At 38.5% G+C, this 144,179-nt stretch overlaps 1 protein-coding gene across 1 annotated transcript; it reads left to right on the top strand.

The window, feature by feature from the left end:
- Positions 1-55,709: 55,709 nt before the first annotated feature.
- Positions 55,710-103,686, top strand: LOC149228159 (uncharacterized). The gene is made up of 8 exons (XM_089378063.1): positions 55,710-56,004; positions 100,356-100,421; positions 100,637-100,960; positions 101,094-101,200; positions 101,496-101,772; positions 101,974-102,035; positions 102,166-102,247; positions 103,264-103,686. Exons 1-8 carry the CDS (start codon positions 55,920-55,922, stop codon positions 103,395-103,397), a joined length of 1,137 nt encoding a protein of 378 aa, XP_089234189.1. The 5' UTR covers positions 55,710-55,919; the 3' UTR covers positions 103,398-103,686.
- Positions 103,687-144,179: the final 40,493 nt, after the last annotated feature.

Raw genomic sequence — 144,179 nt, 5'->3', positions numbered from 1 at the left:
CATTGATTTTGTGATTGGTTTCCATGCTGCCATGGCATAGGTATATTCCATGAGTTTTGTGCATACATCTGATCATTCATAGGAAATTGCATATTTTGATTAGGAAACATACCTTGGGGTGCTTGCCTTGGTTGCCATGGTCGCTTTGCACCCATGTAGTACACGTTCTCCATCTCTGTGCTGGCTGCCATGTTACAGTTCTGCACAATTTTAACTTTAGGACAGTCAAATATATCATGATGCTTAGTACAGAAAGCACATACTTGTATATTGTCTAAAGGACAGTCTTTTAATGCATGCTTCTTGCGACACTTGGGGCAGAAAATGGCCATGATATTGTCTTCTTCCTCTTGTTTCTTTTTGGCTTTTAAGGTATCAATTTGATTTCCTAGAGTACTCAACAAATCTGTTTTGAACTCTTCTAAAAGATTACCAATTTCAGCCCGGGTGACACTAGCAGAGGCAGTTTTTATGACCCTAGATGACAAGGTCCTCTTTCCCATTTTGGCTTTACTTCTTGAATATTTTTCACACAGTTCAGCTATTTCTTCAAAGGGTAGGGCAGAGATATCACCTTTGCCCATTAAGTTGAGATCATCCATGTAGTCTTCCCTGATACCTTTCAAAAAGATTGTGCGAACTAGATCAGGAGGCATGGTTCGGTGTTTAGATTTTTGCAAGTTATAGACAAACCGTTCTAGATATTCTTCTAAGGTTTCATCCTCCTGCTGACTCATTCTAAAGATGTCATCTTTAGAGTCTTTGGATCTGCAATAAGGCTGATATTTCCTCAGAAATATCCTCCTCATGCCATCCCAATCTACTATGGCATGTTCCCCTAGCCCCATAAACCATTTCAAGGCTGCTGCCTTTAATGTGGCTGGAAACAATCTTAGTCTGTGAGCATCATCTGTATAACCATAAGTGCGACACACAATGTCGAACTCAAATAAGAATGAGTCCGGATCCTCTGATGCCATACCATAGAAATTGGGTAACACGGATGGGGGTATATTTTTCATTTTAATCTCCTCATCCTCCTGTGGTTCTTGTATAGGGAATTTAAAAGTGGATTCCTCTTCCTCTTGATGGGGAACTGATCCAGATCCCTCCTCAGCCATTTTGCTTGGTCTCTTAGTGTCTCTTGGTGGAAAAGAGAGAAAGGAATATTGTTTGGTAATGGTGCTACTTTTCCCTTGGGTAGAAGATTTAGGAAAAGGTTGCTGCTGTGATTTATGTGCAAACAGAATTTCTCTCTCAGCAAGAGTAATGTGCTGTCTTGAATAAAATTTCTCAGCTAATGTTTGAATATCCTCCTCAGTTGGTGTTGAGTCTGCTCCTGATGATGATGGATTAGTGTTAAGATGGTGGGGGGGTTTCACAAATCTCCCTTGATTGTCCCTAAGTCTAGGCATATATGAACATGATTCTAGCTGTGTTTTTGGTTGTTTTTGTGTATTGAAATTTTTTCCTTTTTGTTTGAATTCTTCACGTACGCCTCCCCGGCAACGGCGCCAAAATGTAGTGGTTCCAGCTAGGGTGCTAGACTGGACTCTATATTTAATATCGACCGAGGTGCGTAAGCTTAGAGGCGTGGTCTAAAATATATAGACATAAAGAATTACCGCCCAGGTGATTATGAGGTAAATTGCAAGGCTTCTTTACGGAAGACCGTGATATGCAGCCTATCCTTCACACACCTAGATTACCCTACTGATGTACCTGACTACAATGCTGGTTATGACATGCATCTATCAAAGCAAACTGTGAATCTAAAGACTGTGTATGATTGTGGCAATGATTCTAACCCCCTTACAGAGGTATCACTCAGAAAACCTTTGCTTAAAACACACACAGCATGCAAGATATTGACACTATGAAACTATATAAAAAGAACATGAATAGACAGTGAAATAAGGCAGAGTTTATGAGCATGCATCTGTAAATCACACAAGGACCAAATCCCTTACAAGATTCTCGTTCCAGATCCTAGTACTGACCATTCAACATAACAATAAACCCTTCGGATGCGCACACCATATACATGTAATGAAACTCAAAACATAAAGGAATCGAAAGCTCAGATGACTGCAGCGTATATACTATGTGAATCAACAGTTATGTAAATCGAACTATGATGCAACCTGTGTGATACATAAATCGAAACCAATACAACGCTGTGTAAGCATATAGATTGAAACTAATACAACGCTGTGCAAACATATATATATATATATATATATAAACTGAATGAAATGTAACAAAACGAAGAGCAGTATACCAAACAAAGGACGCAGGGCCTGTCCACGCCTAAGGGTATACTGACTACCACCGTTCAGCAATCAACCAATGCAAAAGAGTGAACACACGTTGGGACTGTAACCGGTTCTGTGTATTAACTAAACTCTGTTCTGAGCAAATGCTTTCAACAACTGATTAATTAACCTTCAAAACATTTAACTAACTGTATTTACACATGCGTACATACAGCCATGTCATCGATGCAGTGAATGTACATAGTGTTGTTGCCGCGTTTTTACATAGTCTTTTTGCAAAATGTTTCCATACCATAAGTTTCAAAAAGAACAAAAATCAAAATGAAAATAGAACAATGCTGTTGCTGCTTTTATGCGCCAGAGTACCCTGCTTTGACTGAAGTTGACCGCATGCATAGGAGGCTCGATTTGGATGGAAGATAGGTGTTTGTCCATCCTTGGACATTCCACTTCTCGCCCATGCTTTTCGTTCTCGCTCATCCGCTGCGCCACATGTCAAACGGTAAACTCATTACAGGTTGTGGGTACTTCCTGTAGTCAAGTCATCAAAAACCTCTAATTCTGGAACATAAAACTCCTAAATTAATTCTTATGCAATTTAATAACTATAGAACAATTAATAATCAATATTCAAGGATTTTGAGGGGTAAATGATGAAAATGTATGGATAAATGATGTGAAACTGGGAAGGAAAAAGGGGCTTAGGATGATACCAACAGCTCTTAAGACGCCAATATTTTTCTCAGTCGAGGAGGATCTCCCTTCTGGTTTTCTAAAAGGCATAAATTTTTCATGAAGGTCATCAAGGATAACGACATAGGATTGTTGATTCCGTAGAATTTGAAGTTGGGCTTTAGTTTTTAGCGAGACTTTTGAATATTCCTCTTTCTTATTTTAAACCCATTCACAGATAACCTCCTTGGTTTTTTATAGGTTTTTTTTTAAATTGAAGGGAAGGGGATTCCAAAGGGTCAGGGGAGAATATGGAGTAGTTTGCTTTAAGGAGAAAAATCGGGGAAGGATCATCTACCCAAGAAGAGTTTAATTTGAAGGGACTGGGAGATTTTGTAGGGAAGGGTTTGAAAATGATAAAAATAGGGATGCGATCCAAGTTTCATCCAATAGTTGACCACTACTTAATTTTGAGGTTGGTGCCAATAATAATATCTTAGATAAAGAATTGATCCAATCATTTAGCTATTCTTATGGAGCCTAGTTTATTGTTTGACTAGGTATGTAGGATTTTTTACATAAGGATATCGCAGAGATTCAGATCATTTAGAAGAGAAACCAAGAAATACAACAAGGGGTCACATCTAGATAAGGGCCCCCAAAATTCTGAATTCCCCGTGATGAAATTGAGATCACCACCTAGAGAAACTATGTCTGAACTAAAGACATGTAGTCGAGAAATGGAGGACCATGATTCTTGCCTTTCCACCTATGGACCATATAGATTGACGAAATAAAAGGACATGTTAAGTTCAACGAATGTGATATCCAAGGCTAATAATGACCTCGAAGACCAAGTTGTGTTGAGATGCATGTATCTTGGTTTCTAGCCTATAACAAGCCCTCCTGATATGCCCATAGCGTTGATAGCTAGAAATTCCCAATCAAGGAGGATAGAATTGAGAACATGGATTTGTCATCTTCCAACGTAGTCTCCTAAAGGTAAATGTCTTGGGGGGGGGGGGGGGGAGATTGTTCATAGATACTTTTTAGATCCATTTTTTTGAAGGGACTAGATAAAGCCCTACAATTTAGAGAGAGAAACTTAGTTTAGAACTTTGAGAGGGGCCTATAGCTATAAGTTCCCTCTCGATAGAAGATTCTTTCCCAGTTTGTATCTCATAACTAGCTTATTATTGGGCTTTATAGAGGCATGAATTGTGATCTGTGGATAAGGAGAAGCAAGGAGGATCCTCAAAAATCCCTAGAGCACCACCAAGATTCGAGGGGGGAGGGAGAGAGGCTACAGGGAGAGGGGGAGGGTAGCATCTAGAAGAATGAAGGTTATAATGAAATAGGGACAGGAGGAGGGATAGGGGGAGAAAATCAAGGGGGGAAGAAGAGGGAAATATCATTAATGAGAGAAGGGGGGGACTAGAAGTGGTATTAGAGGAGAGGGAGAAGACAAGACTATGGGGAATAGAAGAAGTGAGCCCCGAGAGGGGTTTGAGAGAATTTAAAGGAGAAATAGATGGAAATGTAGCAAAAGTAACATATTGGGACTACAATCGATATTCATTAGAGAGAGAAAAATTAGGGAGAGTAGAATGGACCATACTTGAGGAAGGATGTGTTGTAGAGGGAGGAGGAGATCTTGCAGTGACCAAAACATTTGCAACCTCCTTAAAGAGCTAGGTCTGGACCTGTGGAGTACCAAGAGTAGGAGATGCATGTGTGACAACCAAGCTTGGAGGGATTACCTCGCACCCAGGTGGCAAACATTGTTGCTTTTTCTCCCTTTTGTGACTCCTGAGTATCTAGAGGGGTTTTTTGGGGATGTTAGAGGAGTCATATAATAAAACTAACTGTTTTGAACCTATTTCTTCATGTTTCATTCCCTATTTCATAATCCCTACTTAAGTGACCATAAGCATGGCATCATGCCCATTTAAAGGGAATGCCTTCATAATCGATGTTTTGGTGGTGTATAATGAATCCTACGTTGATATAAATCGACTCAGGTGTCCTCAAAGATAGATTAAGGCCTACCAATATGTGAGTTATTTCCATGACTCTTGTTTGCTAAAAAGATATTTTTGCATTGTAATAAAACCCCAGAGAGTTTCCAACCTCGCGAAAGACACCTTCTGACCAGAAAATAAGAGGGAGAACTGGAAGTTGAACACATATTGGAATCAAATCCAACTTTTTTGCTCTAGCGTCGAAGCTGATGGACAATTTTTTCAAAAAGAGGGCCTATGATCCCTAATTCAATTTTTTAGCCATAATTTTGGCTTATCATTTGCACTCGAAAACTGTTGATCCATCCAACCTTTTGCAAAGAGCATTCAGCATGGAGCATATCCAAGAAGCGGCTTGAGGTTTAGTTTTGTCCACCTACACAAGACCACAATGGACCTTTTATTACTTGCAAAGTGAACAACCACCACCATATATTCCATTTTGTGAATTTAATTTAATTGAGCATCCTTCCCCAGTATTCAGGATGGTGCCTCAAGATGAAGATTGATACACTTTCGAGAAGGTTTTTTGGGAAATCTAGCTAGTGAAACCGGAATATCAACCTTCCCCTAAAAATTAGTACCTCCACTATGCATTTCTTATGTATGTAATCCGTTAAGGAAATCAGGAGAGGGGAAAGGTTTGTAGTAAACTAGTAAGTAAGGAGAATGAAACTAGTTCAAGATAGTTTGTGAGCTTGAAGGGGGGAAATCCAGCGGGGAACGCAGTAAAGCAGCATTGCTTGTAGGAGGGGGTCGATGGATGGAATATGACATATGACCACTACAAGAAGTAGGTTGGGAAATGGGTGGCACATCATTTAATAAAAATTGCCTATATTAGACAACATTGGGGCCTTCGAGAGGGACTATGCAAAGGGATGAGCTAGTGCATTAGACTGTACCATCGTCTCATGAGGGAGGGATCAACAATTCCAAGAAGAGTGGGAGAAACTGACATGTGAGCTAAGTCCACCCAAATACTAATCCATTCCCATGGGACTAGTGAATAGTCCACTAGATCTTCATATTAGTCAAGTGACATTTTGTGTAACCAGACCTTGACATTACGTAAAGATATATATTTATATATATATAAAGGATTACAAAATTAAATGTAATTTTTAATTTAATGAAGGTTAGATAAACCATAAAGGACAATGCATGCATTTTAGTGATAAAATGAAGAAAAAACAAAGAATTAAATAAAACCAAAAAAATGAAAATAGGAGAGAAAAAGAGAGCGAGGAACAAAAATTGAAAGGTTAGTCTCTTGGCCTTCCCATTACCGCCTAGTTCTCCTATATCTCCTTATAATTTGACTCTCAAAAGGTCTTTTGGCCAAAGAGGGTAGTATGCACAGAGAGTCGTGAGTTGAATTATAACTAAAGATTGTTGAAATTAGTGTAGAAGGCAACCATTGAATGTCAATTTTCCCATTTGGGTTCCCAAGGTAAGAATTGTGTCTATGCCTGATGAAAATTTTTCAATGGTTGTGTTAATTGACATACTTGAGATATTGGTGACTTCTTTGTGTTTTATTATGCTTTCAGTAATTGGATTGATGGTTCTGGTGAAGAAATTACATTGTAATACATTATATGCACTCAAAAAATTATTTTGCATGAAATTTCTAAAGGTAACAACTTTGAAATCACCTTCACCTATTCTTCTTGCACTTAGGGATCAATGGCCATTAGAAACTAGCTAATGATATTATTTATATTATTTTCAAATTATGCAGATGGATCTCAAGGGAATTCAACCATGCTGAAGCATTAGAAACCAAACAGCCTGTAATCTATTTAACATTGAAGTTATATGCCCTCTAGAAAGTGACTATCATAAATAGGGAAATGTTGAAGGATATGATGGGAACATACATAGGTTGTATAAGTGAAACACTACTTGTGGGTGATTGTTCCTTATGTCTCAAAGTTGTATGTTGGTCATACAAGTCATACACATCATGGGTTTACTGCTTTCTATCCCCTGGTGCTGCATGAGTTGAAGATTGAGCATGTGAGTGTGGTTAGACACTCACGTATTTGTTGGAAAGAGAACTAGGTAGTGGGTTATGTCTTATGGGAAATGGCCAATGGAATTATAACCTTATTTTAACTCTTTTAATTCCCATGTTTTCACATTTTGTGAATCTCCTTTTGGACATATCAAGGTTAAGCCATTTCATCTACCCACACACACACACACATCTGGTTTAATTCATTGTTTTCTTATTAATGGTTTAGTTAATTACCATCTCATTTGTGTTAAACTCACTGTTATCCCAAGTATGTGATACTTAAGTACCATCTCGTTTATGTTCAATTAGTGGAGTATAAGGTGGATTGGAGTTCAATTAATAGCGCACGGAACTTGTGAAGGCATTGTGAATTATATTCAAATTGTTGGTGAAAGCTTATTTGAAGCCTATGTACATGTGAATAATAAGAATGAGTATTGGTTCATTGAGATAAGTTCTTTGTTTCCAAGCACTACAAAGAAATGTGGCTATGATAAAGTTTTTTGGCATGAATTGGGATGGAGCCATATGTGTTTTAATGTTGGGTGCATAGAAATTGAGTAGATCCTAAGCGTTTTGGTCTATATAGATATCTTTATCTATTAAAGTGACATAATGTGTTTGTTATTAGACTAGCATTTCTTGTGCTAAAGCACTTCAATAATTCTTGATACTAGAGCCTCGTATCTTTTGCTGTTTGAGTGATAATGACAAGTGCATTGTTTGGATTCATTATGTTTTTAAATAAAAATAACACATACCTAGACAATTGGATGAGTGTAGTGTTGTTGATCTACAACCATTTTTCACAATAAGAGCCTAGCATTTTGTCACTCTATTTAGCATTTTACTTCATGTTTTTATATAGCTAAATGTACCTTCTTTTAAAAGAGAAAGTTGAACGAATAAATTGGTAATCGTATTAAATTTGTGAGGGAGATTTAATCAAATAAAGTAGGGGCGTGTGTGTGTGACATTTAATTAGATATCAAGAATGTAGTACAACAAACATGAAAAATCACAATCCTTGGAGCAAGAAGCGTAGATAATCCTTGTGTGCTTACCTAGTGACAACAATAGAGACACCAATTAAATTATAATTATTATTGAACTTGTTAGCTAGTTTGTTCTGTGTAGGCTACATAAAGAGTACAGGCTTTGTATCCATTCTAAATACTAAGATCTCTATATATGTTTGAGAATATAGAAAATAAATTTAATTCGACAAAATATCCATGTCAATGAAGCTAATGGGTTGTAAGTCCCACATTTACGGATCATTTATTTGGTTTCATCCTAAGCCATTTAGTTTGAAGAGGTTATAGAAGCATTGAAATGGAGGAAGAGGATGTTATTTCCCATGGTTTGAGAAGATTCCATCATTATGTTTCTAGAGGAAATATGGTTATTCTAGGAATGAACTCCTCCTTGACTATTCGCATGCATACTCTTAGGGACCTTAGTAGACCTGGTGATTAAAGGGTGCAAACAAGAGAGGCTCCACTAACGAAAATCAACAGTGAACAACTATGAAAGTCTCAGGGTTACAAACAAGTGAAGACCCCAACACTTATGTGCACCTACATACAACTCAAAAATAATATGTATTTTGTAGAGGGATTTGAGTCTAGCCATAAACCAACAATTATGCAATAATTAAAATAGATAGAATACATAGTTCACTAACAATGGCACATTACTAGAAGCCATATGATGGATAAATAGTTAAAGAACATCATCCTAGACATAAGAAACTCTCACATTTGAATTACCCAATACATCAAAACTATTAACTAGTAATGATATGCCATAAAAATCATTGCATTTAGTACCAATGATACAAATGAGGAATCTATCCGTCTCTTAAAGCACATTTTAAATATCCCCTAAATATTTCGCAGTAAGTTTGAAGCTCTCCAAGAGGTATATGTGGCCTACACGCATATCCTGCATGCTCAAACTATAAACAAACCTGTAAAAACACATCAATAGAGGAGAAACCATTTTTTCTAATTGGAGGCACCCCATAACATCTCACCTCCTTCAATAATAAAGAATATTGGCTAATTTTTTCTATTATTTTTTGTTACGGCGTTAACATGATAGGTTTAAATCTAGGTTTGATTTTTGGAATCCATTCTTTTTATTTAGGAAGTCATCAACTTGCCCATGAAACCTTCTCATGGAAGGCGACATCTTCCCATATAAGTGTTGAGAATAGCAAATTGATAGCCCTAAAAATTACTACATATACTTCGTTGTTCAATGTATGTTAGCTTTATGCTAGTGTGTTTGTACACTAAATTTTAAAACTTATTTTAGAAATAATTGAAATATCTCCCAATTCTCTCAAAACAAATTAATTAAATAAATAAATAAAACATTAAATTTTCGTAGCATTTCTTAGTATAAATTGATAAAAACTTAATCACTAATAAATGATGTAATTAACACCTCTATATTTCAAACACAATTAAAAGTCATGAAATTATAAAAGTTATAATTTTTTTAGCCCCAAAGGATAGCTCAATTGGTCGAGCCCTCGTTACTAAGTACCTTGCCTATTGGGAGGTCACAAGGTCAAATATCCTCGATGCCCTTCGAGTTAGGGCCGATATATTAGGCCACCTTTGGTGGATCTCTATGGATTATTGCCTATGGACATAGCGGCCACTCAGTGACCACGAACCTTGGTTGCCTTGACAAAAAGAAGTTACAGTTTTTTGAAATTAAATATAAACATATATAAAATGATGTGTAATCATCTTTGTTTATTTATTGGGTAGTTTTTTTTTTTGGACAAAGTTGAGACCTAATAAAGGACCTATTAAACAAGCTTAATTGTTGGTCACAATCGAGACCAGTGAAATGATAAAAAACGTTATAAATTATATCTTAACATGATCATAATAATGGCCATTAAGTTATAAGTGCATGTATTTTTTGTTTGATTTTGAAACGTCTCTTGATATATCTAGGAGACAGTGGTTTTGGTGGCAATTTTGCTCTTACAGTGTGCTCTAAGCACATGCAAATGTAGTTTTATTTTCACTAATAAAATTACAGCTTTTTCTTCGGGAAAAAAACCAATGGTCATTAAGGAAAACACATATTGGAAATAATAGTGGTTATTTATACAAATGCAATCGTGATCATATTTAATTGTCCATTATTTAGGATATAAGAAAGGATATCAATAATAACATAATTTTTCTCACAACAATAACCAACTTATTGGATGTTAATTTGGTTGTAAAAGAGGACAATTTTTCAATCTTAAAATTATAGATCAACTTGAACACAAATCAATTTTATGAGGGTCATAGTGGTGAATGTTGGGCTAGGTTTGTAACATACACCATGTGGATGCTAAGGTGATCAAAATGTTGGTCACTACTTTGGGGACAACTCTAGTAGAAAATAAAATATAGCATTTAGAACATCATTTAATATTCAAATTGTGATCATTCAATGGTTCAATGCCAAAAACTTAGAAACTCAAAAATGAATTGTTTGGGTAGCATAATATTATAGTATCTATATATATGTTTTAATACATTAGGATCTCTAATCTGTATTGTCCAAGGCTGCAGTTGGATTATTCACCATACACCTACTATTCAGGGATGGACGACATATTTGAACCGACAAGGCACTAAAAGGAAGGAACAACCATAATCCTTCGTTCCTTGGAAGTTGGTACAAAGACGTTGGCATCTGAATTACAAGTTGGTATGAAGACGTTGGCATCTTTCCTCAAACTATTAATCATGAGCCAATCAGTCATATCGAATGGTTTCCATAAATCTTTCCAATCTGAAAGGAGTGTTTGTGTCCTAAAGGAGTAAATGATTTAATAGTCAAGATACCTCGGTGTGCAACAATTGGTGAGTCGTCGAGGCTCTAATTCGTATTTCATATGTAACTGTGTCAATATGTCTGGTCCCATTTTGGTAAGTCAAGGTGAATTATTTGGATAGCATAGCCTCTGAGTTTAATTAGTTTTCGAGGTAGAGATTCCTCTGATCCCTATAAATATGTATGTCTAAACTTATGATGGACAAGTAGTTTTCGAGACACTGTTATAATTTTGATTGAAAATATATTTTCCCGGGGATGCATGCTTTCTTCTATTGAGTTTGTCATTGTAAATTTAGAATTGGGAGTAGGACGAACCCTAGGTTGGGACCACTCGAGGTAAATCCCTGCACACATTTCCTTCTAGTTGTTTATTTATATGTGTATATGTTCTTTCTTGTAGTGTCTGGTTAATTATTGTTCAGTAGATTAAGATCAGTCGAAGTATGGTTTGTTTTAGTACAAGTGATATTGAATCCATTTCTTTATCTTTCAGGGCCAAGTTCTTTACATTAGTGTGATTATAAAGGTGGTCACACCATTTCTACAAAACTAATAGTCACTATTGTGAAATCAACAGGTTTTTGTAGAATTACAGATAGTGCTGCAAAATTAAACCTTTGATAGGAAATCTTGTTTGTAATTGGGTAATGCTTTTAAGATTTGAACTCCAGTGTTTGGGTGAACTTATGGCTATACCAATTAAGTAATTTAACCTGTATATATCTTAATTTTTGCCACCTGTAGGATTCATGAATGAGCATAACACTTGGAAGGAAATTTAGAACTTGTGCATATAGCACAGAGTCCTTGCAAGTTAAAAAACCCTAGCTAATAATTAAATGAACATGTGAATCACCTTTAAATAAAAATACATATATTCACACCATAATTTCTGGCATCATTGTCAAGGAGGCACTCAAAAGTATTAGAAGTTCATGTCAAATAGGAAATGACATTGGGAGTAGAAGCGACCAAAGGAAGATAGATAGTTGACCCTTTTAGTAACCTATGTCTTTAATATTATGCATTTAAAAGTGTGTTAGTATATGTAGAACAACATAGGTAGAAGAAAGAGAAAGTTTGTAAAAACCCCAATACGTGGTACAATAGGAACCATGCCTACTAACATTCTAGCATACAGAGAAGGAAAACCTGAGAGGGGACCCTTTGTGAAAAATAATGTGGTAAGGAAACCATCGAAAGGTGGGGGACCTACAGGGGGAGGAACTTTATTTCATAAGGAGATAGAAATATGTTCAACATCTAACCAAGTTCAAACCCCCAAAACTACAGGAGAGGATAAGATGGTAGACGAAGAAGTAAATGGACGAAAAGGTCCTGTTACTTTTGAATTTCCCATCCAAGATTCTAATGTGAGGTACAAATGAAGAACTATCCTCTATCTACCCTACCCAATTTTCATGTCCTTTCTAAGGAGGACCCTAACACATTTCTTTTTGAGTTTGATGTTCTTTGTCATAGTTATGACTACTCCACAAATGCACAAAAGTTGAAGTTGTTTCCTACAACTTTAAAATATACAGTACTCTATTGGTTCATGGGACTTGGAGGAAACTCCATTCGGACATGGGATCAAATGAAGAGGATCTTCTTAAAGAAGTATCAGGACTATTGTAAAGTTCGAGACATTAAGGAATAAATCTTCAGGACGTCCCAAGTCAACAATGAATGTTTGGAATATTATGTGGAATGATTCCAATATACCATATAGAGGAAAACACAAAACTCCCTAGATACCGACACCTTGTGTATCCTTTTTCTTAATGGAATACGAAAAGGCTACCTTGAAACCTTAAATCTCATGGGTGTAGTTGATGTCTCTCAGTTGTCTTATGAAAATATATGTGAATTGTGTACAAGATATTCCAGAGGATGTTTAAAGTATAATCGAAATTCTCGGGATGTGACCTCTAGAATTACAAATCTGGTGGAGCAGGGGTAACAAAAGCCGAGTTAGGGAATTTATTAGAGAATTTCAAAATTGATATCCTTAGCACCTTAAGCTCCCAATTGGATACCTTTCAAGCAAAGAAAAAGAAGGAGGAGGTTGACTTGTCCCTTTCTATATTTTTCTCTAAATGTCGCAAAAATCACCTCTACGAGAGTGTCCATTAAACAATGTTGAAATAAGAAACATTTGTGAGCAGAAACATTGAACCCAATAATGTCCTTCTCTTCCAGAGCTTAAGGTTATGTTTCAAGATGCCAGTGAAGCTACGAAACAAATCTGTTATGTGGCCCAAAAGAAACCCTACCCCCCCCCCTCGATGGTCTAGAAACACACCAGAGGAACCATCCTTATATCCTTCTCCAACCTTTGGTTGGTACCCTCCTATTCCTTGGTCACAATGATCACCACAAAATCAAATTCAAGGGTGGGTCTCAGCATAGAGAGGACCTTCTTCCTACAGGAATGTGACACCACAAACATCACCTCAAAATTATCCACAACATCTTCAACTACCCTCAAATCAACCCACTCAAGCTCAAACTCAACAGAGACTTCAACTTCCAGCTAAACCAATGCTTAAACCAAATAATAAAGTAGCTCAACATGCCTACAATGTCGAGCTACCCTTTCTTACCACTTATAATTTGTCATCAATTCACTATGAAAATATTCATTTACGTTCTGGAAAGGTGTTCCAAAATCATATTTCTCCTATCATTCAAGAACAAGATGATGAGGACACCTCTCCAAAACCATGACTTCCTTCTTCTACAATTCAGGATACAACAATTAATCAACCTCTTGAAAAGGAACATGTTCCTTATCCCAAGAGATTGAGCTTGGAAAAACATCTTTTAACACCTTACTTTAATTTCTTAGGAGAGTTGAGGAATTTATGTGTGAAAATTCCACTACTCCAAGTCATTAGGGGTGTTATTATATATGTGAAAGTAATATGAGAATTGTGTTTGAAGAAAACATGAAGGAAAATGAAGGAACCTAAGATTGTTCAAGTCATAGAGAAATTACCCGACTTGATGTCTAGAAAGGTGGTTACAGTGAAATACAGGGACACAGGGAGCCCTATCATGACAGTTAATATTAGAAAACTCCCTATAGCAAATAATTTGGTTGACCTAGGGTCAACTATTAATGCAATGACCAAAGACACTATGGAAAATCTTGTCTTATCAAGCCTAATATCAACTCCCACTGTTCTGTAGTTGGCTAATCATTCTATTATCAAACCAAAAGGAGTGGTGGAATATATAATTGTTTCCATAGATTTGTTGGAATATACGACTAATTTTATAATTATCCAACCAAAAACTAACATTGGAGGTAATCCATTAATCCTATGGAGACCTTGGTTGGCTACCGTTGATTCCTATATTAGTTGTAGGTCATGGAATATGACTATTTCACATGGGAACTCCACTAAGAAACTTACATTGTACCCACCTGCTAAAACCTCATTAGAATTTAAAAATCCTTTATGGTTTGAAAATAGTGACGAGGAACTTACCCGACCTCTCATAACTCTTGAACATGTTTCTACCTTTAAGGAAGATATTGAGGATGACTTGATTTGCACTACCGTAACCAACCCTCATGATGAACACCTTTTGCCATATGATCAAATCTTGGGAAAGCATTTTCAGGGAATCTGCTCACCTACTAAGTTAGTGCAGCAACTCAATTCATTGGCCTCACAAAATAATGATAATCAAACTCGGGTTGTCAAAATATATCCTAGAAAGAATCTTAATATCAATGGCCACTTAGAACATTCCCAGCAAAAGCAATTGATAGAATTACTTTGGAAAAATAGCAATGCTTTTGCTTAGGACTACACTGATATGAAGGGTATTTCTCCTAACCTCTGCACTCATCGTATTTATTAAAAGGAGGATTCCAGACCAATTAGGCAACCTCAAATAAGGATGAACCCCGCCATGAAAGACATTATGAAAGAAGAATTTCAAAAGCTATCGAATGTTAACTTTATCTATCCTCTCTAATAGTAAGTGGGTTTCCCCTTTGGTTATTGTCCCCAAGAATAGCGAGAAATGGCGAATATGTGTTGATTATCATGAGTTAAATAAGGATACTTTGAAAGATTACTTTCCATTACCTTTTATCAAATAAGTCTTGGATACCCTAGTTGGGAAGAAATTATTCTCTTTTCTAGATGGATTCAATGGCTATAACCAAATTCAAGTGGCCCTTGAAGACCAAGAAAATACTATCTTTACTTACGCATGGGGTACATATGCATACCGAGTACTCCCATTCGGTTCGTGTAATGCTCTAGCTACTTTCCAATGGGATGTTATTGGTAGATTTTTAGATCTAGCCCATGATTGCATCAAAATTTATATGGATGAATTTACTGTCTATGGAGACACATTTGAAGAAGCCTTAAATAATCTAGAAAAAGTTTTGATTCGTTGTCAAGAAACTAATATCGCTCTCAGTAATGCAAAGTGTTAGGTGCTTCTTAATCAAGATATTATTTTAGGACACCATCTTTCATGTGAGGGGATTATAGTGGACCCTGCCAAGATAGAAGTAATTCTAAAGCTTACTACCCCTACCACAGAAAAGGGTGTCCACAATTTTTTGGGCTATGTAAGATACTATCATAGATTCATAGAAAAATTTACCAAGATAGCATCTCCCCTTTTCCATCTTCTAACAACGGCTATAGAATTCTCCTGGAATGAACAATGTGAACAAGCTTTTGATACACTTAAACATAAATTGTCCATCGATACCATCCTTCGAGGTCCTAAATTGTCTTTGCCTTTCCACATTCACACCGATGCTTCTAACACGACCATCAGGGTTGTATTTGGACAGAAAGAAGATTAAAAAGCAGATGCCATTTAATATCGGTAAGAAACTAACCCCAGCCAAGTTAAACAATATAGTTACCAAAAAAGAATTCCTCATTATAATCCATACCATAGAAAAAAATTGGCATTACATCACTATGTTGTCACTGCTACAACACCCTCCAAAATTTCACTATATTCGCATTTTGGAGCCTAGCTTATTATCGTATCAATGTTGCATTGGTTGTCAAGTGTCATTTTGTATTGTTTGATATGTCTCAAGTGTTTTTTAATGTTCTAAAGTGCCATCACATTTATTAGAATATCCTTATATTCATTTCATGGTCATAACACCTTTTCATCGTTTGTACTTGGGGAATGTGCATAAAGTGGTGTTTTGATGTATACTCATTATTGATCAAGCTTGTTTAAGTGTTTTCAATGAGTTAGTATGTGTCACATGTGGTTTTGTGTCTATAAATAATCTTTCTCACCCCTCGACCAATCATCCAGAATTAGACAAAATTTGGTTGCAAAGCGAGCCCATTAAGGCGAAGAGTGCATGAGCACACTCTAAAGCCTTGATGGGAGATCCTTCATTATTCATAAGTGTGCCCTCCAGGAGAGATGGGCGCACTCCAAAAGCACGAATCCCCTTCCTTTTTCTGAACTGCGCCCTCCAAAATGACTAAGCCTTCCTTGAGTGCACTAGCACACCCCAAAGACTTGTATCTCAATCCTTCAGCCTTCCTCTATGCACCATTCACCCTCCTGAACTGCTTGAGCACACTGGCACACCCTGAAGGTACAAAGCTCCGACCTTCAACCTTCAAGAGTATGCCCAGCGTCGTTCCTGAGGCCTATTGAGTACATGAGCACACCTCGAAGGCACAAAGCCTCAACCTTTAGCCTTTGAGAGTGCGTTATGCGACCTCCCTCTCTCCTTTAAGTGCATAGTGCACTTGGGAAGCCCAAAGCCTTCCCATTTTTCCTTTGGACTTGCGACATGCGCGTTGCCTTAATTGATTTCTTCCTTTGAGTGCATGAGTGCATACCAAAGCCTCAAAGCTCCTCCTCCCTAGTCCTTCAGCTTTTTAGAGTGTGCCCTTGCACCCTAAAGCTTCTTTAATTGTTTTAAGCGCACCGAGAAGGAATAAATAGGAAAATATACATAAAACATGGTAGAGTAGGAGATTTTCAAATTAATACTTTCTCTGCAAGAGTGATTGCAAAAATAGGTATTCCAGGGACCTCATGACAAGAACACACAAGGAAGATTGGGCAAAGAGGATAAACAAAGGAAGAATGAAAAGAACCAAGAACACACCTGAAACTGGATGGTCGAAGCACCCTAAAGACTCCAATATTGAAGACTCTTTGGAGGGTGGAAGCGTTATGATCAAAACATGAAAACATAATAGATACAGTGGCATCTATGTCACCACTGAAGCAAATCCATGTCATCAGTCACTGTCAGTCCCAGTCATCCAAGATAGTGATGTGTCTAGTTTCATCATGTGATGATGTGGAAGTCAATATGTAATATTGTAATCATTGTAAAGGAAAAACAAGTAGAAGTCCAAGAGTCATGTGTAAATTCAAGAGTCATCGAAGTCAAAAGGACATGTAATACCAAAAGTCATATATAATTCCAAAATTCGTATGCAATTCCAAATGTCATTTGGAACTTCAAAGGTTGTATAAGTCCAAAGGTCACTACAAATTAGAAATTCAAGAGTCGTGAGGATATGAAAGGTCACTCCTCAAGTTATAAATATATCCTCATTTCTCATGTAAAGGACTTTTAACCTTGGCTTCTCCCGTAAGGCATAAGAGATATATGTTAGTACGGAGCAAGTAGTGGCTCCAACGCTCCACTATTGAGCAAGTGATGTTTGTTGTATTCATGCATCTTGGGACTTTTACTCAATATTTTGAAGTCTGATGGCCAGCACGATTTCATACATGGATTATGAATGTTTGTAATACTATTTTGTGAATGTTTATGATTCATGTTTGCTTTCACCAGTACTAAGGTAGTTGAACTATTTCGGTTATTTTAGTTCTTATTTTATTGAGAACATGTTGTAATGGTTGTAATGACCGTCGTGTCTTTGTGGAATATTCCACTAGATGTTAGATGAAACATTATTGTTTATGTGTGTCTTTATAAGGGTGTTACTATTACCTCTCTCTTAAAGGCTCACTTTCTACCCCCTCTACAGTAGAAGAATCTTGATGCACCTGCAACTGAACATTCACCAAGCACACCTGCTTTCTTTTCGAAGGCACATATGTGATTCTCTCTCTTAGTGACAGCCAAATCCAAGGAAGATCTTTAAGTAGATGGTAGTCGGTTCATATTCCATATGGGGCTCGTATCCCAAAAGGTGTGAGGTTTAATTGAGACCGCATATTGGGGAGACCTACTTGAATGTTAGCAAGTCTAGCCCTATCAACATTTATGGCGTTATAAGGATGGCAGGTAGATTTTTATGGCTGATAACTCCACCCGCCCACTTCATACTTCCTCTAGACAAGGAAGCAACATTCCCAACAACTCTCCAACTCATATTCTTGAAGTGGGTGGATCTTCTCAGCCTGGACCTTAACAAAGTTGTAAAGTTTCTTACGAGAACATCTGGGAAATTCATCTTATAACCCGTCACTTTGTGAAGGCTATTGGATTAATTCCTGGAGCACATAATATTCCTTATTTTTCGAAGAAGAAAGAAACAACTCCTACAGAGATAGTGGTTTCTACAGTAGAAGATTTGGTTTTTTCTACTCTCGAAGAGTTAGTAGAATTTGTAAATAACACAGAAAAACCAAAGCAACCTCCATCTTATAATAGGGGGGATGGGGACAACGTTGTGCTTTCAGACGACACTTTCCATAGGTTAGGAGGTCACAAAGAATATTCCTCAGATTTCGAAGAAGAGGAGTATAAAGATGAGAACATGGAAGACCAAGGTCTGGATTGGATGACTCGGGGCTCACTTGCCCTTCTGGATATTTTACATAAGATACCAAGACACCTAGAAAATTTGTTAACGAAATATGACCTTGACAAGGCGATCAAAGCAGAAGACCATTTGGAAAGCTTCTACCTACACTTGTAGACGCTCGAGGTACGTTATGACGATGTTGCATGTAGAATTTTTCCTTATACCTTAGATGATAGAGCGATTTCTTGGTATCATAGTCTTCCCATGAATTCAATTCAGAATTGGAGGGATTTTAAAAATTTGTTCCTTGAAAAGTTTGTTGATGACAAAACCCCAGCCATGTTATTAAAGGAGTTAGGGAATCTGAAGATGGGGGCAAAAGAAAAGGTCAAGGATTTTAATAAGAGGTTCAATCGGGTATTGAACCAATTTCCTCTAAATACGACACCTCATGCCTCTATCATTATCGATTACTACACTTTTGCCTTATCGACAAGCATTTCGCAGTTTGTAAAGAGAGTTGCGAAAGAAACTTTTGCGCAAAATTTCGAAGAAGCCATTGTAGTCGAAGAGGACTTGCGTACAATTGGAGTCGTTGTGAATGATGAGTCATCTAAAGATGCCAAGGAGACTGGCAAAATGTCTTAGGCCTCTTCAAACAAGGCCAAGGATAAAAAAGTTATTGATCTGGAAAGATTGACTAGTACCATCAAGTCTTTGTCCAATGAGTTGGCAGAGTTAAAACAAAGGATAAGTGAGACCATTGTCAGCAGTAAGCCCTCAAAGTTCAACTTCCCGAGAAGGACTAACAACAACAACAAAAACAATAGCTAGTCGGCTAAGTCTTCACAAAGCTCGAATGTTGAAAGTATGGGCATGGACTAATATTGTTCTTTTAATCAAGAATATCATTTAGAAAATGCATGCCCGCAATCGAATCATAGCTTGAACGCTCAGGTTCCACACATCATTAACACTGTATTTTCAAATGAGCAGACTGAGAATATGGAAGAAAAGGAAGAATCCATTGTGGCTAAAGGGACTACGGGTATCAGAAACATAGTGAATACTTTCAGTTGTGTGTTCATTGTTGAGAAGAAGAATGTTGAACAAACACCATTGAGTGAGGCCCCAAATAAAATAAAAAAATAGTCAATACAAGTTGAGGAGCCAAGGGTCTATTACTGAATAAGAGCTAACAAGGTAAAAATTGAAGGAACACATGTTAAGGAAAAACACATTGCCTGTCAACCAAGCTCAAAACAAGTCTGGAGATGCTAGAACAACAAAGAACACTTTCGCCAACAATAAAAGAAAGTCTACCACTCTAGAAGTATCAAACAAAGGCATTCCTCTAGACACTTCAGCGATGGCTATTGTGCTAGATTATAATATAGTGGAATACATGAAGAAATCTCACGTGAATATTTCAATCTTCGAGCTTACAAGTATAGCAAGCTAGCATGAACTGCTTGTACGAGCACTTGTCCAATCCTCATCAAGTGATAATCCTTCTTCTTCCCACAAGGTCTCTAGTGAGTCTTCTAGTCCCTGGAATCAATTGTTAATGCTTTAACATTAGAAGTTAATACTTTTTTCCCTCCATTTCTATTGACTTTTGAAATTTTCAATTATAATGTTCACAATTGTTTGGTCAATTCTGGTGCATCCGTAAAAGTAATGTCATTATTAGTTGCCAAGAAAATCAATGCCAAATGGGATAAGATCGATGCACAAATTATTCAATTAGACAAGTCTCTTGTCCAAGCTATTGGTGAACTTAGAAATGTCCTTATTCATTTATCATTTGATCATCGATTTCACTAATGTATAAACATAGTGATTGTGGACATCTCGGAAACCTACGACATATGGCTAAGTCGAGACTGGTCTAGTAAACTACAGGGGTATTTTTCTACCGACTGGTTGCATTTATGGCTTCCATACAGGGGCAAGAATAATCAAATCCAAGTAGAATCAGAACCTTACATGAAACACATTGTTACACCTTTCGAAGGGAAAAATGAGCATGTTGCTTTCGCAGACTTAATTTTTGAAAACTGGCCTTGGGAGCTACCTTGCACATCCATCACCCATCCCACCAGACACATAACTAGAACTCCCTCCTTCTCTAGCCGGTGCAAATGAACTATGTAATAAAGATGTACATAATAGTAGTAATACTAGTATTAGTATGAATAATAATGTAGGAAACTACTTAGTAGCTAGTAATTTTTGGACTCTTTATTTTTATGGTTCTAAGATCCAAGACGGTTGTGAAGACGGTTCTGTCCTCACATACATGCATAACAAGAAACATATACTTTCATGCCATCTAGAGTACGAGTGCACTAATAATACAATATAATATGAAGCACTAGTACTTGGATTGAAGAAAGTTATAGACCTAAAGGTAGAGCTTCTGGAGGTAATTGGTGACTCAGAGGTAGTCGTCAAGTACGAGATACTATACGTTATGTTTCCCCTCATCTTAAAAGCTACCAACAGGAGGTATGGCATTTCATAAATCATTTTAAAGCTTTCAATATCATTTTTGTTCATAGAGTTAGAAATGCAACAATAGATACACTAGCAAATGTTGTTGCTAGGATGTCGTCATTGAAAAATGGTTTTTCCATTAAAAGTTTATATAAACCATTTGTACCTGACAATGTCACTAATTTACGTGTTTTCAATGACGACCAATAGATACTACACTTTACGGCAAATGTTGACATATTCAAAGAGGGCACCATAAAGGAGGATGAGCATGAGCAGGCTCTGTAGGAAGCATCCCAAGCAACGAAAGGAAACACTATGCCAAAAGGTGTGGTGTCCCTAGAGAAATTATATGACTTGCAGAACCGATTCAGAGGACCTACTAACACACTTTTACTTTAATCATGAATCACACATCCATTATGAATTTTTTACTGTATTGGCCAAGGGTTCGACCATAGGGTGCCAATAAAAGGTCTGCAATAATCTAGCATGACACCGGCTTTATTAATCCTCTTTAAGGGAAGAAGGTCTCACCTCAGGAGTGTTGAGACTATAATTGATGTGTTAGGGTTTTAGAAAGAAACAATATTCACACCTTTAATGAAAATACACATGATTCACATAAATACCTACAAATCTTCAAAATAACCTCTTACGCAAGAGCAGATAGATACATAACAGAAAATTTAACAGACTTTAAAATTTTTAAAAGGGACTATACATTACAGTCACATTCATTTATAAGCATGGATATATAGAGCCCCGTGACATTATCCTTTTATATTACATCCGAAAAGAGACAATGTTACATCATAGATCTGTGAAACTCTACAAGATCTTTGATAGCTCCATCAAAACTCTCATTACAATTCAGAATTACAATAAAATTAGAGAAGAATCATTTGCAGAAGATAGGGTCTCATTTCAAAAACATAATGGCCCTTCTCATCCTCTCTCTCCCTTGCAACTTGATTTGTGCAGCTATATATAGATTTTCCTCTTGGATCTTGTCCACGCTCGCTTGATATGGTCCAACTTAGCTAGCTTGATCAAATCTATCTACTTTGTCCACTTCTACTTGATTTCTTCAAACCCAGCATCTTGATCATTCTTTCGTAGCTTTGATGAGTTCCAATGTAACTACTCTCTTTGCTTGCTTGCAACTTTCTTCTTTGTGTTCTCGCTTTCCTACCTATTTGACCATTTTCTTTTCCACTTGCACTCCATATTCCCACGACTCTTTTCTATCAAAATTTCTCACAAAAATGAAGGACCCAACACTCTTTGGAGAGTTTTTTTTTTCCAATAACACATAAGCAAGCCTTTCATTTCTAAGTTGACTAATTCTCATCTTCTTACGTAATGATCATAATCATTTGTGATTCTATGAATGGACTTCCATCTCTTACTTGGTCTTTCTTTTTTTGGGCCATATCTTTTTGCAAACCCTTGGTCAATTGTCGCTTGAATTCCTAGATATTTACTTTTCGTGTATTCTTCTTCTTTAATTATCTTGGTTTTTCCCTTCCAACTTCTTAAGATCTTCCTTAGTAGTAAAATTGGCCATTTCGTTAGAGAATGGTTATGTAGTTGATTCTTGGTTTGAGAGGTTTTCTCTTTATCAAAATCCTAGTACTTTCCAGAGTTCCCTATGAAAAATTTCCCTTCAAGGGGTAGGATATTTAATTTTTAATCCTAATCTCCCCTTCTTTTGTTTCCACATATACATGAATGACCTTTCCAATTCTCCCTCAAATCATATGTTATGGTATTTTTTCCTCACTCTTATCAATGAGGTGCCTTTTGGGATAGTCTTTAAGAAAAGTTCATATGCTTGTGACATAAGTTGCACTTGAATGGGATTCTTTCAAATTCTGAGTTTTTGACATATGTCAATTATCTAGTTCCAACTCTATGTCTTAAGTCATTACTTTTACCATGTTTACTTCTATGTGATTACACATACATACATAGATGTCATTATTTTTTTTAGAATTTTCCAAAAAAAAAATTGTGTTCACAATTTGTGATAAGCTTTATATCCCAAAACATCATTGGGAGGAAAGGAATTCTAACCCTAATAAGCACCAAAATTAGGATTTCCTCTTATGGGTTTACATTTAGGGACCAACAATTTAGGTTAGGACCATTACATCTCATAAACTATCTCACAACAAACTCTTGTCTTTATCATCCTTTGACTCAAATATCAAGGGATAAAATCCTTTTCCATAATAATAACACTAAAGAGGTGAGCCCATGGAGCTATCTCAACTAGTTTTTGCCACTATTATTGGGCATTTAGAAAATTCTATGCTAGTAGGTTCCTAGTTTGAATTGCCCTATGTGAAGTGCATCAATTTATGCTAATGAGTTTACCGAGGATGCCATCTGTAAATTTGGGGAAGCATCCCTTGGGTTTCCCTGAGAGGTTTTCCTGGGGGGGAATAATGCTATAGAGGCCCTTTTATTTTGGAAGACCATTTTTTTCTTTACCAAGCCTTTAAATAATTTAGGCCTTGAACAAATTCCATTTAGCATGCAATGAATTTTTAATAATGAGGGAAGCCTTACTATGCATATTTTTATATTTTATTTGGAAGTGAGATGCAAGTTGCCGCATCATTTTTTCCTTCCCATCTAGTCCATGGCTCCTTCGAAGGTGATTACCAATTATTGTTTAAGTTGGTTAGCTTTTAAAACTTAGTTAGATTGTTTGGATTGTTTTCTTGCATTCTTTGCTTCCTTGATTTTCCATATTTTCATTGGTCAAATATATATATATATATATATATATATATACTTTTGATCCTCTAGAGATAGTTAAGATCTCATCTAATGTCCATGTTGATGGCATGTATTGCATTTGAGTCTAGGGTATGTCCATAATTAATCACCTATTTCCAAGGGTATCATTATTCTAGATGCATGGAAATGAACAATTCACCTTCATGAAAATGAGATGGGGCATGGAGGATGTGAATTTTATTTCCTAAAACACTTACATGACTCCTAACATATTCAACAAAGTATTTTATGTTTACTCACCTATCATTAAAGCTCTCAAAGAAAGAGTTTTGAGTGCTAGACATACTACTTGAAACTAGAATCATAAATGTAATCTTGTAATTATTGTCCATAATGAGTTCTTTGTGGGAAATTAGTGATGAGATCAAAGCAAAGTTCTCATATTACATATGTTCTCTAATAATAATTATTGCTTCAATTGTATCCCTATAGTTATGTAATGAGGACAATCATAGATTGACATACAACAAAAATCTTAGAGTTTGTGAATTCTTTATTAATAGTAGCTCTTACCCCTTGATAAACAATAACATGATACAACACCATGAAAAAATTTCATGCCATCATGTAGTAGACATAGGTAACTTCAATGCTAGCAATGTAGTCGACAACCTAAATCCTCTTTGTCTCAACCTTTGGTATCTACTAAATACATTACTTCCAACTACTAAAGTTAATTTTTTTCCCGTAAAAAAAATAAATATAAAAAATTTGGTAGTATATTCCAGGGGGAATTAATTAGGCACTTCCCTACATTATAAGGATGTACACAAGGTAAACCTTATATTCCTCAAGGCATAATGGCAAGTCAAAAATTCATGAATCTATAATGTATAGCTCATTGACAATTAGTTTTTCTAAGAGCAAACATGTCACATATTAGGATCAAATTTAGGTGGGGAGGGTAACAAATGTTCCTCATAGCCACTCAAGCTACACCTGATTGACAATTACTATAAGTGGTTATGGTAATGATGATGATGTTTTTCATGTCTATTAGATATGTGTTATATTATTTGCACAATTATCACCATGCATTGTACATCGTACCAAGCACAACTTGTGGGGGGGGGGGGGGGGGGTGGGGTGTTGTAAGAGGGCATAAGCCCCTCCTACACGAAGGTTTGGGGTAAATTCCCCTAAAAAAATAGGGTGGGTTTTTGCGTCTATTTTTTGCAGTTTTACCTTTAGCATTTATGTGGCACATGGTGGTTTTTCCCGTCCATTGTAAATTATTTAGTTGTTTATGGATGATGCAAGATGTATATTGAATTGCAATACTACACAAAACTATGTATTGTAAAATTCTTATTGGTTTTCCTAGTTTGGGTTTCTAAAATAAAATATCTATGTTACTATATGTGTTTATCATTACATAACTTTTTAAGCATTTGTTTGTAGTAATCGATTGTACATTATTAAAACCTACATTTGCTGTGAATGCAATTTTGGCTTCGAGGTGATAATTTCGTGGCTAATGAGTTTGGCTAAAGCATGTGGTAGACCTTATTATAGTGGGCGATCTGTAAAAGCGTTCTTGTGGTGAAAGGAAACGATGAGCAGTTCAAAGGTAGAGATCAATAAATTTAATTGGAAAAGTTTTGAGCAATGGAAGCTCAAAATGGAAGATTTGTTCATGGACAGAGATCAATAGATCGTTGTGGATTCAGGTTCTACACCAACAGGGATTTCAACAAAAGACTGAGCCAAGTTGGTTCACAAGGCAAGGAGTATAATATAATTATGTCTCTTAGATTCAATGTTACTAAATGGTGCAAGGGGAACTACAACAAAGGTTTTGTGGAACAAGTTAGGGGCATTGTATCAGTCTAATTCCTTGTGAACAAATTGTTCCTACGGAGAAATATGTGTAATATAAGGATTGAGGATAGAGACTCACTGATAGAGCATCTAAACGCCTTCAATACTATGGTAAGACAATTATTATTTGTTGATATTGAGATTTTAGATGAAGATCAGTGTATCAGTTGGTTGTGTTCTTTACCAAACTCATGGGATAGTTTGGTTGTTTCCATAGGTAGTAATGCAACTACCTTAAGTTTTGATGACATAGTCTCATCCTTGTTATCAAAGGAAATTAGATGGAAAAACATGGAAATCCAAGACACATATGCCATGTCTGTAAGAGGAAGATCCCAAAATAAAAATGTGTCCTCCAATGAGAGACTTAACTAGATGAAGATATAGATCTCTAAGAAAATCCATTCAGGTATGTTGGAGATGTGGAAAAGAAGGGCATTACAAGAAAGATTGTAGATATAAAATTCCTGAGAAAGGGAAGGGATCTGAAGATGCTCCGTATATAGAATCAAAAGCCTCCTTGGACAAAGGAGGGGATGTGTACTTGGCTTCTTCAAGTACACATGTTGATCATGAGGCATGGTTGTTTGACTCAGGTGCGTCCTTTCATATGAATCCTCATAGGGAGTGGGTTTGCAAGTATGAAAAATATGATAGTGGTGATGTTTTCTTAGGAGATGAATTGATAGCCAAAATAATAGGACGATAAAATTTCAAGTTGAAGCTCATGTGTGGAAGGATTACAGCACTCCTTGGTGTTTTGAACATCCTAATATTGGCCAGAAATTTTATTTTTGTAAGCAAGATGAGTGATGCAGGGGTAAAACCAGTGTTTCAAAAGGATACCTACAAGATGGTTCGAGGAGCAATGGTATTGTTGAGGGAAGTTTTAATTTGAACTTTGTATAAGCTGCTAACAACCACTATTAATGACAGGTGCAACAGTTCCATTATTCGTGAGAGTGGAGTTCAAGAAGGAAAAACCCCTACGGTATTGATGAGTCACTATTTTGGCACTTTTTTTGCTCACTAAAATACCCTTTTGCCCAAATTATCCCTCAATTTTAAATCATTAACTTGGTGCTTAAAATAACAACAAAGATCCACTTGGAAAACCAAACATAGATAGAAATAACTCTGTGCTAAGAGACAACAATAGATTCTAGTAACATGACTAGCATGAGATATTCTATGGCTTCCAACACCTGCACACCGAGCCATTGTAAACATTCTAATTCGTGTTGATGCAACTGCAAGCACAACTACTCCCAAGATGTCAGTGCTTGGCCAAAGATGAATAAATACAACATGCACAAAGGAGCAACTCCTATGGCTCAATGCTTCTACACAATCAAAATAGGCTTAGAATTAAACTCCCAAATTCAACCACGACAGTGTATTGAAATGTAATCACAAAACTTACACAAACAACTTTATATTGTCGAATATATATCAAACATAGCACAAAGTTGTTTGTGTAAGTTTTGTGATTACATTTCAATACATTGTCGTGGATGAATTTGGGAGTTTAATTCGAAGCCTATGTTGATTGTGTGGAAGCATTGAGGCATAGATCGATCTTAAGGAGGGTCCCACTCAAGGTGTGGTCTTGTGTCAATTTCTTTTCTTTCCTGTTTTAATTTGTAAGTAGATTTAGATTGTCGTCTTTTCTTTCAAATATTTTATGCTCAGTTGATTTCTTTTCAGTTGTATATTAAAGTGATTATATAGCTTTATGATTTCTTTAAGCTCCTAGATTAGCGGTTTTGGGAATTTGTCAACTTGCCTTATGAGCAGATGTCATAGAATTGGATGTCATAGAATTATGTTCAAAGTCCACCTGGTGACACTAAGCTAGTCACCCATAGAAGACAACTAGGTGCTTGAGGTACCATGTAGCTAAGTAGTGAACTATCCATAAGCAGATACTTCCATCCAAGTGTGAATCCCCGTGAATTTCTTTGCCTAGGTTACCCAAATAATGTGAGGGACTTGTCTCTTGTGTATACTGCATGGGACGCATCATAAGTTTTCCAACCTTGGTATGACAATTAAAATTCATTGTGTAGTCTAAACCCTCAACAAATAATAATTAGCATATAAATACACCATAGTTTTTGGCATTGTATCCAGAGAGGCATTCAAAAGATTTAAAATCCCTTGTGTAATTAGGATAAAAGATATCAGGGCTAGAAGTGATGAAAGGGGTCGTCAATTACCCCTTTCATTAATGTACGTCCTTATTATTTTTTTGGTTTAGGACATGGTATATGCATTAAAATGGTATAGTTAATAAAACAAAAACAAAAAACAAAAAAACAAACCTCATGTGGTGTGGTAGGAGCCACCCAAAGCAACATTTTGGCAAGTGAAAGAGGAAATAAAAATCCTTTTAAGGTCATAAAAGTCCAAAATAGTGCAGTAGGGTGGCCACGTAAAGGAGAACCACCATCAAGAAAAGAAGAATTATATTGGACGAAGAACTGGAAATTTTTAAAGATTCTAATATGATTTAGAACCCTGAACATTCATGTGAAGAAAAGATGGGGGATGAAGAAGTAAACGAACCTAAGAAAAAGGAACATATTACTTTTGAATTCCCTACTCAAGATCATAATGGACAAGTTCAAATGAAGAATATTCTCCCCTCTGCCCTTCCAAATTTTCATGGCCTTGTAAAGGAGGATTTAGATACTTTTTTGTTCGATTTTGATGTCCTTTTCCATAGTTATGAATATTTCATGGATGCACAAAAATTGAAATTATTTCCTCCTACCTTAAAAGATCATGATCTCCGATGGTTCATGGGACTTGGGGGAAACTCCATCCAAACTTGAGACGAAATGAAGAAGACATTTTTGAAGAAATATCAGGACTATTGTAAAGTGTGGAATATCAAAGAAAAAATCTTCAAAATGTCCCAAGCAGACAATGCAAGTCTAGAGGATTACATAGAATGGTTTCAATATAATTTACAAAGGATAAAAAAAACACTTTGGATCTCGAAACCCTATGTATCCTCTTCTTTAAAGGAATACGAGAGGATTGTATAGATACATTAAACTCATGGGAGCAACAAATATTTCACTATTAACATATGAGGAGATTTGTAATTTGTGTAAATGATATTATGGAGGAAGCTCTAAATATGGGAAGAATTCTTGGGATGTAATCTCTAAAATTAGTAGGCCAAGGGGGACATGGGTGACTAAAGCTAACTTATTATATAACTTTGAAACGAATATCCACGGTACACTTAGCTCCCAATTAGATATCTTATAAGCAAAAAAGGAGGATGAAGATGAGTTGGCCTTAACTATATTCTACTCCAAATGTCAAAAGAAGCATCCTATTCAAGAATGTCCTTTAAATAGTGTTGATATTGTTGGCATTATGAATAATGTGTTGTCCTTGATGGAAACCTACTTAATGAGTTGTCTTTTGATGGAAACCTATTTTATGAAATTGTCAACATGATGGTAGCAGGATGTGTCTACATATGTGAAAGAAAGATTTGAGAAAGGAATATTAGTTCAGAGACAAAGGAATGATAAAGATGAAGTTTGAAGAAGCACACTCAGGTTTGGTGAAGCAAGTATAGTATACACGGGTTCTGTAAATAAAAGTCTCATACACATGCAAGTATGAAGAAGAAAAGGCACGTACATATTCCGCACCATGGTATCCCAAATACCAAGGGACTTTACCATGGTATTGAGTCGAGAAATGAATATTTGATCCCATCCAAGAATACCATTGGCACTAGTATGGTTTTAACCTATGGTATTGTCTAAGGGCTAAGTTATATAAGAAGATGAAGATCAAAGTGTTTGTAGTGTGCAAGTGATGAATATTTAATGAATAGTTGGATTTGAAGCAAGTGTGCATGTAATGGTCTATTATTGATTTGTTTGATCTAAAACTGAGTATGCACCCGAGAATTTGATGATGGATCAGATTCAATAGATCTGAGATGACAATTTTGATTATGGGTTGATTTGATTAGTGATGATAGTGTCTTGATGTGTGATTTTTCTGTGTATGTCGAGATCTAGGTATGTCTGAAGTTTTGTGATGCAGCGAAGGTTTGTGCCAATAATTGCAGATTTGTATGTGGGTTTGATAACCTGAAAGTCGCATGCACATGCGGGTTTAATATTGGTAAGTTGCATATATATTCAGATTTGTACGCGAGTTTGATTATGGAAAAAGCATGTATACATGCATAAATGTTTTGAGGAAAGCACGTATATAAGCTAGATTTTTGCTGAAAAAGATGTTTGATCAGTCTAACCAATCTTGTTGTGTTTCTGTTGTTTGCCAATGAAGTCTTACTTGATGATATGGGCTTAACAATGATGTTTTGATTAAGGATTGATTGATTGAAGAATGATGAAGCTACTAGATGTTTGTGATTAAAGATCAGTGATGGTTTTGTGATTATTTCATAATGATGCAGTGGATCTATGTATGATTCAATGTTTATTTCAGAGTGACAGTGGTTCAGTTTTAGGGTTCAATTTTTGATATCTATATGTGAGTATTCTTCAAGGAAGTCGAATATACATGTGGGTTTTCTATAGTAAAGTAGTTTATATATTCTGATAGTTTATCGATTAGGAATTTTAGTTGATTCAGTAAGTTGATGCAGCACTTGGGTTCAGTATTAGTCTTCTGGTTACAGTGATCTAATTGTTCTGGTTGTTTGAAAATAAGTTGATTGATTTGGGTTTCAGTTGATTGAGTTGGGTCAGAGATTGATTGTTTCAGTTGATGATTGAGTGATTTGTTGCAATGACCAGATTCAATTTTGATATTTGGTATTGGGCTTAAATGATGGTAGTGGGTCCAATCTGAAAATTTGATGAAACATGGCCTACAGTTGTGATGTGTTATATTAGTTGGATCCAGTATGAAAATTTATGAAACGTGGTCCACAAAGGTGTTGAGGGTTGGAGCCTTCAGTGAGTGAGTTAAATCTTCCTACCAATGGTAGCTAGTAAATTTCAATATGGGGTTGGAGCTCCCTTCTGGTGGGTGTCGGTAAACGAGATCATGGGGTTGGAGCTCCCTTCCAATGGGTGCTAGAGAACAAGAGAAGGTTGTAGCCTTTTGCAGGTGGGTGCTTGCATGCTAGTATGAGTCTGCGCTAGTACAAGATTGTAAGAATTTTTTCCTTATAATAAAAGGAAGACAAAGATAACAACAGCGGTGGTTTTTTCCCACATTGGGTTTCCACCTAAAAAAGTCCTGGTGTTCATGTGTGTTGATGTGTTTCTTATGTGTGATGGTTTATTTTGTTCTTACTACACATGGTTATTGTTTAATTAATGTTTAATGAGGTACTGATACACTGGCTCAAGTTTAAAAAATGATGAATTAACTAAAAAAGTAAGTTTACTGGATATACGCTAGTTGTCTGCATAACAATCGTTTACATATGCGAGATCCTTTCAGTAAAGTCGCATACGGAAATATGGATATGAAATTGAAAAGTTTAATTATTTTTAAAATACTGATTCACCATCCCCCCCCCACCCCTCTCAATATTTTTCCCAACATATACATGTAGCATTTGTGAACCAAAACACGCTACTCAGGATTGTCCCTCCTTACTTGGGCTTAAGGAAAATTTTCAGGAAGCTAATGAGGAGACTAAGCAAATTTGTTTTGTGCCTCAAAAGAAACCATGCCCCCCTTGATCATTTATATCAACACCCAATTCTTCCTAATATTTTTCTCTGACTCTTAGATGGTACCCTCTGATTCCATGGACACAATGGCCCAATCAAAGTTGGGTCCAATGTTAGAGAGAAACTTCCCCCTTGGGAATATGCCAACACAAGTTCCATAATACTCTCCTCCTCAAGATCATCCACAACAACTTATTCTACGATCCATGCAACATACTTAAATTCCTCAGATACCTCAATTACCTACCCAAGACACACCTAACCCGAATAATAAAGTAGTAGAACCCACCTATAATGTTGAACTACCTCATTTTCCTACATATACAATTACTTTTGTTTATTGTCAAGGCATCCATTTATGATCAAGGAAAGTGATGAATGACTTGGTGTGGTGCAAGTAAATTCTCAGTGCGGACACAAACAATTCCTCTAGCTCGAGAGAGCGGGTCTAGCCACAAACAAACAATCTACGAAAAATCTCCTTAAACTATAATCAATTAAGAGGGCGTACCTATTAGAATGCTATTCTGCTTGGTGATGATCCTGCTTCCTCACTCCAGCTATCTTCCGTTTCCTTCCTTCAAATACCTGAAACAAGCAAACAACAACAACAACGGACATGACATCATGCAATATTGTATTCAACCTACTTAATAGGTCAAGAAACATTAAGCCATAAAGATGTAAAATGACACTTCATGTAGGAAATCAATCGATAGTTGCATTAATATAAATTAGAAAGAGATTACAACCGGTGCGTTGACATCGCTGGTCTCCTCCGACGTATCCGGGTTCCCACACTTCTGCTAGCACTTCATGGATAGCCCCAACAAATGGAAGTTTAAGGTCTCTTTCCCTCTAGTCTCAAACTAAACCAAAATCATAGTATTCTCCCTCAAACACATACTAGAAAGCTATAAGTTATAAATGACTTGCTGGTTATTCACACTTGCTCCAAAACTCCAACTAAACAACTAGCTTGTGCTTGGGAAAAAGAGAGGTTTATATAGCTTGGATGGATGGGAGATGGTTCCTCTCATAATGAGAGAAGGTCTTATCTCTTGAGGTTGTCCATCCTCATAGGGGAAAGGATCCAAAACTGATTTCCTCGACTCTATCTGGCCCAACCATTTACCAGACTTCCGTTACAAAGCTTCTAGACATGGAAGCTTCGACTCCTTATTTAAAAAACCTTCCAAAAGAGAATCAGCGCGACTAGAAAAGGGCTCAGTCTATCCGATCGGCGTGAGAGTTATTTTTAACCTCTGTAAATCGGCGTGAGGAGAAAACTGGTCAGTAGCGTCGGTCTTGTAAACTGGGATAGAAGGAAGATTCTTGGGAAATGATGCAAATAGGAATTATTCTTCTCATGAAGAGGGACATATTGGGAGTTTCTTCTTGATGGAAAAGCATGTCGAGTACACTGTAGAGGTCCTCCAGGATCATAGACGGGGAGTACAAGGATAGTGACAAAATGCTGTGTAACAGATGCCCCCTAAAGCGTGAAGGCCAAACTAGAGTGCGGGTTGAAATGCTTTATAAGTGGAAGAAGGGAACCAGAGTCCATCATTGGAAAACCTGCAAGCAAGCATATATACATATACATCACTGAAAACTCTGAATAATGGTACATGAATCGTGGTATGGACGCAGCCATCCAGAGAATAATCATGTAAATGGATCCAAGGCATGGGTGCAACCAACCAATAGAAAGTATCATAACGAAACCAAGGTATGGTCGTAGCCATCCAATAATGAGAAGGATCACATATAACAACTCATGGTATGGCCGCGACCATTCATCTGAAAGAGACATGTATATCAACATGACCATGTCACATCACCTCACCACCTAGACTTGTGTAATCTCAATCCAGTGTCTTGCGCCCCAAACAACCCGATCAAAGTACAAATCCTAACATGTGAATGAATGTATTGAAGTTGAACATGCTAGGAAGTCACTTGATTATCGGTCAATGATGTGAATCATTAACAAGCGCGAGAGAAACCACCAATAATGATAATGGATCTCAAGGTACTGACAGCACAGTTCACAGAATGTGAATAAAGGAACTGATGTCGAACACCTATGAAATCACCTGATCAAAAGCCAATGATGTGAACTTGTCGTCAAGTGCGAAGAACTTGTCATTAGGGCATGCAAGATCTAAGGTACTGGAAGGGAGTCCCTCGGCCAGCTTCCTAGATAATGAGCTGAAGTCGACAGGAAGCGACCATGTCGAAGGAGGGCCATAATGTATCCCACATCATCAACACAAGATAGAGGGATGTAAATGATTTTAGATGATACAGAGAATTAGGAGTAAGTGTAACTGCAGAAGGACTAACTCTTGTACATATCGGTGACACAATTCTAGAGTTTGGCAGTTGTTGGATCCATAGGATCGATGGTCATGATGAAGTGGCAGAGATCAAATGGAAGGCAAAAATGAGCGGCCCAACCCGGGAAGGTCAAATGAAAAGGAGGATATCCCAACCCAACACGAAGTAGAAAGTGTCATATTCAAGAGTGAGTTTCCGACACTACTGACCGAATTTCTAAATTTCCCCTCACCATATCTGGTAGGTACCCCAATTATTTTTTACCGTAAGCTTGAAGGGAATAGCATATGCTTGCATTGTAAGTTCATCCTTCAGACGAATCTGACTAGTAAGTTTAATGAGCCCTAGGAAGGATAAGCTCATGTTCGTCATGGCGAAGAATCCAATGTCGTTTAATGTTTTAATGAGCCCGACAAAGGTGCAACTCGGTATCTTTTTCATGTTTACAGAGTTTGAAAAATACACGGAAAAGAAAACTCCACATGGTCCCTCTTCATACATTTGTGTCTTTTGAGCCCAAAAAGGTATAAAACGATGCTCGAAAGAACCGCTTAACCATTTCAGTCAAGGAGTACCTTTTTCGTAAATAGTGCATCCCAACCCGAAAAAGGGGTAAATGTATACTAAGTGCACGGCATTTTACAGCCTTTAACGAGTTCAAAACGACAAGAGATCGACAATATTTTCGTGTTTAAAGAGTCGGAAAAGAGCTTGAAAGTAGACCCCCCATTTTATTCTCTTTTACGATTCAAAAAGGGAAAAATACTCGGCGATATTTTCATTTGAGATTTACGAGTGGAGAAAAAAGCTGAAACATGACTCCATTACCATCATCGACAATCCATCATCTATCACTGCACAAGAAAGGTAAAGGCATTATCTAGTTTTGAGCTAAATAGGTCAAAAATACAGGCATTATCTAGTTTTGAGCTAAATAGGTCAAAAAAAAAAAAAAAAAACCTAACCTTTCATGAAAAAAATGAACAAAATGGGGCAAAAGTAATTATTTTTTACCATTTACCATTTTACCTTTGTGTGAAGAGATTTTTACCCACTTGTGCCCTAATTTTTCTGGAGCAGATTGCAGGAGATCCGGGAGGTCATTCGTTGAGCCATTAGTTGCAGGTAAGAGCCGAGACCTTAAGCTCCATTTTCATACTGATTTTTCCTGTTTTTATCCATTTTTTGGGTTTCATGGGGAGATTTTGGCAAAAAAAATCACCCTCGGTCGGCGCGATTTCCGGGCACGGAATCGCATCGATCGGGGATGGCTAAAACTGCCAACCGTGCCATCCGTGCCACTGTTTTTAAAACAATCGTGCCAACACCGTGAGAAAAAAATTTGCATGTTCCTTGCTCAATTCAGTCGTTTGAACCCAAATTTTTCTGGCCAAGGATGATCATTGACTTGATTACATGGTTTTTGCAGGAAGAAATCATGAAAAATGGTAGATTGGAAAGAACGTGAGCATGAGGATATTGATACTCAAGCAATAGCTTATCCAAATTGCTTGGAGGCTTTGAGGAACTGTGGGCTCCTCAAATTCTTTCTTACACCAGGTATACGGGCCCAACCTGAGTTTCTACGGTACCTGATTAGTCTCTGGGACATAAATTGGGAAATTTTCATCATTGGTGACCAAGAGCTGGAGTTGGAGACTTCAGACATTTATTTCATCACAGGACTATCCCAGAGAGGGGAACCAGTCAACCTATATGGGTCGAGGCCGATTGGGGCAAGCGTGACTATGCTACTTTCCGAACATTGCCCAGAATCTCTCAAATCCAAAAGTGGCAAGATCGAGATTATGACCATTCAGGATCTTGTGTTGAGAGTGCTATTGTTGACCATCAATAGAGCAGCTAGGTCCCAAGTGCCGCATGAGACTAATAAGTCGAAGTTTCAGTATTCTATCGACTGCACGACACCCACCATCTTTAGCTGGGTGGAAGCAATGAAAATCAACATGAAGCGCCAACTATCAAAAGCTAAGGCGGGACATCTAAAGCAATTTTGATTTGGATTTGTGTTGGTGACCTTCTTCTTGGAACAGGTGCCATTGTTCCAATACCAGCTGACTGAGGTAGATCCACTGATGCCATGAGACCCACAAATGGTCCGCTAGAGCAAGTTGATGCCCAGGGTTGTGAGGGCCAACGGATGTCCTATAATCCCACCTTTTTCTCGTGGCTATGATAACAGCTGATCGTAATGGGGGATTGACCTTACAGTGGTACCGACTTCCGCGAAGACCCAGATATGCCACTCCCAGAAGAGGAGGATTTTAATGATGGAGGTAAAAACAAACAATTTTTAGTTTTTTGATGTTTTTTTTACTGTTTTTGAAGTATATGTGTTCATGACACTTCGATTTTATGAATGCAGATGTTGGACCAAAATGCCCTGCCGAAATGTCCCCGATCGCCAGGCACATCACTCGGCAGTTTGATGTCGCTCCTTATCAAGAGGGAAGTGACAATGAGGAGGAGATTGCACGAAATCTCGTGGGTTTGTCCCATGGGATCCTAGAGTATGCTTGGATGGGTGATGTCCCACGCCAGTACCAGAGGAATACAGTGGGGGTGTTAGATTGAATTCGTTGACTGCTGACTTGCGTAGTCCGAGCAGTTACATGCTATCATGAGCATCATGTTGTTTAGTGCGTAGGTCTAGCATTCCATATTTTTGAGGCCTGCGAGCCGCCAATGTATTTCGAACACGCATATTATTTTTTGAGGCTTTGATGTATGACAAACATTACCGACACACACACACATATATATATGTTGTACTTCCTTGCTTACTATGGTACAAATGTTTTTGTTTTTGAGTTGTTACATGTTTCACAAATGTCTATCCAACACATAATTAGCTAATGCATCTGTTAATGTATTCATGTGTTGAGGAATATGATGATATGTAACATAATCAAAATTTCTCTCTAACAGACAAATACGTAGATACATTCTCAATATTTGAGGGTTTTTGACGGAATATTGCCCGTTAAGTTGAAGAACAACAAGTTGTGAATCAAGGTTGACAACTAATTCTCGGATGCCAAGAGCAATAGCTTATGACAATAATTCGATAACTACGCTATACTCAGCGATGTTATTAGTTGTTCGACCTAGACATATACCTTGAAGATCAATCAACTCACCATGGGGGTCATAAATGTCCCATGTCACGGATGATAGATTCCAGGTACTATGACAAGCACCATTAGCGAAACCGACATGAGGGGACACCGAAAGATGCAAAGCAAGAAAAAACATAATAAGCAGAGAAGCTGCTTGCAAAATAACACACCAAACCACACTATACAAAAATGAATGACACACTATTGTACAAAAGTAACCATGCAAGATGGCCTAAGCATAGTACTTTTTGAGATAAAGCCCGTTGCGGGGCTTGTCTAAGGGATTTCCCTCATAGTCAATGAGCTCATAGGCCCCTTTCTATAATACACGTTTAACAATGTAGGGCCCATGCCACATGGGTTCGAACTTGCCTGCCCCTAGCTTATCATTAGCTTGATCATATAGAAGAACCAAATCGCCCTCAGAAAAGGCTCGAGGAGAGACAGACTGATCAAAGTGGGATTTGACCGCTTTTTTTGTGCTTCGATAACCAGAGCAGCAAGACGATGAGTCTCATCAAGTCATTCTAGGTACAAGAGACACTCTTCCTAGGGTGAGGTCTCGGGGAGAAGTTCGACAGCCAGCTTGAGGGATGGAATTTCGCACTCAATCGGTAAAGTTGCTTCGAGACAGTAGACTAGTTGGAATGGTGTGAATTAGTTGCATCCTTGGTCAAGGTTCGGTAAGCCCACAGAGCTTAAAAGGGCATCAAATGCCAATTTGACTTGTGCATCCCAATGGTGCGCTAAAGCATCGTGACCAGGACTTTATTCACAACTTCAACTTAGCCATTAGCCTGAGGGTAGTACGGGGTTGAGCCATCGTGGCGCAATCCCAATGTAGAGGTCAACTCAGCCATCATGTAATCTCAAAAATGGGAGCCATGGTTGGTGACAATGTCCTGAGACACTCCAAACCTAGAAATAATGTGATTTAATAGAAATTGAGTCGTTGTTTTATCATCCGCAGAGTATGTAGGCATTTCTTCGGTCCATTTGGTGAAATAGTCCACAGCAACAATAATATACCCATGCCCCCCGACCAAACGAGGGTTACAAGTCATATAGTCGATGCCCCATTTGGAAAAAGGACCGATGATAAATCGAGGTGTAGGTGAGCAGGTGGGGCACGCATCTTACGCTGATAAATTTGGCACTCATGGCACTTGCGAACGGCGAGGATGCAATCCTTGAAGATAGAGGGCCGAAAATAACTAGCGCGAAGGATTTTTTTAGCAATAGTATATCCAAACAGGTGATTGCCACATACACCAGAATGGCATTCATTCAAGACTCTCTTAGCCTCCTCGAGAGTGAGACAACGACGAAGAATTGAATCAACACTGATGTGGTATAAGGTATCTCCAATGATATGGTAAGGTTGAGACTGATGTTGAATGCGTCGGTGATCATCCTTGGTCAATGCAAACCAGAAGGTGGATGTCTAAAGATATACGATGATATCACCGTACCAGGGGTCGAGAGTGCTAATCAAGAAAAGAGTCTCGTCTGGGAGCTTCTCATCGACACCAGCAGGGAGAGAAGCGGAGGGAAGGGAGCAAATCAACTTAGCAAAGACTAGTGATTTCTTAGATTTGGCAGTAGTAAACACCAAATCAAATTCTTGGAGGATAAAAATCCACTTCAAATATTTCCCCCCCAGCAACTGACGAGTCAGGATGTAGGTCATGGGGTTGCATTCCGAAATCATAGTGGTAGTGCAGAGGAGAATGTAATGCCGAAAGCGCTGAACAACCTGTACGGCAGCCAAAGCCAACTTCTCGACATGAGCATAACGCGTCTCGATGTCAAGGAGATTGCAACTGAGGTAGTAAATAACATGTTCATTGCCTTCGTCATCGTCATGTACTAGCACCATGGAAATGGTACTAGAGGCTGCAGCTAGATAAAGGAAGTAATTGCGATGATAGTTCGAGGGATCCAACAAAGGAGCATTGACGAGGACAGTATTTAGGTCATCGAAAGACTTTTGAGCAACCTCATCCCAGAAAAATAGGGTTCCTTGCTTGAGCAACTAGGTGAGCCCCGAAGCTAGCTCAACATACTTTGGTACGAAACAACAGAGGAAATTTGCTTTTCCGTGCAAACTTTGCAGTTGATGTAATGAAGATGGAGGGGGTAAATTAACTATGGCCTCAACTTTAAGAGGATCAAGTCAAATGCCTTCCTTCGAAACGATAGAGCCAAGGAGTCATCCAGATTTGACACAGAAGACAAATTTATGCGGATTCTACTGGATGTTGTAGTGTATACAGTGAAGAAAAATTTGTCGAAGATGATTAGGGTGATCATGGCAGTTACGAGAATGAGCAGGGAGATCATCCAAGTAAGGTTGAACGATTTTTCGAATGTCATGGAATGCATAAGACATTGCTCTTTGGAATGTGGCCCCAACATTCTTAAGGCCAAAAGGGATCTTTTTGTACGCAAAATTCCCCCACAGATAGATGAAGGTTATCTTATCCTGATCAGCGAGCGTAATGTTTATCTGGTTGTAGCCAGAAAAACCGTCCACAAAAGAAAAGAATTCACTCCCAGCACATTTGTCAATGATCTGGTCAATAAAGGGAGAGGGGTAGTTATCTTTAGGACAGGCACGATTAAGATCTCGGTAATCGACGCAAACGCGAATAGTGCCTTGCTTCTTTTTCACCGGTACAATATTCGACACCTAATCTGTAAGAGGGATCGAATAAATAAATCCAACTTTTAGAAGTTTTTCTATGGTGCAGTGGACGAAGTCGTTGGAAAATGGGCTTTGCATGAGGATAAGTTGGAATCTCGTGCATGACTATACTTGGGTCAATGCCGGGCATTTCTTCATATGACCACACAAAAACATCCCGAAATTCTTGGATCAGACAAGTATAGATCTTGATCTCTTCTGGAGAACAAGTTACCCTAATATGGACATTTTCAACAACACCAGGTTTGACAGAAATATTAATTGGCATCATTTGGGTAATGTTACCCATGTTCCCTTCTGACAAAACTTTGTGAGTCAGGATCGATGTCTGAAGCGGCAGTCACGAGAACTGAGAAGAGAACTCCTCAAGACAAATAGACATGACCGTCGGGCTAGGCAAGAACAAGGAATGATGATGAGTGTCGTTCCAAGGTACTTCCTTTAGAGACATTACTTCCATGATACTTTCGTCAGAAAGAAAAGTCTCAGTTAAGGGATTGGGGGATTCTAAAGAACTAAGCCACGGGGATTGAGAATATGCACTGAGAGGTGTTCTTGAAATAGGATGATCAAAGGATATCGAAGGTGAGGCCGAAACAATTTCCACGTAATCAATTTCTGTGGGACTTAACGGCATAACCTTGCCCCATGTATCAACTAGATTCAGCGAAGGAATGACCCAAGGATCATACTTGATCAAAATCATGTTGACAAAGGCAACATGAGGAGGTGGGAATGGAAAAATACCCATCAAGGCAGGATCTTTAAAAAGTCCTACACCCACACTCTCATAAGGAGCACCAGTGTGCTTGACATACAGAACATTGCCATCCGAGGAGGAAGAGGCAAACAAGGACAGTTGGTCGACTGTGACTATCTTCCCTTGATGGGGAAAACGAATCACGCGGAAGAGGGAGGAGGCTACAACATGCATGGCATGGGTCCAGCTTTGTCCGAGTAGAAGATTGTAGTTAAGATTAGCGTCAACGATCTCTACCTCGACATGTACCATCTTGCCCTCCAATGTAATGGCAAGGTTGGGAAGGACACTGAATGGTCGCAAATCATGCCCGTCAAAAGCTTCCAGAGTGTTAGGGGATTGGTTTAGAGTAGGAGAACCAATTGCCTTCCAATAAGCGACAAACATGATGCAGGTAGAAGCACCTTCATCGATGACAGTCCTATGAATGATTTTCTCATTTATGATTACCTAAATGAGAAAGGCAATTTGATGAGGTAAACGTAGAACGTGGTTTTCCCAGTCAAATTAGACGAGATTAGAGTCAGTTGGATCAATACCCCCAATAGCTGACAGTAACGATTTCCACTGAGAAGGACAACTTTAAAGGACCTCGAGAGTAGACATAGCTGATGGCACTTGAGCCAAATCCTTAACAATGTTATAATGTTGAGTGGCTAGAGCGTTGGGATTGTACGAGGAATTTCGAAGGAAACCTTGAGAAAATGGTCGAATGGCGGAATCAGGATTAGGTCGCTCTATATGAAGAGGACCAGAATCGGATGGGCTGGAAGAAGAAGGGGTACCTTCTTTCTCTTTCCCTGTTGACGGGGTAGGAGTTTGATAATCTTTTGACCTGGTAGCCACGTTGAATGGGGTACTCATCATGAACACTTGTGAACCTGAGGAAGCAAATGAATGAGTTCAGTCTACCATTTGAGTCTGCTCGGACAAAAAGGGCTCTTTCAGGACAACTGGGGTCCCTTTGAGCAAATGACTAACGTCAAACCGTCTAGGACAATCCTTAGTATAGTGATCCTCCTCACAAATGAGGCATGGATACTTAGGTTTCCGTTGGGAAGCATCACCAGCAGATGGTTTAGGAGGACCCTGTTTTGGGGCATCAGCTTTACCCTTGCCTTTGCCTTTCTTCTTACCTTTAGAGGATTTATCTGCTACAGTAAACTGGACATGTGAGCCTCTAAGGTTTTACCAAGGCCGGACGCATTGCGAGAGGAGTCATTGGGAGCAGTGTTGGAGACCGACTTCTGTTTGGAAGAAGATTTTGCAGGGGTCTGAGTCACTGAACCAATTACTCCATCAACAAGAGGGGTAGCAAGGGATTTAGATGTTGTCATATCAGATGATGGTCTGGGCGCATCAGGTAAAAGATCATATAATGTGCCAGACTATGAATAGACAAGATCTGGATACTGGGAACATGTGATGTCTTGTTCCTCAATGACACATCCACCCATAGCAATGTCCTCAACAATTAACTTGAAAAATGATTTGGAGAACCACTCGATCAACAACCAATTAGCAATTTCAAACTTAATCAGACGACGCCTACGTCTCCATTCATGGATGTGATTGGAGATGTGAGTCGTTGTCTCTTGCTTAAGTGACGTTAACAAATGGGTGCCAATTTCATAGCGAACCGACAACTAGAAATACGTGAGAAAGGCCATGGCGAGAGTGTTAAAGTCATGATAGGTATTCCAGGGGAGCTCGATATACCACTTGGCCGCAACTCCTATAAGAGTTCATTGGAAAAGATGAAGACGAATGGAATCATCAACATAGGAATTCGAGGAGCACCAGAGGTGATATGTCATCACGTGGGCTTGAGGGTCCTATTTCACTTTTCCTTCGAACTTTGGACAATCACTCGGAATCTTGGATGGAACCGGAGGCCAGTATGGCGAATGAAGAATTGGATCATTTGTGAGTCTAGACACATTTGGCAATTCCAGCGAAGCCAAAAATGGAAATTGGGTATTAAAAGGCATTTGAGGTCGACAAGGGGGTCCAACTAGCGGGACCCATCCCTGTTGGTAAGGGTTTTGTCCCCAAAGTGGAGGGTTTTATCCATAAGGCATTTGATATTTCCCCCATTGTAGGTTACCTTGCCCGTAGGGAGGATTCTAACCTAGAAAGCCTTGAAATTGTCCTTCCAAAGGTTGCTGATAAGCAACATACTAGTTAAAAGGATGTTGAGCCTACTGGCCTTAGACATATGGATTTTGCACTTGATGTCCCTGAGCATAGGGATTTTGGACCTACTACCCCTAGATAAACAGGTATTGGACCTGTTGCCCTTGGACGTAAGGATTCTGCGCTTGCTGTCCTTGAACATAAGGATTTTGGGCTTGTTGTCCTTGGACAAAAGGAGGCTGAACCTGTTTCCCTTGGACATAAGGATTCTATGCATGCTGTTGCAGGACTTGTCCCTGGCCCTACCCTTGCAAGGGTTGACCCTGTTGATATGAGTATAAGGGTTGATGATGCCCGGGTTGACCTTGTGGCTACAAGGGTTGACCTTATGGTTGCAGAGGTTTACCTTGCGAAGGCATAGGCTGGGAGGATTGTGGTGCATACTGCATCTGCAGCTGCATGGTTTGCTACAATTATTGCGAAGGTTTCCCCTCCGGTTGTTGCAATTGTCCTTGTTGTGGCATGATCTGGCCTTGCTACTACATGGATGGGCCCTGCTACAATGAAGGTTGCCCTTGCTGCTGCAGGAGCTGTCCTTGCTGCTGCAAAGGTGCTTGAACAGTTCGCATAATGAAAGCTTGAAAGTTCTCGAACTGTATCTGGCCATACCCACTAGGCGCGACAAATGGACCAGGCTGGACATAGGGTCCAGGCTGAGGTATGTATGATGGATTAGCCATTGCTTGTGAACCATATTGAACATAAGGAGGTTGGTATTGGCCTTGAACCAATTAGGCTGCTGGTACTGGACAAGACTCGACCTAGACGGACCAACATTGGGTTGTTGGTATTGGACATGACTTGACCAGACGGACCAACATTACTTGATCCAGCAGGACCAACAGGATTTGAAATGGCACTCGAAGCGGGTTGGTTCATCCCAACCATGTGAGGTTGTGATCCATTCAAATTGGTTGTGCCAGACATCATAGAAACATTCAGACTTTGCCCCCCAGGCGGTGGAACAACCTGTCCACTTACTGGAGGGATCGAAGAACTGATAACGGTTGAACCAGACGGGTCATCTGGACCAACGAAACAAGATGATTGGGAATGGTGGGTTGCACAGAGATTGAAGTGACTGCAGACATCACCATTTTTTGGGTGGTCGGGTTCTGAATGAACAGACTTGTGGTAAGCATAGCACCAGACGCCCAAATAGGGTTGTGATACAATGATGAGGCAGTAGGCGTGCCTGAAACCAACTAAGCTAAAGTCATGTAATTACGTGGTAACTCAAGATGCACACTAGTCAGAATGCTTCCTGTGTAAGGGAAACTTCTAGGAGGGAAAGGATATTCCTGCTCCTCAACTGTGCGCGAAGTGGAAACCTCCGAGTGACCCGGAGAGGAGACTGGGATTTCACTTTTTGATTCCATGGGTGAAAACAGACGACGACGGACTACCGAAGATGTTTGAGGGGATAATTCCAAATGAATACCCGATTGATCGTACAGACTGTATGAACGCTGTGGTGGTATCACAATAGGATTGAACAAAGGATTCAAAGGATAAACGACCAATCAAAGTTGACCTTCAAAATTCGGCGGACTCTCGGGAGTTTGGATAGGGTTATTCGGAGATTCCGGGCCAACGTTAGAAAGTGACCCAGTATCTGAAGGGGGAGGACGAGATGACAAAGGTTGAATACTCAGAACAATTCCATGCTCAACACCTTGGTCCCCGAGTGACTGTGGCAATTCAGGAAACGACTCCTCAGATAAACTTTCAGAGAGAGGAGAGGAAGAGGAACTAGGCAAACCAATTGGTTCAGCCACGATGATCTTGTCTCAAATAACCAAAAGAGAGATTGATTTCAAAGGCTTTAAAATGTATTTAAAGGTATACTCACGACGTGGTCTAAAAAATACTAACAGGGATGTTATAAGATCGTGAGCAACAATTTTTTAAGATGCAAAACAAACTGGTGCTCATTCATGTTTTAAGAGTTGAGAAAGAAGCAAAGGTGACTTTATCACTTTCGGTTTGAAATGAGCAAAGGACAAGCACTCAGGTTATCTTTTATATTTAGGGAGTCAAAAAGATCAAAATGACTACTTAGGATGATCTAGGTAAAGAGGATTACCAGGTAACTGTGAACTACATAATACCTCTCAACAAACCGAGAAGTACAGGCAGGTAATCTCCCCGAATGCTGTGTTCGGTATATCACATTTACAAGGCAGCAAAGTTAGCTTCCTATGGATAAAGGATTGCAGCCTAGTGGGGTCTCCCTTTATATACTCGACGGTACGGGCAGCACAAGTCCATACTAGCGCTGTCTAGTGCCGAATCGAACGACAGCGGCTAGGTTTTAAGACGTCGGAAAGCCTAGACCTTCTAAGATGTGATCGTTAGATTTCAAATGCACCTTAGGTTAATTGAGTACATTTTAGAGTTTATCTTGAAATTATGTCTCGGTTTTCAAGCCTTATTGATGCGACTCAAAAACACCTATATGTAGCTAAATGAGACAGGACCCTTTTAATTCAACGAATTGTCTACACTAATGAGAGTAGAAATCATACTCAAATGCAACAAAATAAGCAATTGAAAGCAAAATGATTTTTCACTATTTTGTCTTTTGAAAACAAAAATGATGAAAAACTCTTTCCAATTCCTAACTTTCCTATCAAATGCACTTCAAGTAGCCCTTTCACTAATAAAGAGAATTCATTTCTTTTGCAATGCTAGCCTTCAATGATGCTAACTAACGTAACATATTGATGCAACAAACTAGAGTTATGTATTTTTCAATGAAATGACGGAATGAATCTTTTGCAAACACTTCACACTTCAATGAAACATTTGCAATACAATCAATCACAAGCGAGCATAAAAGAGAATTCTTTTCAAAAGTAATGAAGCAAAGATTGAACCAAAAACAAGATGGGCAATGTGATCTGTGCCCGAAAAGAGACGCTCAAACACTAAACGAAACTTTCCAAACTTGTCAAATGGAAATCAAAGCAATGAAAGGACTAATCAAATGAAATGCAAGGAGCAAATTTGACTATGGACTTGACTTTCTGAGCAGGCAAACAAGTGAATGGGTGATGACCTAGATGCCCTAGGGTTATACACCATCCAAGAACTCAAGAAACCAAGTGAAGGAAATGAAAATTAACCAATCATACAAACCAAGCTAAAAGAGCTTTCCAGCTAGGGAGAACACAGTCAAAACGAGCTGAGAGACAGAAATCAGAAGGGCAAGACACACTGGCTATGATCTAGGGTAAACCCTGATCTTCACCTACAGGAATCGACGCGACTGCCTAACTAACAACACACGCCAAAAGGGGGTCGGCACGACTATTTTTGATAAACTCGCGCTGATCCGCACGATTGTCAAAAAAATAAACGCATTGACCAAGGATTCGAGGATAAAAATAAAAAAATTCAAAGGCTAAGACCAGACTTGCCACTGTAAATTTCATGCTCAGAGCAGTAAACCAGACAAAGCAGAGAAAACTAAAGGGAAATGGTGACACTATAAAAGTTCACACAAAACCACAAAATGACAATAAATCAAATAGAAGGATTGGGTCCCCAGTATGGTCGCCAATTTGTGGTGCAGGTAAATTCTCAGTGTGGACACAAACAATTCCTCTAGCCCGAGAGAGCGGGTCTAGCCATAAACAAACAATCTACGAAAAATCTCCTTAAGCTAGAATCAATTAAGAGGACCTACCTCTTAGAACGTTATTCCACTTGGTGATGATGCTGTGTCCTCACTCCAACTATCTTTCGTTTCCTTCCTTTGAATACTTGAAACAAGCAAACAACAACAACAACAACAGACGTGACAAGATGCAATATTGTATCTAGCCTACTTAATAGGTCAAAGAACATTAAGCCATAAAGATGTAAAATGACACTTCATGTAGGAAATCAATCGATAGTTGCATTAATATAAATCAGAAAGAGATTACAACCAGTGCGTTGACATTGTTGGTCTCCTCCAACATATCTAGGTTCCCGCACTTTTGCTAGCACTTCATGGATAGCCCCAACAAATGGAGGTTTAAGGCCTCTTTCCCTCTAGTCTCAAACCAAACCAAAATCACACTATTCTCCCTCAAACACACACAAGAAAGTTATAAACTATAAATGACTTGCTGGTTATTCACACTTGCTCCAAAACTCCAACTAAAAAACTAGCTTTTGCTTGGGAAAAAGAGAGGTTTATATAGCTTGGATGGATGGGAGATGGTTCCTCTCATCATGAGAGAAGGTCTTATCTCTTGAGGTTGTTCCATCCTAATAGGGGAAAGGATCCCAAACTGATTTCCTCAGCTCTATTCGACCCAACCATCTACCAGGCTTCCATTACGAAGCTTCTAAACATGGAAGCTTCAACTCCTTATTTAAAAAACCTTCCAAAAGAGGATCGACACGACTGGAAAAGGGATTAGTCGATCCAATCGGTGCGAGGGTTAGTTTTAACCTCTGTAAATTGGCGCGAGGAGAAAACTGGTCAGTAGTGCCGGTCTTGTAAACTGGGATAGAAGGAAGATTCTTGGGAAATGATGCAAAGGGGAATTATTCTGCTCATGAAGAGGGACATACTGGGAGTTTCTTCATGATGGGAAATCATGTCGGGTACACTTTAGAGGTCCTCCAGGATCGTAGATGGGGGTACAGGGATAGTGACAAAATGATGTGTAACACTTCGCTACTCTTGTAGTTCAAAAATAAGAGGATGCAAAAGATCTCGAAAGATCAAACAATTCTAGTGATAAGTCCTCACTTCTTGAACTTGCATCAGGGAAAGAGGTATTTCCCCCATACCCAGAGAGGTTGTGTCTAGAAAATACTTCTCTATAATTAGAGTTTGACTTTATAGGGGAACTTAAAAATGTTTATGTCAAAATCCCATTATTCCAAGCTATAAAAGATGTTCTAATTTATGCAAAGGCCATTAGGGAAATTTGTCTCAAGAAGCCAAGGAGGAAAAAGAAGGATCCCAAAACTATTAAGGTCATTGGAAAGTCAAGTGACCTAATGTTATAAAATTTTGTAGCTAAATATATGGACCCTAGGAGTCTATTTGTGAGCTCCAACATTAATAACACCCCCATATTTAATACTTTGATTGATTTGGGTCAGACTTTTAATGTTATGATCAATGAAACCATGGAAACACTCCAACTATCAACACCTAAACTAACCCCAACAATAATTCAATTGGTTGATCGACCCACTGTAAAGCTAGAAGGTATCCTAGAAGATATATTCCTTCCAATTGTTTCCTAGGATTACCCTGCTAACTTTATGATTTTGAAGCCTAAAATCAATCTTATGGGATATCCTTTGATTCTTCGAAGGCCATGGTTGGCTACAACTAATGCATATATCAGTTGTAGATATGTGGATATGACTATCTCTCATGGTAATTCCACTAAGAGATTGACTCTTTAACCCCTTGCCAAGACTATTCTTGATTACGAAACCCCCCTCTGGCCTGAAGAAAATGATGAAGGGGAACTTCAACCCCTCCTTACCCAGGATTTCATCCGAACTTATGTACCCATCATATATACATTAAGGAATATGCCCATCCTATCTTACAACCCTAAAGGAGGAGGAACCCTGCCTTTAAAGATGTGGTTAAAGAAGAACTTCAAAGTTACTCAATGTGGGCTTCATCTATCCTATTTCTGATATTCAGTGGGTCTCACCTTCAATTATCGTGCCTAAAAAGAATGGTAAGTGGCGAGTGTCCTCAATACCCTAACTAGGGACAATTTTTTCTCTTTTCTTAATGTATTAAGTGGCTATAACCAGATTCAAGTTGCCCCTAAAGATCAAGAAAAGACAACATTCACATGTACTTGGGGGACATACACTTATCGGTTTCTCCCATTTGGCTTATGTAATGCTCTTGCTACATTTCAAAGAGATGTTCTCAGTATATTTTTTATACCTTAACGATGGATGCGTTGAAATCTACATGGATGATTTCACTGTATACGAAAATACATTCGAGGAGGCTCTAAGTAATCTTGAAAAGAATTTAGTTCAGTGCAAGGAAACTAACCTTTCCCTTAACAATGAGAAGTGTTAGATGCTTCTTACAGGGGGCATATGTTAGGACATCATGTGTCTTGTGAAGGAATAAAAGTAGACCCTACTAAAATAGATGTTATTTGCAATATTCTAGCTTTGACTTGTCAAAACGAGGTCCACAATTTCTTGGAATGTGTGGGGTACAACCATCACTTTCTAGAAAATTATATGAAGGTAGAAGCACCTGTGTTTTGTTTATTAACTAAAGATGCATATTTATGTTGGACTACTAAATTTCAATCAACTTTTGAAGCTTTAAAGGAAAAATTGTCCACAACCCTTGTCTTCTAGGGACCTAATAGGTCCCTTCTTTTTATATCTCTATCGATGCTTCTGATACAACTATTGGAGCTGTGTTGGGACAGAAGGAGGAACAACAACCGTATTCCATTTACTATAGCAGTAAAAATCTCACCCCAATTGAACAGAATCATACCATGAATGAAAAAGTTTTTTTCATTATTGTGCATGCCATTAATAAATCATGTCATTATATCACCAGATACCCAATATTTGTACACATTGATCACTCTACTATACATTATCTCCCTCTCTCTTTGACAATATTGAAAAGGAAGATTGAGATTTACCATTGTCAATTTGAGTTCTCAAGGCTAAGAGAAATATATCAAGAGATATTTAATGGGATTTACCATGGTTGACATGAGTCCTCAACGCTAAGAGAAACAGACCAAGAGTTCTTTTAATGGCTTGGCTTGAGCCCCTTAAACTATGGGAACAACCATCAACATTGTGTCATTAATGAATTGGAGGTGTGAAAGAAAATAGGAATTTTTTAATGTCTTAATTCCATGGATACAACCTTCTTGAATCACTTTCATTACACTTCTAACAAGACTTTATGCCATTATTATAAACATAAAGGGAGATAAAGGATCCCCTTGCCATATATATCTAGAGGGATTAAATAGCTAGGATGGTGTACCATTAATCTACGTATAGAAGAAGGATGAAGCAACCAATTTAAGCACCCAATTTGACCATTCTCTACAAAATCCAAAATATCTCAACATTTTTCCTATAAATTACCAATTTAGGTGATCAAAGGGTTTGAAAATGTCAAGCTTTATCATCATACCCACTTTTTTTAATACTTAAGAGTGTGGATAGCTTCAAGAGTGATAATAATCCCATCCAAGGTTTGTTTGTATTCTATGTAGTCCCCTTATTCTTCAGAGGTAATTATTGACATCATGTTTTGAGGTGGTTTGTAATTATTGTGGACATGACTTACAAATGACATTGTAAATTGATATTGGCTAAAATCTATGCATTGTGTTAGCTTCTTCTACCTTAGGTATTGATGTCATGAATGTTGTATTTATGATTCAAAGAATTCCTCTTCATCTCTTGGAGTCTTCCACTACTACCTATACATCTTGAGTCACCATTTTCCAACAAGCTTTAAAAAGTTCATCGATTGAACCACTTGCAACTAGAGACTTACCAACTACCATTTCATTGATCATTTGTTCCACCTCTTGCGTGATGATCTTTCTCATAATAATTGCATTTTAAATTTCTATTATTGGGGAAGGAATGCTTCCTAAAATCATTTGAATCACCCATATTCCATTCTCTTGCAATTTAATTAGAATATTAAGGCAGTGACTCTTGAATCTTGCTCTATATCTGTGTGATATTCCAACTTCTGTCCCTATGCTTTTCTCAAAGAGCCAATTCTATTGTGACATTGTCTATAAATCATTGAATTGTAGAAAAATAATGCTTTTCTTACCTTATTTTAACCATTAAATTCAATATTTTTTCTTCCAAGACATCTCTTCTTGCAACACTCTGATATCTAATTAATCTTGGACTTGTTCCTTATGTAGTTTTAACTCTCATGTTCTACCTCTTGTGGTGATTTTCTACTGGATGTTTTTTGTTTGTTTTTCAAACTCCTTTTGAGTTGCAAAGATGTTCTTAACAACATATTTGCTCCATCTTTTATGTCTTTGCTCGATGGTTTGTAGTCTTTATTGGATTGCATACATTTTCATCCCTAGAACCTCGTAGATTAATTCCACCATTCTTTGGCTTTGTCTTGAAACTTTGGGTGTGACAGCCAAAATTTCTCAAATTGATTTTTTTTTAACCTTGGTTTTCCCTCGATATACCATTTTATGCTTATTGGCCAATAATGTGATCTAATGCCTAACTAGATTTTTCCTTCCACTAATTGAATCTAGTAAAGAAGAGTTTTTAAGATTAAAAAGTGATATAGTTGAACAACTGTTTCTGGAGATCCACCTCTCTGACCATCAAACTATGGCAACCATTTTGAGTTTTTAAGTCTATTAATCATAGTTCTTCAATGAGATCTTTGCATTACTTGCTTTCTTCCTCTAGGTGATGGGTTCCTCATTTTTTTCGTAGAGATTGATTATTATGTTAAGGTCTTCTCCTACAATCCACTCTCGGTTTTTGTGTCGGTCTCCAATTATTTTTAGGAATTAATAAAGTCTACCTTATGAACTGAATTATTTAGTCCATAGACATTGGTGATCTCTCCATTTTGTTTGGAGCATATTCCTCTAGAGTTTGTTTTGAGCATTTTGTTTGTATCTATTTTTTTCCATAGAACAACTTGGGTTGGATGCAATATTATTTCTAATCCCATTAACAATCCCTCTACATATATTGTTGTTTATGGACATCCTTTCCAAATTCATAATTGTTTGGTCTATTTAACTTTGTCATATTTTGTTTCTCGATAAGCATAATGCTAGGTAACTCTTTTATGATCATGTTTTTCTGTAATTGTTGCTTCCCATTGGCATTCTAAATTCTAATATTCCACGAGAGTACTTTCATTTTTAAACTTTGGAGAGGGTCATTAAGAACTACTCTAGCAGTACTATCACATTCTTGGAGTCAACCAACATAGTCCTCATTTCTTGTATCTTTTGTTGGGTGGATTTCCTCCCCTTCTTTTCTTCCCCGCTTTGTTTATTTTGAGTGTTTAGGGTTGTAGTTCTTACACCTAGATTCACTTGGTGTCCTTATCTTTGACTTGTAGCTCTATTTTTCATATTGGTTACAGATTATTTCTAAAGTTTAAATAATTGTTCATTAGAGAAGTTGCTCAAGTGTTCCTTGCCATATTTTTCTACTAGAGCAAGTATATATGCATCTTCCACGTCCATGCCTAGATATTTTCCTTTGCCTTCCTCTTTTGATTATGATAGGTCTTCCTCTTATATTATCAAGGTACGCTCACTTGATTCTCCTATGTTGTTTGTTTGTATTTTTTGTTTTTTGTTTTATCTTTCTTCCGTCCTTCTTTTTGTCTTAGTTGGTGGGATGATTAAGCAAAAAAGTCCCTTTTTTTTACCTATATTATTTTGGTGTCCTTGATCAAAGCTCCTAGTAGAGGATCTTCATTTTCCTTGGATTCCAAGGCTTTGGAGATATTTCCTCCTTTTAACTTGGTTTAATTTGGACCCTTATGTGTTTTTTCTTGATTTCCTTTTTCCCAAGACTTTTGTGAACCCATATTAGCCTTGTCCATCTTCTACCTTGCTAGTTGGATTGGTTTTGTTAAGTGAGTAGTTCTTGAATAAGTGGCCACGATCAGGACATTTATGGCATTTGAAGGGTGCATGTCCATAATTTAGTGTTTGAGCCCTTTCATTATCTTGAAAAGTTGATGCTTATAAAGTCCATGAAGGCTCCTAAGACATCCACATAGATAAAAATATGGGCATAAGAGGTGTATTTACCTGCCTTGGTGACTTCCAAGGTCTCTATGAAGGTGCATAGTGTGTTGGCAATACCTGTTAGGATCTCCTCTTCTCAACATTTATGAGGGAGGGAATAAATTTTGATCCATACTAGCACTTATCTAAAGTCCTCTATCTAAGGGATACATTTTTTTGTACAATATCTTAGGTGCAACCTTGTTGAGTTGAAGAAGTAGGGACCTTCTTCAAATACCGGTTTTTAGTGTTTTATGTTAGCGAAATTGTAGGGAAGAAACTATTCAATTCGAGCTTCACACCTACTTGATCTTTTGGTTTCCAGTGCATGTTCACACACCAAATTAGTGCCTTCTCTATTTCCAAATGCATATGAACTTGCTAATGAAAACAAGGTATTTCATGAACTAGATATTTGCCTCATATTATGGTTTACTCTATATTTTGGTGAGGCACTCGCACTTCATCTTATGCCCATATGACATTGACGCTATATTTACTTGAATGGACACTTTTCCTACTTTGTCCATCTTAAGGCTTATATTGTCTCTCCATTGATTGCATGTTTGAAAGAGGGGATAATCAATTCACTTACCCCTTCTGACATACCTATTGTGACTTGCATCCTCTCTAACACAACTATACCAATTTACTATAGGTCATGTGGGCATGAGCTCTCCATAATTCCACCATGTTGTTTTTGGATTGACATTTCAACATTTGTTTCCATGGCTGCAATAAGATTTCCAACTATCGTTAATTCTCCTCTTAACACCATGCTTTTAGTTTAGATGGAAATCAAAATGGATATATGTGCTTGTAAGATTTCACCTCTTTAAGGGTGTTATCACCATACAAAATTAGAGGAAAACTGTTTTTCATTGGCTTAATAATAATAATCTTGGTTTTATGGACATTAATGGTAAGCTCAGAATTTTTGCCAAATTGTTGGGGAACTTTGAGTTACTTATGGATATCTTCAATAGTTTTTGAACAATATCATCAACAAATCAGAGGGGATTGATAATATTGCCAACCATTTTAATACCATTACATCCCTTCTCCTCTAAATGTTATTTATTCTTATTGATATAGATGCCAAAAAGGGTGGGAGAAAGAGGACACTCTTGCTCAATACCCACACTACTCATAGACCACTAATTATTGCATACATTTAAGCAATAACCTATTCATATATCATAATCACAACATCATGGAGCTCACATGGGATATTTTTCTAGTGTTTTTCAAGGCTTGGGGCTAGGCATAAATATATAAGAATATGAACATATATCATGATATAATGTTTTCGAATCATTAGCTTGTACGATGATGCACATGTTATTATTTCTCTATATTTCAAATTCATTATATGTAGGAGAGGATTAATAACATCCATGGAGGTTGAAGAGATGCTTATCCATAAATGAGGTAATATCCATCAAGCTAGTGTTATTATCCTTGCACATGTACCATTATTATTTGTGGCTTTGTATCTTGGCTTCATGTATGGGGTTAAGGCAAGTTTCTTTAGGAAAAGCGCATAACCACTTTGTTAGAGCCTTAATGTTGACTAGCACGTGCTGCTTGCATTCTTGTAGACAGATCAAGGTCGAGAATACCACTTTGGTCCTAGAGTATGACCTAAAGCTACTTCTAATTAGCTACGAGCTTATCTTCCTGAGATGTAAGGAAATATATTAATGGTTTAAGACCCAAAGTCACATGTTATCAGTGGAAATATACTCCCTCCTGGACCACCAATATGTTATTTAAAGTGGCTAGGCTTATCTACACTAGATGGTGTTGTTGCATATAAAAGTCTTGAGATCATGTCAATAACGACCATGTTGATAGCCCTAGCTATTGTAGGTTTTTTCTTGCTATGGAAAAAATGACACAAACACGCTGTGACACACACCAAATTCTTTAAACACTAACTCATTTTCAATGATACAGTCAATGATATATATATATATATATATATATATATATATATATATATATCATTAATCATTATTTGTTATAGTAATAATTTTATCATGGTGATAAGTAGAAAACTCATAAGTTTCATTGACCCAAAACAATTTTATTTAGTTTTTAATAAGGTATCTTCACGTAGTTTCTTATCTTGGGGGCTTAATTGTCAAGGATATTCCTTTGCTTCAATGTCCTTTGTGTGATATAATTGAGTGTCTTCCCACCTATGTTATAAGAAAGTCAGAAAGCAACCCTTTTTCATTATAGATTCCTTTAGGCTAAGGAATTTTGAGCAACATAAAAATTAATTTGAGTGAAACTGCAATCTCTCACATCGACGGAAAAAATGGTGTATTTAATCATATCCAACCAACTAAGACCTTCTCATGGCACAACAACTAATTAATTCACATTGATTTATAAATGTATATTATTGTCTGAGTTCAAAAGATTGAGATAGATATGGCCCATTCAAGAAAACCACTTGATTTATGACCATGAAGGTTTCCATAGTCCATAATCATACTAGCAAATGTTTTTTGGAGATCTTTATTGTGTATATAGTGGGAGGAATTGTCCAACATTTCAGGTGGACACTCAACCCATCCTTAGGGACTAAACGAAGCATGATTTGTTAGGGGGTGCCACAACATGCATCACGAGGAGCCATAGAGTGCTTCTCTTGCACATTTGGTTTGATTCAAACAATCCTAATGCCATGAGGGAAGGCCTTGCTATTATGTCAAACATGTTGTTAGGGATCAAATAGAATAATGTCATAGTTAGTCTCATACACTTGCACAAACAATGACAAGTCCTTGAAGCCTATTTTTCGTTTTATATAAGTTGATAAAATTTGAACCTAGAAATGATGGACGTAAGCATAGTTTTTTATCATAAATCTATTGCTAAACATTAGAGATTAACCCCAAAATCAATATAATCCCTGCCTTGTGTCAAATACATACTTGGAAATCTTTACATAATTAATTTATGGATTTCTACTTCAACATAATGGGCTATGAAAACTTCTACATGCAAATACATATTTATTTTGAATTGTGTTATAAAGTTTGACTTATGTGTTGAAATTAAGAAAATCAATAACAAAATAGAGATATAAGGATAAATATTGGAAAATAACACTTCAAAAAGTTTCAAATAATGTCATAGAGGATGGTGGGAAAATAAGTTTAAATATTTCAAAGCATGTCATGTAGGATGGTCCCAAAAATATCAATGTTAACCCTAAAAATTTAGGTCATTAAAACCATTTCAAAATGTTGAGTGTTAACATATCCATGCTTTTTAAGGTGAAGTGTGAGGATTTGAAACGAGCAATGCATAGGAAAACCACATAAGGGATGTCACTGAATTTGGTTCCCCTTCCGGACCGGTGGGAAGATATATATACAAAGACGAGGAAGAATATTCTTCGTATTGGGTGTTGTTGGGAGCCCTTCTCTATATAAACCCTAAATGCGATATCTTGTTTCTCATTTTCACTTGAGGGAGACGAAGAAAACTGTCATTCTGCTGTGACGTTGTGAGAGTAGAAGCGAAAAGCAATGGACCGCTATGAGCGGCCTGGCTATGGTAGAGACGCTCCCCCTCCTAGTAGAAGGTCTCCGCCCGGTTACCAATACTATCAAGGTACGCTACTCTTTTTTTCCTCTCTTATTTTGTTTGCTTAGGGGTTTCAGACCCTGGTGGTGGTGAATGAATTTAAATAAGTAAGCTAACTCTTTTCGATTGACGCTGCAACATGGTAATCAAGGCCATGGATCGGTGATTGATTCATTAGCTTCTGCCAATGAGACCCTTTTATACCAGGCCAATGCTGGAAGTTTGTTTACTTTGAAAAGTGAAGAGAGTCCTAACTACTTGCGGACTTCGATAGATTATAGTCTGACCTCCATGCGGGCACACTGCATGGACAATTTTACGCTATTCCCCTCACATCGGATGGTTTGAAGCCATCTATTCTGACTTCTTGTTCGGTCTCCATCTTCGTTTCCTCCCAACAGACGTGATCTCATTGAATGAGAAAGAGAAAGTGGTATAAGGGGATGGTGTTCCAGTATTATTCTCCTTCAAGAAGGGCATTAGGATTCTATAGAATCCATCAATGCATAAACCCTCTATTTTGACCTACTTCTAACTCTGTCTCGGAGCTTCCCTCATTTAGAGGCGTCCTACTGAGAATGTGGGGCTTATTCCGAGAAATCCACCAGTGCAGAAGATGATTCGACGACAATTGCATCATGGTTGCGAAGCTTGATTTGTTAGAATAATTGGCATTGATGAAATAAGCTTTCTAGGAGTCTTGTATTCCCCGAAGGGAACATGACTTTATGGATTTTTTTTATTAAGCCATTGGATCTTGGAGGCTTCATTCTAACAAAATATGCGTATGCAAATTATTGTGGTCTTGACCAACTAACTAGTGAATGGCTATTCATCACACCTTTGATGATGCTTATTCTCTCAAGTCCATGGTATTCGACTAGAAACAACAAATACAAAAGGAGATTATCTTAAAGGGCAAGTATGTATGATAAATTAGGAGACAATAAATAGTTTGGATTTGAATTAATGGTGCCATGGCTTGATATATCAACAAATATGGTGTCAAACATATTTTAGAGCCGACATCCCTACATAATATATTTTTGACATATTTTGATTGATATCCCAACATAATATATTTTTGACATATTTAGATTGAATTCCCATTCGAGTTTTGAAATATATTTTCAATTAATTATTGCCTATAGCCCAAGATATCTTTCCTTAAAAGCCAACAAAGTTGTTTAGAACATGCCTACCTTGTATCTATTTTAATTTAACTTTTAAGTATTTCTAAGAGCACTTTCTTGATTCCTTGGCCATAACTTTTGTTAGTGTTCAATTAGAAGAATTGGTTAGATGTAAATGGGTTAGCAATGACTTTGAGTGTTATCATCTTTCTATATGAGCTTGAGCTTTATCTTTAATAGAATATATCACATGGAGAATTTTCATAAGTGCTCTTGTGTAAGTCATAGTTGAGTCTAATAAGTTGGAAAGGGATTGGAATTCACTAGCAACCACTGAACACCCTCCCAAGTTGAAGTAAATGAAAACTTAATTTTGACTTGTCAAATGAGTTTATGAACATGGTTGATTTAAGTCAAATCATTGTTTTACAAACCGGCCGTTTCGAAACCGAAACGGCCGAGTCGATCGATTGCTGGAGGAGTGATCCGGCCAAGTAACCGGTCCGGTTGACCGAGTCAGTCAACTCGGCCGGATCCAATTTGACTCGGTCATCAATCATTACTTCAGCAGTGCCTCCAATAGTAGCAGTTAGAAATTAATGGTAGGCACCTTTTGACAGTGTAAGGTTCAGTGGCTTATATTGCAGCAGTGAGAGGTTCATGTTTCATTGGTTTGCAGTAAGGGTATTCACAGTTGTGAGTCTTGACTGTTGATGATTCTAAGTGAAAAGACAGAGGCACTGTATGTAGTAGCATTCCTCTTATTGACTGAAGTTGAAGATTTGTAGAAGAATATGTCTTTGTCTATAGTAAGGTTATCATCATCGGAATTGGTCTCATGATCAGGAGTTCATTTACATATTCTGGGCCAAACTTTCAGTGACATGACAAACAATTAATCAATAAAAAATACACTTCAAACATAATGGGGTATAACTTAGAACCTTTCAATCCCTTTCCACGATCCATTTCCATTCAGCATAATTCACAGGCCAGCACAAGTGTTTTCATGGAATTGCCATTCTTCTTTCAAACAAAGGGAAAGAGATTTCTTATTTATCAAAGACCTACACTTCTGTAAGGAAGAAATAAATCACTGAGTTGTAAGTAACAAGTGCAATTGTATTAAGCATGAAATTTTACTTTAGATATGTCTTGGACTGACATGAAGAAAACCTCAGACTTTACAAACAGAAGCATTTTTCCCACCTTGCCTCCTGTTTTATAAACTGCTCTGTCATACCCATACTTGTGACTGCAAGTACAGTGTCATTTGATAATTTATCTTCCAAAATTTGGTGTGTTTTGGAAAGGCACTGTATTATGAGGATTCGAATTTGATGTGAACCATTGTCCTACATTGATCATCATCTTTTGCTCTTTCAGACAGATATTCCGAGGTCATTTTAAGGTTATGAGTCCTGGCTTACTTCATCAACAGTCCTTCATTCTAAGATAGGGGGCAGTAAAGGTTTATGTTTCATCATTGTTGTAGCACTCTGGAAGGTGCTTCATTGCTATATCTGAGCAGCTATAAGACGCATGCCAGTAAGCCTCCTTGGGCAGAGGTTGAGATATTTTCAAGGTCATAGAGTTGACCTAAGACATCTAGCTCTGAGCCTCACTGCTCGCAGCATATTTGTTGATACATCCTTTCGGCACTAGTGCAACAGTGTAAGATTGAAAGCAGCTTGGCATAGTTGATTTAGCAACTGCGCCATGAGCTCCCTATTGCATATTCATTCGTGAGCATTGCAGTGTTTGTGTCGAGGGCAACAATGGTTGTTGTATAGTTTAGTGACAATGTCAAGATTGACAGTCAAGGTTTAATGTACAAATTGAACAGAAGCAAAGAGCCTACTTTGATCATATGTTGTCTTCCATCTATATTATAATGCTGTGTGTTTGGAAACATGAATGAAAATCTTTAAAATTATGTTTAAAATATTTAAAATTATGTTTTTTAATAAAATAAATAAATATTTAATGTATTTTTTACAACGACCGAGTCATTGAAATCGAGCCGGCCGAGTCATTACCGTTTCGGAGTCGGAGTCGGAGTCGATCCTCGGCCGAGTCGGAGTCTTAAAACATTGAGTCAAATTCACTTTTTGTTTGTTAAAGCAGGCTAGGCTTTTACATAGGTCGAGTAAACTAAAATAGAGTTCAACACCAAACTTCATAAAGAATTTTCAACTCATTTACTTATCCTCAAATCAAAGTGCCTCAATGCATCTTAGTTTTTAGATAGTTGTTGGATTTGTTGACTTAAATCAATAGTGAGCCACATTGTTTTCTCCCCTTTTGTCAGCCAACTAGCCAGCAACTCTATGATGATCCATAGATAGCTTTACTTTAGAGCTCTCCACCTATGCTTTAGTTAGTGGTGTCTCCCATCTAACATATTTCTTGAAGGAAGGTGGGTCATTTATCAAAAGGTACACTAAACATTTCTGTAATCATGTGATTTCATTTAATGAGTGGGCATACTAATATGGATCACGGGCCAAGTTGGATGATTGATTGCTTTTGATCGTACCCTTATTCCTATACTTCACTTGGGAGATTAGCCTTTGCCCCTAGTCCAGTGAGCTGCCCTGAGGCCCTTTTCTTCCATTGTTAGGAGGGGCATTAATAGGAGACATTGATTGAGATAGCATGTTCAAAGGCAATCCATACTTTCCACCCTCCATGTTTCCCATTGTCCACTTTCATTCATTGGGTTGATTGTCATTGGTCATTAGGATTAGCACCTCATATCCTCATTTTTGGGTTAGGGCCCGAAAATTTGCCCTAAGAGGTTGATTCCATTGAAAGAAAGATAAAAGCATATGAAGCCACAAATGAAAGAAAACAAAAAATGCAAAAGATGGTTGGGACATTGAATGTGCACATGGGTAGAAGCCTAGCATGAGCTCTACCTCCCTCATCACCCAGTTCATAAGCATTCCATACTCTATCTAAGTAAATGAACTTATGAATGTCCCAACCTCGATGAGTGATAAACTGCTACATCCGTAACGGGTATTGGAAAAGCATAAAGCAAGTTGGGTCACCTAAGCTATGCAAGAAAGAAAGACGAATCATCAAATTAAAAGGTGCACCAGAGGGTGGAAAACATAGGATGAGGAAAGGGGTAACTCATGCCTCCACGATTGCACCCTCTTATCATCATTATACTGAAGATGTTGGATCTCTCCTTTAGTTGGTACCAATGCTGTGGCCATCTAGTCTTTCCCATTCATTGACCACAATTATCACATGCATATATGGATTGATGAGCCTACCTGTGAAGTGTGTTCTCCTTAGGGGTTTGAAGCACCTAATACGGTTGATTGCATAATCATCCCTAACATAAAGGGCTAGAATGACATTTGAAGGCAAGGTTTGTGAAAATATTCTTGTACCCTTAACATTGAATAGGTTCCACTATGATAGTTTAATGGTTTTTGTAGATAATGATGTTGATCTCACTTGATCTTAAGGGCATGTTTCAGGTGGTTCATCGCTTGTGCAGCGGAGATCCCTTGAGGGATGGCTTGACACCTCTTCAACAAAATAAAGAGTACGTCTAGTCGAACTTTGAGAGCATATATGTCATTGTAGCCCCAACATTGCCCCTCTTGAGATGACATTGGGCTTTGATGAACCTCCAAATGGTTTTATACCCCTTGCTACACGTCTAGATGTTGAAACGTTGAGCCAAAAAGACAAAGCGTTGGCTTGATTGATGATGTGCCTAGGTGGACCCTAGGATGCCCCTAGGCTAGCCCTAAACTTGTTTGATGGACATTTCCTTGTTCTAGAGCCTAGATGATGATGGAGATCACTTGTGATGGCCTGGGAGGGCTAGAACATTATGTTTTGATGCTAATGCTTGATCTTAGGGTTGTCATGTCACCCATCCATGACTTAGGAAGGTGACATGAGCCTTTTTGATGATGATGTCTTGGTGTAGGAGATGTTACTTGGAGATGTACCCATGCACTTTGAGTGACTAGCACTCTTGGATACACTTTGTCACTTACTTGATGGAGATGCCCATTTTTGGAGGAAGTCATGTCAGAGAATCATTTCTCCCACATATGTGGAGGATTTATGTCATTTTTTTATTGCTATTTATCATTTGTAAAGCTATCTTTAGGTTGGCTTGTGACCAATTAGCCTAGTTGAATGCTTCAAGCAAATTTGTAGAGCTTTTTCATTGTAAATTAATAAAAAATGACTTGGTTGTCCTCACATAAATAGAGGTAAGTCATTTTAATTGGATCATCATCACACACACTCTCTTCTCTTCTCTTAAGTGAGTGTGCACTAGTTTTCTTCACTATTATTTTGGGTGTAATGATAATTGATGGACTAAATTGTCTCGGGAGGGATACTTTTGCATGGAGAGACTACATCTGGATTGATGAAGTGATTCTTGATTGACTGTGTAAGTTTATCGCCGTTTTCTTCCATTTTGCATGCTATTTTCTGAAATCATGGTTTCTATTGTGCCACATTAAAAAGTGCAAAATCTTCATGAAATATTGTTTTTACGTGTTATATAACAATTGTCGTTCAAGAATCTATCAAAGGAACTTGTTGCATGTATCCTTTGATCTTAAATCTCGCACTAAAATAAGTCGCTAGAGTTTCTAAGAGAAGTTGTTTTGTCTTCTACCCTCTTCATCCCAGTCCTATGATTAACCTTGCCCTCTTTGACTCCATTTCCCAATTGAATAGAGGTATTAGTCTAGTAGTGGGATCACCTTCTAAATTTTTGTTCTTTCCTTTATGTCTTGGTAACTAGGGTTAGGGTTTGGTCTAAATATACATTTTATAATAATTTTACATCTATATGTTATTGTTTAATTGGTAGGAATTGCATTAAATAAATTTAAAAGGGCAAAATCTAGCATTATATTCATGTATTCACTCCACACTTAGGGCTGATGTCTAGATATTTATTGTTTTTCTATGCAATTTTTAACCATTGAAAACCTAAAGTTGACTTATCCCTTGCCTGCCTCTTTAATAACCTTCACTCCTCCGTTGATTTCATCATGTACAAGCTATTTCTTTGTCATTATATGCTTTTGCATGCTAAAAATCTGCATACCATAAACCCCCCAACTTATAACAACTTCCCTTTAGTGTATTGAGGTTTGTGGAAATTGTACTTGGACATTTGTAACTCTTACCTTGGTCTCCAAGACTCTGCCGGTATGTTCTCCCATAATCATTAGACTGTTATCACCCTTGAACCCTCCTTTATTGAAAATGTTTCTAGGTGATTTATTTGCAAGCTCCATAGAGAGCCATTTGGCTTGATACTTGGCCATCTAACCTCTAAATCTTGTCAAGGAAGCCACCCTTGTGGTTATAACAGCCACCCACAAAACAAAAAGAGAAAGGTTGTTGAGGTGACGGTGGTGGTTGATCTCTTTGTTGCCATAAGACCTAGATTGGCTAGAGAGACTTTGCACTAGGCCTACTAGATTTTGCTATAATAGGGCCTTGTAGGCAAATGGGAAGGCTCTATCCTTTGGTCTTCCATTGTTTGCTCTACATTATTAATCGATCGCTAAAGAAAAAACATGATGGGATATTGTGGCCTCAAATCAATGTCATAGAGGCAATTGTTTCTACTTAGGAACTTTACCTAATTAGAACCTATGTGGCGATAAGTTTGATCCATGGACAATGAATTGAGTTGGTGATGTTATTATTACCGCAAATAGCTTTGTTGGTGCTTTGTTTATGTTTCTTTCCTTCACAGGTATAATGTTTATGATGCTTTAGGTGCATTGTCAGTGACCTGAGTTGTGATTAGCTTCCTGTTGATAATGCTTATCAACGATCTTTTTGGCAATTTTATTGTATCATTTCATGGTGTTACTTTCAATATTATACTATCAACTTTCAATTGTTGCCAACTACTTAGGTGAAATGTGCCTTTTGTAAACAAATCCCTCTGATGTGTTAGGGTTATCCCTCACTAAGGTTTTGATATTCCTCCATGATTTCACTTCTTAGGAACCTTATGCCAAGGTTTTGATATTCCTTCATGATTCACCTCTTAGGAAGCTTACTTCTCAAGTAATGGTCATGAATGGGGTTTTATTTAAGATTAACATTCAAGCTATTTTATTTGCAAAACTACAAACTTTGTGAATGGCCATAACATTACTTAAAGCATTCCACGAAGCTTATATTATGTTTAAAAATCTCTCCAATCCTTGGTGAAAACTTCCATATTATCTCAAGCACAATAACTTGTTGAGTTTTCATTTAAAACAAAAAAATTTAGATCATAGAATTTATCACACAGAGCCTTGAAAATAAATTAGTAGAAGCAAAATAAATTTCCAAGTACATAAACAAATCTTTGCTGCCCTTCAAGTAAGCTTTTTATTAATGTTCTCAAAACTTACAAGGGCGTCTCAACTAAGGAAATTTTACCCACTGGAAAAGAAAATATACAACAAATTCTTGGCAGTTGTACAAGGTTGAGATAATTTCGACTTGCACTCTTGAAAATCATGTTGAAGTATGTAACTAGGTTCGGTCTTCATAATTATGAAATGTACTCTTGATTCTTGTATATTGTAAAAAGAAAGAAAAATTATTATTATTATTTTTGCAGCATGGGTTTCATGCTCAAGGTCAGTTTTATTTATAGGTTAAGCACCCATTGAGTGCTTCTAGGTTTTCTCAAGGATAAAAAAAAAAGTCGTTGTCATATGTAAAGACCCCATTGGGCACTTTGTATCATGTAAAGAAAATTTATGTAAGTCATTTTGAGTCGTAAAAGATCCTCGAAGATCAAGTCAGCCTAGCTGCAACAAGTCAGCCTTCTAGGGATGACAAGTCGGCCTCATGAGGGCTATTCGACCTCCATAGAAGCCTATAAATAAGGAGAACTCAACCTCATGGATCATCCAAGCAATTAGTTGAAGCACAAGAACGACAAGGAATAGCCAGCAAAAAAGAGGAGTACCAAAGGAAGGAGAAGCAAATGATCAAAAGGATTGTTTTAGCGCTGAATCTTCCACCTGTGCGAAATTAGGGCATCAATCTTGTTGCAACAAGGACTTAAATTGCGGTCACGTTATGAAGCCGAAGTTTGGGGTTCAATAGATCATGTTTGCAGGTCGAGTTGTCAAGGAAGAGAAGGCTAACCAAGCAAAGGAGAAAGGAGGTAAAATTCCATTATTCTCTCATACGTGCCAGCTGGGGTTTTTACTGTAGAGACTGAAAAGTGCAGTTCTGAAGCAGTGACCAAAATCTGAAGTAGGGGTCGTAAATATGAAGTAATTTGACTAGCATCGACTTGGTGGAAGATAAGCTAATCAAAGGAGAGGTTTGACTTGGTCTTGGAGGGGTCTTGGTCTTGGAATTCGTCATTTGAAGATTTTATAAGAAGAGAAGAATTCTTGTGGTTTTCCTCTCAGGAGGAGAGGTTTTGACCCTGGCTAGCCTCCTACATTTTGTGTCTTCTTGTTGTTGAAGAAAGTGTAACTAGGTTCGGTCTTCATAAATGTACTTTTGATATTTGTATTTATTCAAGAAAAGAAATATTATTTTTGTTATATTTATCAATCAGCTTCTTGCTCATTGAAATAGGTCTAGCACATGTTAAAGTGCTATAGGTGAGTCAAATAGTCAAAAGAAAATGTTGAAGACCTTAATGGAATGTCACACCATGTATATATTTGTATAAGAGTCAAAGAATATCTCTCCAAGGTAGGATAAAGTCCTCTCCATGCAACAACATCATCAAAGAAGCAATTCCAATGCAAAAGAAGTGAAGTCGGCCTACTGTCCTCAAGTCGGCCTAAAGGAGGGACAATCCTCTATATATAGAGGTTGTCCACTCCTCCAATGACAAGCCTATTAGCGAGAAGAAAGACGAGTTAAGGGTGAAGGGAAAGCGAGTTTAAGGAGCCTCTAGTGCAGCGAAGAAGGAGAAGTCTAACTGAAGTTGAAGGGATTGTTTTTAGGGTGAAAAATAGTCACACGTGCGAGAAAAGAAGGGCAGTCTGCGGTCATAACAGTAGCAAGATCACAATCATACATATCTTATCATTTGGGCTAGTAAATTAGGCCTATAAGGCCTCCTACTCAAGCGAAGAAGAGGGTCTCTCAAGCGAAGGAGAAAGGAGCCAAAAGTATAAGCGAAACCTCCCACTGTAAGCCATTGGTCTCGCCAACATTGTGCTTTGATCTTATGAGAGATAACACTGTTAGTCAAGGCCTTGCTATGAACAATGTTGGTTACTATGATGCTATAATAGATCGATTGCCAATCCGGTTTCTCTTATGTGAATTCTTCAAGATTGAAAAATAGCCATACACCTTGTAGTGATTTTTGAATACCTCCCTAGTTAAGAGGGAGCGTTGAAGAAAGTGTAACTAAGTTCAGTCTTCATAAATGTACTTTTGATATTTGTATTTATTCAAGAAAAGAAAAATGATTTTTGTTATATTTATTAATGATTTTCTTGCTCATTGAAATAGGTCTAGCACATGTTAAAGTGCTATAGGTGAGTCAAAGAGTCAAAAGAAAATGTTGAAGACCTTAAGGGAATGTCACACCATGTATATATTTGTATAAGAGTCGAAGAATATCTCTCCAAGCAAAGTCAAAGTCCTCTCCATGCAACATCATCATCAAAGAAGCAATTCCAATGCAAAAGAAGTGAAGTCGGCCTACTGTCCTCAAGTTGGCCTAAAGGAGGGACAGTCCTCTATATATAGAGGCTATCCACTCCTCCAACGACAAGCCTATAATACCTCTGAAATCAGTGAGAAGAAAGACGACTTAAGGGTGAAGGGAAAGCGAGTTTAAGGAGCCTCTAGTGCAACGAAGAAGGAGAAGTCTAACCGAAGTTGAAGGAACTGTGTTTAGGGTAAAAAACAGACATGTGCGAGAAAAGAAGGGCAATATGCGATCATAACAACAAGAAGATCACAATCATACATATCTTATCGTTTGGACTAGTAAATTAGGCTTATAAGGCCTCCTACTCAAGCGCAGAAGTGGGTCCTCATAGAAAATGAAGTGAGTGAATATATCACAGGATCAATCATCAAACCTTCTTAAGAGAAATCTCAAGCACTGTCAAAGTACATGAAAGGAGAAATAAGGGCTCAAAGAATTCTCATATAGTCAATAAAGGATTCTCTCATCCCTTATGTAGCAAAGTTAAAGACAACGAAAGAGATCTATGAAAAATTGGTAGAATTGTTCCTTGTAAGGACTGCAGGAGAAATCATATCATTGAGAACCAAATTATACAAGATGAAGGTATCAAAGGAAGAAGGGGTAGCCTCATACCTTATGAGGGTATCTCAAATAAGAGACCAACTACAAGAGCTAGGAGAAATAATTTATGATCGAGAGATGACCACCATTGTGCTCAATGCACTACTTGATGAATGGGGCAATTTTGTATCAAGCATCTATGGGAAGAAGGAAACCACTCCATTCAGTGATCTATGCTCATTATGCAAGGTTGAAGAAACTAGATTAAAAGCAAAGAACAATGTTGGATCAATTGAACAAACTCAAACATTTGCAGCTATGGCAAAGAAGAAAGGGAAGACTTGAAAGGGATTTTAAAAGAAGATCGACCAATCAAAGATTCAATGCTATGGATGTAATGATTATGGGCACTTCAAGAGAAATTGTCCTAAACTCAAGAAGGACAACAAGAAGAGAAAGGAAAGGAATGAAGCCCATGTCACTGAAGAAGTAGAAGAGCTTGAAAAGAAGAAGTCAAAGGAGGAAGTAAAAGACCTCTACTATGATTGAGATGACATTATATACTTGGTTCTTTTCAGTTTGTAGAAGATAGAAAGTCATGATAGAAAGATAGTTTTAAAACCAGGCCGGTCTAAATCGGATTCGGCTTGGTAGACCAAGCCGGACCCTTGCCCAGAACGACTCGGTAGAAAAACCAGTCCGATGGTTGGTTCGTTACTGAACCGGCCAAGTTGGACACCGACTCCATTGGTTCGGTAATGGATCGGCTGGCTCGACCGAGCCTGTATTAAATCGACTGAGCTAGTCTGTGGGGAAAAATGGCGGCAACTCGAACTTGAAACTTATTTTTTTTTTGGTTTTTTTTCTTCTTAATGCCTCTACCCATTGGGCACTTTGTATCTTGTAAAGAAAATTTATGTAAGTCATTTTGAGTCATAAAAGACCCTCCAAGATCAAGTTGGCCTAGCTGCAACAAGTTGGCCTTCTAGGGATGAAAAGTTGGCCTTATGAGGGCTATTCGAACGCCATAAGAAGCTTAAATAAGGAGAAGTGAAGGATCAAAAAGATTGTTTTAGGGCTGAATTTTCCACACGTGCGAAATTAGGGCATTGATCTTGTTGCAACAAGGACAAAAATCGCAGTCACCTGATGAAGCTGAAGTTTGGGGTTTAATAGATCAAGTTTGTAGGTCAAGTTGTCAAGGAAGAGAAGGCTAACCAAGTGAAGGAGAAAGGAGGTAAAATTTACCATTATTCTCTCACACATGCCAGCTAGGGTTTTTGCTGTAGAGGCCGAAAAGTGCAGTTCTGAAGCAGTGACCGAAATCTGAAGTAAGGGCCCAAAATCTTAAGTAATTTGACTAGCAGACTTTGTGGAAGATAAGCTAATCAAAGTAGAGGTTTGACTTGGTCTTGAGGGCTCTTGGTCAAAGTTCTTAGGTCTTGGAATTTGTCATTTGAAGATTCTATAAGAAGAGAAAAATTCTTGTGGGTTTTCCTCTCGAGAGGAGAGGTTTTGGCCCTAGTTATCAACTTACATTTTGTGTCCTCTTGTCTCATTGATCTTCATTGTTAGGTAGCCGTTTGATGATAAAAGAGCACTATAATAATCAAGATAAGAAGAAGTTAATTACAAGCATATCAAGTTAAGTAAAAACACATCACAAGCGGTTATCAAAGTGAGAGAAATCATCTAATTTAGCTACCCTTGATTTATCAACAAATTAGTTGAGACTGTACGACTTTCCTGGGTTGAACTTCTGCTTCTACACTTGATTGTATGACCTCCTTAGTTGAAATCGTATGGCCTCCACAAATTTGGTTGAAGTCGATTTCCCTTTGTTACTTTGTTTCCCTCTTCTTCTTAGCCTGCACATTGAGTGAACTCCTTTGTCAATTTGTGCAATTGAGTTATCGTGTCACTTTTCCTTCTATCGTGCCCCACTTTTATAATTTTCAGTTTATGACTAAGTCCCCACAACCCCAATCTTTTATAGAGATTGATGGTTGAGTTTAAATCCCAATCTTACTAGAGATCAATGGTGGAGATTTATCTAAATCACTAGTGTAATTAAATGCACTTTATTAGATTTTTCATAACTTAAAATCAAGAGGCTCTTTACTTTTAATAAAATGAATTACAAAAGAGAAAGGACTCAAATGACTTCTTGCATGTTTGACAAAAAACCTATGTGGAAGTTCTTGCCTGAGTTACTATTGGGTTGTGTTATATTCTTTCCACGACTAGCCCACGTAGTTAACCGGGGGGTTAGAGGGGGGGGGCAGAGCCCCCCCTTCATTGCGCTGATTGCATAGCGGGGGGGTCACAGGGGGTTTGAGGGGTGCAGGTAACCCCCCTCTATGGGGTCCGGGGCAACGCCCCAGAAAATTTTGTTTTTTGGACCCTATATTAGGTTGGGCGGACCTACCTATGGTTTTGTGCATGATTTTCGCACATGGTTTTGGACGCGATGGTTTTCGGTCCATGGTTTTGGATGCGATGGTTTTCGGTCCATGGTATTGGATGCTACGGCATATATAAATATGTATTGTAACATTGAAAGGAACATAATGAAAAATCAAGCTGGTAGTCCCGATTTTGGAATCTAGGGGAAAATCTCTGTGTATATGTGTTTTATGTGTTATGCTCTCGCATTGTTTATCTTTTGTGTTTTAGAATTCGTATGCAGGTAATTTCTGTACAGGGTTAAAACCTACAGTTAGAAACATCAACACTCCCTCTTAGTGAGGAAGGAATTTTGCACTAATCCAAGTTTGTCTCTAAAGGCCTCAAACTTCCCTTTTGTTAAGGGCTTGATTGGAATATCAATGACTTGTTGCTTCATGGGAATATGCTGGAGCTTCACAACTCCCTTTTGAATCTTGTCTCAAAAGAAGTGGTACTTGATCTCTATGTGCTTGGAGTTGTCATGGAACATTGTTTTCTTAGAGAGTTTGACACAACTGGGATTATCACAATAGATTACTGTAGGATCCAACTCTTGATGAAACAACCCTTCAAGTATCTTGTGAAGGCAAATGGGCTCACAACTCATTGTACTTGTTTCCATATACTCTATCTCTATTGCACTGAGTGGTAAAAAAGTTTGCTTCTTGCCAAACTTGGATATCATCACTGATCCCAAACTAAAGCAACACCTTGAGGTGCTCTTCTTGTCTGCTGCACTGCCTGCCTAATTTAAGTTTGTATACCCCTACAACCTCACTTCAACATCTCAAATATACCTCAGACTATATTTCACTATATCTCACATATATTTGAGCATATGTTTTGTTGCTACCCAATGCTCCTGCCTTGGCTCCACCATGAACTGATTTAACATTTTCACTGCAAAACATATATTTGGCTTGATGGTGATCAAATATATCAAATAACCAATCACTTTTGGCGGAGCCCATGCTCAACAAATATCCCTCAATCCTAGAATACCATGCTTTCAGTGCTTGCTCGAGTCCGTGCAAGTCTTTCTTAAGCCTACACATCATCTACATATAATACTCAAAATGAGTAGATTAGTCCCAACAAATATGTAGTATAAGTTAGGATCTACTTCACTTTGGTAGAGCCCATGCTCAACAAATATTTGTCAATCCTAGAATACCATGCTTTCGATGCTTGTTGTTGAAAATGTAACTAGTTTCATTCTTCATAATTGTTGTACTCATTTCAATGTGTATCTTATGAAACAAACAAGAGAAGAAAAGAAAAAGTTATTATTATTAAAAGCATGGGTTTCATGCTCTTTATTGATAGGCAAATGGGCTCACAACTCATTGTACTTGTTTCCATATACTCCTCTATTGCACTTAGTGGTAAAAAACTCTGCATCTTGCCAAACTAGAATATCATCACTGATCCCAAACTAAAGCAACACCTTGAGGTGCTCTTCTTGTCTGCTGCACTGCGTGCCTAATTCGAGTCTGTATACCCCTATAACCTCACTTCAACATCTCAAATATACCTCAGACCATATTTCACTATATCTCGCATATATCTGAGCATATGTTTCGCTGCTACCCAATGCTCCTACCTTGACTCCACCATGAACTGATTTAATATGTTCACTGCAAAACATATATTTGGCTTGATGTTGACCAAATATATTAAATAATCAATCACTTTTGGCGGAGCCCATGCTCAACAAATATTCGTCAATCTTGGAATACCGTGCTTTCGGTGCTTGCTTGACTCTGTGCAAGTCTTTCTTAAGCCTACACATCATCCTACATATAATACCAAAATGAGTAGATTAGCCCCAACAAATATGTAGCATAAATTAGGATCTGCTTCACTTTTGGCAGAGCCATGCCCAACAAATATTCGTCAATCCTAGAATACCATGCTTCCAATGCTTGCTGTTGAAAATGTAACTAGTTTCAGTCTTCATAATTGTTATACTCATTTCAATATGTATCTTATGAAATAAACAAGTGAAGAAAAGCAAAAGTTATTATTATTAAAAGCATGGGTTTCATGCTCTTTATTGATGGTATTCTAGGTAAAAGCATGTTCTTTGTGCTTCTAGGGTTTGTTAGGTCTTAGGATTTATTGTCACGAGTCAAAGGAGTCAACATCATGTTTATAAGACCCTTTCGAGCAAAATGTAATTGTAAAAAGAATTATTTTTGAGTCTAGAAAGTCTTGGAAACTCCAAAAGTACAAGTCGACCTAAAGGAGGGAATTTGACCCCTTGAGAAGGCTATATAAAGAAGCAATTCGACCTCATTTAGCACTCACTCACTTCACAAGTTCGATCTATCAAGAAAGAGTTCAATCTGTAGCTGGGAAGCAGGAAGAAGAAGAGCGAAGGTGTGGAAGAAGAAAGAAGGACAAAATATATTGTTTTTGGGCTCTATCTCTCTCTCACGTGCGAAGTTCTAGGGTTTCTGGCGCTGTAGAAGGAGGCCAAAATTGCAGGTCCAAGTTGTAGGCAGACGAAGTGCAGAACCTTGTAACTGGAGAGAAGAATATCCTACTTTGACCTCATTGACCTTAGGAGGAGCTGTCTTGCAAAATTAGGAGGCAAAATTCGGGCTTTTGTGGAAGCTGCAATGTTGAAATTGCAGGACAAGTTTTATTATTGAAGTTGGCAGGTCAAAGTTGCATTTTGAAGCAGGTTGGTGCAGAATCATGGAAGGACTTGTTGGAGGGATGATTTGGTACTTAGAGGAGGACTTGGTCTAGGGTTTGGGTTTTTGTGCCTCAATTGAAGTAGATTTGATAAGAAGAGAAGAGTTTTTTGGGTTTTCCCCTTGGAGGGGTTTTGCCCTAGTTGAGAGCATAATTTTTGTGTCCTCTATTGTTGTTGTTTCATTCTTGATATTTGTTTGATGAAAAGATCTAACTAAAGAACACAAGAAGAATAACTAAGTTCATAAGCAAGTATTAAAGGAAAAGGAAATTAATATTTAATAAGCTGCCACTTTGTGTTTTCTAACATGGTATCAAAGCTAAGGTGAACAAGGAAGGCATCTGGAAGGACACTAGAAGGAATTACTTGTCAAAGTGAAGCAAAAAGGAAACTCTGGAGGAAAACTTGAAGAAGAAGACTTCAAGAAGGATTATCTCTTGAAGGAATCTAGTTGAAGACTCGTTGGTAGAAGACCTATTGACCTAGAAGGAGGGTTTTTACACTGAAGAAGATCAAGACTACATCAAAAGAAAACTACAAGAAGATTGTTGATCATTCTTGAAAGAGGATCTATTCGGAAAAAGCATCAAAGGATCTTGTTATCACTCTTCCCTCTTGGAAGTTGTTCCAAGGACATTATTGAAGTCTCTTCAAAGATATTGAAGGCATCAAGAAGGTTGAAGACATCATCAAGGAGAATCTTGGATATCAAGTAAGTATTATATTATTACATCATGTCTGAATCTACAAGTCATATGGGTTCTTTCTGCAAGGAGAGCAATAAGCTCGTTGGAGCATCAAATTATCTAGCATGGAAGAAAAGGTTTGACCTAATTCTCACAAAACACGAAGTAATGGAGTATGTTATTGGGGAAATTACTGAACTGAGCAAAGGCAAGACACCATAACTAACAAAGTATAAGAAAGGGGAAGTAAGGGCTCAAAGGAGTTAAATCCATTAACCTTGTTCCATTTGTTGCAAATTTGAAAACTTCCAAGGCTATGTATGACAAGCTAGTGAACTTGTACTTTGTAAGTACATCAGAACAAAAGATGTCTTTGCGGAATAAGCTATATAGAATGAAGAAATCAAAGGATGAGGATGTGGCATCCTTTCTCATGAAAGTCTCTCAACTAAGAGACCATCTGCAAGGACTTGGGGAAACAATTTTTATTCAAAAGTAACAATATGTGTACTAAATGCATTACCATTGGAATGGATCAACTTTGCAACAAGCATCTACTCCAAGAAAGATTCAACTCATTTTGATGAGTTGTGGGCTCAATGCATATTGGAAGAATCAATGATCAAGGTGAAAGATGACATTGGATCCTATGAGCAGTCTCAACCCTCTCTAGCTTGAGTTAAGAAGTTGAAGAAGGGAAAGTTGGGAAAGTCCAAGAAGAAAGACATGTCCAAGGTTCAATGCTTTAAGTGCAATGAGTTTGGACACTTTAAAAGGCACTGTCCAACCCAACAAAACAATAATAGAAAGGAAAGAAGTGAAGCTCATGTAGTTGAGGCTATGGGAGAACATGAGAAGAAGCCGAAAAAGGAAAAAGTGAAGGATCTTTACTACTAAAAAAGACTCATTGACTGTTAGGTTTTTTATAAGGATTAATATTTCCTTTAGAATAATATGTCTTGCATAACATTATATAGAGAAGCATATGATAAATAACATGTCTAGAATTTGCATGATTAAGTTGCTTTGTAGAGATCATCTAGATAGATGGATAGATAGACATAATGTTCATCCAGGTATTATTTAACATTATGTTAGAAGTTGTCATCCTGCTTAGTTGAATCATCATGATTTAGTAAGGATCATCATTTTGGAAGATCCTTGGGAAAAGCATGATGACTAGGTTAGTAGACATTCCATGTAATGTGGAATCAATACTGTTAAAGGGATGAAAGAATGCAATGGGTTAAGTTGCAGGCTCACTTTAGGGTAGATAGCTAGATGATTGGGTGAAAGCATAGGAATGCATGCTGGATATAAAATTTTGATAAGATTCATGTGTATAGAATCTTGTGAAAAGAAAGTTGGTCATAAAATATGCTTAAGTATATGGATATATGATGCTTGAAAAGAATATAATTTGACTTACTTTACGATGAATAAAAAATTAAGACTTTCTCTAGAATTCATTGATTAAAATCCCAATATAATCTTCGAAAGAAAAGTTTTAACTTGGTAATCAAGTTCGATCCTTGGGCACTCTGATGCATGAAGGAAGATTCGTGTGGAGATGGACCATGAGGATGTTGGTGGAACGAGAAGGTCATCATAATGAGGTAAGTCTGATTTTAATTATTGTTGGTTATTTGGTTAACATATTATTTTGCTACCTGGGAGGTTGTTGTAGGAATTCATGATAATAATTGAGGCAAAGTTCAATTGTATGAATGTAGAGTATTGAGGGAAGCTCAATATCTAGTACTTGGCAACTGTAAAGTCAAGATGTGACCATCTCGAGATCGAAAGGTAGCAGTGCGAGAAGATAACCTGAAGGTTAAAGTAGGTCACTTTCATGGGGAAGCTATGGTTGGTTTGAAGTTTGCAAAGACTCGATGCAATGCCTTCATGTCAAAGACAAAAGTGATGAGCAAGAGAGATGACCTGGATCTTGTCACAAGAATGAAGAGTGGAGATGGCTCCATGTTACATCTAAAAGAAAGCAATTAATGTCGAAGAAAGAGGGAGCCATGTAGCCTATGAAGATCAAATAGTTGGTACTCATATGAAGACAAGCTATAAGGCTAGTGATGCTGTCTTCCCAAATAGAAAGGAAGTTTGAAATCTCCTCTAGATTTGAGAGGGAGCAAAGGAGTCTCCTTGAATAGGAGCGAGGATCTATTCTTTGATTACAAAGAGAATGGGGATGTCCTCTTTGGTTGAGAGGGAGTGATGTGGGACATCACATGTGCATTCTCTTCTTCAGATGAGAAGATAATGAAGGACTGGATAAGCATCTGTGGTTTCCTTGAGGATAAAGTATCAAAGAAAGGAAAGGTACTGACACCCTTTGAGGATGGGACAAGAATCTAAGAGAAGAGTGGTCGAAGAGGACTGATATTCTTTGAGGACTCATGTATGGAGATGGAAGATAAGAATAGTCCTAAAAGGACATACCTTGTGGACATCTGGATGGGGTATGTGCCTTGTAGTGGTAGTGCGGTATCACACGTAAAGCCTCCCAACATAATGCTCTTAAATAAAGTAGAGCTTGTCAAGTTAGGCCTCAGTGACAGTGCTAGTTATAATGGTGATGCTTACAGTATGGCTTATCAACCTGACTCTTCTTCAATTTGAGAATGATGTTGTACTAGTTGTAGAATTATGAATACATCCCTAGTTAAGAGGGAGTGTTGAATATGTAACTAGTTTAGGTCTTCATAATTGTTGTATTCATTTCAATATGTATCCTATGCAACAAACAAGAGAAGAAAAAAATAAGTTATTATTATTGAAAGCATGGGTTTCATGCTCTTTATTGATGGCATTTTAGGTAAAAGCATGTTCATTGTGCTTCTAGGGTTTGTTAGGTCTTAGGATTTATTGTCACGAGTCAAAGGAGTCAACATCATGTTTATAAGCCCCTCCAGGGAAAATTGTAATTTTAAAAAGAATTATTTTTGAGTTGAGAAAGTCCTGGAAACTCCAAAAATACAAGTTGGTCCTAATAGTTACAAGTTGGCCTAAAGGAGGGAATTCAACCCCTTGAGAAGGCTATCTAAATAAGCAATTCGACCTCATTTATCACTCACTCACTTCACAAGTTCGATCTATCAAGAAAGAGTTCGATCTGTAGCTCAAAAGTAGGAAGAAGAAGAGCGGAGGTCTAGAAGAAGAAAGTAGGACACAATATATTGTTTTTGGGCTCTATCTCTCTCTCACGTGCGGAGTTCTAGGGTTTTTGGTGCTACAGGAGGAGACCGAAATTGCAGGAGGACAAAGTGAAAAACCTTTTAGCTGGAAAGAAGAATATCCTACTTTGATCTTGTTGACCTTAGGAGGAGCTGTCTTGCTCTAGGAAGGTCTCAGGAGGAGGTAGAATTAGGGTTTTTGTGGAAGCTGCAAGGCCGAAATTGCATGGTCGAAGTTGTAGGACGAGTTGCAGTATTGAAGCTGGCAGGTCGAAGTTGCAGTTTGAAGCTCGTTGGTGTAGAATTAGGGAAGGACTTGTTGGAGGTCTGATTTGGTACGTGGAGAAGGACTTGGTTTAGGGTTTGGGTCTTTGTGTCTCAATTGAAGCAGATTCTATAAGAAGAGAAGAGTTTTATTGGTTTTCCCCTTGGAGGGTGTTATCACTCTAAAATTTCCCTAGAGTTGTTATGAAAGAAATGATAGAGGTAACCACAAACCTACTTTTGAGATCAGGCTCTATCCTTCCAAATGCTTAGAGGGGGTTCTCTCTTTATGATTTAACTTTGTTTAGTTAATTGATTTTAGGCTAGTTATTTAAGCTTTGATTGGTTTTTGATTTCGATTTGGTGGTGGAATCACTGACTTAGATGGATAGAGGGATGTCTTTTACCATTGGGCTATGGGGTCAAGTGTCAAGAAAACAGGTCTGAATCAAGTTCTAAAGATACTGTTTACAAGGCAAGGTAGCTGAGAGATTTCAGATCTTTTAGGCTGGATGGTGAAGTGGTTTTCAATCGGGGTCAAGGAGCAATTAAGGGTTCCTGAAACCGGATAATGAGGGAAATGGTAGGGGTCAATCGAAACTAGGGAGCAATGAAGGATTCCCTACTTTGGATATTAGAAGAAAACATTAAAATGATTAACTGTTCAAGACAGAGTGTACTTAAACAAATTCTGTAATAAATTTCCAGTTATTTCATTCAATTTATATAACATGCAAGTTTGTGAAACACTTAAGAAAATAACATTTTGACAACAGAAAATACTTCACTGAAGTGGACCAACACATGTAATGTCTTTATTACTCAGTCCAGTCTACTGACTTGAAAAATGGTACAATGAACCCTTAGGTTTCAGATCAATACAACTATAGAAATGTCTAGCAATCCACACTCTATACTTCGAATTATGAAGTATTTATACAAAAATAGTTACAAAATATCCCAAACTATCTTGGGAATTATTCTAGGAAAAAGAAATATCTTCATGCAAGAAGATAGAGACAGATATTCAACTGCTGTAAGTTTCCCTGTTTGTTTGGCTGTGCTGTCTTTATGCTTTGACCTTTTGCTGTTTTTTCTCCTTTGCTGTTGGTCTTCCATGCTGACTGTTCTTTTTACTTTGCCTTTTAATTGATACTCTTTGACTAGGCTGACCTGTTGCTTTTCTTTCACTGCTCTGTATTCACTTTTACCTTGCAATTTCACAGTAGATCATTTAGTTTTTCCCAAGTCTCTGTATCTGGTAATTTGATATTTACCTTCTGTAGCCTTCATCTGCTTCTATGTATTTTGCAAATGTGGGCTTGTTCACAAAAAGGTGTTTTACCTCGTGCTGGAGGTAAAATAGGTTCTCAAATGTCTGGTACAGAACCTTTCCTGTAGGGCTGGAACCTGCAGAAAGGAACTAGTATCAATCTGCTTTTCCACATCAATTAAGGTATTCTCCACATCTATTAAAGTATTTTCCAACCATTCTGACTAGTTGGCATATCTTTCAATGTCTGGCCTGGGCTCATGTATGAAAGGACTTAACTTGAATTTGAGCCTTAGTTTGTTTATGACTCCATTAGGGTCATACTGCCACATGAAACTGCTTTTGAAGTTCATTTGCTGTAAGATTTTCTCTACCTCTTGTCCAGCTTCCCTATTATTACAAATAAAAGGGCCCAATTGGTTTTTCATCTTACACTGAGTTTTCTTCCTAGCTGACAGGAAATGAACTTCATCAGAGTTTATGATCTGCTTGAAATATTCTAATGCAAATATCCTCATGGGGAGGTATTTGGGCAGCTTGTAGGGGGTGAGCTGGCATCCATATATCTTGATTTCTGTGTGGTCCTGGTATAGATACCAATCTCCCACTCTATTGTTCTTAGCCAACTATAAAACTCTCTTGATATCATCATTGATCCTAGGTTGATAACTACTGGTTAGCATGTTTACAAACTGGATGAACAAATGAATCAATGAAATCTTTATAAGAAAAAACAGTGGAATATCTTTGGATCAATGGTGTCCAAAAGATGACAAATCTTGGATTGCCCTTGGTGTCTAACTTTTGGATGCTGACTGGAAACTTGTCTGACTGAAAGTATAAGAACATATGAAATAATACTGATGAATATTTGAAGACTCTCTCATTTGGCAATCTAATAAATTGTTCATGGATTTTGTCTGCCAAGAACTGAGCAAAGTTGTAAATTGTAGCTGGAGGTTTGCCTGGGCAAAAGATAGAAAGGAAAGCAAGAACAACCTCATCCACATGTTGATCAGTGGTGTACCCTAAGATGCAAGAGAGCATGGTTATAATTTGTCTGCCTCTCAGAGAAAATGGTGGCAACATATGGAGGACTATCTTTTGGAGTATGAGACTCTTCAATGATGAAAGTCTGAAAGATCTGAGCTTTCTTGGGAAGGTCTAGCTTCGTGTAGAGGTCAATTAAGCCTTCAAAGGAAAGTGGGGTCTCATTTGGGCCTGGTTGGATCTGCAGCATTTGATTTATTGACTTTGCAGTAATAGTGAATAAGACATGTTGGTCAGGAGAGACTATGGCTCTTTGACCGGGGACATAACAAGCTTGGCAGAAGTGGATGATTTCTGGGAATTGGTGCACCCGTGGGAACAAGTATTTGGGCAAATTTGATTCCCATAGGTAAATGTCATCATTTTGGTTCATGAACTTATCTTTACTCCAGCAGTGGAGTTTCAGTAGGTAGCTAGGGGAAGCAGTATCTTTAATTTGAAATTCTCTGTCGGCTAATGGGAGGTGGTCAATATCCAGGTGAGGGGTTTGCAGGGGTCTTACATCCAAAGAGCTTTGGGAAGCCATAATTTGGTTTATTCAACTAAATTACCTTTTCTTTGGCTTTAGGAGTAAGGTTAGAACGTCTGGAACAGTGGGGAGGGTAATTATAATTTGTAGAAAAAGGGGTTTGGATGCACAATAAGTTTTTCTTCAGTCTAGCAAGGTTTCTTAATTAATTAACCCTTTAATAATCACTGTGCACAGATTAAATTATAGGGCCGTTCTGGTTCTTTCAAGAATACCTGGAAATTGACGATTTGGTGCGCAGTCAGGGTTCTATGGTAGCAGCAGAGGTTTTAGAGGCTTCAATTATGTATTCGCTGCTTCAATTTGGTGTCTGCAGTGCCTTCTAGTTGCAAAAGGTGGCTAAAAAGGTTGCACAGAGGTTCAAAATTTCGGAATTGGTTAACAGAGGTTTGCAGCGAAAATGAGTGAAAAGAGCAAAATGGGGCTTTTTCGGCCTTTTAACCAACAACGGTTAGATTTTCGCGCGAGGTTTAGTAAATGAACAGTGGGTAGTTTTGCTTTTACGTGGGGAGGCGGTTTTGTGCCATATCGCACCGCTTTTGGGTGGAGGGCGGTATTTTTCGTGAGCACGCGATATAACTTGGTGCCGCCACGTAGGAAAACAGTGTCGGGCCAAAGCCGCAAATATCCCGTGCTCTTGGGACCTTTAACTGTCAGATTGAGAACTGCATGATATGGATGTGCGCCGCTGAATCTGGAGGTGGGAGATCGGAGGGATATCACCCAGTGAGGTTGCACGGACGAAGTTAGGATATGGTTGGCGGGGCCCGGGGTTTAATTACAATGAATTGTAATTAATTAAAAGGTAATCATGAGATTTAAATATAAGCAATGGGTTAATAAAGGTGGGGACCATGAGTTTATATGGTGGAGTTTTTAACTATATACAAAGGTTTGGTGAGTTAAAAGGGTGTTAGGGAATTATAACATGGGGGGGTTTAATTACATGAAACGAGACTTTAGGAAATAACTTAGGATAAAGGGGTTTAGTGGGTTTTTAAGGGGAAAAGGGAAATTAATAAGGGGGGAACGTATTATTTGTGATGGGAATGGGTTTTACACTAGGGAAAAGGGGTTTTGGGAAGGGGGGATGATTGTTAAAGGGTAATGTGTAGGGAAATGTGTGAAACAAAGGGATAAACGGTCAAAATGAGGGGAAAGGGTTTTTACAAGTAATGAAGGGATAATGGGGGGAAATTAGTAAATAAGCTTTAGTGAATGTCCTTTCTCCTTGACAATTCCTCTTGCGCATGAAACATAGGAAGTATGATGGAGGTGCATTTGAGCTAGCAACCCTATGCACTTTGCGAAACTTCTTCTACCTACCCTTTATTTACCCTAGCATTTTCTCTTCATTAATTGGGTGCATTTGAGCTTGCTGACCCTTCATTTTTTTTTTCTTTGATAAGCAAACTATCTAATTCTAACCTTATAACTTCCAATGGCTCAGATTAAACTGATGAGCTCATTATTATTCTTTACTTAACTACTGATCTGCGAAGATTAAATAGTGTGGCTAGATCTTTATTCTCTATCTATTAACATGAAATTTAAAGCATGAATGAATCAAGATTAAACTATTTGACCATCATGGATTGTGGCATTTTTGACAAGCTGCACACAATCTTATTTTGCAAAGTAAAGTAAAAGGTAGTGGCATTTGAATTTGCACACTTTCATGATCTATTTTTATCTCTTTTTTGGGGTTCAAAATTTTTCCTTTTTTTTTTTCACTTTTTCTTTCTTTTTGTCCTTTGATTATTCTTTTAGGACATACCCTCTTTACATTTTTTAATTTTAATATGGGAAAACATTTTGCAGAAAGCAAAAGTATGTACAATATTACAAGACTAACCATAGCCAATTCAAAATTATGAATCCTATTATTATAGGACCCTAACAAAGGGTTTTGTGCTGGCTGAGAGCCTAATTTCTGTGTCTTCTATTTTTGTTGTTTCATTCTTGATATTTGTTTGATGAAAATATCTAATTAAAGAACACAAGAAGAATAACTAAGTTCATAAGCAAGTATTAAGGAAAAGGAAACTAAGATTCAATAAGTTGCCACTTTGTGTTTTCTAGCACTTGCTCGAGTCCATGCAGGTCTTTCTTAAGCCTACACAAATGAGACTCCTTCCCATGTACCTCAGAGCCCCAAGGTTACTCAATGTACACCTCTTCTTCAATGGCCCCATTGTGGAATGTTGTCTTCACATCCATTTGATGTATCCTCCATCCCATGATTGAGACAATACATCACATCTCTAATAGAAGTGTACCTAACAACTGAAGTAAAAGTCTCCTCATAGTTTTCTCCCTCTTTATGGGAGAACCCCCTTGCCACAAACCTTGCGTTGAATTTCTCAATGTTGCAATTTGTAGCATGCTTAATCTTGAAGAGCCCCTTGGAGCTTACAATTGATTTCCCCTCTGGTCTTGGCACTATGTCCCACACATCATTTTTCGTGATGTAGTTGTATTCCTCCACCATCACATCTTGCCATGCCTATTGGTTTTCTACCTCCTAGAAATTGGGGGGATTAGAATCAATAATGATGCTGCTATTCAGTGCCATGTAAGTTAGAAACTTCTCTAGAGGCCTTCTCTCCCTGAATGTGATTGTAGGAGACTCAACATACTCCTGAGCATCCCTAAATATATGTGTAAATCATTGAGGCTAATGTCTCCTCCTCCTCACTTTAAGGCTAACTTCCTAAATTGGAAGTTGTTGGTGTCATGTATGATCTTGGATCAACCTTCAAAGCTTCTTGCTCCTTGTCCTCTATCATTGGAATGGGCTCATGCAACTTCTTGGATGCAAATTCCTCCTCAAACATCACATCCTTCCTTCCCACGATTTTCCTTTGTGCTAGAATATAATCTTGTAAGCCTTCGCGAGTTCACTGTATCGCCTCAAACAAACACCGCATACTCGAGGGCTCCAACTTGGTCCTATTCTCTATAGGTACATGTATATATACTTGACAACCAAAGATGCAAAAGTGACTCACCTTCGGCTTCACACTGGTGAATGCCTCCTGGTGTCTTGTCCCCCAAGATTCCATGAAGACTCTTGTTCTGGATGTAGATTGTTGTGTTACATGGCTCTACCCAAAGAAACATGGGAAAACCCTGATCATGAATGATGGCCTTAACAATCCCTACGATAGACCTATTCTTCCTCTTTGCAACACCAATCTACCATGGGTTTTATGATACTGTTAGCTCCATCTTAATTCGTGCCTTCATGCAAAAATCGTTGAAGTTGTTAGAGGTATACTCACCCCCATTGTTTGACCTCAGCACCTTGATCTTCTTCCTTGTCTAGTTCTCCACAAGAGTCATAAACTCTTGAAACATGCTAAAGACTTAATCCTTTAGCTTTAGTAAATAGAACCATGTCATACGAGAATAATCGTCATCAATAAACGGAACTTAAAGCATGCCTCTTTGCATTTGTGCTATCGACATTGGTCTACACACCACTGAATAAATCAATTTCAAAATCTCCTTGGACTTATGCTTGTTGCTTGGGAAAGTAGCCTTGATGTCCTTGTCAAATGCGTGCCCTCTACATATGCCTTGTTGCTCAATGCTAAAAGTTAGAAAACCTGTGACCATCTCCCTAAGAATGGGTAATGCTCTATAATATAGGTACCCCATCCTCTTGTGCCACAACTCATGCAAGATGTCACTCCTATTAATCAAAGCTCGAATATGCTCACCCTATAACCTATAAAAATTACCTTCTCTAACTCCAATCACTTAAGCTGTGTTTGGGCTAAATCCTTTTGACTCGACAGATACTTGCGCTTTTTTGAACTCCACTGCAAGAGCCTTATCCTTCATGAAAGAAACTGGAAGCAAATTCTTCTTGAGCCCTGGAACAAGCAACATGTTCTTCAAGTCCAAAGAGCTCCCTGAGTTGGAATGAAATTGAACCAATTCTAGCTACTGAATATTTGGCATCATGACCAAGCCCCACCTGCACTGTTGACTCATGTTCTATTAGACTCATAAACAATTGTCGAGTTGATGTCATATGCCGAGATGTTCCATTGTTCACATACGAAGTGTTCCTTGGAATTCTACTTGTAGAAAGGTAAGAAACCGATGAGAAATCCTTCTCAAACTTTGTAGCAAACTCACTCATTTGAGTTTTTGCTGGGGTTGCCACTTGCTTCTGCTGCAACTTCCCTTTGCCTTTCTTCTTCTCTAGATACTGTGATGCCTAATGTTTGAACTTATGACAAGCGAAGCACTTGATTTTACTCAAATCCTTCTTTGCTCTTGTTTGTGTGACCAATTAGGGCCAAGTTGTTGTCATCTCCCTTCTTCCTGGCTTTTGACTCCATTAGAACTCCTTGACACAATCATCCCACAATCTCTCGAAGTTTGGAAGCTTCTCGCAAGCACAAATTCCTTGGATGAATGGTTCCCAGGAATTTGTCAAAACCGTTCAATGTCGTGTTCATTAGCTCAACGCCCTCCATCTTTTCTCCAATTGTTGTAAGCTGATCACAAATCTAAGTGATCTTCATGAGGTAACTGGTAGTTGTGTTAGATCTGAACATCTCAACGAATCTGAGCTTGTTTCTTAGGTTCGTCTTTTTGTTAATGTCCTTGATTTGGTAGAGGCTTACTAGGGCATCGAACATCTCCTTGGCCATACTCTTCATAAAAATGTGAGGAATCAAGTGATCCTTCATTGCACCCAAGATCACCCACTTGGCTTTAATCTCCTTCTTTTTGGTTGTCAATTGTTGGAGATTTATCGACAATGGAACTGCTTGCTCAATAATATCCCAAAGATCGTTTTCCTCCAAAAAAGATGTAACCCTAGCTTACTGTGGTAAGAATTTTGAGGCTCTATTCAAGCTGTCTCTGAATCTAAAACGTTTCGCTGCCATGTTCCCAGATCCAAGCAAACTAACTTGCAAATGTGCTTAGTCCTTCAAGCACCTAGCCAAAATAACTGTTGGTCCCTATATCTAGTAGATCTACTTTTGTAAATCAGATATGGTGTTGTAACTTAGTTATGTTATTATAAATACTATAGAGAGCCAACTCTGATACCAGGTTGAAAAATCTATCCAAACCCCAAGTGAAAAACTTCCGTATGATCTCAAGCACAATAACTTGCTGAATTTTAATTTTGAACAATCTGATCTATTAATGTTCTCGATTTGGTAGAGGCTTGCTAGGGCATCGAACATCTCCTTGGCCATACTCTTCATAAAAATGCGAGGAATCAAGTGATCCTTCATTGCACCCAAGATCACCCACTTGGCTTTAATTTCCTTATTTTTGGTTGTCAATTGTTGGATATTTATCGACAATGGAACTTCTTTCTCAATAATATCCCAAAGATCGTTTTCCTCCAACAAAGATGTAACCCTAGCTTACCGTGGTAAGAATTTTGAGGCTCTATCCAATCTGTCCTCGAATCTAAAACTTTTTGCTGCCATGTTCTTAGATCTAAGCAAACTAACTTGCAAATGTGCTTAGTCCTTCAAGCACCTAGCAAAATTAACTGTTGGTCCCCAGATCTAGTAGATCTTCTTTTGTAAATTAGATATGGTGTTGTAACTTAGTTATGTTATTATAAATACTCTAGAGACCCAACTCTGATACCATGTTGAAAAATCTATCTCAAGCACAATAACTTGTTGAATTTTAATTTTGAACAATCTGATCCGTTGATGTTCTCGATTTGGTAGAGGCTTACTAGGGCATCGAACATCTCCTTGGCCATACTCTTCATAAAAATGTGAGGAATCAAGTGATCCTTCATTGCACCCAAGATCACCCACTTGGCTTTAATCTCCTTCTTTTTGGTTGTCAATTGTTGGAGATTTATTGACAATGGAATTGCTTGCTCAATAATATCCCAAAGATCGTTTTCCTCCAACAAAGATGTAACCCTAGCTTACCGTGGTAAGAATTTTGAGGTTCTATCCATTCTCTCCTCGAATCTAAAACTTTTTGCTGCCATGTTCCCAGATCTAAGCAAAATAACTTGCAAATGTGCCTAGTCCTTCAAGCACCTAGCAAAAATAATTGTTGGTCCCCAGATCTAGTAGATCTGCTTTTGTAAATCAGATATGGTGTTGTAACTTAGTTATGTTATTATAAATACTATAGAGACCCAACTCTGATACCATGTTGAAAAATCTATCCAAACCCTAAGTGAAAAACTTACGTATGATCTCAAGCACAATAAGTTGCTGAATTTTAATTTTGAACGATCTGATCTGTTAATGTTTTGATTTGGTAGAGGCTTACTAGGGCATCGAACATCTCCTTGGCCATACTCTTCATAAAAATGTGAGGAATCAAGTGATCCTTCATTGCACCCAAGAACACCCACTTGGCTTTAATCTCCTTATTTTTGGTTGTCAATTGCTGGAGATTTATCGACAATGGAATTGCTTGCTCAATAGTATCCCAAAGATCGTTTTCCTCCAACAAAGATGTAACCCTAGGTTACCGCGGTAATAATTTTGAGGCTCTATCCAATTTGTCCTCGAATCTAAAACTTTCTGCAAACTAACTTGCAAATGTGCTTAGTCCTTCAAGCACATAGCAAAAATAACTGTTGGTCCCTAGATCTAGTAGATCGGCTTTTGTAAATCAGATATGGTGTTGTAACTTAGTTATGTTATTATAAATGCTTGGAAATTTCAATTAGAGACCCAACTCTAATACCATGTTGAAAAATCTATCCAAACCCTAAGTGAAAAACTTCCGTATTGTTATTTTTAGGTATGTTCTATGCTTAGAGCAATTTATTTCAATTTTTACAGTTAGCTCAATATCTTTTCTAGATTAGCAATCACATCAGCATTAAAGTAAACTGTAGATAGAACATAAACATAAATCGCAGAAGACAAGAGGACACAAGATGTGGCGTTAGCCAGGGACAAACCCCAATGTGGGGAAACCCTTGGTCAATTCTTCTTATATGTTCTTCAATAGTTCAGCAGAGAGAGAGAGAGAGAGAGAGAGAGAGAGAGAGAGAGATAATACATTTACCACAGAAGTCAATGTCTTAAGAAGATGATACATGAGATCAGTTGAAGACATGCTGCTTCAACTGATTCTCCAAGGTGACTCCTTCACCTATCATTGTGTTGCATCTCGTCATCATGCTGCACCTCACTGTGCTGCACCATACTGCACCCATCATCGCAATGTTAGACCTCATGACCATGCTGTACACTTGATACTGTTGCACCTGATGCTGCACTACTGTCCTATGAGGCATACAACTGTCCCACTGTTCATTCCAAGTTTGCTTGTTGTCCCATGCATTTTTGCAGCGCTATGTAGCTTGCTGTCCCATGCATCTTTGTTGCACTAGTCACCTTGCTATTTTACTTTGCTGCACTAGTTACCTTGCTGTCCCATTTACTTTGCTGCACTAGTTAGCAGCACCATGTAGCCAACTGTCCTATTTAGCATAATGCTGTACCACTGTTAGTGACATGGCCATTCCATGTTTGCTTGCTTGCCATGCTGTCCATGCTCTTTGCCTTAGCATACCTTTGCTGCTGTCAAATAGCCTTGCCATACTGCTGTCCATGACACTGCACTACTGCACTGCATCACTGGTTAGGGCATCACAATACAACCCTTTATCTAGTTGTTGGCTACGACCTCACACAACAGTCGCTGTAGCTTTCAGCCTTCCTCTAAACCTTCACCACACTGCCCTAAAACAACGTCAATCTGTCCTTAAGCTTTGTGGCCTTATAGCCCTTCTATCCAGCCCTTAAACAATACTTGTGAATCCCTAAAACAGATTTGTTGCACCTACAACAACTCGACTTCTCTTCCAGAACTACCACGCTGCTCCTTGGCCTCCACACTTGCTATTTCTCGGCCTAGTCTGCCCTGTTATTCCTCGGCCTAATCTGCCCAGCAATACGCACTAGGAACAACCCTTAACTTACCCTCAAAACTGCTCTTTCTCACCACGCTGTCACCACAACCCTTCACGCTGTCTAGGGCAGCCTCCATGCTGTCCCTTTGACCCTTCATACTGCAGCTAAGGCTCTGCTGTCCACACAACTCTTCACACTGTCTAGGGCAGCCTCTTTCTTGGTTGCGTAGAGGCTAGTGTATAGGCTAGGGCTTCTTCTTGATAGCGTTAGTGCTTAGGCATCGCATTTCTTCTTCTAGACTGTGTAGATACTAGGGCTGTCCTCCTTGTAGCGTTAGGGCTTCTCACTTGACTGTGTCCTCTAGATTAGGGCAGCGTTCTTCTTCTTGACTGCGGCTAGGGCAACCTCAATCCTCCAACGTCTAGGGCTTCCACTCCTAGATTTCTCTTCCACTAAAAACCCAAGACAAGTGGAGAGAAATCAAGATAGAAGTGTGTGTGAGAAATGACTCTCAAGTCATCTCCTTTTATACTAAAATGTTGAGCACATGTGGGGTTTATTTGGTTGCTGGCTGACCTTGTCGAATTGTCTTATAACACAAATAAATTCATAACTCCATGAATACTTATCGGAATCAGATGATCTTTAGATCAATCCTACACCTCTCGATGAGAGGGATCCAAGAAAAATATCAGCTGCCATAAATGAGATGGCGCACATGGAGTTTGGCCCTAGTTGCCAATTTTAATACTCCCTCTCAACTAGGGAGAACTCCATCCGCTGATCCATCTGTCCGACTGTACTATCTCTGCCATCAGTGCCCTACACTGCTCAGCTCTGCTCTACTCGGCTGAACCATGAAGAAGAAGAATTGATCGAGAATGTCTCATACGATTCTCTACTGACCCAAAGTCAGTTTTATTGATCCTAGATCAATATCACAAGAGAGTGTCTCAAACCACTCATATTGATGCCCAGATTAGTTACATTGATCCCAGATCAATGGAGGTCATCCTAGGATAGGGAGTACGGTAGATAGAGCAATGCGTCCATCAATAGTACTACTATGGTCCCTAACCCCATTTCCCTGCTGATTGACCAGATGAGAGGTACTTCCCATGAGTCTCAGATTGCGTGGGTAGGATGCCTTGACAGGAGAACCATTCATCATGTCCCTAAGTCGCCTCGGGGTATCACAGGGGAAGGCTGAGCCATTCACCTTGTACACAATGCACCATTAGGGGAGGGTGAGTTGCCCTATGGTCGTTGGTTGGTCCAATAAGTACCCCAAGCCCCCCGGAGCTCCCAGAGCTTAATGCATGCCACATGGAGGGCCCTCATACGAGGGAATCTCAACGACTCCAAGTCGTTTGGGAAAGTCACAAGTTTGACCTTTCCTTGGGGCTTTGACAAAATGCCTGCGACCTGTACATCAGTCTCAATGCGATGGAGCCTCCTCTCTCATCGACGTACCATATCCCAGATAAGGTAGTATCTGATCATTGATGTCTATCTGTTGGAGCAATCATAGAATACAAGACCTCAACAATCGAATGCCCCCCTGGTTGACACAAAGGATCACAGTGGTATCCGTCATGTGTACAAACAGCGTGTTGAAGAGCTTCCACAACCAAGCAACTTCACACGAGATCATACTCGTAGCTATGTATTTAGTTTCAGCGGTGCTTATAGCAACCGACTTCTGCTCCCTGCTCATCCATGAAGTAGAATCCAAAGAGCACCAACACTCAGAAGTGCTCTTGCGATCGTCCACACCGCTTGCCTAGTCAGCATTCGAATAATCATGCAGCGTCACATTTCCGACAGTGTATCTCAATCCATGAGAGATTGTGCCCCGAAGATATCTCAGAAGATTCTTGGCACCAATCTAGTGAGGCTCAATCATATATGAGCTCATCATGCTAACTGCAAAACATATGTCTGGACGGAAGTTCACCAAGAACATCAACGTGAAGGAGTTTATGAAACTCAAAGGCATTTCCCAAATCAAGTCCGGCATCACTACCATATAACTTCTGAAAGTTAAGATCCTTGAGGTAGTGACGGGCTTGCAATTTATCATTCCACATTCGGAATCCAACTCCCTCTTACTTCTATACATGAGAGGGTCTGCACCTATCAGAAATAGGTCGTCCTTAGGTGTTGGTATGAGAGGTCTATCATCCACAACCTTCGAGCAATGGTTTGGATCGGCTTCACTCCTATTGAATCTCAACTTCATCAAACAACTATCAATCCTCTTATACTAAGCCCGGGGTGTTTATCTTCAAGCCATAGAGGGATTTCTTCCACCTGCACACATGAGATTCCCAATCATAAATCTCAAACCCCTTGGGTTGTTCCAAACCTGTGGACCTTTTACATGAGGGGAATGGTCCCCTTGTAAGATTTTTCTTCGGTACATCTCGAACTTGTACCTCCATGCTCTTCTTGAATTCAGGCATCCTTGTCACCATCTGACTCACATCGGGTAGGGCTCCATAACAAGTAGACCTCCAGTGCTATAGATGAGATGTGACAACTGACATGGTCCCCAATGGACCATCTTGCAACTTGATACAAATTTCCAACCCTGAACCCATCAGTAAAAGCATCTTCGAAAATTCTATTTTCAAACACGTACCTTTCCATCGATGAATGCCATCTTGAAACCTTTGACTTCCATTGTCGAAATGGAAACCATGTTCTTCTTTCGATCAAATACATAAAAGAGATTCTGTAAATGAATCGAGTTACCCTCATTCAATTGAGGGGTAATGTTCCCTACACCCTTTCCGGGATAGGTGGCATCGACTCCAAGTATAATCCCACGATTGTTTCCATCTCTATTAAATTAGAGAGATCACCCTTCTATCCGATGAAGTTCCTTGAAGCACTATAATCAATAAGCTAGATTCCCACAGAATCTGAAGGAGAGGGCCAATACAAGATAACGCTTCTTTATATTATCAGAAACAATATTTGATTCTTCATACTTGGGGTTCCTTTCTTTCTCTGAAGAGTCGGCCATTTCCTTGATGACTTGCATTACTTGTCATTCCTCTGATCATTGAAGATGTCCCTGGAATGATTGTTATCATCATCAAGTGATGTGTCCCTACTATTCAGACACTCCTTTGCATAATGGCCGAACTTATTGCAACCAAGGCATCTGCCTTTCCTTCCACCCTTAGATCCGGGCTTCCCATTGAAGTGATCTTTAGGTAGGCCATCAAAAACTTCCGCTGCGCCATTCTGATAATATTCTTTGCTTCGACTTCACCCTCGGTGAATTTGAAGAGGGATGAGGAATCCATTGATCCTTTTGTTCTTTCCCAACTGTCTTTGGTGATTGCTCTTTCACTCTTGCTTGGGCTTTGTCTTCACCTCAGCTCTGATACCATGTTATTTTTAGGTATGTTCTATGCTTAGAGCAATTTATTTCAATTTTCACAGTTAGCTTAATATCTTTTCCAGATTAGCAATCACATCAGCATTAAAGTAAACTGCAAATAGAACATAAACATAAATCGCAGAAGATAAGCCAAGACAAGAGCACACAAGATGTGGCGCTAGCCAGGGACAAACCCCAATGTGGGGAAACCCTTGATCAATTCTTCTTATATGCTCTTCAATAGTTTAGCAGAGAGAGAGAGAGAGAGAGAGAGAGATAATACATTTACAACATAAGTCAACACTTTGACTTATCTAGATAAGAGCATAGATCATCTCTTAAGAAGATGGTACATGAGATCAATTGAAGACATGCTACTTCAACTGATTCCCCAAGGTGACTCCTTCACCTATCATTGTGCTGCATCTCGTCATCACGCTGCACATCACTGTGCTGCACCATGTTGCACCCATCATCACAATGCTGGACCTCATGACCATGTTGTACACTTCATACTGCGGCACCTGATGCTGCACTGCTGTGCTATGAGGCATACAACTGTCCCACTGTTCATTCCAAGTTTGCTTGCTGTCCCATGCATTTTTGCAGCACTATGTAGCCTGCTGTCCCTTGCATCTTTGCTGCACTAGTCACCTTGCTGTTTTACTTTGCTGCATTAGTTACCTTGCTATCCCATTTACTTTGCTACACTAGTTAGCAGCACCATGTAGCCAACTGTTCTATTTAGCATAATGTTGTCCCACTGTTAGTGACATGGCCAGTCCATGTTTGCTTGCTTGCCATGCTGTCCATGCTCTTTGCCTTAGCATACCTTTGCTGTTGTCTAATAGCCTTGCCATACTATTGTCCATGACGCTGCACTACTGCATTGCATCACTGGTTAGGGCATCACCCTACAACCCTTTATCTAGTTGTTGGCTATGGCCTCACACAACAGTTGCTGTAGCTTTCAGCCTCCCTCCAAACCTTCACCACACTGCCCTAAAACAACGTCAATCTGTCCTTAAGCTTTGCGGCCTTACAACCCTTCAATCCAACCCTTAAACAATACTTGTGAAGCCCTAAAATAGATCCGTTGCACCTACAACAACTCGACTTCTCTTCCAGAACTGCCACGCTGCTCCTCGGCCTCCACACTTGCTATTCCTCGGCCTAGTCTGCCCTGTTGTTCCTCGGCCTAATCTGCCCAACAATACACACTAGGAACAACCCTTAACTTACCCTCAAAACTGCTCTTTCTCACCACGCTGTCACCACAACCCTTCATGCTGTCTAGGGCAGCCTCCACGCTGTCCCTTTGACCCTTCATACTGCGGCTAAGGCTCCGCTGTCCACACAACTCTTCACGCTGTCTAGGGCAGCCTCTTTCTTGGCTGCGTAGAGGCCAACGTATAGGCTAGGGCTTCTTCTTGATAGTGTTAGTGCTTAGGCAGCGTATTTCTTCTTCTAGACTGCGTAGATACTAGGGCTGTCCTCCTTGTAGCGTTAGGGCTTCTCACTTGACTGCGTCCTCTGCGTAGAGGACAACATATAGGCTAGGGCTTCTTCTTGATAGCGTTAGTGCTTAGGCAGCATATTTCTTCTTCTAGACTGCGTAGATACTAGGGCTGTCCTCCTTGTAGCATTAGGGCTTCTCACTTGACTGCGTCCTCTAGATTAGGGCAACGTTCTTCTTCTTGATTGCGGCTAGGGCAGCCTCAATCCTCCAATGTCTAGGGCTTCCACTCCTAGATTTCTCTTCCACTAAAAGCCTAAGACAAGTGGAGAGAAATCAAGATAGAAGTGTGTGTGAGAAATGACTCTCAAGTTATCTCCTTTTATGCTAAAATGTTGAGCACATGTGGGGTTTATTTGGTTGCTGGCCGACCTTGTTGAATTGTCTTATAACACAAATAAATTCATAACTCCATGAATACTTATCGGAATCAGATGATCTTTAGATCAATCCTACACCTCTTGATGAGGGGGATCCAAGAAAAATATCAGCTACCATAAATAAGATGACCCACATGGAGTTTGGCCCTAGTTGCCAATTTTAACACGTATGATCTCAAGCACAATAACTTGTTGAATTTTAATTTTGAACTTGATTATAAAATTTACCACACAATGGTTGGAAATTAAATCAACAAAAGCAAACTAAATTTCCAAATACATAAACAAATTTTTATTGCCCTTCAAATCAAATTTTCATTAACACTCTCAAAATTTACAAGGGCTTCTCAACTAAGGAAACTCTATCCACTAGAAAAGAAAATCTACAATAATTTTTTAGTAGATACCTTGTATGATGTTGATATAAATTCAACTTGCACTCTGAAAATCATTTGGGATCGTATGGCCCTCTATTGGGTTAAACTTCTCCTTCTACGCCTAATCTTATGGCCTACCGCTTCCTTGAAATTGTACGACCTCCACAAATTTGGCTGAAGTCGATTTCCCTTTGTTGCTTTGTTTCCCTCTTATTTTTGGCTTGCACACTGAGTGAACTCCTGAGGCCCTCTGTGCAATTGAGCTACTATGCCACTTTTCCATTTATCTTGCCCCGCCTTTATAATTTGAGTTGATGACTAAGTCTTCACAACCTAACCTCTCATTGAGATAAATGATTGAGATTAAATCCCAATCTCACTAGAGATCAACAATGGAGATTTATCTAAATCACTGGTGTAATTAAATTACACTTTATTAGACATTTCATAAGTTAAAATTAAAAGGCTCTTCACTTTAATAAAGTGAATTACAAAATAGAAGGGACTCAAATGACTTCCCGCACATTTGACGCAAATCCTGTGTCGAAGTTCCTGTCCCAGTTACAAACATCAACATATTAGACAAAGGAAAGATACACAATATCCAATTAATACTCTTGTTTTGACATGAAGTCATTAAAATAATTTATTGTAGGTATTAACTCATAAATATAGTCCTTGAGTTGGGATCTTGATATGACAAGTGAACTTAGGTTCTATAATTCATTTATAGGGTGCTTTGTTTCCACGGGGCATGCTTAGTGGCTTTATACTTGTGAATCCTTTCTAGCCCCTCTTAGTAGGATCAATGACAATTCAATATCGTACGATATTCATTAGGTTATACTCTATTACTAAAAGAAACTTTTCCAACCTTTGATAATTAGTTTGTGGCCAAACAAGGTGGAACACTTCCATTGGGGAGTGCTTTCTTTGCGGGACATGCTTTTGGGAGATGGGGTGGATGGTTAAATGCTGCTTGTCGAAGAGTTGTTTACATGCATTATTCAAGTCTCTAACCTCGTCAAATTAATAACCCCTTTTTATATTTTTGTGTTTGAAAGTAATTGAATTCGCTTAAGCTTTATTCACATAAAATGCTTGGTTTTGTTTGAGGTGGATAACATGTTCAAACAATATTTTATATGTCACACATCCTTATAATGGAGCCATTTATCTCAAAATCCCATCTGCAAACTTAAGATGCCACTTTATTGCAACAAAATGTTAAAATTAGGGTATTATAGGAGAAGTGCCCAATCTTCTTTAGTTTTTAACTTGTAAACCAATTTTCAAAGCATTTGATTTGTAACAACTCAACCTACCAAAGGGTGCACACATTGATGGCTGGAATTTGGAAATCATTAGAAAGCCTCTTGAATTCACCTAAAGGCTAAAAGTGAAGAATTTGATGTTAAAATCTCTATTCCAACAACCTCCCTAAATTTGTTTCTTATGATTTCCTTACTGAAAAATTAATTTATATTGAATTCTTCAACTCATAGAATAAAATACACTTGCTGGAAATTTAACTGGAAATAAAAAAATCAGTGGAAGCTATAGGAACCAATCTCCAAACATAGGAATTTTTATTTCCTTCAAATATCAACTTTTCATTAAAATTACTCTTTACAAGGGCTTCCAAATTGGGGAAATAGCCCAGGCCCCACTGTGAAAACAAGAAAAAGGTTACAACAAAACTTGGCTGTTTTAGTGCACCATACAACCTATAGCCAATGTTAACCAATGTTTAAAAACATCAACTTGGGTTCGGAACCGACCGAAGGTTGACTGCAACTCGGTATTGGCTCAACCAGTTTGATTTCAATGACTTGGTCGTTGTAAAAAATACATTAAATATTTTTTTTTTTATGAAAAACATAATTTTAAACATTTTCATTCATGTTTCCAAACACAAAGCATTAGAATATAGAGAGAAGACAACATATGATCAAAGTAGGCTCATGAATATATAAATTATATCAAAATGGCACCTAGTGCACTGTCCAATACATACATGATATAGAGATCAAAACAACAACACATAACCAAGGAGGCTCTAAATGGCCTCTACAACAAAAGTAAACTGTAAAACATCACTAGGCACCAGTACTAGCCACTCTATCCTTGTATGCTGCCTTTATTTGTTCCCTTGCTTGACCCATAGCCTCATAAATGAAGCCCATAGCCAATATTTCCCCATCCACCAACCACAACACCTTAACAAACATGCCAAGTGTCCGACTTGGTCGACTTGGCCGGTTCGGTAACAAACTGGCCACCAGACCAGTTTTTCGACCGAGTTGGCCCGGCTTTCGACCGAGTTGACCCGGCTAGGGATTTGGCTCGGCCAAATCCGATTCTGTTAATTTTAGATAACAATGGTATGTTCTACGCTTAAGACAATTTACTTCAATGTTCCTTTAACAGCCCAATGACAAATTCCAATTATATCTAGTAGCAATCACATTAACTTATAAACATTGACAGTAAATGCAGATAGAACATAAAATCATATGCATAAGACAAGCCAAGACAAGAGGACACAAGATGTGGCGCATGCCAGGGACAAACCCCAATGTGGGGAAACCCTTTGATCAAATCTTCTTATTATTCTTCAATAGTTCAACAGAGAGAGAGAGAGTACAAATATAAGCCCAAAACAGATCTGCTAAAACAGCAGTCAAATCAGCCCTAACCAGAAAGTCAACGGTGGTCAAAGCTGCCCCAAAACATCCTCCAAACAGCAGTCCAAATCAGCCTTCCAAGAGAGTCAAAGTCAGCTCAAAATCTTCGGTCAAACCCAGTCAAAGGAGAGAGAAAGTCTGCTGTAATTTTCTGCAGTCAAACCTGAAGTCAACATTGGTTAACCACCTCCAAATGCCTCGATTTCTATGCCAAAGAATGTGGCCTAGAGAAATCAGAAATCTGGCCCAAAAATTGAAGTCAATTCAAGTCAAACACTCCTCAGTCAACGCTAGTCAACAGTCTGTTCTGCCCAGAAATTCAGCCGCTTGCCACATGTGCGAAGAAGAAAAGGAGCTGCCCAGCCACATGTGCAAAAATGAGAGAGAGAAGCCTCCAATGATGTTTGACCCAAACGAGAGAGAAGAAGATGTGATGAGATGATGATGTCCAAATGAGGAAAAGGTCTCTCCTATTTATACACAACATTGAGGGTGAAGAGACACATCTGTTGGACTTCAAGAGCTTACAGTTGATTGGAGCCGACCTTGACAATTTGTCCATAGGAGAAATAAATTCATAATTCCATTTTTGCTTGTCAGAATGAGATGATCTTTAGATCAAAATTATACCTCTCCGAAAGAGGAATCCAATGCAATAATCATCTCCATCATATGAGCTGTCCTAAGGTGGAATTTGGCCCTAGTTGTCAATTTTAACGCTCCCTCTCAGCTAGGGAGAATTCCACCTGCCAATCCATCATCGTGCCAACCTGACATCCTGAACCATCATGCCATCACTGCTCTGCTCTGCTAAACCTTGAAGTAATAATGAAGAAGAAGTGTTCGAGAGTGTATCATACAACTCTCCATTGACTAAAGTCAGTCCTTGATCCTAGATCAAGTTGTTGAACACCCATGCATCCTAGTCATATGGAGTATGACAATACACGATTCAACCATCGGTAGTGCTATGGTCCCTACTAACTTTTCCCAAATCTTGGCCAGATGAGTGGTACTTCCCATGAGTCCTAGACTCTATGGGTATGATGTGTGTCGGGGCATCAACAGGAGAATGTGAACCATTCATCTTGCTCATATGCCATAGGAGAAGGTGAACCACTCATCCTATGCATATGTCAACTGTAGGGGAAGGACTCAACCTACATGCATGTGTCTGGGTAGGGGAAGGTGAACCACTCGCCCTACACACATGTCAACCATAATGGGGTATCACAGGGGAAGGTGAACCACTCACCCTGCACATAAGGAGGGTCATTCTATGAATCGAAGTCTCTCTCGGAAGAATAAGAATTTGACCTTCTCGAGAGGCTTCGTGAGAATGTCAGCAACTTACTCATCTGTCTTGATGTGTTGGAGCCTACCTGCTCCCCGTTGTACCATATCTCGGATAAAGTGGTACCTGATATCAATGTGCTTGGAGCGGTCGTGGAACACGGGATTCTTTGATAAACGAATCCCACTCTAGTTGTCACAGAAGATCACGGTCGTATCTAGCACGTGCTCAAATAGCTCACTGAAGAGCTTCCTCAACCAGATTGCTTCACAATAGGCCATACTCGCAACAATGTATTTGGCCTCGACGGTGCTTAGTGCAACCGATTTCTGCTTCCTGCTCATCCAAGATATAGAAGCAGACCCCAAAGAGAAGCAACACCTAGATGTGCTCTTACGATCCACCACACTGCCAACCTAGTCAACATCTGAATATCCATGTAGCCTCAAATTCTCGGCAGTGTATCTCAGACCATAATGGATAGTGCCCCAGAGATATCTCAAGAGATTCTTGGCAGCAATCCAATGAATGTGATTAGGCTCGACCATATATTGACTCAACGTGTTCACAACGAAGCATATGTCAGGACGAGAGTTGACCTAGAACATTAGTGCCCCCACGAGTTGACGAAACTCAGTAGGGTTCGCTAATTCGGGCCTAGTAGCACTTCCACATTAGAGTAGTCACAGATTTGCAGTCCACCATCCCACATCTCTCAAGTAGCTTCACAGTATATTTTCCTTGAGAAAGGAGAATCTCACCTAGCTTTTGCCAGACCTCCAACCCTAGGAAATAATGCATTAGTCTTAGGTCCTTCATCTCGAACTTAGAAGCCAACTCCCTCTTGCATTTGATGAATGAGAGGGTCATCCACATAAAGGACCAAAATGAGGCGTCTGTCCTTTTCAACCTTGAAGCATAGGTTCAGGTTAACATCGCTTCTTGTAAACCCCAACTTCATAAGATAACTATCGATCCTCTCATACCAAGCCCTAGGGGCTTGCTTCAACCCGTAGAGGGCTTTTTTCAACTTGCATACATGTGTCCCACGATCTTGAACTTCGAACCCCTCAGGTTGTTCCACATATACTTCCTCCTTATGCGAACCATGCAAGAAGGTAGTTTTGACATCCATCTGATGAAGGTTCCATCCTGGCGAGGCAGCAAGGGCTATGATCAAACGAATGGTGGTATATCGAGCAACTGGCGCAAATATCTCATCATAGTCTACTCCTTCCTTTTGAGAGAAGCCTTGAGCTACAAATCTGGCCTTGAATTTCTTAGCACTCCCATCAGCTCCGTGTTTGATCTTGTAGAGCCATTTCAAAGTGACCATAGACTTATCCTTGGGTCTAGGAACTACATCCCAGACATCATTCTTCATGATTGATTCATATTCTTCGTTCATCACATCCTTCCAATCTTGTTGCTTCACAACTTCTGCGAATGTTCGAGGCTTAGATTGTACAATAGTACTCATGACAGCTAAGTACCCTTGGTACCTATTCGACGACTTGCTTTCACGGAATGTCCCTCTTGGTGCAATGCGTTTCTCAGCATCTTCATTAGTATTTTTAAGCCACAAAAGCCTCTTCTCTTGTAGTAGAGGGCTCACAAGGAGGTGGATCAATGGGATCCATCGGTCCTTCAACATCGGGCATAGGTACATCGGACAAAGATTCATCCTGCTTTTCTGCTTCAACATCATCATTGGCCTTCCTAGGAATAGGAAGATCTCGAATCTTTCTAAGTGCAGAATCTTCATCGAAAGTGACATCATGACTTAACTCCACTTCCACTTAACTCCACTTCCCTTTGACCACACACATAGATTCTATATGCCTTTGAAGTTTCACTGTAGCCCACGAATGTTCCTTTTTTCCTAGATGCATCTAGTTTGTTTCTTTTCTCTTTCGGCACATGAAAGTATATGGAACATCCAAAAATTCTAAAATGAGAAACATCAGGTTTCTTACTGGTGAATACTTCTTCGGGTGTCTTGAAATCCAAAGCTTGATGTGGGCATCGATTTTGGATATACACAACGGTGTTGGCAACTTCTCCCCATAAGAACTTCGGAAGACCTTGATCATGAATCATAGCCCGAGTAGCTTCGATGATAGTATGATTCTTCCTTTCAGCAACACCATTTTGTTCAGGAGTATAAGTGGTTGTAGTCTCCCTCTTAATGCTGGCTTCTCTATAATAGTCTTTGAATTCATTAGACTCGTATTCGGTCCCATTATCGGTCCTTGGAACTTTGATCATCTTCCCTGTTGGATTTTCGACCAAGGCTTTGAAGGAGAGGAACCATTTGAATGCTTTGTTCTTCTCCTTTAAGAAATAAATCCATGTTTTGCAAGAGAAGTCATCCATAAAAATAACATAATACAAATATCCACCCAAAGATGTAGCGAGCATCATACTTGATAGATCAGAATGGACCAATTGAAGAATATCAGTGGTTTGAGTCTCACTTGAGGGGAATGGTCCCCTGGTGTGTTTTCCAGCTTCACATCCTTGACAGACACCTTCATGATTCAAGTTGAATTCGGCATCCCTGTGACCATCTTCCTTACATCGGGTAAGGTTTTAAATTGAAGGTGAGCAAATCTTCAGTGCCATAATTCGGATTGAAGAGAGGTGTCACAAATCATAGCTTCTAACGGACTTCCTCCAACTTGATAGAGACCTTCAATCCTGAATCCTAGAGTGAATGCATCTCTTGGATTCCTTTGTCAAAGACGAACCTTCCTATCAACGAATGACACCTTAAAACCTTTATCTTCCATCGCAAAAATATAAACCAAGTTCTTTTTCAAGTCTAGTACATATAGCACTTCTTGTAGGTGAAGGGTTTGACCTTGATTTAAGTGAAGAGTCACGGTCCCAATTCCTTTCACGGGATAGGTGGTATTGTCCCCAAGTATGATCTCCATATTTGTCTTCTTCTCAACCAAGTTTGAGAGAGCTTCTTTATACCCAGTGAAGTGCCTTGAGGCACCACTATCAATCAACCAATGGTCCAATGTATCCAGAGGAGAGGCGGTGGAAAGGGCAGAAATAAGATAAAATTCATTTTTCTTTGCAACATTAACTTCATCATACCTAGAGTTTCTTGACTTCTTGGGAGGACGACCACCTCCATTTTGAGCAGCAGGAGCATTCCTCTTTCCTTTGTTGTTGAACCTGTTGTTCCTTCGATTGCCATTGCCCTTGAAGTTGTTGTTGTTATTGTTGTCATCATCTCGTGGAGTATCCTTCTTGTGAGGACACTCTCTAGCAAAGTGGCCAAACTTGTTACAATTGAAGCATCTTCCTTTTCTTCCTTCTTTGAATCCCTGCTTGAACCCTTGTCCTTGATTCCTTGGACCAACATTGTTTCTTCTTCTAGAATGAGCGGAGAAGGCAGTAGGATTGTTTCCATTTGAGGGCTTGTCTCGTTCCATCATCCTTATTTCTTCTTGAGTGCATCTGGCCAATAGTTCCTCATATCTCGGAATCCTGTCATTGTTAAGAATGGTAGTGTTGAACACATCCCAATCTCTTGTAAGGCCCCCAAGTGCAATAAGAGAGAGTTCCCTGTCACCAATGACTTCTCCAATAGATAAGAGATCATTCTTGATCTCGGTGATCCTCATGAAGTAGGATTGGATGGATTCTCCTCTATCCATCTTGATGTCTTTCAACTTGTTCTTGAGAAAGAGAATTTGATTTGCATTGTTCACTTTGAACATCCCAACCAGTGTTTCATACATCTCCTTAGATGTTTCCAAATCAGAAATATATGCAACCAAAGGCTTATGAATAGAATCAACAATAATCTTTTTAGGTTTTGTCTCACCTTTCTTGTACTTAGTTTGAATAGCAGCGGATGCATTTGAAGGAGGCTCGGTTATTCTATGGACTCCTAAAGGCCCCAGGAGCCAGTCATTATATTGGATGTACGATTATGTGATTTTGATTGTATTTTAGATAGTTGATTTTTGATGATATGTTGTGTTTTGCATTCTATTTTATAATGTCTTATAGTGTCTTGTATTTTCCTGTTCTACTTACCAGGTAAGATTATTTTGCATGTAGTTTCTTTTTGATGCGTCTCTTATGTTATCTTGTTATAATTTTCTGTTAGTATTATTTGCATTCTTGTTTCTTCAGTTTTACCACAAAAGCTTCAACCATGTTTAACTGCTGTATATCCCTTAATTCAGCCTTTGTCCTGTTCTTGACGGATGCCCCAAAGCATGCATAACCATTATTTATACTCTTTTTGTGATATCAATAACAAGCCAATCCTGTTCGTTTTTGTTATTCAGGAAGAGAACGCGAACTTGATTCCTATGGACCTCCTCACATGGAAGGACGTGATTTGCTGTCTGCAGGTAGAGACCATCAACTTGATCCTTATGGACCTGCTCAAATGTACAGACGAGATCTGTTATCCTTGGGCAGAGAACATGATCTTGACTTTTACCACTCAAGCTTCAATTGTGTTTAACTACTTTCTTTGCCTTCACAGTTGCTCTAAACTTACTCATCTTGTATTTGTGCTTTGGTTTGTAATAACAAGGGAATCCTGTTGTTTTTACATCTTCAGGAAGAGAACGTGAACTTGACCCCTATGGACCTCCTCGTATGGAAGGACGTGATTTACTATCTGCAGGTAGAGACCATCAACTTGATCCTTATGGACATGCTCAAACAGACAGACGTGATTTACTATCCTCAGGCAGAGAACATGATCTTGACTCCTATAGAACTCGAATGGAGGGACGGGATTTATTATCGTCAGGCAGAGAACATGATATTCACTCCTATAGGCCTCGAATAGACGGTCGAGATTTAATATCCTCAGTCAGAGATCATGAACTTGACTCCTATAGGTCTCTTCGCACAGAGGGACGGGCTTTATTGCCTTCAGGTAGAGAATGCTAACTTGACTCCAATAGTAGGGTGAAGTGGTATTATTTGTTAAATTTAGACTAAAGTACAAGAACTTGATTCATATTGAACTTGACAAGCTGATGAACATTTCTATGAACCCTTTTTCCTAGAACGACACTATGATGATCGTGATCGTGATCGTGACATTCCTGCTCTTTCTGCTGGTTGGAGAGAGCGGGATCCTCTTGCAGGTGGCAGAGATTTATTCAGGGACAAGGTATATTCTTTGATGCTTGTTTTTTGCTGTTCCTTTTTATTGTTTATATGCTCAAATATGATCATATTAGAGTTGATATCTCATGCAAGTTCGATAATGTAGTGTCAGTTTAGTAGTATTGGTTTAGTTTGATCTCTGAGCACCTCTTTTGTTTGATAGTCATGAATAAGTCTGTAATATATCCTCAGCTGTTTGCTAGATGAAAAACCTACATGGCTACATAGTAACTTTACTATAATCCTATGCTTACATGGTATATTTAACGATCTGTCACTTTTTGCCTTTGTAAACCCAGACTATCAATGGAACAGGTGGGATGCATCCAAATGATTTTGGAGGAACCATCCCTGGTGCTGGATTCAAGAGGGTTGCCAGTGATAGCTTTGATGATACATCTCTGATCGGTTCAGGCTCACGATTTGATAGAGGAATGGGTAGCCTGCAGGAGCCTCTTGGTCGTGATGAACATGGTCGGGATGTTGCACCGACAGGTGGAGGTGCAGATTCTGCTCGAGAACCAGTACTGTTTATTGATGGACTTCCTTTAGATTGCACCAGTAGAGAAGCAGCTCGTATCCTTACAACTTTAGCTTCAATTTAAATGATTCTTGTTAGAGACACATTACCTGATACTAGTTAATATAATTACAAGTTCATGCTGGATTTAGGGCATAGTATTATAATCGGTTTGGTCTTTTCTTGCTTGGCTGTTTTTTTTGTTTACTTTGTTGGAATTATTAACAAAAGAAGTTGGTTTCTTAATAGTTTTAAAGATATCTTTCGTCCATTTATTGGATACAAAGAGGTGCGAATTGTCCATAAGGAGCCTAAAAAGGTAGGTGCTTGTTAGATGCATTTTCCATGATTTTTTTTGTATGGTGTATTTTGCGCTCTATACTCTTTCATGGGGCACATTTCATACTTAAATTTCTGCGGTCACTGAGCTACCAATTTGAAATTGACAGCCTGGAGGAGAAAAGACTCTCCTATGCTTTGTTGAATTTAATGACTTAAGGCATGCTGCTATTGCTCGAGAGGCTTTACAGGGTAAGTCATTGACAGCTTATTTCTTTGGTACAACTATCTTCATGAAAATCTTGGTATTCTCCAGGATTTTCAGTTTAAATCACAATGCAGTTTTCCTTCTGTTGGCCAAAGGATAGCTCTATTTTGTAACCAGTTCATTGGGTGTGTTTTTATTGGGTAATTATGTTTTGTTAATGGGCATTTTTCTTTGGCTACACATCATGAGTGCATAGAGGAAACTAGTAAACAAATATCTGCTAGATTCATTGGAATTTCATTATTTTCTTTCGAATTCATTTTACTATCCTGCTTAGTATTTCAAAGAAAACATGTTTAAAATAGGAAACCATGCGGTCTCATTGTTTTTATAGAGATATAATTATTAATTATGTATCTGAGAGGAAAGGCTATAATCTGAAGAGGCAGAGTTAGTCATGCTTCACTTAATTGTACTTTGGAGCATTAATTTTGCATACAGATATATTGCAGCCATGGTTTCCATGAGTTGAGTTTTTAATATTTTTTCTTCTAATTTATGGATTACAGTGTAACATATGGGTTAGTAGGACAGGGGAAAGTATGTTTACAAGAAAATGCTGATTACTCACCAATAGAAAACTTAGATTATAGCATATATCAAACTCTGGTAGTGTATTATCCAACTCTAAGGAAATTGTCAATTACCACCTGATCTAGTTGCAATGTCCTGTGCCTATAGCCATAGCAAACACCGTATTTGATATCTTTGGTTATACTGTCATTCTTTTGCAGAGGGGTTTTAGACATAATAATGTCCTCCCTTTATAATGACTCTTTGGTATTATTTAAAATAAAAAAATTAATGTAATATATTTGACAGTTTGTGAAAAAGGGTTGAAGAATATTTTTGTTTATCACAAGTTTTTCAAATCTTTATTGAACACTATTTACTGTATTTTGTGAATTTGAAGATCAATTATGTATGAGCTTCTATATTTTCCCTTGTTATGCTATTCATTTAAATATGGCATCACATCTGATTATGTTTAGTTTTCCAGGGTATAAATTTGATGAACAGGACCCCAATTCCGGGACTTTACGGATATCATTTTCACTATATTCTAGTCGCAAAGGTTCTCATCATGAGGAGCCACGAGGTGGACGCTATCCCAATCGTGGTTACAGGGCTTGATTTGTCCCACTTTAAATATCTCTTTAATGGTTGAACTTCTGAAAGATGCAGCGCACAAACAATACTTGCAAAACATATAGATTTATGACATGAATAACATATATTGCCATTTAGCACATTGGAGGTGACTGCCCTAGCTGCTGGTTACTTCAGGTATCTGTTGGATATTCCCTCTACCTTCCGTTTATCTCTTTAAAAACTAAGAGTGTGATGACCTTTCTGTCGGGCCTTATTTTGGTACACGGGGATGTTTAATTTTATTTAATTGTGAGTTTAGACATTAGTAGAAGCCTTTTTGTTTGCGAGCTTTTGTTGAAACTTGGGTGGTTATACATCTTTATTACTGACGACTGAATGGATTTATATTAAATCCTTGTAATTTCAACTTTTAAGTGAAAAGAAAATTAATTCAACAAACCCTATTTAGTGAAAAACCTAGGAAGAAAACTTGTTGATTTCCTCCAATCTATTGTTAGATTGAATTTATTTCTAGAAAAGTCTTCATAATGCATGGAAGTTTCTCTCGTTGTGGTTTTCGTTTTTTGCTATTTGGTCTGGCGTAGTCCTTCAACTTAGGATCATGTAGTGCAGCATTGGCAGATTTGTTTTCTCCAGAGTAGGGTAATTTAATGAACTCGCTCTTTCAAGTTGTATTCCTCGTCTGGATTTGGTTCTATTTTGTCATGTAATCTTGCCAACGAGGATATATGATTGTTAGTGTGCATTAATTATTCATGCAATTGTTAATGTGTCATAGTATATGTGAGCATGCCTTGAAGGTTTCAACAATATTTACTTTTTATGTTTCACCAGTAGAGTGAGCATGCCTTGAATATTTCAACAATATTTACTATTTTATGTTTGAAAAGTAGAGTGTTTATTTCCCAAGGATGAAGTATTGATCTTAGTACTGACATTTGTATAGATCTAGGGCTGAAAACATCTATATATATATATATATAATTTAAGTTTTATATATATATATATATATATATATATATAATATAAGTTCTCTCTGTATATATATATATATATATATTGTTTACTTTATTAAGAATTATGCTTTTATGAGGCATCTTGTGGCACCATGGTATGCAGGGATGCCATCAATGCTTGGGGATGTCACCCAAGTATTTTCTGCCTTGTTTTAGCACAAGACCATATTATTGACATGTTATCTCTCACATATCAAAGATGTGAAACATTGCAGTTAAGTGCGAGAGCCCCATTTTAAATATAGGGTAGGTTATTAAGTACTTGCAAGCAAACGCTAATATATTTGTAGACATACATGCTACACATCAAAATAGGCTTTTGGACTAGAACAATTTCTTCAAGCTAGAACTAACGAGAATGTAACGTTGGTTTTTTCCCCACAGTTTATTTTCAAAATAGTTGTAGTGATCTTGACACACAGCTATGCCATTGAGTTTGATTGATGGTGATGTGTATCTAGTTCTGAATTTTTGTTTGTGAAAATTGATTTTTTCCACTAGTTTATTTTTAGAATGGTTGTAGTGATCTTGACCCAACTATGCCACTGTGAGTTTGTTTGATGGTGATGCGTACCTAGTTATGGATTTCTGTTTGTGAAAATTGAATTATATTATTGTTGTTTGTAAATATATTAGTGTTTGCTTGCAAGTACTTAATAAACTACCGTGGACTGCAAAAATTTCTTCAACCTAGGACTATTAAGAATGTAACATTGATTTTTTCTGCTAGTTTATTTTTAGAATGGTTGTAGTGATATTGACAGAACTATACTACAGTGAGTTTGGTTGAAGGTGATGTGTACCTAGATGTGAATTTCGGTTGGTGAAAATTGGATTATATTATTTTTGTTTGTCGATAGTTAAACTAATCAAGTAAATAATTGTTGGATGTCATTTTAGGCTTTATTTTGGACACAAATTGTTGTTAGAGAATGAATGTTCTGGTTTAGTATATCTTTTATATGTTAGTGGACATAAACACCGTGATATGTTACCAATGTAGCATTTAGATGTTAGGTGGTTAATGAACCATATATCCAATTCAAGGTCTGTTACCAACTTAACATTTAGATGTTAGGTGGTTAATGAACCATATATCCAATTCAAGGTCTGTTACCAACTTAACATTTAGATGTTAAGTTAGGTGGTTAGTGCACCATATATCCAAGGTTTTGAGAAAGACATATTTTTGGAGGATGAAAGCTCTAGCTTGGTACCATGCATCCAAGGTGTTGAGAGAGGGACACATTTTGGAGGATCAAAGCTTTAGCTTGGTATTAAATCATGCCAAGGTTAGTCGTTAGGTGATTATCCCATTATATATACAACTGAAGGTGTCGTGAGAGTGTGGTACGTGTGTATTGGGTAGTGTCACGACCCCATGGTAGTCGCACAAGTCTAAGCTTGTTGACTCAACATGGCGTGCGATATCGACACGTTTTCTCCTTAAGGGATAGACCAACTTAAGATTATTTACCTGGACTACGCCTTTAGCCTATGAGATTTTTTCGTGAAGTCATTATCTTGACTTGGAAGAAATCGTCTCAAGTAACCCCAGTATGATAGCCCTTCAGTCAACTTTCCAATACAACCAATTTTACAATCTTTACTTCATTTACTTACTTGATTAATAATCTATCACATTCAATAGTCTATTGTAGCTCGACTTTAACAAACTTCAACAATATAATAGCATGAACATCATTAATGTACACTGCAACAACAATATAACATGGAAGGGCGAATTGCCAAACAATTCCCATTACTTCAATTACTTCAACAATTCAAGTTTACAACAATTTACAAAATTGGCTTGATCTGTGCAACCCTAGTAGCTCACACAACCTACCCATGTCAACTACAGTTTGCCTTGGCTCGTGCAACCCAGCTCGCACAACCTACCCATGTCAACTACAGTTTGCCTTGGCTCGTGCAACCCAGCTCGCACGACCTTGCCCAAACAACCTACAATTGTAACCTGTTTGGTTCGTGTACCTTGTTTGCCTCGCACGACCAATAATCCAATAGTCAAGTCCAACTTCGTTCTATGCAGCGCAATGCCCCTTTGAGCGCCCTGCAGCTCGCACGACCATTCAAACAACCAACTTGTATGATAATCCTTGGTTTGGTTCGTGCAACCCTCCCTGTTTCGCACGACCAACCAATGGTTGCAACCAAACAAGATCACGTGCAATGTTTCAACTCTCACTTTAATTGAAAATAGAAACCCACCCAAGACTTCAGCCATTCGACCTTCACAAAAAAACCCATAGAAGTCACGAACCAAAACCCAACAGAATCTTGCATGCCTTCTCTCATGCTCACTCATTCCTTCAATTTGTGCGTCTTGAGACCTTACTTAGCCTTCGTTTTGTTTTTCCTTTCTCGAATACTTCTTGGCTCACGTTGTGTGAGCTCCTTTGTACTTGTGATTTTGTCTTTTCTTGCTTGTTTCACTAGATGGAGTTGATGCCTTCCTCATTTGTGTTGAGAAGTGTAGCGAGAAAGGCTCAATTTGACTTAGCCTTGGTCAAATTGAGAAAATTTGAAAATTTCACATCAGCAGACAACTTAGATGCAGTTAATTCAGGTGACATGGCTCTTGTCACTCAGTTAGCTTAGTAAATTTGAGTTAGTGGGCTTGGAGTTCAGTTTGCATGTGTTGATTGCTAATTTGTAGCAATTTAGTTCAGTTATTTCTAGTTGTACTAAGTTAAACTAGTTTTAACAATTAATAGAAATAGTTGGAGGTCAGTTGTGCAGTAGGATAATACTCTAACTCAGAGCATTTAGTTAACCGATCAATCAACCAAAAATAGCTCATGCATGTAAGGAATTCGAATTGCTCAACTGTGGTGGAGATTCCAAGGCAGTGTAACATTATTTGTAAACTAGTCTTGAGTGTACACGTGTTGCATACAATCATTGATCAATCTTTGGGAACTGTGCAATCAATTTGGAGGAAATTCCTTAAAGAATAGGGGCCAATTTTCTCAGGATTTGCGCAAGGAAATAGGAGCTCAAGTGGAGGCAGAAATTGACTAAGTTTGGGTCAAAGCTTTTCATTGAGCACATAGAACATTTATTCACTTGCAGGTTGAGCTCAGAGCGAGCAAGCAATTGTAATGCATTCTCTATTCATCTGACTATTGTAAACAATCTTAAGGGGTTTTTACCAGTTGGTTTCCCCAAGATAAATCTGTGTACTTGTGTATGTGATTGATGCATATTTGCGAATGTTGTTCTAAGTTGTGAATTAATTTCCGCAAAGCAGGAGAGTAGAATTGTGTCTCTTGATTTAGATTAAATTTCTTGAGCAGTCGCAATTCTATCACCATATTTCTACAATTTGCACAGTTTGCCAACTTATATGCATTCTTGCTCGTGGTTGGGGTGGTCGTGCCAACTCAAGTTGACCCCCACATCTTCGTTGTGTCGACTTGTGTCTTTGCCCAAACACGTCCAACGCCTTCACGGCCCACACTTGTGTTGCATAATACCTTCCACCGCACGACCTTTGTTCCAACTTGTTTGCTTCATGCCTGCGCATGGGTGTCTTTCCCATCATACATGGTCCATCGCCCCATCGTGCGACCTCATCGCAAACTTTGTCCAACTCTTCCATCGCAAGTCTCATCGCACAAGTGCCCTTGTTTAATATAAGGCACCCATCGTAGGTCTCAGTGGTCCTGTCGCACAACTTTCCAAGTTGGCTTAAGCCAACTTAAGCCAACTTGGGCATGCTCAGGCCAAGGGCTTGGCATCCTCCCTCACTCTAAAGTGGTTGTCGTCCTCGACAACATACCACTCGACAACCTTCTTTGCCAAGTCTCAACTATCACAAAGTGGCAATCACCTCACCAACATCATCATGGAATAAATATCCCCTAATCATTTAGGCAATTGCTTTCGCCTCATCTCTCAAGTGAACTTCATCAATTGAACCTCTGTCAAGGCCCATCAACCTGCACGACTCCTCCTCGCTCTCTTGGAAAGCAATGCTCTATGGTAGAAGACCTCTCAAACTCACAATCATCATCCACACTGCTTCAACTCAACTTCTCCAACTTGACTGCAATGCATCAATCACAACTCACATCATACCAACCACATCTCTGTGAACTATGTTGCCATACTCCAACTCAAATTCGATATATCTCAACGCATTGTTGGCCCTCATGACTCAAATTGATTGGATGATTTGTCCAACCGTCGTATCCAACTCATGAAGATGCACCTCTTCACATCGTCATTGGTTGTTTTTCCAACACTCTCGTCACATCCATAATCATCATCAAGACATCCTCCACGCTCATCCAAATGCTGCTCATCTGCATACACAACTCAAACATATGCTCATTGTCATGCATAGTCCAACTAAAAAACTCATCATCCCACATACAAGTCCATGAAGAAAACTCCACCTCTCGGATATGATGCTCTCATCTCTATGGAGGCAAGTCTCCACTCGCCTCATGATCTCCTCTATGTGCTGCCCTTCGTCCTTAGACCAACAACCTCCATAGATGCTCAAGTTTGCCTTCTCCAAGAGGGTCCTTCATGGAACAATCACCCATACCAAATCGACTTGCAATGGCTAAGTCTCATCATACTCAACCCACGCCACAAGTGTCTCCACTTACACGATGCCTTTGCATGACACCTCTGCTCGATGTCCCTACATGACATCCTCGCACAATGTCTATCTTCGCTTGGGTGGACACCCTCAACTTCTGCAAAGTGTGCATGACTTTGGTTATTTATTTCAGCTTGCCAACTTTGGTTGCGCATGCATGACTTCGATGATTGTATCCTCAACTCTTCATCTCAAATAAATCATATTCTCATCGAAACCTTCATGTCATCAAAAGTCTATCAATAACTCTTCTTAACTTCAACAAAGTCTCGATGAAGAACAACTAACTTCATCATATTTGTTTCTCTGTTGGTCCCTTCCTTCATCGAAGTCTCCTCCCAACTAAAGGTCCACTGAGAACTCCAGCTTTCACGACTTTGTTGTATCTTAACTCTCCAAGAATCAATCTCCTGATAACCTGACATCTTGTTGTCCAACATCCAACCAAGTCCCTTCTACAAGAACTTCGATTGCTCAACACAACCTCTATTGCAACTCTCATGTTAGTGGTTGTCGTGCCACTTTCTACACTTCAACCAAACGGCTCCCCAAGCTTAGACTTGGTGCTATGATACCAACTCTCATGCCCCCATAGTAGTCGCACAAGTCTAAGCCCATTGACTCATCATGGTGTGCAACACTGGGACATTTTCTTCTTAAGGGATAGACCAACCTATGGTTACTTGCCCAGTCTATGCCTTTATGCTACGTACTTTTTTTGTGAAGTTACTATCTTGACTTAGCAGAAACCGTCTCAAGCAATCTCGGTACGATAACCCTTCAATCAACTTTCCAATGCTTAGCCAATTTTACAATCTTTACTTCATTGACTTTATTAATAATCTTTGACATCAACAGTCTATCATAATAGTAAACACTTCAACAATATAACATCATCAATATACAATGCAACAACAATATAACATGGGAGGGGGAACTCTTGAACAATTCCCCTTAATTACTTCAACAATTCAAGTTTACAACAATTTACAAAACTAGCCTGATCCTTGCAGCCCAAGTCAACTTCAATTTGGCTTGGTTCGTGTAGCCTAGCTCGCACGACCTCGCCAAAATAGCCAACAGTCGAAACTTGTTTGGTTCGTGCAGCCTTGTTGGCTTGCACAACCAACAATTCAACAACTAAGTCTAACTTTGTTTCGTGTAGCCCAATGACCCTTTGTGCGTTCTCATGCAACCTCCCCACTTCGTGCTCCTTTGTGCACCCTCTGTGAAGTTTTGCCCCTTCATATGCCCTTGTGCACCTTAATGCACCCTTTATTTAGTTCTACTCCTTCATAAGCCCTCGTGCGCCTTGCGGCTCACACGACCATTCCAACAACCAATTTGTACAACAATCCTTGGTTCAGTTTGTGTAACCCTTCCTAGTTCGCACGACCAACCAACGGTTGCAGCCAAACAAGCTCGTGTGCAACCTTTCAACTCACACCTTAGCCAAAAACATAATCCACCCAAGACTTCGGTCGTTTGACCTTCACAAAAAACCCCATGGAAGTTGCAGACTAAAACCCAACAGAAACTTGCATGCCTTCTCTCACACTGTGATTCATTCCTTCTCTTCGCATGTCTTGCGACCTTACTTAGCCTTCATTTTGTTTTGCCTTTGCCCAAATACTTCTTGGCTCACGCGGTGCAAGCTCCTTTGCACGTGTGATTCTGATTCTGTCTTTTCTTACTTCACTAGATTGAGTTGATGCCTTCCTCTCTTGCATGATTTGCCAACTTATTTGCATTCTTGTTCCTGGTTGGGGAGGTTGTGCCAACTCGGTCGATCCCCACATCTCCATCAAACCGACTTGTGTCTATGTTCAAATGCTCGTCTAATGCTCTCACGGTCCACACTTGTGTCGCACGATACCTTCCATCACATGACCTTCGTTCCGACTTTTTTGCCTCGCACCCACGCATGGGCATCTCACCCGTCACACATGGTCTGTTGCCCCATTATGAGACCCCATCGAAAACTAATCTAACTTGTCCACCACATGTCTCGTCGCATGAGCGCCCTTGTCCAATGCAAGGTGCCCATTGCACGTCTCGATGATCTCGTCGCACAACTTGCTAAGTCGACTTATGCCAACTTGGGCGCGCTCAGGGCAACGACCTAACAAGTAGCCAACCTCCAGCGTTTGTGAATGTCTTTGCTATAATATAAAAAATGACATTTATAATTCTCTCCATATATTTTTACCTTTAGTATTTGCTATGTATAGTATCAAAGCATGCCTTTGTGATTGTCTTTGCTATAACATAATAATATGACATTTATAACTCTACATATATATTTTCCTTTATTGTTGTGTTATGGATAGTTTCAAAACATGATATTGATCTTGAACTAAAATGTGGAGTCAAAGTTGAACAGAAAGGGTTGTGTCGTTTTCAATGATGAAAAATGTGTGTTGGGTATGTGTTATATTTTTTGGATTATTGGCTGTGTTTGGACCCTAATACCTAATTAGGGGCTTCCCCCCCAATATAACTATGAATGTGGGGGTATGATGACACTTTTATAGACCTCCCCCCTGGTGGAGGCTTTTGGAGGCAGTGCCCTCAAAGTGAAATTTTTGGAAAAATTTCCTTGTAAAATGTTGTAATTTCATAGTCATTTTGGATCGTTCATCATTAGGTTGTAAATCTGACGGTAGAAGTTATGTTAGGGTGTTTTTCTCGAGAAGGCAATCCTCTTTTAAGATAATTGTATAACGGCTATGTAATCATTAAGAGATATGGAAAAATCTTGCTAGTGTTTTTGGTTTTTGGTTTTTGGTTTCCAGGATAAACTCTGTGTTAATGTGTGTCTGTTCCATTGTATTGTTTTTATTTTATATTGAGAATATGTTTGTAGGAATTTTTAATGCTGGGTTAAAACCTACATTTGGTATTAGAGCAATTTTTCTTTCAAGGGGATGCCTTTGTGGCTAAGGGGTTTGGCTCGCGCTTGTGCCTGTTATAGTGGGAGATTTGCGATCGTGGTTCTTGTGGTGAGAAGGAAATGACGAGCAATTCGAAGATAGAAATTGATAAATTCAATGGGTGGAGTCTTAAGTTGTGGAAGTTCAAAATGGAAGATTGGTTAGTGGATAGAGATTAGTGGATTGTTGTGGATCTCGATACTATACCAATACGGATGTGAAGATTTGACGAAGTTGGATTGAAAGGTAAAGAGCACAATACGATCGTGTCTCTTAGATTTAGTATCACTGAATGTTTCAAGGGAAGGTACAATGAAGGCTTTGTGGGACAATTTAGGTGTTTGTATCAATCTAAGTCTCTGGTGAACAAATAATTCATGTGGAAGAAGTTGTATAACAAAAGGATGAAGAATGGAGACTTAGTGATAGAGCATCTGAATGCTTTCAATACTATGGAAAGTCAACTATTATATGTTGATATTGAGATTTCAGATGAAGATAAGTGCATCAATGGGTTATGTTCTCTATCGGACTCATGGGATAGTTTGGTTGTTGCCATAAGTAGTAATGAAACTATTTTAAAGTTCGATGAAATAATATCACCCTTATAAGAGGAGATGTGACAGAAAAATATGGAAAGCAAGAATGAAGATGCTTTGTCTGTAAGATGATGTTCTCAGAATAGAAATTAAAAAATAAAATCAAGTCTTCAAGTGAGAGATCTAAATCTAAAGGAAGATCCAAGTCTCCAAGAAATTTCGTAAAGTTATGTTGGATATGTGGAAAAGGACATTACAAGCGAGATTATAGATAAAAAATTTTTGAGAAAGGGAAGGGATTTGAAATGCTTTTTCTGTAGAAGCAAAAAATTTCTTAGATGGCGAGGATGTGTAGTTGGTTTTTTCACGTACGCATGTAGATCATGAGGCATGGTTGGTCGACTCAAGCACTTGTTGATTTTCTAGTGCTAATTAAACAAACACAATTTTCTGCATTTGGTAATCACTTCCAATGATTTATGATATTACTCTAATGCACCCAAGAAATCATTAAGAAATTACATAGAAAATTCAACTAGTCAAACAATCAAACAATGTGACCCACATGTGCAAGGTCAAAGTTGGTCAACCACATTTCAAATAGATCACAAAGTAACATGGTCAACACAAGTCAAACAAACCTCATAAACTCGGTCAAAGTTAGTCAAAATTTAACTATTTCAGGAATTTGACTCGGAAATTTTGGCCTCTTCCTCAGACAACTTCTCAGGTGAGAGAGAGAAATGTGAGTGATGAGTGAGTGTGAAAATGAAATGTTTAAATGCTTTTTTATAGTGATTTTAGGGTGCCCAAGATGCATGTTTCTTTGCAAAATAAATTTAAAATTAAATTAAATTTTCTTTATTTTAATTTAAAATTTATTTTTTCTTTCTTTTAACTCGTGTAGCTGGGGAATACCTCCCGCAGCTCCCCAAAAATCAACACTCTTTCTTGTTTAAAATTGTAACTAGGTTCAATCTTCATAATGACCTAATTGTAAACATGGCATTATATATTCTTTATAAAGAATAAAAAAGAAAGATATATATATATATATATATATATATATATATATATATATATATTGGAGTATGGGTTTCATCCTCAAGTTCGAGTCAAAAGCATGTTCTTTGTGCTTTTAGGTTTTCTATGCCCTTTTAGTTATTTCTAGGATAGATAATATTATGGGTCATGTGTCATAGTCCCATTTGGACTCTTTGTAATAAATAAAAATATTATTTTGTCAAGGAAAAGCCACTTTAAGCCCAAGACCAAGTTGGCCCAAGGAGCATATCAAGTCAGCTTTAAGGGAGGGAGTTTGACCCTCAAGAAAAACTATATAAAGGAGAGGAGCTTCACTGTTTTGGACACACATCAAGCACATGTTCGATTTGCAACAACGAAGAAGAAAGAGAGTAGCTGGATGGACGAAGAACAAAAACAAAAGTTGAAAATTTGTCTAAGGTCATCTTCTCTTGTTTCGTTGTAAGGTTTGTGAAGCTGCCTATTGTAGGAGGACCAAAGGTTTGTTGCAAGGGGTCGAAATTCTATGAAGCAGTTGCAGGGGGCCAAAGTTACAGCATCATAGTAGCAATATCGAAGTTCTGGACGTTGCCTTGAAGAAGATCTCATTGGGGGCTGACTTGGTGCTTGGTAGGGTTGTTGGCTTTGGTCTTTGGGTCTTGGAAGTCTCTTTGTAAGTAGATTCTAAAGAAGAAGAGAAGCATTTTCCGGGTTTTCCCCTTGGAGGGGTTTTGCCCTGGCTTGGAGCCTATATCTTGTGTACTTTGTCTTGTTGTGATCTTCATTGTTTTGGTAATTGATTGATGAACAAAGATCTAATAAAGTAGTAAAAGGACAACATAAATCACAAGTAATTATCAAGTTACGGAAAATCATCTAAATAGATAGGTCTCTTGATTTTCCAACACAGTATCAGAGCTAAGGTGCAAGAAGGAGATTGAAGATCACATCTTTGTTGGCACTATGGAAATGGTTATAAGGAAGGGTTTGAAGGTTCTTGGCAATCTTGCTACATTTACCAAGAATTGTCTATTGAAGATCATATCCAAGCTCACAAAGGAATTAGTAGCTGAAAGTTTGTTCTCCGCTTTATCCGATATTTTCAAGGATGATAATGTATGGGTTATTGACAGTGATGCCTCCAGACATATGACGAGAGAATACAATCAACTTCAAACCCTATCTAAAGGAAATTCCTCTCATTCAATCAAACTTGGAGACAAGAAGAGGTATCAAGTGAAAGGGATTGGATCTACTTTGTTGGAGCTAGGTCTGGTGGAAACACTTACTTTCTATTTCTTGTCTAGAGGATAAGGGTGACAAAGTTGCTTTTGTTGATGGCAAGGTTTTGGTTTGGGGTAAAGGCTCTAATATTGATGATGCTAGGGTGATTGGGATTTATGAAGGAACATTATATAGAATAGATACACCTCTATCTCATGCCCTAGTGCACTTAGATGTAAGTCCTGCCAAACTATGGCATAGAAGGTATGGACACCACCATTATAATATTTTTCCATCTCTAAGTCAAATGGCCAATGCCATCCCCTAATTAAAGGAAGAACATGAAGGAACATGTAAGGGATGTGCTCTAGGCAAGAACGTAAAAAAACGATTTGCAATAAGTGATACTAGATCTAAAGAAGTTTGAGATCTCATACATTCAAATGTATGTGGACCTATGGCAATTAAGTCTCTTGGTGGACATCAGTGTTATGTAACCTTCATTGATGATATCTCAAGGAAGACTTGGTTATACCTTCTCGAGAACAAGGATGAGGTATTCAAAAAGCTTCAAGAATTCAGGGATTCAAGAATGAAGTGGAGAATGTAACCAAGAGAAAGATCAAGATTTTGAGGTTAGACAATGGTGGGGAATACGCCTCCAAAGAGATGATAGCTTTCTACAAGAAAGTTGAGATCAAGAGGGAGCTTATCTTTCCCTATAATCCTGAACAAAATGGATTGGCTGAAAGAAAGAATATAACGATTGAAGAATGTGTCAGGGCCATGCTACATGATCAATATCTCCCTTAATTCCTATGGGGAGAAGCATGTATGACAACTGTGTACTTTCATAATTGAAGTCCTCATAAGATCCTCAACAAAATGACTCTGGAAGAAACATTTACGAGAAATAAGCCAAATGTGGACCATCTTCAGATATTTGGATGTCCTGTGTATATTCATATACCTAAGGACAAGAGAAAGAAGTTGGATCCTACCAGTCTAAAGAGCATCTTTTTTGGGTATAGTGCCTCATCAAAGGTATATAGAATCTATGTTAAGGAGGATCGTCAAGTTGAAATAAGTAGGGATGTCATCTTTGATGAAAGCATAGCTTATAGGAAATGAAAGGATGTTCTGGTGGACTTTGATGAAGAAGATATACCTATCTTTGAGGATATCTCGAGTGACAATGATGGTCAAGGTCAGACATCTACTCAAGAAGATGTTGAAGGTCCAAGTGAGCCGATACAAGAAGTGATTATTACATAATCGAAAGAGGCTTGCTTGGTTGAGATCTACTCTACAAGAAGTAGGACATACAACATTAGGGACCTTCAAGGAAAGTAAAAGACCTAAGAGATATTCTGGGTATGCTGCATATATGACGAAGCTTATTGAAGCAGAACCTTCCTCCTATGAAGATGCAGCGAAACATCAAGAGTGGAGGGATGCAATGCAGGAAGAATACCAACGTATAATGAAGAATGATGTCTAGGAAATTGTCCCTAGGCCAAGTGACAAGTCTATAGTCACTTCAAAATGGCTTTACAAGATAAAACACGTTGCAGATGGGAGCATTGATAAATACAAAGCAAGGTTTGTAGCATACAAAGAAGTCTTAAGAGGCTTCTCACATAAAGAAGGGATTTATTATTAGGAAACCTTTTCTACCACAACTAGATATATGACAATAACATCACTTGTTTATTTGGTTGCTACTATGGGATGGAACATCCATCAAATGGATGTCAAGACAACTTTATTGAATGGGACCATTGACAAGGAGGATTACATTGAGTAGCCTCAAGGATTTGAAATAAATTAGAGGGAGACTCATGTATGCAGGTTGAAGAAAACTCTATATGGCTTAAAGCAAGCACCTAGAGCTTGGTATGCAAGAATGGATGCATACCTGTTGAAACTTGGTTTTACCAAGAGTAATACAGATCTTAACCTATATATCAAGGTGGTCCAGGGTGAACTAGTAATCACACTCTTGTATGTGGATGATCTACTAATCACAGGTGTAGAGCATTAGATTCAGGAATGCAAAAAAGAATTAGCAACCAAGTTCAATATGAAGGGTCTTGGGATAATGCACTATTACTTGGGACTAGAAGTATGGATGGCTTAGGTGAGATATATCTTGGTCAAGGTAAATATGTGATCAAGATACTTCAGAAGTTTGCTATGATGGGTAACAAGCCTATGATGACTCCTATGATTACAAACTTAAAGAAATTGAAGAGTTCAAAATTTAGTCCAGTGGATCCTACTTGCCATAGACAATTAATTGGGTCCTTGATGTATCTGGTAAATACGAGACATAACATTTGTTTTGCAGTAAATGTCCTCAGTCAGTTTCAGGTGGAGCCAAAACTTGATCATTGGATTGCAGACAACCATATCCTAAGATATTTGCCTGGAACTATTCATCACTGCCTCGGGTATAATGGAAATGATATCCAACTCATGAGATATACAAATTCAGATTGGGGTGGTAGTGAGACAAACAGAAGAATCAAAACGGGTGGATGCTTCAGCATAGGGTCTTCCATGGTGTCATGGATGAACAAAAAATAGGATACAGTTTCTTTGAGCAGTGTTGATGCTTAATATGTTGTTGCAAGCGAGGTTTGTTGAGAAGTAGTTTGGCTCAGGAATCAGATTTGTTTGAAGGGCTGCTTAGCCCTACATGGATACCTTATGATAATGAAAGTTGCATAATATTGACAGAAGACCCGATGTTTCATATGAGGACAAAGCATATAAATAATAAGTACCACTATTTCAGAAGATTGGTACGAGATTGGGACCGTGGAGCTGCACTATCTTCCTATAGATGAACATGTATTCGACACACTGACTAAAGCGTTACCAAACATGAAGCTTGAGTACCTGAGAGGTAAGCTTGGTTTGGTGGACATCTCTTCCCTACTTGAGAGGGATTAATGTTGGATAGTTCTTGTCTTTATGGGTAATGCATTAGACTAGGACTAACCACCATAAGTCTTAGGACTAACCACCATAAGTCTTAGTGAAGGCCATAACGAAAGAATGGAGTCGTGAGGATTGGATAAACATCTTAGATTGAGATTTCTTATGGATTGTGCAATTCAGGGAAAGAAGTTGTTGACCGATACTCTTTGAGGATGAGGTAGGGCATCCAAGGTAAGAGTAGTGTTTTAAAAACCAGCCGGTTTGAACAGGTAACTGGTCAAACTAGCCGGTTCATTAGCCGACCATGTCAAATCGGCAGAAAAACTGGGTTTAATCGACCTCTTGGCCAAAAGATCACATAAACCGGTGCTAACTGGCTGGTTTAGGAAGAAACCGATCGATTTATGGTCAAACTGGTCAGTTCACTGCCAAGGCCGCGGAGGACCCACACAACGCAGTTTAGGAAGGTTCCAGGGTGTTTTGGAGGGAAAATAAGGGTTGTTTCCCTCCAAAAACACCCTCTCCAAGCCTTTAAAAGGAGCTCACCCCCTCATTTGCCTCACACGTCTCATTTGGAGTTTTTGAGAGTTTGATTGGGAGCTTGGAGAGTGTTGAGTTTTTGCTGAAGTAGTGGAACTATAGAGAGTTTGAGCGAGGTAGTATTCGTCATGCCTCCAAAAGCCAAGGATACTACATGGGCTCATTGTGATATTATTGATGGAAAAATGATCTACAAATATTTCCAAAAATCTGTTGGAGGGGGTATTAACAGGTTCAAGCAACACTTGGCTGGGATAGGAGGCCATATAAAGCCACGTGGAGCACCAAATGAAGTAATAGGGCATATTAGGGCAGAATATCTTAACCAATAGAGAAGTTTGTGACTCAAGCAGTTGCAAAGTTTGGGAGCCAATTAAGTTTGATCATGATGACTCATGAGAAGTTCCAAGTGATAATGTTGATCAATGTTATCATATATGTAAACTTGTAGTAGGCCAGTGGCCCCATAGTTTGTAGGCTTTGTTTTTTTCACTCTAAAGGCCATTTATAGCCTCATTGATTATATTTTGTTGCTAATATGTATTGCACTTAGTGCCATTTCGATGCATTCACCTTTACATGGTATATATATGAGCAAACTTTGCATATTTTATGTGTATTGGTTTGGAATCACGGTTTTAAATCTTAAAAATAGTTTTATCATTAAAAAATTAATTATTTAATGTATTTTTTTAAAGTGCGGTTCATTTAAACCTCACCAATCCCGGTTTGATCGGTTCCGATTTGAAACCCGATTTATTAGGTGGACTGGTCCGGTCACCGGTTCCTGTTTTTAAAACTATGGGTAAGAGTAGTTGAAGAGGACAAATATTCCTTGAGGATTTAGGTTTGGAAATAAAAGATAAGTGCTACACGATAATTTGTCACTGTCCTCATCTCAGTCCCTCTGCTGTGTCATGTATCAAATACACATGTCCATATCTTCCCACTTATGCAAAAAGATTAAACAGTACTCTCTGACGCTGAAGAACTGATCCTTTTTCCTAAGTTTTTGCATCGTCACTAATAAGACATTAAAAGGCCCGACGATCCCCTGTAATGAATTGTCTCGTCAGGACATCGTTGCCATAGTACACGTGTTTCCCACGACGGTGCGATTTTAGGGCTCAGCGCGAGGCCACCAACTATTTGTTGCGACGATTGGTCTGAATGCATTGCCTCCGTGGGATGCCGTCGCTGTGACTTAGTTCATGACTTGTGACGACCTAGATTTGGCGAATTTGTTCAAACAATCGGCCTTTTGGGTGTTTCTAGAGCTGATTGTTGGGTCAGTTTGGGTTGATTTTTCTCCTCTGGGATGGTGGTTCTGCCTCTTGTGCAACCTCCCTTGAGGATAAGCTCCCTCTCCCTCATTTCATGGAGACTCCTTCTCCTATAAAATCACTCACCATTGCTATGATCTGCTAGTTCTTTTGTTGGGAGCTGCTAGTTTTGAGTTTGGTTTGAAGCAAAGTAGATAGCTTTGGTGTGAGTGTGACAAGTGTGGAATTGCTAATAGTTTGATAAGAGGTTGTGGAGTATCTTAGCTTTGCATGAGGGCTTGATAGAGAGAGAGAGCTATTTTCCTATTGGGAGACCCATTCTTAAGAGTGAATGCTTGAAGGAACATACTGACTGGACCCTCTGAGAAGACTTGCGACGTCAAGGCATGGTTGTAAGTTTGCTCTTGTTTCATTTTTAATACAATCAATGATGATTTCCTATATCTTGTGTACAATTTACTTGATAGCTTATGATTTGTTGAGTTTATAAGTAAATAGATCATTGTTGTTCCCGGTTACGTGCTTTGTTGTTTGCTTGTGGTGTTTCAGGTTGATTGCTCGCTGAGGAGAAGAAACAAAAGCTGGAGCAGCGCAATGGAAACTTCATCAACCATCGGTTTGAGGTAGGCCTCCAACGATGACTATTTAAGGGAATTGATTGTTGTTTTGTCTTTACTGTGACTAGACCCACTCTAGGGCTAGAGGGGTTGCCTCTGTCTGTAGAGGGAACACTTTCCTTTATCACAATAAGAATAGTCCTAAAATGACATACCTGATGAACAATCGGATGGGGTATGTGCCTAAGAGGTAGTGTGGCAGCTCACATAAAGCCTCCCAGAATAATGTTCTCAAATAAGGATGATCTTGTCTAGTTAAGGCCTTCAAGGACAATGCTAGTTATGATAAATATGGTTATAAAAATATGGCTTATCAATTCAACTCTTCTTATGAGAATGTTTCGAGATTGAGATTCCTTGTACTATGTAGTGGGATTATGAATACCTCCCTAGTTAAGAGGGAATGTTGAAAAATGTAACTAGGTTTGGTCTTCAGAATGATCTAATTGTAATCATGACATTGTATATTCTTTATAAAAAAAGAAAAAGAAAGAAAGCACATTGTTCATGCTTTTAGGTTTCCTAGGTCCTTCTAGGTCTTTCTAAGATAAATAATATTATTGGTCAAGTTTTAGTCAAAAGCATGTTCTTCGTGCTTTTAGTTTTTCTAGGTCCTTCTAGGTCTTTCCAGGGTAAATAATATTATTGGTCACGTGTCATAGTCCCATTTGGACTCTTTGTAATAAAGTAAAATATTTATTTTGTCGAGGAAAAAACACTTATAAGCCCAAGACCAAGTTGGCCCAAGGTGTAGATCAAGTTGGCCTTATAGGAGACAATTTGACCCTCAAGAAAGGCTATATAAAGGAGAGGAGCTCAACTCATTTGGACACACATCAAACACATGTTCGATTTGTAATAGCGAAGAAGAAAGAGAGTAACTGGGGGGACGAAGAAGAAGAATAGAAGCCAAAAATTTGTTTAAGGTCATCTTCTCTTGTTTCACTCTAGGGTTTGCTAAGCTTCCTTTTGCAGGAGGACTGAAGTTTTGTTGCAGGGGGCTAAAATTTTGTGAAGCAGTTGTAGGGCGCTGAAGTTGCGACATCATAGTAGCAATATTGAAGTTCTGGAAGCTTCCTTGAAGAAGATCTTGCTGGGGTTTGACTTGGTGCTTGGTAGGGTTGTTGCCTTTGCTATTTGGGTCTTGGAAGTCTCTTTGTAAGAAGATTATAAAGAAGAAGAGAAACATTTTCCGAGTTTTCCCCTTGGAAGGGTTCTGCCCTAGCTTGGAGCCTATACCTTGTGTACTTTGTCTTGTTGTGATCTTCATTGTTTTGGTAATTTCTTTATGAACAAAGATCTAATAAAGTAATAAAATTCCAACATAAATCACAAGTAATTATCCAAGTTACAGAAAATCATCTAAATATATAAGTCTCCTAATTTGTCAACACCTCTTAGCTAGGGAGGTATTCACCTTGATGTCCTCAAATGTCCACTTCGCTGAATAATTTATTCACCCCAAGAAAAATATTGGATGAGCTCACTATGTTAATGTATCCATCCACTTCATGTTCCATTCTTGGACCACATGGAAAGTATCCTGCATCAACATTATGAAAATGATCTAGCCACCCACTAGCCAAATACCCTTTGGCAATATGGTCAGGTACCCCTATTTGAGGTAAAACAAACTAATCCTAGGTCACCATCTAACCAAGTCGTCACTTGGAACTAGGTCAATTTTACCTGACCAATGGTGAAACCCTGTGCCCATTTACGATTCCCCCATGTCGTCACATAACACTTGAATGGTAAAATTAATTTCTCGATGCTTTGAGGCACCACTAGCCAAGTAACCCTTGGAAATATGGTAAGAACCTTCTCACTAGGGAGCACTTTGTGCCTTGGTGCTATCTGGGCCATTCTCCTTGGCCACATTACATGACACTCAGTTAATAACCTTGACCTAGGGAGAATGTCTGCCTTGAAGTGAAAACATCAACATTCCGTCTCAACGAGTGGTACAAACTTCATTTGCGACAAAGGCTTTGTGAGAATGTCAACAACCTGCTCATCTATAGAAATGTATTAGAGCCTCACTGCTCTCTTCTATACTATGTCTCGTATGTAGTGGTACTTGATCTCAATGTTCTACGACTTGTCATCACGGTCGTCTCCAACACCTAATCAAACAATCTTGTGAGCAAATTCCGAAACCACACTACTTCAAAACTCAACAAATTAGTTGCAATATACTTAGTCTTTGCAGTATTTAGTGCCGATGTTTGCTTCCTACTCATCCAATATATCCTAGCAGCAGAACCCAAACTGAAACAACATCCTGATGTGCTCTTCCTGTTTTCGACACTTCTTGCCCAATCAAAATTTGAGTATCCCTGCAATTGTAATTCACCATTTGATACATCTCAATCCATAACTCACTGTACCACACAAATATCTCAACACATGCTTTGCCCCAATCCAATGTACATGCCTAGGTTCCACCATGAACTGGCTCAAAGTGTTCACTAAAAATAAAATATCAGGCTTGGTATTAACAAGATACATCAAGGACCCGATCAATTGTCGATACAGAGAGATCCACAAAATCTGAGTAAAATATTCTCAACTTCTTCAAATTGGTCACCATAGGAGTGGCCATGGACTTGCAGTCCATCATCCAAAGTCTTTGAAGGATCGTAATAATATACTTCCCTTGACCAAGGAAGATATCACTAAACTTCTGCCACACTTCTAATCCCAAGAAGTAATGCATCAAATCTAGTTCCTTCATCTTGAACTTAGAGGTCAACTCCCTCTTACACTAATCAATGGGATATTTTGCTCGTTAAGAATGAGTCATCAACATATAATAACAAGATCAAAGGATCACCTTTAACAACCTTGTAGTAAATATTGGGATCGACATCACTCTTGGTGAAACCAAGACCCATCAAATATCCATAAATCCTAGAATACCAAGCCTAAGGTACCTACTTGATTTTGCTTTTCAGTGTTCAATGTGACGACTGGAGTAAATGTCTCTTCATAGTTCTCTCACTCTTTCTGGGAGAACCCTATTTCAAAAAATCATGTTTTGTACTTCTCTATGTTGCCATCTATTGCATGCTTGATCTTGTAGATCTGTTAGGATATTTCGACACATAGGAAATAGTTCAGTGTAACTTGGTCTAGTGTAGAGTTAGGTAAAGTGTGTTTCTTTACTATGTACTTTTATAACTTACAATCCGACAGTGACGATATGTAGTGATCTGACGGTTCATTTTCTCCTCGGTATTACTGACACTTGATCCGTGACTTAAACACCCGATTGGTCCATGATCTCTATTTAAAGAGCATGGAGGGTCATTTGTAGGGTAACGTTCATGAGAGAAGCTTATGTAAATTTTCATTCTTTTATTAATAAATTGCCTGAAGTGGTCGCGTTGGCTCAGGCCGTGGACTATTTCCCTCTTTGAGGGCTTTAACCACATCAACAATATTGGTGTATTGATCTGTGATCTGTTTGTGAGCGGTGTCCGGTGTTCTGTTTGAGGAACTTACCCTGTAAATTCCTACATGGTATCAGAGCTATTTGAGGGCCGCATCTGTTGGTGATCCAAATCTGAAGCCAGTAGAACTGCATCTAACTGTCGTTCCCTAGATATATTGTTTCTGACTGTTTTCGGGCCGAGAGAACTGCTCTATTGTGTTAGGAGCATCTGTTTTAGTGATGAACCTCTTTCGTTTCATGCGAAAAGGTTTTTGGTAGCCCTAGCTATGTCATTTTTAAGATATGGAGGTATACAATGTTTATTTGCAGTTTTTAGTTATTTTCTCTCTGTTTATTTCGGTTTATTTAGCTATTTTTTTTGTTTTTTTGTTTTTGTTTTATTTTTTTTTACCGGATCTATACCTTTCATTTCTGTATATTCTCTTTGCCCCGGGACTCTGTGCGATCTGGGCAAATAAGAAACAGAGAGGAAGGAATTTTCTCATGCGTATGCTCTTTTCCGCCGCGCCTTAGTGTGATCTCGGAAAATCAGAAACATAGAGGAAAATATTTAGTTTCCGGGTAAAGCTAACTTCAAGACGTAAGGTTTGTCTTTTTTGTATGTCCGTGTTGGGTTTTGTGTTTTTTGTTTTGTAGGCAAAAAAGAGCTTTCTCAAGTAAGCACGCACCCCAAAGCTTCAGTGACTTTAAAAAAAAAAAACCTAACTCTTTTCCAAAAATTACTAACTTTTTAATCTAGCTCACGTGGTCCAACGCTACTTTATGAGAATAAAGGTCTTTAGTTCAAGTCTTTCTTTTTGTTGAGCTAATTAGATTAAGTTTGGAAATGGGACAATTTTTCTTTAAATATAACATTATCATTCATTCCCGCACATTCCCACACTTCATCGGCATCTTCAACAACGTTTCTTCAAAAAGCCATAACTTCTTCATCCGGAAGCCGTTTTCAGAGCCATTTTTTTTGAATCAACCTAATTTTTTGAAATCTCTCCATTGGAACACTTAGTTTCAGCATCTATAGCTTCAGTTTCTGTTAAAATGGAAACTCAGAGCCCGTCAACTCGAAAATGAGTTGCTTACATTGGACCCCAATAATTTTTCTTCCACTGAAGATTTTTTGTCCAAGTTCAAGACCCTTAGATTTCTCTTGGAAGGTGTTAAGGTTAAGAAAGAAGATGGTAACCTTATCTATTCCATTCTTACTAAGTTGGGACCAGCCTACTCTGTGTTTGTTTCCACCTTCCATTCTACAAGAGAAGCCTTCATCTCTCAAGGACAAGACTATAAGTCCCCTTCCTTTGATGCCTTTTTTGATTCTTTAATAAGAGAACAAGAAAAACTCTTACATCTTTGTCTTCTTAATCTTGGAAACTCTTTTAAGAAAGCCTTAGCCGCCCAACAACGACCAAATTCAAAGAATCCTAAGAAGCCGTATCCTAAAAAGAATGGTCCTAAACCAAACAAGGGTTCTAAGTCATTTCAGTCTCAAAATGAACAATCATTTCAACAAAATGATAAGGCAAATAAAAACAAAGGGAAGAACACTGATGGACATTGCCACTTTTGTAATCGAGTTGGCCACTTAGAATCCAAATGCTTTAAGAAGATGGAAGCCTCGGAAGCAGCAATCAAAAAGCATGACATCCATTTGGAGCACTCAACAACTTCAACTTCATCTCCAGGAATAACACTTTCTGCATGTGGTTTTCAAGCATCTCGGTTTGGATATGCACTAAATGTATCTTCTTCTTCTCATTCTCATGAGTGGCTCATTGATTCTAGAGCTTCTTATCACATGGCCAAAAACAAAGCCATGTTTTCTTCTTTAAATGATTGTAACACCAAAAATATATATGTTGGTGATGATAGATCTCTTAGTGTTGTAGGGACTAGAACTGTTCATATAGAGAATGGTCAATTCAATGATGTATTATGTGTTCCAACCTTATCCTGCAACCTTCTATCTGTATATCAGATAACTCATTAATGTGAAGGTAAAATCGTTGAAATTTCACCTCACAACGTTGTAATTAAGGACCTAAGAGATCCTAGACATATTTTAGCTACTAGCATTGCTGATGATTCTACAAGGTTGTATAAGTTTAACAACTTTGGGTCATCAAATCTTCCCTCGGTATTTGTTGCTCATAATGATGAAGTGAGTAAACTTTGGCATGAGCGATTTGGTCACTTAAACTATCGCTCCCTTCAAAATCTATGTAAAGAAAATATGGGGACAGGTCTTCCAATGGTATCTTGCAGAGATTGTGTTTGTTTCGGATGTGTACTCGGAAAACATCATTAGGATAGTTTTGAAAAACGTGCCTCTTGGCACACCTCCACCCCTTTACAGCTTGTGCATAGTGACTTACGTGGTCCAATTCCAGTTTCATTCTCTGGCTACAAGTATTTCTTAACTTTCTTTGATGATTTCTCGAGACGCACTTGGGTATACTTCCTAAAATGAAATATTTAACATGTTCTTGACCGTTAAGGCCTTTGTTGAAAAACAATCTGGTCATAAAATTCTTAAGATAAGATCTGGTAATGGCAGAGAATATGTTAACAACAAATTCATCAACTTTTGCACTAAGAATGGAATTCAAATGCAACATACTGTTCCATATACTCCACAAAAAAATGGTGTAGCTGAAAGGAAGAATTGCACCTTAAAGGAAATGGCTAATTGTATGCTTGAATCTAAAGGACTTAGTCTTAATTTTTGGGCAAAAGCAATTAACTGTGCAAATTACATAGTAAATCGAACTCCTACTAAGGTTTTAAAGAATATCACTCTAGAAGAGGCATGGAGCTCAATTAAACCAGATGGAAGTCATTTTCGTGTTTTTGGAAGTGAAGCATGGGCCCATATTCCAGATGAGAAACATAAAGCCTTAGAACCCAAGAGTGAAAAATGTATTTTTGTTGGATATTTTGAAGATGTCAAAGGATGTAGACTTATTCCACTTAAGTCCAAAAATGTTATCATTAGAAGAGATGTAAAGTTTGCTGAAAATATATCAGCCTATGAGCCTAGTTCGGCGGATGTGCCACCTCTCTCTATCCCTTCTACTTCTGAAAATATTTCTTCTTCAGATGATGACAATGAGGATGAAAATCCTCCCCCACCTTCTCATGATCCTCCTTCAGCTCCTCAGCTTCCAAAATGGCTTCGTGCTACTCAGGATGCAGCAAGTGCTCTTGCCGGTGATCCTACAGATCAGCGACGTACACGTTCTCAGTTCGATAGAGCCTCTTCTTTACTGGCTCAAGGTTCAACGAATTATGATCTTGACACGTTTGCAGAAGCTTCAGGCCATCCAGATTGGGATGCAACGATGAATGAAGAATATCATTCATTATTGGCAAATGATACATGGGATCTTGTTCCTCTTCCAAAGGGACGAAAACTTGTTAGATGCAAATGGGTTTACAGAACCAAGTATGGACCAAATGGAAAGGTTGATAAACATAAAGCTCGTCTTGTTGCTAAGGGTTTTTCACAGGTTGAAGGCATTGAATATACTGAAACCTCCTCCCCTGTTGCCAAAATGAACTCTATCTGTCTTGTTCTTTCCCTTGCTGCCTCTTTCAAATGGGAAGTCCATCAGATGGATGTTAAATCTGGCCTCTTGCATGGGGACTTGCATGAAGAAATCTATATGGAACAACCTACTGGCTTTTTACAAACAGACTCCAACCTTGTATGTCGACTTAAGAAATCCATTTATGGTCTCAAGCAAGCCCCTCGGGCTTGGTATGCCAAAATGGATAGCTTTCTTTTAGAAACTGGCTTTTCTAAGTGTCATTCTGACAATACTGTCTACACCAAGAAAGTGGGCAAGTCTCTTATCATTCTTGTTCTTTATGTTGATGATCTTATCTTTACTGGTAGTGATCCCAACCTTATAAACCATGTGAAGTCCAGCCTTAAAAAGAAGTTTGAAATGACAGATTTAGGACACTTGCATTATTTTCTTGGTCTTCAAGTCTTGCATTCCAAGGATGGTATTTTCCTTTCCCAGTCCAAGTATGCATGTGATCTTCTACACCATTTTCACATGGAAGACTGTAAGCCAACCCCTTCTCCCTTTCAGTTTGGAGCCAAACTTTCAGTCACTTGTACTTCCCCTGAAGTTGATGCTACCTTATATCGTCAACTTGTAGGAAAACTTTTGTATCTGACCCATACTCGTCCTGACCTTTCCTTTGTTGTTGGCCTTATTGCTCGGTTTATGCAAAACCCACATGAAAGTCATTGGAAAGCAACTAAAAGAATACTTCGTTATGTTCGAGGTACAATTCAGTTTGGGATTCATTACAGTGCAGAAGCATCTCCTCTATTGGTTGGTTTCACTGATTCCGATTGGGTTGGTGACCCTGATGATCGGAAGTCTACTGCAGGTTATGTGTTCACTCTTGGTTCAGGACCTATTACATGGGCTTGCAAGAAACAAAGTGCCATTTCTCTTTTTTCAGCAGAAGCAGAGTATCGTGGTGCCGTAGAAGCTAGTAAGGAAGCCTTGTGGCTTCGTAAGATCCTATCAGAGTTTGCCTTTCAGCAGCAACATCCGACTACACTTTGGTGTGATAATCAAAGTGCCATTCAACTATGCAAAGATCTAGTCCAACATCAGCGCAACAAACACATTGAACTGCACATGCACGTCATCGGAAAGCTCATTCATGACCATGTTCTTGAAGTGCAATATTGTTCAACAGATGATCAAGTTGCAGACATCTTTACAAAGGTTCTCACAGAGGCGAAGTTTACTAAACTTCGATTTATGGTTGGTGTTTTCACCAAAATAGGACCCTGATAGGCTGCTGATCAGACTATCTCAATGTAACTATTTCAAATCAATCTTTTAGCTGAGGCTTAGCCTCCTCAGCCTGAGAGGGCTCTCTCAAAGGGTTAATGATTTTGATTAAAGATATGGATAGATGGCTAACTCTATGGTTTGTAATTGTATATGTTTATAAGTTGAAAGATGAACGCTGGCTACCATTGGGCTATGGAGTCAAAGTATGTTTCAGTACCACAACAAGATCAACTTAACATGAAGTCAGGGCATAAAGAGTTTTTATACATCAACAAAACAAAGATACAATGCAAGGAAACACAGTTTATAAATACATGAAGGAAGTTAGAGCATCATTGATGAGTTCTAAGTAACATGTATTCATACCACTGCAAGTAAGTGAAAGAGGAAAGCCATGAGACAATAGGACATTAGAAACTCTTTTTGAATCCTGAGTAGTGAAGCCAAAACATTCTACCTACCATGGAAGTCAAGGCATTATAGAGTTCAAGTGCAGAAATGCAAATATAAAGCAATGAAACACAGTTAGTTTATCTATGAAGGAACTCAGAGAATCATTGATGAATTCTGAGTATCATAAGTAAACACCACTGCAATGTCAGTATTGGAAGGTGCCATCAAAACAAGAACATACATGAACTCTTCATGAATCTTGAGTTGTCTAAGTAGAAATTCTGCATTAGGTTAAAAATATACACAATATGCACATAGAGCAGCAGCTGAGCCAAAAAGTCTCCAACCCTTTGCTAATTCGACCTCTGGCTTTATATATAGCATTTACAACATGTATTCCTTCATCCTTCATCAAGAGAATTCGAATTTGCTATGAGTGACACCTATTCTAACCATAAAACAAACCATTAATTAGAACTAGCTGTTAACTAGCAGTGCTAGTGACCTAATACAACTAGGAGTGTAACTCCTTATTATGATTACAACAACCTTATCTAAACATTGAAAGCATTCTTTGACAGTTGCAACCTCATGAGGTCGAATTTGATGAAGCCTCCCACGTTGTCACCTTACTGCTGATGATAAACCCTAGAAATTAGGGAACATGTTTCCCTGTTTTTAGGTTTAGGATCCTTGAAAATTGGCACGTGGGACAGAGCCTTTATCTTCTCATCCATGACATATTTTACGAAACTGAAGGAGGTTTTTGTAGTCCATGCTGTCTAGAACAAAAACCTCTCTTGGTTTTTTAAAACACTTCTCCAGCTATCTAGAATCTATCCTTGAAAAACACGTGTAAAACAAGAAAAATCTGTTCTCTGAAATTAGGGTTTCAAAGAAAGCTTAGTATCTCCCAACTGAAAACACTTATGAAGAAAGTGAGATAGGTTATTGTAGCTGGAGAGTTGATGAAGAGAAACCTCCTTCAAAATTCCAAAATACCTTTTCCTGTGACCAGAAACTGATCTTGAAAAAGACTGCTCAAACCAGAAGACAAAGCTTGACTTTCAGCAGTTTCGTAGCGCAAGTTTAACCATAAATTCCTCCCACCTTAGAACGAATTTGAAGAAACTAAAAGAGGTTTTTGTAGTTGAGTATGTTAGGAAGAAAAACCTCTTTCAGTTTTGAAAATTGAGTTCTCAGCTGCTCAGGAACCCTTCTGGAAGTTGACTAGTAAAAGAAAAAAACAGTCTTTTATGCTGAAACAAGCTGCTTCAGGGGTTTCGTAGTGCGCTACGAAAACTCCTAGTTCAGAATCCCCGATTTCGTAGCGCAGCCAGTGCAAATTTTGGGTTTTGCGCTACGAAAACACCTAGAGTGAGTTTTGCACTACGAAAACCTTGACACAAGTTTGACACATGGAACTTATGTGTGATGTGGGACCAGTGATAGGCAAGAACAGAGTATTGAACCTATTTGACCATACCAACAAGACTCTCTTTTAGATCTTAGACTCTAAAACAACCATGGAAAGACTAGACCAAGACTAACATCAATCCTTTGGAATCAAACTGATGTCAAAACACATGGTGAGGCTTCTAGGACATGGAATGAGGCCGTGAAACTTTTTTTTGGAAAAGAGAATGACACTTATTGAGATGAAATGACTCAAAACCTATAAGACTATGACTAGAAACAAGGCAAACTTTCCAAAGCTTAGAAGCAAAAAATTTAGGGTGATAACAGTTGGAGTTCTAAGGGGGGATAGGCTCTAATGCCTCTATTTTCCTATTGTGTCATATGTGTACATCCTTCAATCCTATCCCAAGTTGTTCTTAAGGGGGGATGTTAGGATATTCTGACACATAGGAAATAGTTAAGTACAACTTGGTCTAGTGTAGAGTTAGGTAAAGTGTGTTTCTTTACTATGAACTTTTGTAACTTACAATCTGATGGTCACGATATGTAGTGATCCGACGGTTCACTCTCTCCTCGGTATTACCGACATTTGATCCGTGGCTTAACACCCGATTGGTCCATGATCTCTATTTAAAGAGCATGGAGGGTCATTTGTAGGGTAACCGTTCATGAGAGAAGCTTATGTAAATTTTCATTCTTTTATTAATAAATTGCCTGAGGTGGCCGCGTTGGCTCAGGCCGTGGACTGTTTCCCTCTTTGAGGGTTTTAACCACGTCAACAATACTGGTGTATTGATCTGTGATCTGTTTGTGAGCGGTGTCCTTTGGTGTTCTGTCTGAGGAACTTACCCTGTAAATTCCTACAAGATCCACTTGGAAGTCACAACTGAATTCCTCCTCAAGTCTCGACACAATTTCCCACACACCATTCTTCATAATGCACTGATATTTCTCCATCATGGCATCCTTCCAAATTTGCTAGCTTGCTGTCTCCTTAGAGTTGGATGGCTTGGAATCAATGATGTGATCCTTCAATGTACTTTGAATCCATGCCAATCTATTCTTGGATTATGGAACAACAATCCTAAGTGAGTCCACTGGCTCAATGGGCGTTTCTGGGTATTCTTTATGATTTAAAGGATGTTCCACATGTATATAAAGACCTGAACCCACATCCTTGGGAGCCTGCTGCTGCTCATCATCATGAGATACTGTTTAGATTTCCAGTAGGCTACATCATTCCATTCTACCTGAATATCTGTTCCTTTTTAACTAGAAGTTCTTTCGGTTATCTAGCATGGTTTTAGATGTCTGTATAGTTTCTCCCATCTTGAACACAAATCACTCTTGTTGAGTTTATGCTTGATCTTGAGAGAATCCTTTGAGATGCCCTTTAAATCTCCTAGCTTTAATTTCCTATGAACGCTAGTGGATCTATGTCACTATTTGTTAATCAAGGTTGTCATTGATGTCAATATGGAATTGTTGGGATGGAAAATATTCTTGTGATGCATATTATGATGATGTCCTTGCTCATGATGACAAGTCCCTCTTGTTTGATAAGGATGAAATTAATGAATATGTCAAGCTACTAATGATTCCATTATGATGTCAAGCCACTAGGAAGATGTCTTGTCCTAGATGCTTGAACTAACCATGAAGACACCATAACCTCATGCATCCTTGCTCTTGATGAAGAAGCCCTAGAAATCATGATGATGTTCTTACTCTTGGTGAAGAAGCTTAGAACCCAGATGATGTCCTTACCCTTGATATTGAAGGACTATACATGAATGAACAAACTTGATGATGTCATACGTGATGGCACTTGATGAAGGTCTTGATGACATGGACGATGATTGGAGACATGACATGAAGGACTTGGAAATCACTTAATGGAAAGACAGGACATGAAGGACTTGGAAACCTTCTAATGGAAAATTAATAAACGCTGCACTATGGTTGGTGACATATCACTACACTATTATTGGATACATGACACTACATTATCATGATGACATGAATGCTATGTACACTATCATGATGCCGGATACACTATCATGGTGACATGGATAACTTACATGAAGACAAAGCACTTGGGGACACACTAATAACCTCTTGATGTCCTAATCATCAAGCCCTAGTGACCTATTTCTGTCCTAATCATCTTCTGCACTAAATATTTCAATAGCAGTCACAAGGAAAAATAAATTTGGACAACTTGGAGGCATCCTTTCAAAATGGATCCTACACCAAGGATTTTTCCCTCTTTATAATGAGGCCTTACTTTCCCCGAAACTCTCAGTGGTTGATGAGATAATGAATTTTTAAGTTAAGAAATATATATTTAATTTCAAGCTGATCTACACTCATTCATTTATGTTGGCCTAACTTCATATAGACGTGTCCCTTCATTTACCTTACAAAACCACTATATATATGAGTTCGGTTGCCCTATTCTAGTCATCTTTTTCGGTCATCTAATACAAAGAACTCACATACTCAGAGAAAGGAAACATAAAAAAGGAGTTATATTGGAATTTCTGTTTGGGCTTAAAACTTACCACTGGACAATGCCAAAAACGTGATAAATGGATGTCTATTCTCATCTTCCTGTGGACTAAACCGTTGACACAGTCTTGATTTTTTTTAGTGGCTGTAATTTTCGGACTGTGGAAAGATTCTCGTGGCTCAAACTGTCTACCTTCAGAGCATATTACAATTCTGCTGTAAAGGTCTTGAAATACACAACAACAAGCTCATATATGTTTTTTTTGACACAATGCATCCTTCAACTACGGGTTTAAAAAGTTAACTTGGAGCTCGGATAATCTTCGGACTATGGCTACTTCTTGTAAAGAATAATACTTTCGTACCATTTTCTTTGGACTGTGGTTACTATTCTGTGACTCAGTCTAAGTTTTCCTGTGGAGAGCTCAGATAAAGCATCAAGCTTGCAGGAGCCCTGAAAGACTTGACAATCTTTTGTGAAGTGAAGCATTAAGGCAGTGAGTAGTGGAGAGGCATTGGGATTCTGGACAAGTGAAGCTTTGGACAGTGAACAAGTTAAGAACATTTTGAACAATGAAGAATCTTATTGAAGGAACTCAAACACCTTTTTAAAGGTTAGCTTGAAGACATTCTTGGAGACTTTGATTGAAGTCCTTGTGGAGTGACCTTGAAGAAGGTTCCAGATTGAAGACATCACCTTGGAGACACTATTCAAGATGCCTTGAAGGTCTTGAAGATAATGTTGAAGACCATGATGCATTAGCCATCATGAGGTAACTTGAAGATCCTTGTTTTGGGTACCATGAAGAACAATGGAGACACCTTCATGTGAAGAACAAGGTTGTCATTGATGAAGTGACGTGGAGAATGAGTGAAGGCATAGCTGAAGATTGACAGGGCTCGTTGAAGAAGACATTGTGAGCCGTGAAGAATAACCAAACACATCTTGACAAAGTAAAGCTAAGGGTTGGAGCCCAAGAGGTTGAAGCCTCATAGAGACAAGGTTGGTGCCTTGGAAGATAGGGTTAGAGACCTAGAGGATAAGAGTCCTCAAGAAACCAGGTCGAAGCCTATACCAGAGATATGGTTGGAGCCCTAGAGGTTGGTGCCTCAAATTGACAAGGTTGGAGCCTCAGAAAGTCAAAGTTAGTGCTTGCCATAATATAGGTTGGACCCTGGGAGATTGAAGATTGTTGTCTTCATCTAGGGTTAGATCCCTACACATATATTGTACTTGATCTATTTTAAAGAAGAAATTAATAAAAGGATTTACTCAATTATTGTTCGTTTTGTGTTCTAAATATAAGCGATCTAACTGGTAAAAATAACAATTGAAAAGAAAGACTGATTCACGCCCCCTCTCAGTATTTTCAACAATTGGTATCAGAGCTAGTACCTTCACTCAAAGCCTAACAACTTGAAGGTTGATTTTTAGAACACAAATGGCGAAGCCAAGGAAGAGAGACTCCAATTTTTCTAAAGATGTCTCCTCCTCAACTGTGAAAACTAAAGACAATCAAATTGGGAAAGTTCCATTGTTCAATGGAAATTTTGATGTATGGAAGATAAGAATGAGAATTTTCTTAATGGATCAAGGCGTTGAAGTACGAGAATCAGTGATCACTAATAGCATGATGAACGAAGAAAACAAGGAGTACAATGCAAGAGCGATGAAGGCAATTTTGAATGGGCTACTAGATTCTATAAAGGCCAATTTGGAGAAATGTTTGTCAGCAAAAGATATACGAGACAAACTTCATGACCTTCACTTAAAAGGAACTTTGACCATGACATCTAGTCAAAAAGATGATGGAAAGCAAGAAGGAAATCTAGAACCCATCAAGGAAGCTGAAAATAAGAGTGATTACATCGAGGCCATAGAAGACCTAGAAGAAGAAGAAAGTGAAGAAGAAGATCTCTTGACTAAACTTATAGCTTCCATGGAAGAGATTAACAATTTGAAAAAGGAAAATTAGAAGCTCAAGAAGAAAGCACAAGATGGTGACCATGACCTTGACAAGAGAAGGAAGGAAGTTGATCTATTCAAACTTAAAGTACAAGAAAGAGATGAGGAGCTCACCAAGCTTAAGGAGTAATTTCATCAAAACAAGAGAAAGCGTCATGAAGAAGTCATATCCATGAAAAATTAATTGAATAAAGCAAAGAAAAAGGAAAACACTCTGTTAAGCCACCTTTAAAAAAGACTCGAGATTGAACAAACATGAAGCAGAAATTGGTCAATACAAAGAAGAAGTTTCCTACCTTAGATCTCAACTAGAGAAGCAAGGAAACAAGCACAAGGAGCTGAGAAGGTGATGGAAGCTTTGTCACTCATAGAAGGACAAGTTGATGAAGCAGAAAAGGAGAGAAACACCATGACATGCCAACTAGAAGAAAAGGATGACGACATCGGCAAATTAAGATCAGAAATCTCTTCACTTAAGGCCTAATCATATGAAGCAACTAATATGAAGGAAGAAATGGAGATCATTCTATCAAAAAAGGATGAAGAATGCAAGAAAATGAAAGAAGAAATTTCCTTTCTTAAAAAGGAAGTTGACTTGCTGAATAAGAACTTGAAGAGTTCTCTGTTGGGTCCCTATAATACTAGTGATTACCCCATTACTATTGTAGTTATACCCCTTATTTATATTGTTGTGCCCCTATTACCCCCATATTGTTATTTATGTGCCCCTTAGAATCCCTCTATTGTTATTTTTGTGGCTCTATATTATTATTGTTAGGTCGGCTGGATTATATTGTGGCTCCTTAGACTCCTATATATAGAAAGGAGGTTGTGTCATTTGTATCATCCAAGAATTGTTCATTTATGTAATGTAAAGGAGGTTGCCCCCTCGAAGAGGCTGAATTCTAAGGTGTTGATCCATCTTTTCTATCTTTTCTTGAGCTGGTTTCATAACATTTGGTATCAGAGCTTTGGATTCTAGGGTTTCGCTGCTCCAAACAGGTCATCGTGGCATTTTCGCTATAACTTTTTTTTCTGTGACGTTTCAGAAGTCGCAAAACAAACCCATTTGAGAATAATTGGCGCTGAACCTTGGGTCCGAATTTCAGAGCTTTTCGCGCGATATTTCAGAGATATGATCTGAGGAAGTTGGCCTTTTTGCAGACACCTGAATTACATTCAAAACAGGTGACCTGGGGAAAATCGTCATAACTCTCTCTCTGAGGATCGGATTGAAATTTCGTAAAAAGGTACAGAAAGAGGACGGACTGTAGTTTCTTGTATGTGTGTTTCAGATTCAAAGGTTGAAACAGTGACTCGTGGCACGTCGTACAAGTTCGCTCTACTGAACCAGTCTAAAAGCAAGTCACTGTGGGAGATTTCACATAACTCTTACTTGGAGAATCCAATTTGGCTCAGACTTGTGGCATTGGAAAGAGGACGCAGAAGGCTACTACACGTAGCAATTTCAGAACTGGATGATCCGAAATTACAGAGATACATCAGATTCAATATCAGGCTTCTATAAAGTGAAAAAAAGGTGTGTAGTTTTTTTTAATTTTTTATCTAAGCTTGGTTTACCGGAATTCAAAGGGCATAGTAAAGCATTATTATCGGTAACTGATGCCCCGAGGAAAGAAAATGCAAACACCTAGTAAGGAACCTGAAAGCTCTAGCATGACTCATGAAGAAGAGGAAGAAATGCTACATGATATATCAAAATTACAAGAACAAGTGCAACAAATGTCACACTCACAAAAGCTAACAGAAGCTAAGATAAGTGGCGTGGAATCTAAGATAAATGGCGTGGAATCTAAGATAAAGGGCATGGAAGCTAAGATGGAGGATTCGATGGTAAATTTGAAGATAGATTTGAAGACAGACATGGAAGAATTGAAGAACTTGCTACAAGAAAGGGTCACTAATGGTGAAAAGGTAGTAAAGGAAACTCATGATGAGAACAAAAGAAATGTTAATCATGATTCCATAGACTCTAATGTTGGATCGAAGACTCACCATGTTCCAAAAATCGATATGAGGAAGTTTGATGGCAAGGATCCCGCCACATGGATATTACAGATGGAGCAATTCTTCGATCTCAATAATGTGCAAAACACACAAAAGGTACGTATGGCAACTTTATATTTGGAACCAAATCAGTTTGTATGGTATCAATGGCTTTGTTCTCGTAAACAATTTATCACTTGGGCAATTTTTACGGAAGAATTGATAGCACATTATGAGGATACAAAAAGCAACATTTTTTTTAGCCAATTGATAAGTCTCAAACAAAAGGGTTCAATAATGGAGCACATTGAGGAGTTCCAAAAATTGAACATAAGGGTAAAAGATATTCCAGAGGAGCATAGGATTGATGTGTTCATAGGGTCTTTAAAGGATAATATCCAACATGATGTGCGCCTTTGGGAACCTGATTCATTAGAGAAGGCATTCAGGTTAGCAAGAAAAATGGAAAGCAAAATTATGGCAACTAGGAAGCATACCATTCACAACTATAAAGATGGAAGTGTTGTTGCCCATAGTCCTCCACAACCTACAAGGTTGACACCACAACAATTGGAAGAAAAAAGAGCAAAAGGGCTTTGTTACAATTGTGATAGCAAATACACAAAAGGTCATAAGTGTGCTGAGAAGAAATTATTCTACATAGATTGTGAAGAGGAAGAAGAAAAGGAGCAAGAAAGGTCAAAAGAAGAGGATATATTCCAGGAACAAAGCCTAGATGAAGAACAAATAAATCTGACCATATCTTGTAATGCATTGGTGGGAATTACCACTCCTCAAACCATCAAGATAGAAGGACAAATCAAGAAGAAAAAGGTAATAGTGTTGATTGATTCAGGAAGCACCCACAATTTTATTCATTGTAGGGTAGCAAAAGAATTGAATTGCTTCCTATATCCAGCACCAGAGTGTCAAGTGATGATTGCAAATGGAGGAACAATAAATTGCTCTGGAAAGTGCCATAATATCAAGCTATCCATGGGAGAATATGTATTGACTAGCCCAATGCTTTCCATTCCAATGGGAGGTGCGGATGTTGTACTAGGAGTCCAATGGCTACAATCCTTGGGTACAATAGCTTTTAATTTTCAAGAACTTTTCATCAAATTTTCTTCGGAAGGAAAGGAAGTTGAATTAAGGGGTATTGCAGGGAAACCAGGAAAGATAATCAGCTCTCATGGTATGACAAAGCTTCTAAAAAGGAGCAAAGAGGTGTAATTGCACAATTATGCTCGCTAGATGTTTCCACATTGGAATCATCTATTTCTCCAGATCTCCAAAAAGTCTTGGACAATCATTCCAAGGTATTTGAGACTCCCAAGGGTCTCCCACCTATGCGTGATCATGATCATGCTATTCCAGGAAGTGTTCCTCCAAACATCAGGCCGTACAGATATCCCTATGTCCAAAAAAGTGAAATTGAACGTATGGTTGCAGAAATGCTAGAGGCTGGTATAATTCAACCGAGTCAAAGTTCTTTCTCAGCTCCAGTAGTATTGGTGCACAAGAAGGATGGATCATGGCGCATGTGTCCAGATTATAGGGAGCTCAACAAGCTCACTATTAAAGATAAGTTCCCCATTCCTGTTATTGATGAATTACTGGATGAATTGCATGGATCAATTTACTTCACCAAGTTGGATCTTCGTTCGGGATATCATCAAATCAGAATGAAGATTGAAGACATTCCAAAAACGACATTTAGAACTCATGAGGGTCATTATGAATTTTTGGTCATGCCTTTTGGCCTTACCAATGCACCTTCAACATTTCAAGGTTTGATGAATTCAATTTTCAAACCATTCCTTAGAAAATTTGTGTTAGTATTTTTTGATGATATACTAATCTACAACAAGTCTTGGAAGGATCATGTTGAACATGTTGACAGGGTGCTACAACTATTGGAGGAGAAACAATTATATGCAAAAAGATCCAAATGTTTCTTTGGAGTCCAGGAGGTGGAATATTTGGGTCATATTGTATCTCATGAAGGAGTTAAGGTAGACCCTAGCAAAATTAAAGCCATTAAGGAATGGAAAATCCCCACATCCATAAAGCATCTGCGAGGATTTCTTGGGTTGACAGGGTATTATCGCAAGTTTGTTAAGAATTATGGGAGAATAGCAGCACCTCTAACAACATTATTGAAGAAAGATTCATTTTCATGGACTTCGGAAGCAACAAAGGCCTTTGAACATCTTAAAGAGGCAATGTGCCAAGCACCGGTCTTAGCTACACCGGACTTCACAAAAACCTTTATTGTGGAATGTGATGCTTCAGGAAATGGAATTGGTGCTGTTCTAATGCAAGATGAAAGACCCATTGCTTTTGAAAGTCGTCCAATCAAGGGAAAGTTTTTAAGCAAAGCTATTTATGAGAAGGAAATGTTGGCAATACTCCATGCACTTAAGAAATGGCGACCCTACCTAATGGGAAGACACTTCAAGGTAAAAACGGATCATGATAGCCTTAAATACTTTTTAGAACAAAGATTATCCTCTGAAGAGCAACAAAAGTGGGTCACAAAGATGTTGGGTTATGACTTTGAAATCATCTACAAAAAAGGGAAGCAAAATGTGGTGGCAGATGCACTCTCAAGAAAGGATGAGGATGTGGAAGCATTGTTGTGTGCCATTTCTATTATCCAACCAGATTGGATAAAAGAAGCAAGGGAGGAATGGAAGAATGACGAAGAAGTGTGGGCACTTATTCGAAAGCTACAACAAGATTCCAGTACTTCTGATACATTTAGCTGGCAAAATGATTCGTTATGGTACAAAGATCGCTTATACCTCTGTAAGAATTCCCAGCTAAAACAAAAGATTCTTATGGAATTGCACACTTCTCCCTTAGGAGGGCACTCAAGATTTTTAAAAACTTACCACAGGGTTAAGAAGGAATTTTTTTGGGATGGCCTTAAATCAGATATTCAAAAGTTTGTGGCGGAATGTTTGGTTTGCCAGCAAAATAAAGTTGAAACAATTAAGACACCGGGTCTATTACAACCTTTATCCATTCCAAGCCAACGTTGGGAGGAGGTTTCAATGGATTTTATCACAGGTTTACCCAAGTCTGAGGGAAAGAGTGTCATCATGGTGGTAGTTGACAGACTTACCAAGTATGCACACTTTTGTGCATTATCACATCCATTTAAAGCCAGTACAGTTTCTACTGCATTTATGGAAACAGTTCAAAAGCTACATGGAAACCCAAAGATTATTGTAAGTGACAGAGATCCCATTTTCACTGGAAATTTTTGGACAGAATTATTTTCTTGTCTTGGTACTCAGTTAGCTCATAGCTCATCTTATCATCCTCAATCTGATGGGCAAACTGAGATAGTAAACAAATGTTTGGAAGGATATCTTCGTTGCTTTGTATCTGATAAACAGACACAATGGGTCAAATGGTTGCCTTTGGCTGAATGGTGGTATAACACTTCCTTCCATACAGCAACAAAAATGACCCCATTTATGGCACTTTATGGGTATCAACCACCATCCATCACATCATATTTAAGAGAAAATTCTAAGGTTCAGGTAGTGGAACATCACATCGAACATCAACAACAAGTCCTCCAACTCTTAAAGGATAACCTCGTGTTGGCACAAAATAGAATGAAACAACAGGCAGATCAACATCGCAGTGAAAGAAGTTTTGATGTAGGTGATTGGGTATTCCTACGGCTACAACCATATAAGCAAATGTCCCTAAAGCAAGCTAAGAAGGATAATAAATTATCACCAAAGTATTATGGTCCATACAAGGTGTTGCAAAAGATTGGTACTATGGCATACAAATTGGAGCTTCCTGCAGCTTCTCGATTGCACCCAGTCTTCCATGTTTCATGTTTAAAGAAGGTTATAGGTGACAAGCTCCCAATTCAAACAATATTGCCAGAACTTGATGAGGAAGGAAAAATTATATTGGAACCGGAAGCAGTCACAGAAACAAGAACTCGACAGCTATGAAATCGATCAATTTCAGAGTATCTTATCAAGTGGAAGAACTTATCCGCTGAAGATTCCACATGGGAGGATGAGAATTTTATGCAGAAGTATCCAGAACTACTCAAGCGTTGAGGACAACACATTTTTGAAGGAGAGGGGCATGTTGGGTCCCTATAATACTAGTGATTACCCCATTACTATTGTAGTTATACCCCTTATTTATATCGTTGTGCCCCTATTACCCCCATATTGTTATTTCTGTGCCCCTTAGAATCCCTCTATTGTTATTTTTGTGGCTTTATATTATTATTGTTAGGTCGGCTGGATTATATTGTGGCTCCTTAGACTCCTATATATAGAAAGGAGGTTGTGTCATTTGTATCATCCAAGAATTGTTCATTTATGTAATGTAAAGGAGGTTGCCCCCTCGAAGAGGCTGAATTCTAAGGCGTTGATCTATCTTTTCTATCTTTTCTTGAGCTGGTTTCATAACATTCTCAAACCCTAGATGGCATCCTAAGTCATCAAAGATCTCCTCTTGATAGATCAGGCCTTGGCTATGGAGGTGAAACCTCAAGCAAGGATGATGTAAACCCTAATGCTTAAAATAACAAGGATGTGGAAAATATTGGAAGAAATTTTGATGGTCCTAGTGCCAGCAAAGGCAAGGAAAAGAGTCAAGTTAACATTGGAAGAAATCCTACTCCAAGAAGACTGGTAGATGGTGTCAAGAATGCAAGAGGAAATGGATATCATCAAATGATCCCAAGACAAAATCATTTTGGAAATACTTCAAGGCAATATCCATCCTTTAGGTACCAAATTATATTTTTTGGTTATTGCTATTCTTGTACAAACTTTGGGCACATGGCAAAAGATTGTAGGGCATATCACAAAGACAAATATAATGGTCCCCGTCAATCTCCTAGAAGAATTTTTTCAAGAAGTCATGGTTACTCATTCATAAACAAGATGGAGTGCTTCAATTTCCATAACATTGGACATATGGCACGTGATTGTAACTTGACTTGGGTCCTTACACAAGCTAGAACCATGACAACCAAGCCAGAAAAGAAAGTTACACAAATATGGAGAAAGAAACAAATTGGATCCGAAAGTTTCTTGGACACTCTAGCCAACAACACATGTTGTTGATTTGATGATGATATCCTTGACAATGTGATATTTGAAGTGTTTGATGATGAGACTCTGCCAAAAAGGATACCATACAATTAGGGGGAGCTTGGGATCATTGTTGCATAAGCTATCTGTGAAAGGGCCCTATGAAATCCTTGATGAGTCACTGATGGAAAATCATCCTTTGATAGATCATATCTCGAGAGAAACTCCATTGAAGAACATGATCCCTTACTCATCCGATGGACTATTGTTGAATATTTCTTCCATTTGATCACAAAGAAAGCAATCTTTATTGAGCTAAAGGAGTTTATAGAGGCAGGGAGAGTTGGTTCATCACATGAAGAAATGTAATCACATCTATCATGGACCACATTTCCAAAAGGAAGAGCACCATAACAGGGGGAGAAACATACTATGAATAACTATTATTGATGAAGAAAATATGATGAAGAGAAGTATCTTAATAGGGTGAATACTTGGGCACCCCGTTTTCCATTGATGACAAAGGGGGAAAGAATATTGCCATCAATGACAAAGGGGGAGATTGTTAATCAAGGTTGTCATTGATGTCAATATGGCATTATTGGGATGTAAAATATTCTTGTGATGCATATTATGATGATGTCCTTGCTCATGATGACAACTCGCTCTTGTTTGATAAAGATGCCATTAATGAAGATGTCAAGCTATTAATGATGACATTATGATGTCAAGCCACTAAGAATATGTCTTGTCCTAGATTCTTGAACTAACCATGAAGACACCATGATGCAGGAGCATCATGGTTCCGAAAATGTGTACATTTGGTAGAATCTAGGTGGTCTTGTGTTTTCAAATGAGTGGTTTTCCTAAGTATTTAATTCATGTAATTTTAGATATTTTGAGTGATTTAGGTGACACATTTAGAATAGGAGTTAATTAAATATTGTGAATATATTTGTAAATGTTTTCGAATGTAGGGGAGCATGAGAGAATCAGGATAGTTGAGAGATTTGAGAATTAATTGTAAATCTTAGATTAGGAGTTAGCTCATGATTTTGTGGATTAGAGAGGATCCTTAAAGATAAGGAAGAGATTTTAGGATTTTGTTGAGAAGGATATGGATCTAACCCAGGAATTGGTTGTAGAATCCTTTTGTATAAATGTAAGCCAAAAAGGCAAAGAATGAATTAGTAAAGTCAAGTTAGTAGCTAGAGGTTGTGAGTTAGAGGTTTGATTGTGAGCCTACGGGCATTGAAACGAGAAAGGCCAACTAAATGTAAATCAGGCTAGCGAGAGAAAGACTCTTTTGTATATACCTTTGTTTTTGAATACAGAGATTTGTTTTCTGAGTTATATAGTGTGTATTAATAAATTAATTGATAAATTATGTGTGTAGTGGAGAACTCTGTTTAATATATATATGCATGAGAATTTTGAGCAGAGAACGAGTGCAGAGAAGGAATACAGAGGAGGATAGTGGTCGGACTGTATGAATCCGATTAAAGAAATCAGCGCAAAGCTTAGAAGTAGTAGTTTTAAAGAAGCACGTGGAAGAATAACTCAAGAGAAGAGTCACGCAGAAAAAGGGAACCAAAGACAGAAAGGCCGAGAAGAATTCCTTTATGAATTCGAGGAGAATTGACAGAGGACCTAAGCACAGATAAGAAGAGAAGATATGGCCAAGTGGAGATCAAATTATGATCACGGTGAAACGTTCCAGTACTGTTGGAGATAATCGCATGATTATAGAGGGTGTAGATACACTGATAAAGAAGTCAAAGGGTAGCATTGACCTTACGCTAGACCTGTATATGGTATCAATAAGAGGGAAAGAGCACGATGTTGTGTGGATCATCAGAATTAAAAGCTCTATGTAGCAAACCCGAAGATGAAGTCTGATTGCAAGGTGGAGTGGAGTAACATTCAACAATCCACGTTGAATTTAATCTGAGTGCCAAAGGAAAGCAAAAATTGTGTTATAATCTGCAAGAACAACATATGGGAAGATCTGTGTGTGTGGAGTTGGAATGTTATAAACCGGCATGAAGATTTATCATGGAAGTCTGGTTCCTGAGGAATTGGAGCCAAAGTGAAACAAGCTAAGGTGAAATGCGTAACTGAGGATTGGATTGGAGTTGTAAGTTGAAGGAATACAAAACAATATTAGAAGGTATCCAGAATTGCGTGTTGGGATCCTTAGTATCGTAGCTGGGTTAGAACAGGGTCAGAGGAGGGAAATTGAATGTTGAATTGATGTCACAGGAAATGTGCTTGGAGAAGAATGCTGTCAAAGTCACAGTGTCAAGAGCAGAAAGGCACAGGATATTAATGGCGGAGGAATAGACTGCGGGGATTAGGAGTGTATGAAGGTCTTGATCGT

This window comes from Pinus tabuliformis, chromosome J (genome assembly GCF_031772625.1).
Source record: "Pinus tabuliformis cultivar Carrire ecotype Pingquan chromosome J, CPIR1, whole genome shotgun sequence".
Classification (NCBI taxonomy): domain Eukaryota; kingdom Viridiplantae; phylum Streptophyta; class Pinopsida; order Pinales; family Pinaceae; genus Pinus; species Pinus tabuliformis.
Note: the sequence above shows the minus strand (reverse complement) of the source record. Positions and strands in the feature narration are given on the sequence as shown.

Coding starts and splice junctions, on each gene's coding strand:
- LOC149228159 (XM_089378063.1), top strand. CDS start 55,920: ATGGACCGCTATGAGCGGCCTGGCTATGGTAGAGACGCTCCCCCTCCT. Junction 56,005..100,355: donor CGGTTACCAATACTATCAAG/GTACGCTACTCT, acceptor TTTGTTATTCAG/GAAGAGAACGCGAACTTGAT. Junction 101,201..101,495: donor GAGATTTATTCAGGGACAAG/GTATATTCTTTG, acceptor TTGTAAACCCAG/ACTATCAATGGAACAGGTGG.